Source organism: Dama dama, chromosome 13 (assembly GCF_033118175.1).
Source record: "Dama dama isolate Ldn47 chromosome 13, ASM3311817v1, whole genome shotgun sequence".
Taxonomy (NCBI): Eukaryota; Metazoa; Chordata; class Mammalia; order Artiodactyla; family Cervidae; genus Dama; species Dama dama.
Window position 1 is genome coordinate 76,999,444 of NC_083693.1, and position 144,179 is coordinate 77,143,622.

A 144,179-nucleotide genomic window follows, 5' to 3' on the forward strand; every position below is an offset into this window, starting at 1 on the left:
ACTGGGGCCCTCGTCTCTTGGTTTTCATGGACCTCTCATAGCTGATGACACAAGTGCACTTGGAGCTGGTCTTTGCTGCCAGTTTGTATGCTGAGTGTTTGTGTTCCGTGCTGCACTTTAAACACTTCAGCTCTCTCTCATAGGGTGAGCCAATGCAGATTAGAAGGCTCCTGAAAAGTTATTAAATAACCTGAATGGACAGGGTATAAGAATGTGTCCCTCAACACAACGACACCTGGATGTGAGTTAAGCCCACACTGGTTTTTGTCTTAAAATAAACTGATGTGTTGACTCTGACATAAACTGTGGCTGACATCAGGGTCAATGAGTGACTCCTACACTGTGACCCATTTTCCTCATGTTCTAGCAGATATTCTAGTTGTCTGGGAACATTTCCTGAAGCATGTATGGTTTAGACCACAATTGTTGTTCCATTTCAGGACAGTTCGAGAAGACCAAGATACAAGTTCTACATCTACATCTTTTCCTGAGCAGATAATCATTATCCTCTGGGCTACTAATGCCCATCCGCATTTCCCAGTAAGTCTATACATAGCAAAGACCAGGGATCCTGGTCACAGGTGAGTAAGAAAGTCTCATAGGACTTGCCAGGAACCCGAGGAGCCACATCCTGAACCAGACTTGAGCTGCAGGTAAAGGGCATGAGACATCAGAGTCAGACCCCAGGAAACATTGTCTTCCATTTAGGGAAACAGAGAGATAAAGAGAGATGTGAGAGCAGATCCTGGAAATGAAGACACTGGATCAGCAGACAAAGAGGGATCCACGTCAGTTCTGGGTCTGACGAGTGTGATCTCACACGGGAGGAGTGTGAGATGCTTTTCAGATGCTCAGTGGTGTACAGCTCTTAGCCACCCGAGGGACGGCAGCACGCCAGGCTTCCCTGTCCCTCACCATCTCCCAGAGCCTGCTCAAACTCATGTCCATTGAATCAGTGATGCCATCCAACCACCTCATCCTCTGTCATCCCCTTCTCCTCCTGTCTTCAATGTTTCCCAGCATCAGGATATATTCCAATGAGACGGTGCTTCACATCAGTTGGGCAAAGTCTTGGAGCTTCAACTTCATCATCAGTCTTTCCAATGTATATTCAGGGTTGTTTCTTTTAGGAATGTCTGGTTTTATCCCCTTACTGTCCAAGGGACTCTAAGAGTCTTCTTCAGCACCACAGTTCAAAAGCATCAATTTTTTGACACCCAGCCTTCTTTATGGTCCAGGTCTTACGTCTGTACATGACTACTGGAAAAACCATAGCTTTGACTATACAGAACTTTGTAGGCAATGTGATGTCTCTGCCTTTTAGTATACTGTCTAGATTTGTCATAGCTTTTCTTCCAAGCAACAATGGTCTTTTAACTGAGATATAAAATCTATTACGTTTGATATGTCACTGATCCTGGCCCCATGTCCATATTTGTTTTGAAATGAATCACAGTGAGTGTCTTAATAATGGAATCCTACTGATTCTCTGAAGTGAATCTACTTGGAGAAGATTCACCAGGATTCTCTGAGTTTCCTCAGGATTCTGACTGTCATGACCACTGGCAGAATAATTTTTCCTTCTTAAGAGATGCTCTGCCTTGGTGCGTAAAAGAATGTTCACACTCTCCTTTTACACACACACATTTTTCTTCTAATTCAGTGATTTTGTAAGTGGTAAGTAAAGAATCATAAATCTAGAGAGTTTCCAGGGGAAACAGATGGAGAGGAAGTCCCAAATTCTGTTTGGGCAACCCACCTCAGCCTCCACCTACACCTGCTGCTGGAGTTGAAACCCAGGACTGGTGAGCCCTGAGCCTTCCCTGGCGTGTTCTGTGCTCGCCCTGCAGACCCGTCTGTCTCTCTCCTCGCAGGGTGGCTTGTGTCTGGGCTCAGGCTCACTTCCCCTCTCTGTGGTCCTTGCGCAGTGACACACGGCTGTGTCATGCATCATGCATGATCGTGATCTTGTGATATGTGATGTGCCTTCCCATCTGTTTGCGACATCTTCCGTTGGTTTATCAGCTTCTACAGGTTTCAGAGTACAGGTCTTTTGCCTCCTTAGGTAGGTTTATTCCTGGCATTTTATTGTTTTTGTTGCTATGGTAAATAGGATTGTTTCCTTGATTGCTATTTCTGATCTTTCATTGTCAGAGTATAAGAATGCAAAGATCTGTGTATTAATTTTATTTCCTGCAACTTTACCAAATTAATTGATGAGATCTGATAGTTTTCTGGTAGCATTTTTAGGATTTTGTATGCATAGAATCATGTCATCTGCAAACAGTGACCATTTTACTTCTTCTCCAATTTGGATTATTTAAAATTTCTTTTTCTTCTTTGATTGCCATGCCTAGGACTTCCAAGCTATGTTGAATAATAGTGGTGAGAGTGGACATCCTTGTCTTGTTCTTGATCTTACAGAAAACACTTTCAGTTTTTCCCCATTTGGGCTGATGCTTGTTATGGGTCTGCTGTTTATGGCCTTTATTATATTTAGGTATGTTCACACCATGTTAACCTTCTGAAGAGTTTTATTTTTATCATAAATGGGTGTGGAGAAGTGAAGTTGCTCAGTCGTGTGAGACTCTTTGTGATCCCATGGACTGTAACTTACAAGGCTCCCCCATCCATGGAATTTTCCAGGCAAGAGTACTGGAGTGGGTTTTGCCATTTCCTTCTCTAGGGGATCTTCCCTACCCAGGGATCGAGCCCGGGTCTCCCACATTGCAGGCAGATGCTTTACCCTCTGAGCCACCAGGAAAGCCCATGGATATTGAATGGGTGTTGAATGTTGTCAAAAGCCTTTTGTGCATCTCTTCATATGATCATAAGATTTTTATTCTTCAATTTGTTGTGGTGTGTTACCCTGCCTGATTGATTTACAGACACTGAGAAATCCTTGACTCTCTAGGATAAGTCCCAATGATCATGATGTATGATACTTCTAATGTGTTGTTGGATTCCCTTTGCTAGTATTTTGTTAAAGATTTTCTGTGTCTATGTTCATCAGCGATGCTGGCCTGTAGTTTTCTGTTTTTTGATACCATTATCTGATTTTGTTTTCAAGATGGCATCTTGACAAGTTTAAAGTGATATCCTCTTGAGGTTTTGATTTTCATTTTCCTGAGAGTTACTGACATCCATCATTTTCCAAATGCTTACCAACCATTTGTTTTTCTTCTTTAAAGACATGTCTATTTAAATTCTCAACCCAACTTATTTTAAATCAGTAATTATTCTAGCTACCACTACTATTTCTTAGAAGTTCCTTATATTTTAAAGATATTAGCCCCTTATTAGACAAAAGGTTTACAAATTGTTTCTGCTATTTCATAGTTTGTATTTCATATTTACTCTATATTTTGTGTTCATGGCTGTGCAGCACTTTTTAGTCTCAGGTCTGTATTTCTCCTGTTTTTGCCTACACGTTTCTCCTCATCTCTATAATATCACTGAAAACCCAGCATCTTGAAACTTCCCATATATTTTTCTAAGAGTTTTATAGATCCAGGTGTTACATTTGTATCTTTAATCCTTTTTGAGTTGATCTTTCTATACCATGTTAAGGGTCAGATTTAACTACTTTGGATGTGGCTATCCAATTTTCTCTGCACCATTTGTTGACGATACTTTGCTTGTTTGTTCAGTCACTCAGCCAAGTCTAACTCTTCAAAGACGGCTAGAAGTCCTTGCCGGTGTAACTTAGGTGTGAAATAGACATAAAAGGCGGGCCTCCCTGGGGTCTCAGTGGTGAAGAGAATCTGCTCGCAAATGCAGGGGATGCTGGTTCAATCAGTAGGTTGGGAAGATCCCTAGAGAAGGAAATGACAACCCACTCCAGTATTCTTGCCTGGGAAATTTCATGGAGAGAAGAGCCTGGTGGGCTACAGTCCATGGGGTGGCAAAGAGTTGGACACGACTTAGTGATAAAACAACAACAGCAGCAAGACAATAAAAGGCATCCAAACCATAAAAGAAGAAATAAAATTTTCTTTGTTTGCAAACAAAATCATCTTCATGAAAGAAACAAAGGATTCCTAATAAAAACTTCTAGGACTAGCAAATGCAATAAGTTATAGGATATGCACACTACTTATACGTGTCCCTATACACTCACTACAGTGCATCTTGAATTTGTGACCAGGAAACAACCTCATTTTCTGTAGACGACAGACAGCATTTATGAGGCTGTCTTAGGGAAACTAGGAGACAGCAGAGAGTGGGCAGAGTCAGGACTCGGTCACCTGGTTCCCATCATCCACGTGGACTCTTGTGTTGAGGAAGAGAGACACGTCATAGCTCACAGCCCAGGACTGCTTTCAGAGACCACCCAGATGTGACCAGCGGGGCTGGGACAGGTTCCATTTCTGGACATGTGCTCCTGCCTGCCTCTTGGGGAAACAGGAGTCATCTTCAGGTGAACTCCCTCCTCATCCATGAGAACGAGGGATGAACACAGAAGGGCAATCGCTGGAACTAGTGTCCACCCGAGTGGATGAGGACCAAGAGGAGATTGTGCTGCAAGGAGGACAGAGATCCTGGGGGCTAATCATAACCGCATGGGATCATTCCCCTGTGCTGATCTGGGGAAGGGCCCATGAGGGGACAGTGTGCACATCTCAGGTCAGAGGGGGTATTCTATTTGTGACAAGGAGTACATTGAATGAAGGGGCTGGATGTAGGAGAGGTCCAATCTGCAAACAGAATGTTCTCACATTAGTGCCTGCAGAAAGTGTCTGCAGAAAGTGTACACCAGAGCAGAAAAGTCACAGCAGGAAATGTCCCTGAGAACAGCTGGGAGATGGGAGAGGAAGGTAATCCTTGTCTCCAAGGGAAGCCCCTTCCCAGTCCCTCTGCACCTGTCGCTGGTATAAGCTTCTATACAGGCAGGTCCTGAGTGCCCCCTGCAGCTCCCCCTGTCTCCCTACAGGAGGTTTTGTCTGGGCTCACACTAACTCACTTCCCCTCACTGTGTCTCTTGCACAGTAATACGTGGTTATGTCCTCAGCTCTCAGGCTGTTCATTTGCAGAGTCACTGTACTCTTGGAGTTGTCTCTGGAGATGGTGAATCGGCCCTTCACAGAGTCTGCAGAGTATGTACTACCACCGCCAGTATTAATATATAAGACCCAGTCCAGGCCCTTCCCTGGAGCCTGGCGAACCCAGTGCATGCCATAGCTACTGAAGGTGAATCCAGAGGCTACACAGGAGAGTCTCAGAGACCCCCCCGCCCAGGGCTGCACCAAGCCTCCCCCAGACTTCAGCAGCTGCACCTCACACAGGACACCTGCAGGTGTCTACAGCATTTGTTGATAGCATTTGGGAAACTTAGTTTTTATTATGTGAAGTTTTCCAGGTGAACACGTGGCAACCATTTATTTCTATATAAGCAGTGTGCATGGGAATTATATTCAGAAGTCTCTAACATTTTTCTTTCTATCAATGAAAGCATTCAGGTAAATATCTTTATTATCATGTGATTTGGCATGATAAATGTATATTATCTATTGTGCTTTTTTATTTTTACATAAATGACATAATTTATGAAATGAGGTATCAATTTACCTGTACGATGCACACTTAAACCACTAAGACATGTAGGGAGACCATATGATGAAAGAAACTGGACCAGCATCAGGCTACCTGTGCTAGATATGTCGAGATGGTGTGAGAATTGGGAGGAGGGTTAAACTAGAACTATTAAATTCATGGAAAACCCAGGGTGCTGACCCTGAGAGGTGAATGAGCAGGGGCCCTGAATGGAAGATGGCCCCACCCTTGCTGGGTCATCGCTTCACACTGCTTCTTCATTACCCTCGTGCTTGTCCCTGAAATACTCCTATTTTCCTGGAGAGAAAAGGTAAGGGCCAAGGGTGGAGGTGTGACCAGGACCTTGGAGCAATAAATGCAGAGCAGTAAAAACTCTGTGCCGTTCTTAACCCTCACATGAGACTAACCTCCACTCACCTGCCAGTAAATGCTTTAGTGTAATTAATTTGTGCAGTGCATTCATTAATATTAATGTGGATGAAGCTGCCACCACCATTTCCCCTTCAATGTTGAGGATAATAATGTATCTGGACAGTAAAGTTTCAGTGCTTTACTGAGAGATCTTATTTCTGGATAACCCTGAAGGCTGATCTGAATAAAAATACAATGTTCTAGAAGTTCTATTTTGTTGCAATATGTGGAAATTTTCTTCTGTTCTTTATGTCTCAAGCTTTCTTGTTGGAAGAAGCATCCACCTGGTAATATTTAAGCCTTAAAGGGACAAGAGGTCACTAAAAACGAAAAAAACTTGCAGTTTGCCAAATACATATGTGACATTTAGTGCATCTGATATCAGAAAAGGGCTGTGTTTATATCAGATAGGCATCATCTTGCCCAAAGTTTCCTAAATGCCAAAACTAAATGTATAAATGCAAATTAGCAAGTGGGTGAATTTGCAAATATGAAATCCATGAATAACAAGGATCTTTTCCTATGGGACAATCTGGCATTAGAGTCTATAACACAATATGCAGAATTCAGTGTTTCTGGAGATTGACTGAAAGCAGGAGGGTGTGTTTTTTCACTGAACATGTACAGAAACAACAAAAAGTAATATTTAAAGATCTCCTGGGCCTTCTTGGGTCATTCACCAGTTTCAAGAATTTTGGACTCATATGAAAAATGATGGTGAGCCTCAGAGTTGTACTGAGCCTCTTTGAGAAGAAAAAAATAAAGCAGAGAAAACACACAGCTCCTGAGTATTAGATTACATGTGTGAGTTGGTACATATTCCACACAGACGTATATGTACACACACACAACTATACTTAAAGGGAAAATACAAACTATGCATAGTTTTATGAAAGAAATATAAAACACAGTAATGAAAAATTAAGGACACAAAAGAGGTTTTCCAGGGAAGCAATGGGGCAGGAAAAGAAAAATCACAGATTCGAAGTTTTCTCTCCCAGAACCCCGGGGCACCTGCTCCAGGGCGCAGTCCTGAACGTGGTGGCCCTGAGCGCCCCCTGGTGGTCCTGGGCGCCCATGCAGGGAGGTTTCTGTCTGGGCTCTCTCTGACTTCCCCTCACTGTGTCCTTTGCACAGTAATACACGGCCGTGTCCTCAGGTGTCATGCTGCTCAGTGAGAGAGAGACTTGGCTCCTGGAGGTGTCCCTGGTGATGCTGAGCCGGGATTTCAGGGCTGGGTTATAGTATGTACTTCCACCACTACTTATTCCACCAACCCACTCCAGCGCCTTCCCTGGAGCCTGGCGGACCCAGCTTACACCATAGCTGCTTAGTGAGAATCCAGAGACAGCGCAGGTGAGGGAGAGGGTCTGTGAGGGCTTCACCAGGCTGGGTCCCGACTCCTGCAGCCGCACCTGGGACAGGACCCCTGTGGACAGAGAGAAGCACGGTGACTCACGGGCTCAGAGGCCGCTTCCCCACGTGCCCATGTCTGATCCAGAGACACTCACCGCTGGGAGCTGACAGCACGAAGAGGAAGGTCCACAGTGGGCTCATCTTCGAGCAGATGAGAGTCACCGCTCCTGAAACCTCTTCAAGCCTGAGGAGGAGCCTGAATTTAAGTGACCTGGTGCTTTGTTTCCAGCCTGTGAATTGAGTGGATATTTGCCTGTGGGAGGGGCCTCTGCATAAAAAGCAGAAAGCAGTGAAAGGAGGTTCAGTCTATGGACCTCGCCCCGTGAGGAGGACGCCGACTGTTCAATCAGAGAACTCAGCCCCTCCTGCGGTCCCCCTCCCCCTGCCAGGAAGACTGTTTATGGAGGAATGGAATGATGAGGGAGGGTTGTTCGGGAAAAATGATGCTGTCAGGGAACAAAGGCAGATTTTGGGAAGAGACTTTAACTTCATGGAGGTGTTTACCTTCACTCAACAAAAGCCCACCACACATTCGGGGACCACCCAGGTGTGAGACACAAACTCTTGTTTTTTTTTCTTTTCTGATTAGCTTATGTTTTCTTACTCCATATTCAAACATTAGAGACAAAATATACAAGTAATAATCACATTGAATTCAAACGGAGTTGAGTCCAACTTAATGTTTACCAGAATTCCCAAAGCATTTATATTTACCTTATCTTTATGACTATTTTTTCATCTGGAACAGTTTAAATACCCTCAAGAATCACTCTAGAGATGGTTTATTCACAGTAATTACACACAGCATTAACTTTGTGAACAAAGTAGATGTTTCTGCTGAGAAGCCCGTCTTCCCAGCATGGCTGACTTGCCCAGTGCGCTGTCCCACACTGTCCTGCGCACAACTCAGTGTCTGCAGGAGCTTGTTAACCTCAGGACCCCCACCCTGCGTGTGGACACTGCGGACCCCAAGGCTACTGCAGACTGAGGACAGACAGCTCCCGGGAGCTCCTCAGTGCTCCAACATGCTGGGCAGGTGCCCTGCTCACTCTGCACAGACTCCCTGCTCCTCCAAGTGCTTATTTCTTCCTCTCTGTGTCCCTGCCGTGAGTTGGGAGCTCAGGGAACATAGTCCCCACCACAGTGGTGAGAGGACATGCATGGTTCTTGGAGGTAAACCTTCACAGTGAACAGCATGCAGAGTGTGAGGGCAGCATGGTCAGAGGAAAGCCCCTCCTCAGGAAGCAGGTTCCCTTGAAAACCGCACTGAGAGCAGCTTTCCCGAGCCCAGGGTCTCCGTGTCCTGGACTGAGCCTGAGGTCCTCTGAGTCAGCAGTGCTGGAGAGCAAAGCTCAGCTCCCCCGTCTCCCTGTGGCCCTGAGGCTGTGGCCTCGCACCTGCATCCCGGCTGTGAGCATGTAGACTGGGGATGACGGCCGTCACCACGTGTCTGGACTTTAGGTGGGTTTTCCGGGGGTGGTGAGTGCTGCCATCAGTGGTGTTATCTCTCCTGGAGCCAGAAAAGACCGGTGTGAGTCCCCATCTCTGACTGACACCCTGCCCATGTGACCCTGGTCCACTCCTTCCTGATATGTCAACACTGCAGCTTTGGGGCAGGTCAGCTCTCCCTCAGCCCAGGGATCTCAGCTGTGTATCGGCTGAAGTGGAAACTGCTGTCTATGAAAAGCCCTATCCTCCATCCCGTTTCATGAGGAGAGACCTAAATGGACCATATTGCTTCTGTCTTTTCCATAATATTGGTTGTTGTTGCTGTTCAGTCGCTCAGTCATGTCTGACTCTTTGTGACCCCATGGACTGTAGTTCCCTGCCCTTCACCATCTCCCAGAGCTTGTTCAAACTGATGCCATCCAACCATCTGATTCTGTCATCTCCTTCTCCTCCTGCCTTCTATCTGTCCCAGCATCAGCGTCTTATCCCATGAATTGGCTCTTCCCGTCTAGTGGTCACAGTATTGGAACTTCAGCTTCAGCATCAGTCCTTCCAATGAATATTCAGACTGATCTCCTTTAGGATGGACTGGTTTGATCTCCTTGCAGTCTCAGGGACTCTCAAGAGTCCCACAGTTCAAAAGCATCAGTTCTTCAGCTTCCAGCCTTCTTTATGGTCCAACTCTCACATCCTTACATGACTAACAGACACACCAAGGCTTTGACTATATGGACTGTTGCTGACAAAGTCATGTCTCTGCTTTTTAATACACTGTCTAGTATTGTTAGAGCTTTTCTCCCAGCAGTAAGTGTCTTTTAGTCTCATGGCTTCAGTCATCATCCACAGTGATTCTTGACCCCAAGAAAATAAAGACTTTCACTGATTCCGTTGTTTCCCTATATATGTCATGAAGTCATGGGTCCTCATGCCATGATCTTAGTAATTTGAATGTTGAACTTTAAGCCAGCCTTTTCACTCTCCTCTTTCACCTTTATCAAGAGGCTCTTTAGTTCCTCTTCGACTTCTGCCATAAGAGTGGTGTCATCTGCATATCTGAGGTTATTGATATTTCTACTGGAAGACTTGATTTCACCGTGTGATTCCTACAGCTCAGCATTTGTGTTATGTACACTTCATGTAAGTTAAATAAACACGGTGACAATAGAGAGCCTTGATTCATTCCTTTCCTATTCTTGATCCAGGCTCTTCTTCCATGATCTGTTCTAGCTATTGCTTCTTGACCTGCATAAACATTTTTCAGGAGGCAGGTAATGTGGTTTGGTATTGCCATCTCTTTAATAATTTTCCATGCTTTGTTGTGATCCACACAGTCAAAGGCTTTAGCATAGTCATGGAGCATTAGTAGATTTTTTTAAAAATTGTTTGCTATTTTATGATCCAAATGTTGTTGGCAATCTGATCTCTGGTTCCATTACCTTTTCTAATCCAGCTTGTACATCTGGAAGTTCTCAGTTCATGTGTTGTTGAAGCCTAGCTTGGAGGATTTTGAGCACGGCCTTGCTAGCATGTGATGTGAGTGCAGTTGTCCAGTGGTTTGACCATTCTTTGGTGTTGCCCTTCTTCGGGGTTGGAATGAAAGCTGACCTTTTCCAGTCCTGTGGCCACTGCTGAGTTTTCCAAATTTGCTGGCATATTGAGTGCATCACTTTCACAGCATCATCTTTTAAGATTTGAAATAGCTCAATTGGAATTCCATCACTCCCACTAGCTTTGTTCGTAGTGATGCTTCCTAAGGCCCACTTGACTTCACATTCCAGGATATCTGGCTCTAGCTGAATGATCACACCATTGTGATTCTCTGGGTCATGAAGATCATTTTTGTACACCTCTTCTGTGTATTCTTGCCACCTCTTCTTAATATCTTCTGCTTCTGTTAGGTCCCTAACATTTCTGTGCTTTATTGTGCCCATCTTTGCATGAAGTGTTCCCTTGGTATCTCTAATTTCCTTGAAGAGATCTCTAGTCTTTCCCATTCTGTTGTTTTTCTCTATTCCTTTCATTGTTCACTTAAGCAGTCTTTCTTATCTCTCCTTCCTCTTCTTTGAAACTCTACTATCAGATGGTATATCATTCCTTTTCTCCTTGGCCTTTCACTTGTCTTCTTTTCTCACCTATTTCTAAGGCCTCCTCAGACATCTTCTATCTTTTCAATCATATGAGTGAGTAAATTAAATCAGAAAGAATCTGCGCTGCCCGTGTGTAGGTAATAAGACCTTCAACCAAAGCAGGAAGAGCAAGAATCACAGGACACCTCTAGACTCTCTGGTCTGGACCTGAGAAGTGAGCTGATGCTGTGGGGCAGGGGAGGGAAGGTGTGGCATCCGACACCTGGAGCAGGTGAGACTGTTGCTACTCACCAAGGGGCATCAGGGCCTGCATTTGCAGAGATGCCCCGCATCTGACCTGGACACCATGAGCTGGTGGAGTTAGGAGACACATATAATTTCATGTTCCCACAGAGGGAAATATAACAGGTCCCAGGTTCATGGACCTCTTCTGTGCACAGATGTGTTGTGTCCGAACTAGGATCCGTGAGTTCAGTGTGTGAGTTCAGTCTGTGAGTTCAATGTGTGAAGATGTGGCCTCACACCACAGTATTTTTAACTTGAAATGTCATTTCATTTAATTACAAGGAAGTCTGTGGAAAATATTTATAATTAAAATTAAGTATGTCAAAATGTTGCACACTTTTGCACAAGAGCTCATACAAGAAATGATAAGACATTGATAAATGTGCTCAGTCATGTCTGACTCTTTGAAACCCCTGGGCTGCATCACGCCAAGCTCCTCCGTGCACCAGTATCTCCAGTGATGCTATCTAACCACAACATCCTCTATCTTCCCCTTCTCCTTTTGCCTGAAATCTTTCCCAGCATTAGAGTCTTTTTCAATGGCTCAGCTCTTTGCATCAGGTGGCCAATGTATGGGAGCTTCAGCATCAGCATCAGTCCTTCCAAAAATATTTAGGGTTGATTTTCTTTTGAATTGAGTGGTCTGTTCTCCTTGCAGTCCAAGGGAAACTGAAGACTCTTCTCCAGCAGTACATTTCATTTACATCAATTTTTCAGCTCTGTACTTCAATAGAGCCTTTTAAAATGAAGATTCTCCTAGATATGGTGGACTCTCTTCATTGTAGGAACACACTGCAGACCCAAGACCTTCAAAACAAGCCATGACCTTACACAGTGGACAGCTTGCACCCAAGTTTCTGGGCTAAACCTTCCTCTAAACCCATCATGAATTTAATATTATCATTGCTTGCTTACAGGTCAGCAGTCCTCTTGTTTTCTAAGGACTTGGGTTATCCCACCTTTAGTGATCATTTACCGCTTTCTTTCATCCTTTCTTATAGTGGCTAAGAAGAAGAAAATGTCAGACTCTGTGTTTTGATGACTACTGACCCCTTAAGGCTTAATCCTGCTTTTCTCCTCTGCCCACACACTGGAGATTCAATAAGAAACTTGTTTTCTCTCTTTTGATGCAGGTGTGAGACTGAACTCATAGGAGCCTCTCCTGTGAGCAGGACCCTCATTGCGTTAACACCTCTGAACCCCAGTAGAAGTAGATGTCCTGGTCAGGGCTCCACTCCAGACTCAGGCTTCATTTCTGATTGCTGAGAGGATTTTCCTCCTCTCAAATGACACCTGGATAATGGACGTGATGAAGGGTTTATTAGTAAATCCCCTTGGTGTATCTGTGTGTGTGTCTATGTGTGCACGTGCACATACTGCAAGTTTGAACCAAGGTTTGGTGTGGATCCTTACCTTTTCATAGTGCCCACTGAGCTTGATGCTGTGAGCAAGTGTGCAGACAACACCACCAGCAGCAGGGGTCTGTCTCTCTGCCTGATGTCCACCATGTGCATCGTGCTGCTACCTCCTGGCAGGCTTGCTCACTGCCCTGTGCTGAGCTGCCCCGTTGAGCCCCGTAGAGTGCCTTGCATGTATGTAGCTGACTTACCTCCATAGATTTGGAAATTACTTGGCACTTGGCGACAGAAGAAAGTGTCAGTAAGTGACTCTGCTTTTCTGCAGGAGAAAATGACTTTCTCTTATTCCAACAAATCTTTATAGGTCAAAGAACTAAGAGATAAAAAAGAATATTGAGGCCAGAGATGTTCCCCAAGGGGAAGTATTGACTGTAGAGGAAATCACAGATCCTGACAGGAAACCGGCCCTTAACCTCCATCTGCACCTGCTCCTGGGGAGGGAACAAGAGTGAGTCCCGAGCACCACCCCTGCATCCCCCAGCCTGTCTCCTGCAGGCTGGCTTGGTTCTGGGCTCACACTGACCTCCCCCCGCGATGTCTCTTGCACAGTAATACACGGCTGGGTCCTCGCTGGTTACAGACATCAGCTGCAGGGAGAGCTGGTTCTTGGATGTGTCTCTGCAGATGGAGGTGCGGCTCTTGAGGGGTGGGTTGCAGTAAGGGTTGCCACCAGAAATGACGGCTCACATCCACTCTACCCCTGCCCTGGGACTGGTGGATCCAACTCCCCAGTGACCACTGGTATGGAGGAACCAGAGACGCACAGGTGAGGGATAGTGTGTGGGACGGCTTCACCAGTCCTGGGCCGGAACCTGCAGCTGCACCTGGGACAGGACACGTGCGGACAAGGGGAGTCAGTCGCTGTCAGTCACCTGCAGCCACAGCCGTCAGGCACAGGAGAAGCCTTAACTTTTAGACCACAGCTCTGCCTTCCCTAGACCTCAGTCCTGTGTGAGGGGAGTTCTGTGAGCTCCCACAGCCCAGGGGTAGATTGTACTCTAGGGAATGGAGGAAAATTGCACGTGGGGGAAACTTGTTCTTATAAGTTGGGTAAGGCAGCTTTAGGCTCCACTCATCCAACTGGGACATTTGAGTTCTCTCACCCTGGCCTTTGGATCTGGAACACTTGGCCTGTGTGGGACGCTGGGAACAGGTCATGGCATTGTACCAGTTTTCTGATCACTAGAATAAAACTACACAGGATGTGTGAAAGTGAAGCTGCTCAGTCGTGTCCGACTCTTTGTGATCCCATGGACTGTAGCCTACCACGGTCCCCCCTCCATGGGATTTTCCAGGTGAGAGTACTGGAGTGGGTTGCCATTTCCTACTCCAACACAGGATGAGTAGGTTTCTACACAGGATGAGTAGGTTTCTATAATTTTAATTTCTTGGATCTTCCAAGTAGCTGTTTTCATCTATTAGAGTTCTCTCCAAACAATTTCTGAAATTCAGATAGAACGAAAAAAATGTTTTCTTCATCAATTATGATGATCATATAGGTTTTCTTTCTTAATCTCTTAATATGGTGTGTCATGTTGATTAATTTGCACATATTGAAGAATCCTGCATCCCTGGATAATCCATCTCCATCATGGTGTTGTTTTCTGTTAATGTGTTGCTGGATTCTGTTTACTAGTATATTGTTGAGAGATTTTTGCATCCTTGCGTGTCAGTAATTTTGGCCATAATTTTCTCCTTTGTGATGTCCTTGTCTTCCTGTAGTATCAGGGTGATGATGGCCTTGTAGAAAGAGCTTGGGAGTGTTTCTCTCTGAATTATAAAAGAAAAAACCGTTTGAGGATAGGTGTTAGCTCTTCTCTAAATGTCTGATAGATTCTTACCCTGAAGCCATCTGGTTGTGGACTTTTGGTTGTTGGAGCATTGTTAATCACATCTTCAATTCCATTACTTGTAATTGGTCTGTTCATATTTTCTATTTCTTCCTCGTTGATTCTTTTTTTTTTTTTTTCCATTTTTTTTATTAGTTGGAGGCTAATTACTTTACAATGTTGTAGTGGTTTTTGCCGTACATTGACATGAATCAGCCATGGATTTACATGTATTCCCCATCCCAATCCCCCCTCCCACCTCCCTCCCCACCCCATCCCTCTGGGTCTTCCCAGTGTACCAGCCCCGAGCACTTGTCTCATGCATCCAGGCTGGCTGGTGATCTGTTTCACCCTTGATAATATACATGTTTCGATGCTGTTCTCTCCAAACATCCCACCCTCACCTTCTCCCACAGGGTCGAAAAGTCTGTTCTGTACATCTGTGTCTCTTTTTCTGTTTTGCATATAGTGTTATCATTACCACATTTCTAAATTCCATATATATGTGTTAGTATACCATATACATGCACCTCAATGTTCATCACAGCACTGTTTATAATAGCCAGGACATGGAAGCAACCTAGATGTCCATCAGCAGACGAATGGATAAGGAAACTGTGGTACATATGCACCATGGATTATTACCCAGTCATTAAAAAGAATTCATTTGAATCAGTTCTAATGAGATGGATGAAACTGGAGCCCATTATACAGAGTGAAGTAAGCCAGAAAGATAAAGACCTCATTGATTCTTTGAAGGTCATGTCTTTCTAAGAATTTGTCCATGATTCCCAGGTTATTCACTTTTAGCTGAGCATGCAGGGATGTGCGGCTAAGGAAAAGGAGGGAAATCTCTCCGTGCGCTGTGTGAACTGAGCAGGGACACTTCCAGGGATGGCTTGCTAAATTCAGCACCTGTGAAAACCCCAAAAGACAACAAGGGCTCTTGAGCTTGGATGGTTCTAGTTTTAGCAGCCGTGCACTCTGTGGATCTGTACACAAGGGGGCTGGGTCAGAGGAGTGTCCATGTTGCCTCCATAGCTCCCATAGCAGGTCCAGGTGCAGTCCAGGTGGCTGAGCTCCGAGGATGTGTGCTGGTGATCTGGTGAAAACCATGCATAAGAGCCACCAGGGCCAACTGCTTGCATGTTGGTTTTGTTCACTCATTAAGTTGTGTCTGATTCTTTTTTGACACCATGGACTGTTGCACATCAGGCTCCTCTGTCAATGGGATTTCCCAGGCAAGAATACTGCAGTAGGTTTCTGGTTCCTTCTTTTGGGCCCAGGAATTGAACCCGGGTCTCCTTCTGGGCAGGCAGATTCTCCACCACTGAGCCACCTGACAAGCCATAATTGCCAGTGTACTCAGGGATACCTTGGAATTGAGAGCAGTGCCCACAGCAGCTCAATGGTCCTTTCTTAACTCACTTCAGTTCATAGCAATCAATATGCCATGGAGGCCCGTTTGGGAGTGACTTTCCCTGGGCCCTGACACTCAGTGCCTGTTTTATTACTATTTTTTTTCTACACCAGCACAACTAGAATGTGATGTAGGAATTGGTTTACCTGCGTCTTACAGACGTGAAGCTAACCTGCAGCCTGGACTTGCGGTGATGTGCTGGAGGGCACACATCAGGGCACAGTGAGCCCTCCTGTCTGCCTGGGCTTCTCACACTGGACCTGGCTGCCCCTACAGGGGATGCTGGACAGAGCCGGACGTGCCTACTCACGCCCTGGTCTGTTCCTGGAAGGAGAACAGGCCTGATTTTCCTCCATTCTAGAGCTCCATTAAGATGTTGTGGTAAAGAAAGGATTACAGATTTGTTTTCAGCACTTGTCTGAAAGTGCATGCTAGTATCTGTCTGACTATAACCTTTCCCACCAGCTATCTATGTGTCTAGTGGTAATTGCTTTGATGGTAAATATTTTACATAAAGCAAACGTCACAGTAGAACAGGATGTAGGTATTGTCTAAGCCTGTAGGGATTTATTGGACCTGGAAGCAAGGAGCACATGTAGAGCACACACACCCACATCCCCTGTAACTTGCATTATTCCCAGTGACCCACAGAGGATCCCGTGGTTCTGCCTGGGCATTTATGCAAGAGACCAGGCAGCAATGCCAGAGCCTCCATCCTGGCAGGGACAGCTGGTCTACCAGTAGTGCAGGGCTGAGATTTCACAATGAGGAAGGAAAATCTGTTCCCTTTGCTGAAGCCTGGAGGACAGTTCAAAAGCATCAATTTTTTGGCACTCAGCTTTCTTCCCAGTTCAGCTCTTACATCCATACATGACCACTGGAAAAACCATAGCCTTGACCAGACAGACCTTTGTTGGCAAAGTAATGTCTCTGCTTTTTAATTTGCTCTCTAGGTTGGTCATAACTTTCCTTCCAAGGAGTAAGCGTCTTCTAATTTCATGGCTGCAGTCACCATCTGCAGTGATTTTGGAGCCCAAAAAAATAAAGTCTGACACTTTCCACTGTCTCCCCATCTATTTCCCATGAGGTGATGGGACCAGATGCCATGATCTTAGTTTTCTGAATGTTAAGCTTTAAGCCAACTTTTTCACTCTCCTCTTTCACTTTCATCCAGAGGCTTTTTAGTTCCTCTTCACTTTCTCCCATAAGGGTGGTGTCATCTGCATACAACTTACACATGATCAAAATCTCATCAAATGTTATTGTTTAGTCACTGAGTGGTGTCTGACTCTCTGAGACCCCATGGATGGAAGCACCCCATGTTTTGCTGTCCTTCACCATCTCCCCGAGGTTTCTCAAAATCATGTCACTGAGTCAGTGAAGCCAGCCAACCATCTCATCCTCTCTCGCCCCCCTGTCCTCCTGATTTCAATGGTTCCCAGCATCAGGCTCTTTTCCAATGAGTTGGCTCTTCCCTTCCGGTGGCCAAAATCCTGGAGTTTCAGCTTCAGCATCAGTACTCCCAATGAATATTAGGATTGATTTCCTTTAGGAGTGACTGATTTGATCTTCTTGCAGTCCAAGGGACCCTCAAGACTCTTATCCAACACCGCAGTTCAAAACCATTAATTCTTCAGTGCTCAGCTTTCTTTATGGTCCAACTCTCACACCCGAACATGACCTATGGAAAGACCATAGCTTTGCATAAAGGGACCTCTGTTGGCAAAGTATTGTACCTGCTATTTATATTCTGTCTAGGTTGGTCATAGGTTTCCTTCCAAACTTTTCTTCTTTTAATTTCATGGCTGCAGTCACCATCTGCAGAAACTGTGGAGCTCAAGCATATAAAGCCTGTCAAGGCCTCCACTGTTTCCCCGTCTATTATCTATGAAGTGATTATGATCATAGTTCACAGATGCCATGACCTCAGTTTCTTGAATGTTGACTTTTCAGCCAGCTTTTTCACTCTCCACTTTCACTTTTATCAACAGGCTCTTTAGGTTCCTCTTCACTTTCTGTCATAAGGGTGGTGTCACCTGCATATCAGAGGTTATTATTATTTCTCCTGGCAACCTTGATTCAAGTTTGTGCTTCATCCAGCCCAGCATTTCACATGATGTCCTGTAAATGTAAGTTAAATAAGCAGAGTGTCAATACACAGTCTTGACGTACTCCTTTCCCAATTTTGAATCAGTCCATTGTTCCATGTCCATTTCAAACTATGGCTTCTTGGCCTCCATACAGATTTCTCAGGAGGTGGGTAAGGTGGCCTGGTATTCCTGTTTATTTGAGAAATTTCCATAGTTTGTTGTGACCCACAGTCAAAGGCTTTAGTGCAGTCAATGAAGCAGAAGTAGATGTTTTTCTCATCAATTTATCAGATAGTAACAGTAATAAGACAAGCATTGGATTTAAATCCTGGAGAGACGGAAATGCCCAGAGAGTAAAAGAGAAGAATATTAACTTAACTAGGGCAGAGGCCACTGAATAGAATAAAACCACCAGCAAATTAACCTGAAATGCATTCCCTGAGGTCGAGTGAGGAAAAAGTGTGGTGGTGGTCACTGTCTCCTAAGTACTGACCTCACCAGTGGCAGTGTGGTCCTGCTAAAGTGTAACCAGTTGGTGTTGTTCTCCATGCACACAGGTGTGTCTTCCTACCTGGGAGCCCGGGATTCCTGCCCGGGAACTTAGGTCCTCCCTGTATCTTGCTAGGAGGACTTTGGCTCTGGATTCTGACCTGGGACTGTCTCATAGCACCTCAAATAGCAGAGTGACCTTTGTCCAGTCACCCCGTCCAACTGTGCCGTATACTTACTATTTATGAAATGGGGAAATGGGTCCCATGTGGAAATGTGTAAAATTTTCAGGTGTTTTCTGATGCGAAGGAAGCAATCACAACATTAGGCAGTTTAAAGTGGCAGTCACCCTTTATTTTGTTCACACTCTGTGCTTTGGGAGGGTCCACCCTGTCTGACGCAGGGCTCCTGTGAGGGTCTCAAGTTCATCTCCAGGGTCCCCTCTTACAATACACTCACATGTAAGGAAGGTTGACCTGACTGTAGCCTGGGGCTCAGTCAGAGTACAGTGCTGGGCCTCATGTCCTCTTTGTGTGGACATTTCTTGGGCCCTGACTTTCTTTGCAAGATGACTGTGTCAGCAGAGTGAAGTTTTTGGTGCCCTGAGCATCAGAATGAATTTTTAGATATCAACCCACACACATGATTCATAGATCATTTCTAACTTTTTGTATTTATTAAAAACTCTGTCCTGACAACAACAGTGGTAACAATAACACTGACACAGGAATCAAAGCATAGACTTAGAGAATAAACTTACAAACATCAGAGTTGATAAATAGACCTGTATCATGAATAGAGAGTGTGAAGAGTACATCATGAGAAGTGCTGGGCTGGATGAAGCCCAAACTGGAATCAAGATTGCCAAAAGAAATATCAGTAACCTCAGGTATTCATATGACTCCACCCTCAAGGCAGAAAGTGAAGAAAAACTAAAGAGCCTCTTGATGAAATGAAAGAGGAGAGTGAAACAGTTGGCTTAAAACTCAACATTCAGAAAACCAAGATCATGGCATCTGGTCCCATCACTTCACGGCAAATAGATGGGGAGACAGTGGAAACAGTGACTGACCTTACTTTTCTGGGCTCCAATCTCAGTGCAGATTGTGACTGCAGCCATGAAATTAAAAGATGCTTGCTTCTTCGAAGAAAAGTTATGACTAACCTAGAGAGCATATTAAAAATCAGAGACATTAGTTTTCCAACAAAGATCTGTCTAGTCAAATCTATGGTTTTTCCAGTAGTCATGTATGGATATCAGTGTTGGACTATAAAGAAAGCTGAGCACCGAAGAATTGATGCTTTTGAACTGTGGTGTTGGAGAAGACTCTTGAGAATGCCTTGGAGTGCAAGGAGATCAAACCAGTCAATCCTAAAGGAAATCAGTCCCGAAGGTTCATTGGAAGGACTGACAAGAAGCTGAAACTCCAATAGTTTGGCCACCTGATGCAAGAATGGACTCATTGGAAAAGACCCTGATGCTGGAAAGATTGAAGGAAGGAGACGAAGGGCACAACAGAGGATGAGACGGATGGAACCCCTCACCAAATTGATGGACATGATTTTGAGCAAGCTCCGGGAGTTGGTGATGGACAGGGAAGCCTGGCGTGCTGCAATCCATGGGTTCGCAGAGAGTCGGAAAGGACTGAGTGACTGAACTGAAAGTTTCAGTTCTTTATTGACAGACCTGTTTATTTCTGGATATTCCAGAATGCTGATCTGGATGAAATACAGTGTTCTAGGAGATCTCTTTTGTTGCAACATGTGGAAATTTTCTTCTTTTCTCTACTTCTCAAACTTTCTTGTTGGAAACAGCATCCATGTGTTAAGATTTTAGCCTTAAAGGAGCAAGAGGTCACTAAAGAAAAATTGCAGTGTGCCAAACTCATATGTGACATTTAGTGTATCTGATATCACAAAAGAGGTTGTGCTTATATCAGATAGGCTTCATAGTGTCCAAAGTTTCCTAAATCCCAAAAGTAAATGCCTGATGTGAGGCTCTTCATGGGCGAGTTGACTACTGCTGAGATTGGATTTTATAATTCTTTATTATCTAGCTGTGATTCTCTCAACAGTTACAATCCCAACCCAATTTCATGGGGGAAACCAGATGACAGAGCTTTCAAGTCTTTAAAGGAGAGTTTTAGAGGCCACCTGCCTCTGGCCATCTCCATGTTTCCTGTCGTGTGAAAAATGAAGGGGTTCCCTTGGAGTTCTCACTAAAATGAAGGGACCACCACAGACACATCGGGTGGCAACAGATGCTGTGGTGTGTGGATAGTCCTCGAGCCTTAGAGTTATTATGGCCACCGAGCTTCTGGTTATGACGCTTTACCACATTTAACAATTCTCAGTCAGCCACCTCACCCCAAGAGGTCTTTTTATTTGCTGCTTCTTGCACGACTCCTCATCTACCCTACTCCCCCATCACCAGTGACGTCCATCGTGATCGTTTCGCACTCATGGACACCTCCTGACACCTGATCCTCTGGAGCTATCTACTTGCAGCGACTCTCAGGAGACAGACCTAAGCCTCATATGTTGCCACCTGGTACCTTCTCCTACTGGACCAATGCCCCAGAAGAACTCTTCAGCCTCACTGGAAAGGACCCTACCAAGCACTGCTAACCAACCCTCCAGAGGATAGGAACTAGGATTCCCATGACACACAGTAAGAACAGCTGAGTCCTCAATGGACTTGCACCTCAAAGGTGACCTGAATTTATTGATATTTCAGAGTTTAAGGTAATATGTTATGAGAACTTTCTACAATATCTGGACCAGAACTATTGGGCATTTTTCTGCCAAACCCTGGATGATAATGTAAAATGTCACGTGCTTCCCAATGACTATGATCTTGACAACACAGGGGTTTTAGTTAAAAAATGCCTGAGAGCTCTCCCTATCAGTCCTCTTCTTACCTAAATGTGACCGAAACAGACTTACAGTCTGCGCACTTTCCCTCTGAATGACACTGCACCCAGAAAAGTTCCTCCTGTCACTGAGAGACAAAAGTTTAAAAAACCCAAGTATTGATCATTTTCTGAGAAGGATCTTGACAAAAGTGAGGGTGTTTTAAGTTGTTTAAGTCGTGTCTGACTCTGTGCAACCCTATGGGCTGTAGTCCACCATGCTCCTCTGTCCATAGGATTCTCCAGGCAAGAATCCTGGAGTGGATTACCATGGCCTTCTCCAGGGGACCTTCCCAACCCAGGGATCGAACCCTTCTCTCCTAACTGTCTTACACTGGCAGGAGACTCTATTACTAGCAGGTTTTTTTTTTTATTTTTTTCTACCAGGAATGTCACCTTGGAAGCCCTTGACCAAACGTGGAAAGTGTAAAAGCATTAGAATAAGAATGAGGAGGAGGAGAGGAAAGAGAAAGTACAACTAAATAAAACTCAGTGGACAGGAGGAGGAGTTTTCATGCCCTTGGACAATCCCTGATTCCAACATGAACAAAGTTACCTCTTCTTTTCTGCCAAAAACTCAGGTAAAGAAAAACCACAGAGTTTTAGTTACAAGAGCCCTCCCACCTCACTTTTTACTTTGATACAAAAGACAGTCTCTCCACTTCTACTGGGGAATTGCACATGACTCTTTATAATTGCAGACTCCAATTTGTAATTCTCCGTTGGTCCTAAATAAATTCATTTTTGCTACTGAAATGCCTGGCAATCTGTTTTATGTCCAAAAGCTTACTTTCCATGATACTTTTCATTTTTTATTGGTTCCATACTATACTAAGCCGGTCACCTGGATGGACTTGTGGACATTCCTGCAACATCCTTGCTTAGACGAGAGAAAGTGGCCACAACCAGCCTGTGAGAGACTAGAGGAAATGAAGATTATTTCACTCCTGCTGAGAGGGGATATGGATATAGGTGAAGGTCATCATCCACTTTGGGGTCAAATTTGGGGTCCAGATGTAAATTAGCAAGTAGGTGAATTTGCAAAAACGGAATCCATGAATAATGAGGATAACTCCCTATGGGACATTGGATTACAGTCTGTAACACTACAACTTGCAGACTTCAAAGTGTTTGTGAAGGTAGACTGAAAGCAGGAGGGTGTGTCTTCTCACTGAACATGTACAGAAACAGCAAAAGTAACATTTAAAGGTTTCCTGGGACTTCTTGGGCCATTCACTAGATCTGATGACTTTGGACTCATATGGAAAATAACGGTGAGCCTCAGAGTTGTAGTCAGCGTCTATGGCAAGACAAAAACAAAACAGAGAAAACACACAATTCTGACTATTGAATTACACGGGAGTTTTGGTACATATTCCACACACACACACACACACATATATATATATACAAACACACAACTATACTTAAACGAAAAAAAAAACTATGTATGGTTTTATGAAAGCAGTATAAGCCACAATAACGGAACAGTGAGGACACAAAAGAGGTTTCCAGGGAATCGCTGGGCGGGACGAGAAAACCAGATTCAAACAGGAGTTCCCTCCCAGCGCCCCGGGGCACCTGCTCCTGCGCGCAGTCCTGAACGAGGTGGCCCTGAGCGCCCCCTGGTGGTCCTGGGCGCCCATGCAGGGAGGTTTCTGTCTGGGCTCTCTCTGACTTCCCCTCACTGTGTATCTTGCACAGTAATACACGGCCGTGTCCTCAGGTGTCACGGTGCTCAGTGAGAGAGAGACTTGGCTCTTGGAGGTGTCCCTGGTGATGCTGAGCCGGGATTTCAGGGCTGGGTTATAGTATGTGCTTCCACCACTATATATGATACCAACCCACTCCAGCGCCTTCCCTGGAGCCTGGCGGACCCAGTGTACAGCATAGCTGGTTAGTGAGAATCCAGAGACAGCGCAGGTGAGGGAGAGGGTCTGTGAGGGCTTCACCAGGCTGGGTCCCGACTCCTGCAGCTGCACCTGGGACAGGACCCCTGTGGACAGAGAGAAGCACGGTGACTCACGGGCTCAGAGGCCGCTTCCCCACGTGCCCATGTCTGATCCAGAGACACTCACCGCTGGGAGCTGACAGCACGAAGAGGAAGGTCCACAGTGGGCTCATCTTCGAGCAGATGAGAGTCACCGCTCCTGAAATCTCTTCAAGCCTGAGGAGGAGCCTGAATTTAAGTGACCTGGTGCTTTGTTTCCAGCCTGTGACCTGAGTGGATCTTTGCATGTGGGAGCGGCCTCTGCATAAAAACAGAAAACAATGAAAGGAGGTCCTATCTTTGAGGCTCCCCCTGTGAGGAGGTGCTGACTGTGCCCTCAGAGAACTCAGTCCCTGCCTGAAGACCCCCTCCCCATGCCCCCGGGCCTCGTGTTCAAGAATGAAAGGATGTGGACGGGCTTGTCAGGAAAAAAGATGTGGTCAAATATCAAGCACAGATTTTGGGAAGAGAGTAATCCCATGGAGGTTCATCTCTTCATTTGTCAAATAAACACCTCAGATTTAAAGTCTGCATACTTGTCAGAAACTCTTATTCATTGTTCTTTTCTACATTAGCTTATATTCATGAACCGGATATTAAAACAGGAGGGAGAGATTATGTGATAATTGCATTCAATTAAAAAAAAAAACTCGGTACAATTTAAATTTATCATAACTCCAAAGGATTTTTTATTTCCCTTACAGACAAGGTCATTTCTTCATCTGAAGCAGTTTGAAATCAAGAGTTTCCCTGGAGGTGGGGCGTTCATAAGTATTAACCATGCAGTTAACATTTGGGACAAAGTAGTCATTTCTGCTGAGAAGCCCGTCTTCCCAGCATGGCTGACTTGCCCAGTGGGCTGTCCTGCATGATCCTCTGCACAACTGAGTGTCTGCAGGAGCTTGTGAACCTCAGGACCTGCTTCTTGAGGGTGGATATTGAGAACTTTAAGGCTACCAATTACTAAGGTCAGACAGCGCATGGGAGCTCCTCAGTGATCCAACATGTTGGGCAGGTGCCCTGGTCATTCTGCACAGACTCCCTGCTCCTCCAAGTGCTTATTTCTTCCTCTCTGTGTCCCTGCCATGAGTTGGGAGCTCAGGGAACATAGTCCCCACCACAGTGGTGAGAGGACATGCATGGTTCTTGGAGGTAAACCTTCACAGTGAATGGCGTGGAAAATGTGAGGGCGGCATGGTCAGAGGAAAGCCCCTCCTCTGGAAGCAGGTTCTCTTGAAAACCCCACTGAGAGCAGCTTTCCCGAGCCCAGGGTCTCCGTGTCCTGGACTGAGCCTGAGGTCCTCTGAGTCAGCAGTGCTGGAGAGCAGAGCTCAGCTCCCCCATCTCCCTGTGGCCCTGAGGCTGTGGCCTCGCACCTGCATCCCGGCTGTGAGCATGTAGACTGGGGATGACGGCCGTCATCTGGACTTTAGGTGGGTTTTTTGGGGGTGGTGAGTGCTGCCATCAGTGGTGTTATTGCTCCCAGAGCCAGAAAAGACCAGTGGGGGTCCCCATCTCTGACTGACACCCTGTCCGTCTGACCCTGGCCCTCTCCTGCCCTGAGACGTCACCCCTTCGCGTCTGGGTGACAGCGTCATTTCTTCTGGGAAGAGCGTCTCCCTTAGCTCTTCCTCGGCACAGGGATCTCACCTGAACACTGACTGAGGTAGAACATACTGTCTATGAAAAGCCCTTTCTGGTCTGGCTTTGGCAATAGCAGTTCTGCACCAGCATGTCTTCTGTATCAGATCCTGTTTCCCGACACCTGAATGTGCTCTGGGGAGAGGTCCCTCCTCACTCTGCCTCAGAGTGTGTGGCGTCACTTGTCCCAGATGGCATGCACTGTGATGAGGACTCCTGTCCTGGATCAGGACCTGATCCAGGTGACCCTGGAATTGTGGGCCTCTGGCTTCCAGGTCACTGAGCTTCTGAGGGATGAGAATGTGTCCTCATCCCTCGGCTCAACACCTTCGTCCCTCATCAAAGCCAGTGGGAACTTGTGTGCATCAACTAGCAGGCTTTCCTCTCCTCCACTTTCTCTGATCTTGTGATCCCATTGGACCACCTGTAAAATCCAAATATGCTTCTCACCTCATGGGACTGGAAGACTGCAGACCACATTAGTTTATGGCATTAGAATGGTAATCCCCAGAGAATCCCCAACAACTCCTAAGCCTTGAGCAATCAAATGCTGGTACCCACTCTGACCTGTTGAGTTCAGGGCTTTCTGGATAACGTTGTCTAGTAGCTTTGTGTGGAGTCTTTAGTGTTTTCCATCTATACCGTTATGTATTCTGCATATAAAGACAATTTCACCTCTAAAATCTATGGTAGCACAACAGTTCTAAGAGGAAAGTTGATAACAATACAGGCCTTCCTCAAGAAACTGGAAGTAAACAACCTAACTTACTCCCTAAAGGAATTAGAGAAAAGAAGATCAAGCAAAGCCCAGAGACAGTAGAAGGAAGGAAAGAACAAAAACCAGAGAAGAAATCAGTAATATTGAGATGAATATAGACATACACACACAACAAACAATGAAAAGGATAAGTGAAATAAAAAACTGGTTTGTTGGGATTTTTTGCAAAGACAAACAGTATCATAAATCTTTACCAAGGTTCACCAAGGAGAAGAAAGTACTGGAATAAAATGAGACATAGAAGAGGAGACACAGTATTAGACAACTAATACCACAGAGATCAAAAAAAGTCACATGGGATTGTTACAAACAGTTGTGTGCCAGCAAATTGGACAACCTAGAAGAAATGGACAAATTTGTAAACTGCAAAACCTTCAAAACTGAGTCAAGATGGAACAGACAACTTGAAAGACTGATCATTTGTGTCTAAATTGAATTGTATAATCATCATTTCAAAAAGTTCCAGGAACAGTACAGGAACAGACAATTTCCCTTGGGAATTCTACAAAACATAACTTTGAGGAATTTAAATACAAAAATTCTCAACAAAGTATTAGTAAATTAAATTCAACAATGTATAGAAAGGATCCTACATCATCATATATTGTCTTTTACTTGAGGGTCATGGTTCAACATCTGTCAGGAAGCATTTAACAGGAGGTTTTCTGTGTGCTGTTTTGGATCTCTCAAGTCCTCTGTTCCTTATTAATTACTGAATATTCAGGAATTAAGAGTGGGGCAAGCCTTTCCTGGGGCTGAGGAATCCAGGCATTTCCTTCTGTAGTTTTTCAATATGGTGATAAGTACCCTCTTCCTTCTTATGAACCTTAAGGTAAAAGTGATTGTTTACAACTCTCTCTCTTTAATATGGATTGCCTTATGTTTTGTAAGTCTGGAATTTTAATCTTTATCTTTGCTGAGAATAACTACCTTGTAAGACAATATATATCCCCACACCATGTTGATTAAAACACCTTTGCTCCATCAGAGCTGGGGTTCCCGTGTCTGTTTGTCTGCCTTTCTTTCTTTATTTCTCTCTCTATTTCTGGCTGATTCCCTGGAAGTCAAAAGCCGGCTGCATAACCTAGGGAATATTAGCCTTTTTCTTTTGTTCATTCTCTCATCGTTGACTCCAGACCACCAGGTTCTGGTCCAATACAGGACCAACAAACATCCAAAATGACCTATATGATAAACCACTTACATATTGATAATTACTTTAAATGTAAACTGATTAATGCTCCAACCAAAAGATACGGACTTTGCTGATGCAACAAAAATAAGACCCATACACGCTGTCTAAAAGAGACCCCCTCAGACCTACGGACAGAAACAGATGGAAACTGAGAGGATAGACAGGATATTCCACGTAAATGGAAAGGAAACTGTGGTAGCAAATCTCATACCAGATAAAATAGACTCTAGAGTACTGTTACAGGAGCCAAGGAAGGACACAATAATCTAAGAATCAGTCCAAATAAAAGACACAGCGCTTGCAAATACACATGTGCCCAACATAGGTTTTAGAGCCTCAAAATCCACTAGCAGGAAACAGGCTGGTGAAAGTGCTCGGCTTCAAACATGGACCACCCTCCACGAAAGGGAAAGGAAAGTAAGGGTGCAGATCAACAGGCCCAGAGGCTGGAACAGGAGCCAAAGATTATTCCCAGATCTTGAAGCTTAGTAGAGTTTGCCTCAATGGACTTAAACAGTTTCTGGGCCCAGTGGGGCTTCCCATGTGGCTCAGCGGTGAAGAATCTTTCTGCAATGCAGGATACACAGGAGACTCAGCTTTGATCCTGGGTTGGGAAGATCTCCTGGAGGAGGGTACGGCAACCACTCCAGTGTTCTTGCCTGGAGAACCCCATGAGCAGAGAGGCCTGGTGGGCTAGAGTCAGTAGGGTCACAAAGAGTCCGACATGACTGAGGTGACCACGCACACACACGCACTGGGGCCAGGGATCGTTTCTGACTTTCATTTATCCTTTTTACAGAAGGAAAATGTTTGTAGCTGAGATATGCCTGTCTTAGAGTTGTATTTTAGGATGCAGATTGTCACCCATAGCGGAGATAGAGGATTAGATCTGGGACTTGTGGTTGATGGTATTTAGACCAAATTTGCTCTTTATTCTTTAAGGGTTGACATTTTAGAGGCCTGCTGGGATTTGCTAAGTGTAATGAGCTTGCAGGATAGACACGAGGATTTGCAGGGCTGAAGGTGGACTGCGTGTGTTTGAATCATTTATGGAGTCTATGAATGTCATCCCACATGACATAAGGGACTTTGGAAAACATGAGTAATTTAGAAGTCTAGGAATTGGGAATATTCCTAGATTAGCATGTGGTTACAGTTGAAACAACAACCATGTTCGTCAGAGGGAGGCCAAGGACATCAGACCCTGGGAGGAGTGACCACTGATGGAAGGTGCTTTGCTGGGCTGTGCAGATGAAGGGAGTGCCTGAGAGCCAGGGATGCAGGCAGTGAAGTTCTAGACTGGACACGGCATAGAAGCTGATTGTCCCTGACTTTATCTTTTCAGAGTGCATACAGGAGCTCAGATGGGTGGTCTGTAAACAAATCTTTATTTCCCGCATCCTAGAGGCTTGACGCCCCAGGTCAGGGCATCAGTGAGGCTGCCTTCTGGTGAGGGCCCCCTTCCTGGTTCACACCAGGCACCTTCCTTCTGGGTCCCCACCTGGCAGAGGGGGGAAAGCATGTTCTCTGGGGATTCTTAGAGCAAATTGAACCCCATTTATGGAGAATTCCCTCTCATGACCTAAGCACCGGACAAAGACCCCCAATTCTAACATCATTATCCTAGGTGCACAGGAATTCCAAACATGAATTCTGGGGGCACAGAAGCATTCAGACCACAGCACTCCATGAGAGACTGAGGTGTGTGTGATCCTGCCACACCTGATTCCAATCCAGTGAAACTGATTTCAGACTCTGACCTGTGGAGTGAAAGGGAATGCGTGTGTGTTGATTGGAGCCCTGCATGTGCAGGAACTGGAACCATGGTCAGCAGAGTAACATGGACTAGAACGTGAGTCACGTTACCCAGTGTCTCCCCCATGGCTCCCTCTTACGTGGGGACCACAAGCACTGCAGGTCATCGTCCCCAGGATGCGGTTCCTCAGGACCTCAGCCCTGCAAGAGGGGCCAGACGGAACAGTGTGCTGCCACAGACTGAGCCGGACCTGCGCGCCTGTCGACCCGGACTGGTAGCCCTGCTCATGGCTGTCCCACCAGGCGCCATATGTGGGCTCCTGGGCAGAGAGTGGGAGATCAAAATTCATCCCTGGGTTTCACCCAAGCACAATGCCACTTTTAAAAATAAGGAGCGAGTCAGAGAACTGGCCAGGAGACTCTACAGAAAAAGAATCCTAAACTTGACACTAACCAAAATTCTCAGATAATGCCTCACCTAACATTCCCAAGAACAATGAAGCTCTCAATACCCCGGCTGAAAAAGTAATAAAAAGACCCATAAGCCTTTGGAGGGAAATCTTTATCTTACATCTTGTTTTCATGTATTTGTTATCTTGAGAACTTTCTTCAAAACACATGTCCCACAAGAACATTACCTCTTCCCTCAGATTATAGACTCTTGGTGACAAGAAGTCAGGAGAACCATTTCTCTCCTCTCCTCTCCCAGCACAGCTGCCCTGCTCCTCAGGGCTTCTGACACCCTCAGGCTTGAGTTTTCACAGTTCGTGTCTTGCACAGTAATAAACAGCCGTGTCCTCAGACCTCAGACTGCTCAGCTCCATGTAGGCGATGTTTGTGAAGGTGTCTGCAGCCAGTGTGACTCTGCCCTGGAACTTCTGTGCATACTTGTCCACCATCTTTGCTGTCAATCCGTCTATCCACTCAAGCCCTTGTTGAGGGGCCAGTCACCCCCAGTGCATGTCGTAGTCGCTGAAGGTGTATCCAGAAGCCATGCAGGAGACCTTCACTGATGCCCCAGGCTTCCTCAGCTCAGCCCCGACCGCACCAGCTGCACCTGGGAGTGCACACCCGTGGACCGGAGACAGACGTGGATGGGATTCCCTGGACTGTCCCTACTTCCCTCCTCAACCCAGGCACTGGGGACCCTCTAACCTATCACCGCTGTCCGCAGGAAGGGGATTCCCCAGCTCCAGTCCGTGCTGAGGGCTGCGCCCCCAGGGCATCTGTAGAGGAGGGGATGTGGTTGTAGGTGGTGTTCTCAGAGCACAGACCTCTGCGTATTTATCCCAGTCCAGCTCATCTCATTTGCACGTTCGTGAAGTAGGGTATTTATTTCAGAAGACGACTCATCTGGAAAGACCATGGATGACACAAAAGCGGTACAAGTCTGGGAGGCGGAGGTCCGTGTCCTCGTCCTTGTTGGAGGATGTGATCTCCTGCCACGTCCCTGACGTCTGTGCTCGCAGAGCTCGTGCACGAGCACCAGCCCCACAGGACACGGTCCTCATCATGAATCAGCCTGTGAAAGACACAGAGACCCCAGCATTGTATTCTGAGCTTTGAGTCCTGGGATGACCGTGTTCCCAAAATGTTCTCATGAATGCACGAAAGCAGGCTGTTCTTCTCAAAATAAAGAAGCGCTAAGGAACCTCCTCTGAACTGTGATTTCCGTTGCCCTGAGTTAAGTAAAGTCTCCAAATAGATCAGGATGGTTAAGGGCACCATCGTAGGACTGGCCAGCTTCTATTAAATTCATTTAAAAAAGAATGACCCTGAACCTGAGAGGAAACTCCGCCTCCGCTCCCTCTGCCCCTGCTCCTGAGCTGGAGCCCTGAGCTGGGTGGGTCGTGAGCGCCCCCTCCAGGCAGGTCCCAGTCCTACAGTGGACGGTCCGGCCTGGACTAAAAGACACTGACCTCTCAGAGCTGCTCGCTGGGAATTAGTAGCTTTTCTCTGACTTCAACGTTTCTAGTACTCCATGTGATTCTGATATCATGTCTAGAAAGAGCAAACTGTCCCTTCTAAACCCACATGTGCTGCTCGGAGACGGCAAGCAAGAATTTTATGAAACAACCAGCGAGCTGCTTCCCTGAAGCTGCCACACACACTTGAGAGAGTCTGCTACACCCATGGTGAGGCCAGAGACTGAGGGCGCTTCAGAGGAGCTTGCTCTCTCTTTCAGGGTCTTCTGGTTCAACCTCCCATCGCGGAGTAGCCACACAGTATCATGGGGATCCAAAGCCCACTGAACGTGCACTGTTAACAAACACACACACACAGTGACTGATAGTTGCAAAAATAGCCCCAAGTTTATCTTCTTCCCCATCTGGCACATAAGTAGCATTGCCTCTATGAACGCAAGGCCTGAATGTGTGACTTGGGTTGATTAAAAAAAAAAAAAAACAAAAGGCAACATAATTAAAGCAGAGATGAGAAAGCATGCAGGTTGGGTTTGCATGTTCTCCCAGCAGGAACCCTCCAGATGCCACAGTGAGAAGGTCTAAGTTTTTTTGTTTTGTTTTGTTTTGTTTTGTTTGTTTGTTTTTAATGAAGGATAATTGCTTTACAGAACTTTGTTGTTTTTTGTCAAAACCTTGACATGACTCAGACATAGATATACGTATAACCATTCCCTTTTGAAACTCCCTCCCATCTCCCACCGCATCCCACCCCTCAGGATTGATACAGAGCCCCTGTTGGAGTTTCCTGAGCTATAGAGCAAATTCCCGTTGGCTGTCTATTTAACATACGGTGATGTAAGCTTCCATGTTAATCGTTCCATACATCACCCTCTCCTCCCCCTCCCCATGTCCATAAATCTATTCTCTACATCTGTTTCTCCACTGCTGTCCTGTAAATAAATTCTTCAGTACCACTTTTCTAGATTTAAGTTTTTAATGAAGATGGTTACATTCAGGGCTGATGCTCACATAATTCCAGCACCAAACTGACTCTGGATTTGCAGGAAGGGTTACATTAGCCATGTAGTCCCAGGACCTCTCCAGTCTCAGAGGACACAGCCAAGAGATCCCAAGGCAGGATCACAGAGGTCATTGGATGGGTACTTTCTTCAGCAACAGAAGCAGCTGATGATGCAGAAACAGGGGATTTGGAAAAGCAAGTTTGGTGGGTCAGAGCCATTGTGGACCAAGGTCTGTGATGTCTTGTACTCCTCCCCTTCTTGAGTGGACAAGTGGTCCCAGGGTTGATATACTCCCAGAGTTGGATCGGTCACCTTGAATAGTTTGTCTGATAGAGTGAGATGGATGTATCTTAAGAAAATGCTATTGATCTGAGAATTAAAGTTCATTTCAAAATACATGTTACAACACAATATTATCAAATGTTAAAAATTCTACTGCTGCTGCTGCTCCTAAGTCACTTCAGTTGTGTCTGACTCTGTGGAACCCCATAGATGGCAGCCCACCAGGCTCCTCCATCCCTGGTATTCTCCAGGCAAGAACACTGGAGTGGGGTGCCATTTCCTTCTCTAATGCGTGAAAGTGAAATCAGTCAGTCATGTCGGACTCTTTGCAACCCCATGGACTTAGGCCTACCAGGCTCCTCTGTCCACGGGATTTTCCAGGTGAGAGTACTAGAGTGGGTTGCTATTGCCTTCTCCAAAATTCTCCTGAATACTTATCAAATATTTTATTTGCTTTATGATTTATAAATCAGAGTGTGTTCATCTAGGAGACAGAGAGAATCACAAGGAGATGTCCAGAATGAAACCAAATGAGGAGGTGGTCATATAAGCAAATGAGGAGGTGGTCAAGGAAGTTACTACCAAAGGTGCATTGCTCAGGCAATGTCCCTTCCTGTCAGGGACAGCAGGGGTGTATCAGACTTATTACAGACGAGTGCTGTCCACTCCTGGTAGAGGTTGAAACTGTAACTAAGTTAGGTGTCAAGTCCTGGTAGAGAAACTCCATTTTGTGCCTGTAATGTCTGGAAATACTAATCAGATAATGTTCATGTGACTGGATTTTAAAAAGTCTAAAGTCAATTCACTTAAATATGAGAAAAGTCAGATAAAATTTAAAGACAAGATTTAATTAATCAAGACTATTAAGAATGTCATCTTTAAATGTGAATGACTAAAGCATTTCCTTGAAAGCTATGGATAAGATAAACAAAGCTCCATATGAAGCTCTGTGTGAAGAAAGCAAACAAAACCTTTATTCTGATATGACATGAAGAGTTCTAGTTTCTGGTGGATCATGTTAAGAAGCTCAGAACTCATCTGATCCATCCATGAAACAAGTGAAAAGCTGAGAAAATGGAAAGTCAATGACCACCAAAAACCACCAAAGGTCTGTTATAGGGTCTGCTTATGGTGTAAAACAAACACCACTACCTGAGTAACAATGGGAACAATGGGAATTTAATTCTTCCAGTTCTAAAGTCTGGCAAGTCCTAGGTTGACAGAAGGGATGCAGCTGAGGACTACAGGTTCAGGGTCTTTCTTCTCAGGTGACGCTGGCCAACTGGGCCCCCACTGTGACATCATTTTGCCTTGCAGGCTCTCACACCCTGACTTGTGAGGACAGGAACAGTCCCCTGAGTCTCCCAAAGGCCCTCAGGGTCAGTTTTCTATCATGGTGGAAATTAGGTCCTGGCTTCGGCTCATATTCTCTAGGTAAAGAGATCCTTGGTTTTGTCAAGTTGGACAAAGTGAAAGTGAAAGTGAAGTCGCTCAGTCGTGTCCGACTCTTTGCGACCCCATGGACTGTAGCCTACCAGGCTTCTCCGTCCATGGGATTTTCCAGGCAAGAATACTGGAGTGGGTTGCCACTGATGCTCAACTGCTTGTCCAATTTGGACAAACCTGTTATGATTTCTCCCAAGCAAACCACCTTCTTCAGTGGAACGTGGATAGGCTGAGACTTTTTCAGATTCTGTTTCCGTTTTCATTTTCCACTATGTCTTTAAGTCATTTCTCTCTGTCCCATGTTTTATTATGAGGAACCAGGAGAGGTGGGAGGAGATCACGATGGTGGTGTAGAGGGTGTGAGCTCACCTCATCCCACACATACAACAAAAAGTACATGTACATGTGGAACAATTCTCAGAGCATGGACAGAAAGATGATAGAAGAGATCATACAACAAAAACTGCAGGACAGACCATGATACAACCAGGTAGGATGAAGGAAAAAGGGAGATGGAGAGGGAGCTGAATGGGAAGGAGCTGTGAAGGAGGAAATGTTCCCTCACCTGGGTACCCCCTTCACTGGCTCATGGGGGTCATTCTGGACAGACAGAGAGCTCCAGAGTCTTGAGGGGAGAGTCTGGGAGCTGGGCTGTGGTTCCAACAGGGTAAAGAGAGACCAGCACAAAGGAGCACTGAGAGGTCATTGCACAGCCCACCTTGGGACACCCCTGCTGGTGTGCGCTGGGCTTTGGTGTTGAAACTTTCAGTTCTGCAGACAGACCCATAGCGAGGACGGGGATTGGCTGTACAGTCAGACCAGTGAGTGACCTACCTTCACAGGTAGGAAGGCCAGAGGTCCCCAAGCAGCCGGAGGAAGTAAACTCCAAGTGGCAGATTTTTTTCCCCTTCTCTACAAAAAATTAAAGCAGCTTCTTTTAGTTTTGTCTTGACAATACCTGTTTCTGCCTGAACTTAACATTCCTCAAACCTTGAGCTATCCAATGCTTTTTTCTTATAGAAATGTTTTTCTTAAGCTATGTTAATGAAACTGTGTATTTGCATTGGAATCTGCCTTTTGTCAAATTGGTTTTACCTAAGGCTAACTTTTTTTTTTTTCTTTTCTCAAACTTTGGACTAATAATGGATGGACAAACCAGTTCAGTTCAATTCACTCACTCAGTCATGTCTGACGCTTTATGACCCTGTGGACTGCAGCACACCAGGCTTCCCTGTCCATCACCAACTCCCAGAGCTTGCTTAAACTAATGTCCATCGAGTCAGTGATGCTATCCTACCACCTCATCCTCTGTTGTCCCCTTCTCCTCCTGCATTTAATCTTTCCCAGCATCAGGGTCTTTTCCAGTGAGTGAGTTCTTCACATCACGTGGCCAAAGTGTATGAGCTTCAGCTTTAGCATCAGTCCTTCCAATGATATTCAGGACTGATGTCATTTATGATTGCCTGGTTTCATCTTCTTGCAGTCCAAGGAACTCTCAAAAAAAAATAAGAAAGAAAGAAAGAAAGAAAAGCAGAAAGCAGAATTCATGTCAGTTGTTTATGGCCGAGGATGACACGCCTTGTGCCATCCTATCTCAGAAATGCGTGTTGTGGGGGAGGGGCCTGGAGACACTCGCTCAGCCTCAAGGTGTTTCTCTTATCTGATTGGAAGTTTACTAATAAGGGATAGAAACAGTATGGACCTAACAGAAGCAGAAGGTATTAAGAAGAGATGGCAAGAATACACAGAAGAACTATACAGAAATCTCAGTGACCCAGATAACCACGATGGTGTGATCACTCACCTAGAGCCAGACATCCTGGAGTCAGAAGTCAAGTGTGCCTTAAGAAGCATCACTAGGAAAAGAGCTAGTAGAGGTGATAGAATTCCAGCTGAGCTCTTTCAAATCCTAAAAGATGATGCTGTGAAAGTGCTGCATTCTATATGCCAGCAAATTTGAAAACTTGGCAGTGTCCATGGGACTGGAAAAGGTTAGTTTTCATTCCAATACCAAAGAAAGGCAATGCCAAAGAATGCTCAAACTACTGCACAACTGCACTCATCTCACACGCTAGCAAAGCAATGCTCAAAATTCTCCAAACAAAGCTATGTCAGTGGGTGAACCAAGAACTTCCAGATGTTCAAGCTGGGTTTAGAAAGGGTAAAGGAACCAGAAATCAAATTGTCAACATCCATTGGATTGTAAAAAGCAAGAAAGTTCCAGAAAAATATGCACTCCTGCTTTATTGAAGAAGCCAAACCTTTTGTCTGTCTGGATCACAAGAAACTGGAAAATTCTTCAAGAGATGGGAATACCAGACCACCTTACTTGCTTCCTGAGGAATCTATATCCAGGTCAAGAAGCATCAGTTAGAACCACACATGGAAAAACAGACTGGTTCCAAGTTGGGAAAGGAGTACGTCAATGCTGTATGTTGTCACCCTCCTTATTTAGCTTATACGCAGAGTACATCATGTGAAATGCCAGGCTGAATGGAGCACAGGCTGAAATCAAGACAGCCAGGGAACTATCAATAGCCTTAGATATGCAGATGAAAGACCCTTGTGGCAGAAAGCGAAGAAGAACTAAAAAGCCTATTGATTAAAGTGAAAGAGGACAGTGAAAAAGCTGGCTTAAAACTCAACATTCAGAAAACAAAGATCAAGGCATCAAGTCCCATGACCTCATGGCAAATAGATGGGGAAACGATGGAAACTGTAACAAAGTTTTTTTTCTTGTCCTCCAAAATCACTGCAGATGGTGACTACAGCTATGAAATCAAAGGACACTTACTCCTTGGAAGAAAAGCTCTGACCAACCGAGACAGCATTTTAAAAAGCAGAGACATTTCTTTCCCGACAAAAGTCCATCTAGTCAAAGCTATGGTTTTCAAGTAGTCTGGTATGGATGTCAGAGTTGGACTATAAAGAAAACTGAGTGTCAAAGAGTTGATGATTTTGAACTATCGTGATGGAGAAGCCTCTTGTGAGCCCCTTGGACTGCAAGGAGATCCAACCAGACAATCCAAGGGGAAATCATTCCTGAATATTCAGTGGAAGTACTGATCCTGAAGCTGAAGCGCCCATACTTTGGCCACCTGATGTGAATAACTGACTCTTTGGGAGAGACCCTGATGCTGGGAAAAGCTGAAGGCAGCAGGAGAAGGGGACGACAGAGGATGTGATGGTTGGATGGCATGACCAGCTCGATGGATGTGAGTTTGAGCAAGCTCCAGAAGTTGGTGATGGGACAAGGAAGCCTGGCATGCTGCCGTCCGTGGGGTCACAAAGGGTCAGACATGACTGAGCACCAAACTGAACTGAAACAGACATAAAACGCCTTGCCAAAAAAGAGTGAGAGGGCATTCTTTCTGCCCCCTTTTGATGTCTATGTCAGAAGCTGTCCCTATGTTTTTTATACTTTAATAAATCCCTGTTACACAAAACCTGCAAGGGATCAAGCCTTGTCTCTGGCCCCATATTGAAATGTTCTCCTTTGAAGGTCATGAATCCTGGTGTAGCCCTTGGCTCATGGCAGCAAACTCTCACAAACAATGAGTGGGGCTCGGGTTGAAACTGAGGTATATGCAGGACAGAGTGTGGGCACGAAATAGGAGCCCTGTTGTTGGTCTGCTCATAGAGAGTTATGGCTCTGGCTGCCAGAGTTTGGCAAATTTGTGGGCCTGTTCAGAGAAGCAGGGCTGACATTTGGGCTGATTACAGCTACTCCCAAAAGAGGTGCAGGAAGATGGCTTTAGCACATTACCCAGCCAGCAGGTCAAGAGACTGGGACTATGCATGCCTGCCTGAGGTACCTCTGAGTCAATTACAGGGATTCCTACAATGCATTCAGCCCCTCGGGGAAGTGCCAGCAACAGTGAACTCAGAGGATGCACACACTAGGAGACAGGCAGGATTGCAGAATAACACATCATGGCAGACAGCTCATGGGAAACAGCATGCACTGGTTCCTTTCCCAGAGGGAACACACCACAACGTAGGTCTGGATCTGGGGGATTCTACTCCAAAACTGGAGAGGATACCCTGCCCCCAACAGGGCTATGGCAACCAAAGAGCCAAAAGGATCCCTGTTGAACATCCAGCAAGGCTCTTGTTGCCACAACTTCCTGTCAAAGGGACACACTTTGACAGGAACACACTCCTATCAAAGGAACAAGGGGCAGCGCATCACGAGGAAAGATGTGGAAAGCATCCATAGAAAAACAGCCCTCACACCATAAATATTGGTCTCTCACAATCTATACATGCTCACCTCTTCATAAACGTAACCCTTAGAGATCACAGCAGATAACCATTTGAACTAAATTCACAAGTAAAGTGAAAAAGCAGAGAAACATTTTCCATTTACTATAACTGAGAGAAATCTCTTGAAAGAACGAATGAAGCAGACTCATCCAGTCTACTAGACCCCAAGTTCAAAAAAGTGGTGATAAAAACTCTAAGGGAATTAAGAAAGACTATTGATAAATAATGTGGGTCACTCGTTAGAAACTAGAAAGACAGCCAATCAAAAGTAGACAGCTTAATCACCAAGATAAAAACCGAATCTCAAGGTAGTAAATAGCAAACTAAATCATTCAGAAGATCACATTTGTGATCTGGAAGGTGGAATAATGGAAACCAGCCAATCAAAACAGCAAAAAGATTCCCCCACCCCCAAAGATGAAACAACACGTGAGATATTTGGGATAATGAAAGGCATGCCAACTTATGCATAATGCAATCCCAGATTATGAAGAAAGAGAATAGGAAATTGAAAATGTATTCAAAGAAACTATGACTGAATACTTGGAAAACCTAAAGAAGAAAACATATATCTAGGCACAGGAAGCACAAAGAGTCTTAAATAAATGGAATTCAAACAGACCCACTCCAAGACACATCATAATGAGAAGGACTAAAGTTAAAGATAAAGAGAGGATCCTGACAGCACAGGAGAGAACAGTCAGTTGCCAGGCAACTGACAAGGCTATCAGCTGATTTTTCTATAGAAATTGTGCAGGTCAGAAGGGAGTGAAAGTCAGTGGCCTCTGTCCACAAGATTATTACATAGAAGAGAAAGAGAGATAAAAAACTTTTCAGACAGGCAAAAAATGAAAGAAAAAAATACAGCAGTACTAAAATGTTCATAAATGTTAATTTTTCTGTAAATAAAAAGGAAGCAACAACTTACAGGAAAAAGAAAATCAGAATAGGAAAGGCAAATCCATAAAAGGTTTGAAAAATCTCTTAAATATGACAGTATATATAATTAAAAAATTAGAATATGTGAAAGTGATTATTGAAAGGTCACGCTAACCGCAGGCGGGAAAGCGCCAGCCGGGAAATGCTGACGGAGAAGCCCCCGCCAGAAAGTCCTGGATAAGACATCCACCAATCAACAGCCCGTTGCCAGGCAGAATGATGGACGCGAAGACGCCAAGACTCCGGCCAATCAAAAACTGACACGAGACCGAAAAGTCCAATCAGCACCCTAGAGCCCCCTGCTCGACCCTGGGAGCGATTGCCCAATAAAACCTCTTAACACTCCGGCGCTCTCTTCATCTTGCCCCGGCTTTCTTACATTTGGTGCCTAACGTGGGGCTCGAGGTGAGGGCCCCGGCTCATGCTGTGCAGGCCCCCTCGAGCTCCACCGCTGCGGCCATACGCACCCCAGCCACGGACCAACCTCCCGGACAGCAGACGATGGGGTAAGTCCCTCCGGCTTTGGGTCCCGCCACCCTGGGCGACCACTTCCTAGGGCCAGATAACCGTGCGCACTTATCAGGCCCTCATCCCGCAGCTGTGCCTCCTCCCGGTTCTCAGCTCGTGCCGGAGACGTCCTAATCGGCTGAGTAACCCCCAGTCTCTCTCGAGACCTCCGGCTGCCTCTGTTTGCCCGAGGGCACCCGGACAATAGAGGCTAGCCCCACGTGGTCGCCATGGGGTCGACGGCCTCCAAACCCGAGTCCAATTGGTCTACTCCAATTGGACTGCTAGCCAACCTAAAAAATCTGAGGTTAGCGGGCTATGTCCGGCCAAAACGGCTCACTTTTTTGTGCTCCGAGGCTTGGCCTCAATACCCCCTAGACAATGATTCCCATTGGCTCCCCACAGGGACGCTAGACTTTGATGTCCTCTAGATAATTACTGTCGGAGAACAGGAAAATGGTCCGAGGTCCCCTACGTACAGGCTTTCTGGGCACTGTGCTCCCGCCCTACCCTTTGCACAACCTGCTCCCCAACCCAAATTATGATCACCATGGCTCCTAAATGGCCCGCCTGCCCAAATCCAGACCCCCCTCCCAAAGAATCGCCAGGCCCTGAGTCCTCTGCCTTCTCTATTCCCCCAGAAGACCTGGTCGGCCCCCCGCCCTATGCTCCTCTGACTCCAGCAGCTCCCTCCCCCACTCCCACTCCCCTAGCTGCCCCAACAACACCTCCCCACACTTCCTCAATCGATACATAACGGAGTGAAACTATACACCCCCCTCCTACTCCCATTCTCTATCCTCCATTACCTCCCCTAACACCCTCCCCATCACCAGTCAGCTCACACAAATGGTCCCACGGACAGCCGTCCTGAGAATCTTTTCCCCATGCCCTGGCCCCCCTACTCCCTCTGAGACAAGTAGCTGGAGCCGAGGGCTTGGCACAGGTCCACGTCCCCTTCTCCCTCCAAGACCTGTCTCAAATCGAGGCCAAGCTTGGGTCATTCTCATCCAACCCTACCCATTACATTAAGCAGTTCACCCAACTGACCTGCTCATACGCCTTAACCTGGAAAGATATCTATGTGGTCTTAGGTTCCACCACCACCCCAGAAGAGCGACAAGCCATCTGGATGGCCGCTAAGACCCAGGCCGACCAGAGACACTTCGCTAACCCCTCTCCCGAGCGCCCCCCAGGGTCCCAGGCAGTCCCCAACACAGACCCTAACTGGGACTATCAGGAGACTGGGAGAGGCGAACTCAGGGTCAGATATATGGTAGAGTGCCTCCTGGGTGGCGTGGAAGCCACTTCTAATAAAGTGGTCAACTTCCTCAAGCTGGATGAGATCACCCAGGGCCCTGAAGAAAACCCTGCTATGTTCTTAAATAGGCTGACAGAGGCCCTTATCCAATATACCCTACTGGATCCAGACTCCCCAGATGGAGCAGTCACTCTGGCCAATTGTTTTTATCTCTCAATCCGCCCCCGACATCCTAAAAAAACTGGCCAAGGCTGAGGGCGGCCCTCAGACTCCCATACGAGACCTGGTAAAAAAGGCCTTTAAAGTTTACAATGCCCGGGAAGAGACTGCAGAGGCTAGCCGTAAAGCCAGACTGAGACAAAAGGCCGAACTCCAGGCCAGCCTCCTCAACCAACAAACCCAGGCTCTGGTAGCAGCCCTGTGGCCGGCAACAGGCTCGGGCCCACAAAAACCCCCACCAGGGGCCTGCTTCAAATGCGGCAAAGAGGGACACTGGGCCAAAATGTGTCCTAACCCAAGACCGCCCACAAGGCCCTGCCCAAAGTGCAGGCAACGCGGACACTGGGCAAGTGACTGTCCCTCGGCCTCTCGGGCCCTGACCCCAAGGGGTAAGGGACCAGAGCGACCCAGGATGACTCCGACCCCAGACCCCGCCCTACAACTGCTGACCTTCGATGAAGACTGAAGCCGCCCAGACTCAGGAACACCGATAACCCAAGCCGAGCCCAGGGTAATGCTCCAGGTAGCGGGTAAGTCGATCGACTTCTTGGTTGACACGGGGGCTACCTATTCGGTCCTTCCCTCTTTTGGAGGCACCTTGCGTCCTTCCCGGGTCTTGGTAATGGGAATTGACAGCCAGCCGCCACAGCCTTTAGAGACCAAGCCCTTAAACTGCCAATTAGACAATTGCCTATTCACCCACTCCTTTCTAGTTATTCCCTCCTGTCCGACCCCTCTGCTAGGGAGAGATATTCTAACAAAACTCAAGGCCACACTTCACCTAGCCCCAGGGCCTTTCCTTTCCACAGGCAGATTCCTACTGCTACTCACCAGGTCCTCTAACTCCCAAATAGATCCCCAGGTTTGGGACACCAAGATCCCAACAATTGCCCAACACCAACCCCCAGTCCTCATCCACCTAAAAGACCCCACCTGTTTTCTGGCTCGGGCCCAGTTCCCCCTGTCCCAGCCCAACCTTCAAGGGCTTAAGCCAATCATTGACTGCCTCCTGGGACAGGGCCTACTGGTCCCCACCTCGTCCCCATGTAATAACCCCATCCTTCCGGTCCGTAAGGCCTCAGGAGCCTACCGACTAGTCCAAGACCTCCGGCTTATCAACGAGGCCATTGTCCCTGCACACCCGCTGGTCCCCAACCCCTATACTTTATTGTCCCAAATACCCACGGGCACCACCCACTTCACAGTAATCAATCTCAAAGATGCATTCTTTTCCATCCCAATCCACCCTGACTGTCAATTTCTGTTCGCCTTCACCTGGACTGATCTTGACACCAGACAGGCCACTCAACCCACGTGGACGGTCCTGCCTCAAGGGTTTCGAGATAGCCCTCAATACTTCGGCCAGGCCCTGGCCCGGGACCTGGCCCTCTGCCCTCTTAGCCCTAGTACCCTGCTCCAATATGTAGATGACCTCTTACTATGTAGCCCTTCCAAAGATCTCTCGAAACAGCACACCACAGCTCTCCTTAACTTCCTGGCCTCCAGAGGATACTGGGCCTCACAGTCAAAGGCCCAACTCACCCAGTCCTCAGTTACTTACCTGGGATTACAAATTACCCCCACCTCCAAGGCCCTCACAACCGACCGTTGCCAACTCCTCCGGTCTATCCAGCCTCCAACTAACGGAGACCAAATCCTGTCTTTCCTGGGCCTGGCGGGGTTCTTCCGCCATTGGGTTCCCAACTATACAGCAGCACAGGAAACCCCACAGGGGCCACTCTCCTCACAAGACGAGGTCAGCCGAGCCTTTCTCACGTTACAGTCTGCTCTGACCTCTGCCGCTCCCCCTTCCCTGCCCAAATCCTGTCTTTCCTGGGCCTGGCGGGGTTCTTCCGCCATTGGGTTCCCAACTATGCCTCCCTGGCGAGACCCCTCTCTACAGCGGCACAGGAAACCCCACAGGGGCCACTCTCCTCACAAGACGAGGTCAGCCGAGCCTTCCTCACGTTACAGGCCGCCCTGACATCTGCCGCTCCCCTCTCCCTGCCTAATCCAAACTACCCATATCATCTCTATACTGACGAAAAGGGGGGAATAGCCTTTGGGGCCCCAGTACAGCCGGTGGGCTCTGAGTTGCTGCCTGTCGCCTTCATCTCCAAACAACTAGACCCCACTGCCAGGGGATGGTTCCCCTGCCTACGGGCACTGGCAGCGGCAGCAGCGGTTTACATGGACGCAAAAAATTACTTCAATATCAACCTCTAACCATTTTCTCCCCTCACCGCCTCAGTGACCTCTTGGCTTCCAGATTCCTCTCTGACCTCAGTGACTCCAGACCATACATCGCTCCTGCCTGACCTGCACAACGATCTCTCCTCAAGGAGGGCTCCGGCCCCCCCAGGAAACCCACCAGCTGAGAGGACATCTGCCCGGTCAAGATTGGCAGGTGGACTTCACTCACATGCCCAGACACCGGGCTTATCGTTATCTGCTGGTACTCGTGGACACATTCTCAGGATAGGTCAAGGCCTTCCCCACCTCCTGCGAAACGGCCGCAATAGTATCCGAAACGCTGGTCAAACACATCGTCCCCCGGTTTGGACTCCCTAGCTCCCTCCAATCTGATAACGGACCTGCTTTTGTTTCGCAGATAACCCAGCAGGTAGCTGCAGCCCTCAACATCACCTGGCATCTTCACATCCCGTACTGACCCCAGTCATCGGGTAAGGTAGAACGGGCCAACGGGGTCCTCAAAGCCCACCTCGCCAAGCTCACCTCAGAAGTGCAGCTCTCCTGGGTCCACCTCCTCCCCTTGGTTCTCACCCACATCCGCACAACACCGCACTCAAAGACAGGTTTGACCCCCTTCGAACTGCTGTACAGCAGGCCCTACCTGCTGACCCATCTGCCCCCAAAGAAACCACCTCCCCTGGCCAATTATCTGCCCCTCTTCACCTGCCTGCGTGCCTTACTCAGGGAACACGCAGTTCGGGTCCTGCCACAACCTGGAGAAGGTGACGGCTCCATCAGACCGCTGTCGCCCGGGGACCAGGTGCTACTCAGGACCCTGTCTCCTGGGCCCCTCCAACCTCGTTGGACGGCTCCTTACACAGTAGTCCTGACCACCCCCACTGCAGCCAAGCTCTCAGGCCTCGAACCCTGGTACCACGTGACCAGGCTCAAACGAGCACCCCCCCCCCCCCCGCCCCCCAGCCTTCCAGAAAGAGATCCAGGCTTAGACTCAGGTCAAAAGGCTTCACCAGGACACACATACCAGTCCTCTCTAACGGGGCCCACAAAACTAAAAATCTCCTGGACCCCCTTCCCACCTGCGGCCAAAGAATGACAGGTACCCTCCTATTGCTTGTTCTCCTCAGTCAGACCTACGGGGGATTTGATGACCCGGCTAAGGCGAGGCAAATCCTGGCCAGGCAAATGGGAAAGCCTTGCAACTGCGCCGGGGGGACTCTCTCCCAATATCCCGAGGGAAGGGTCAGGCACGTCCAATCAGTCAACTGCGGGGACAAAATGGCTTACAACTTTATAGGGTCGGGATACGAGTCTTCCTCAAATGGATACTCACACATTGGAAAAGCCAATTCATGGCAATGCGTTAACGCCATCCAGACCCCAGAACCCCTGCCCCCAGGTCAGCTCAAGAACTGCTCTTGCTTAGAATACCAGGAAACTCTCCACTCTCTATGCTACCTTAAAGAACAGGCACGCCAAAGCAGGGGCCCAAAAAATAAGACTTATTGGACTGCAACACAAACAGGACACTTCCCGGGTACATTGGGCCCAGGCCCTTCCTCACCTGCGTGCCCAAATAAGGCAGGTAAAGAGGTCTGCTGGAACCTAAAGGCACCCATACACGTCTCAGACGGAGGAGGGGTCCAGGATATGGCACGAAGGGAACAAGCCCAACAAAGACTCCAAGAAGTAATGGACCATTACTTTCCAAAAGTCCATTGCCATCCCCTGGCCCTGCCTGATCGGCGGAGCCCTCTACAACTAGACCCAGCAACTACAAACTTAATACAGCTAACATGGAACACCCTAAATCAGTCCAGCCCCGAGTGGGCCCAAGATTGCTGGATATGCCTAGCCATAGGAACTCCTCGCCCGCTAGCCGTGCCGGCCAACCTCTCCCAACCAGTCAACACCTCTGTAGACCCAGCAGCATGTAAAGTGACACCACCCTTGCGGGTACAACCGATAGAAGCCTCAATAGGATACTGCCTAAGAGGCCAAATAACAGACAATGAGACAGCTCTAGACGTGGGGGTGGGAGACTTTGCCAGCTGCACCACAATACAGAACATCACCACCTCAATATGCGCCCCTCATCCCCTGGTCTTTGTCTGTGGAGGAAACCTGGCCTATACTTTCCTCCCTACAAACTGGACTGGAACCTGCATACTCACAGTCCTGCTCCCAGACATTGACCTGATATCAGGAAAAGAACCAGTCCCCATACCCACTCTAGACCATGTGGCCGGGAGAAAAAAGCGAGCTGTCCAAATGGTACCCCTGCTAGTGGGACTGGGCTTATCCATCAGCTTAGCGGCAGGGGCACCAGGGATCGGCCTCTCACAGCACACATACGCCAAGCTCTCCCAACAGATCATATCAGATGTCCAACATGTGGCTGACACCATGTTAGAACTTCAGGGGCAAATAGATTCTCTAGCAGAAATTGTCCTCCAAAATAGACGTGGGCTAGACCTCCTCACCGCCCGAGAGGGCGGCATATGCCTTTTCTTACAGGAAAGATGCTGTTTCTATGCCAACCGCTCCGGAATAGTCTGGACTAAGATTAAAGAACTACAGGATGACCTGGAACAAAGGCGCAGACAGCTCCAGGAAAGCCCCCTCTGGACCGGACTCAATGGGTCCGAGAAATAGCGCAGGCTGCCACCGGACGGGCCATGATACTAATAGCTTACACTCAACTCCATCAAGAAGACATAGACCCACCTCACAATCCTGCATAAGCTGACCTTTCGTCCCAACCGGCCCTGACCCCCACGTTGCCCCCATTCAGCAGGAAGTAGCCAGAAGACGAACGTCGCCCCTTGTCCTATACCAAAAAGGCCGGGATGAAAGGTCACGCTGACCGCAGGCGGGAAAGCGCCAGCCGGAAAATGCTGACGGAGAAGCCCCCGCCGGAAAGTCCTGGCTAAGACATCCACCAATCAACAGCCCGTTGCCAGGCAGAATGATGGACACGAAGGCGCCAAGACTCCGGCCAATCAAAAACTGACACGAGACCAAAAAGTCCAATCTGCACCCTAGAGCCCGATTCTAACCATATATGGAAAGGTCCTGACACTTCCGCATCTGCCAGGGTATATAAGTGTCGCCCCCCTTCCAGCAGGTTGCAGACTCCCGCTTTCCCCCCTGCTCGCCCCTGGGAGCTCTGCCCCGGAGCGATTGCCCAACAAAGCCTCTTAACACTCCAGCGCTCTCTTCATCTTGCTGCGGCGTTCTTACAATTATAACTACTACAAAGAGCAAAAAGATATACATGAAGATGTAAGGTAGGACATCAAAATAAAAATTAAATGTGAGGAAAGAGAGTAAGAAAACACACATCTTTTAGGATACGCTTGAGTTTATATAACTACCAGTCTAAATATAATAGATATGTTTATGGGATAGCGTACTAGAAAACCATGAAAGCTGCAAATCAAAAACATCATGGATTGACATATCAAAAAGAAAGAACAAAATGATAATGCAAAACAAAATTAACAAACCACAAAAGAAAAAAAGAGATGAAAGTACCATAGAAAAATAGAAAATCAACCCAAAAAGCAAGATTTAAAATGACAATGAAAGTGAAAATGTAAGTCGCTCAGTCATGTCCAACTCTTTGAGACCCCATGGACTGTATAGTCCATGGAATTCTCTAGGCCAGAATACTGGGGTGGGTAGCCTTTCCCTTCTCCAGAGGATCTCCCCAACCCAGGGATTGAACCCAGGTCTCCCATAATGCAGGCAGATTCTTTACCACCTGAGCCACAAGGGAAGGCATAAAATGACAGTACTTATCACCAATTACTTTTGTTATCAATGAACTAAGTTCTCTCATCAAAAAACGTAGAAGCGGATCAAATGATAAAATGAGATCCCACAATAAACTGCATACAATAGACCCATGTTAAGTTGAGAGACACATAGTTTGAAAAGCAGAGAATTAAGAAAGCATTTTCTTGCAAATCTTAATGGGAAGAAAGCAGGTGTAGCAACACTTCTATCAGACAAATAGGCTATAACCAAAGTGCCTTAGGAAAGATAAAGACGAACATTATGCAATGATAAAAGAATCAATAAATGAGAATATGAAACATTTTAACATATATGCATACAATATAGGAGCATCTACATATATAAAGCAAATACTACCAGACACAAAGGGAGAAATTAGTTGCAATGCAATAATAATAGGAGATTTTTACACCCCACCAACATCAACCCACAGATCATTCAGAGAGAAAATCAATAATGCAACAGAGATCCTGAATAATATGATAGACCAGTTGGACTTACTTGACTTTTCTTTCTTTTGTTTTTGTTTTTTTTGTTTGTTTGTTTTTTTAGGCATTAAACACACACACACAGACTAAGCAGAGCAGAGTACACATTCTCACAAAGTGTTTGTGGACGTTAGAGGTTGTGGAGAGCATGTGCCCATCAGACCGAGAAACAACACAGCCAGAAATGTCCCTGAGGACAGCTGGGAACTGGGAGCTGAAGGAAATTGTTGATTCAAGGGGAAGCGCCTGCCCAGTCACCCTGGATCTGTCACTGGTCTTGGGCTCTGAGCACCGCCTGCATCCTTGCAGGGAGGTGTGTGTCTGGACTCACACTGAATCCCCCTCTCTGTGTCTTTCACACGGTAATACACGGCTATGTCCTCGGTGGTCACAGAACTCAGAAGAAGGGAAAACTGGTTCTTATATCCCATCTACTCCACCCTCTTCCATGGAGCTTGGAAAATCTAGTCTCATTACAAACACTGGTGATGGCATGCCCACCAGTTCAGCGTTTCTTTGCCAGCCACCTCCCTTCTCTCGTGATTGTCACTTCACAGTCATTCCTGGAAAATGCTTGTTTATAAGAGAGAGTGTGGCCAACAGCTAGTCTGCAAGAGATGAAAAGAAATGAATTTCAGCTCTGTGCTCCTGATGGGCAGGGGATATACCAACTGGTGAAGATGTAGCAGTTTCTGGCACAAATGTCTTTCTCAGTGACCTGCTGAGTAATTGCAGGAGAAAAAACACAAAGCAGCAGGGAGGCTAAGATCAGTGTTGCCCTAAACCAAGGAGACTGCCAGTTAGTTATTTTAGAAAATTAAGCTTCTTGGGAATCAACAAAGAATTGCAATTTGGGGTCTGCAACAACGAGAAACACATGAAAACTTCCAGCAGTGATGCAGAAGCAAATATTTATTGAGAGAAAAGGAAGTTTTGAGGGCTATAGCATACCCAGAGTCCGTGCTTTTTCACTAGGTTATTTTGACAAGCTCTTATTGAGTGAGTTTTTGTAAGGAAAATAGAGGCATTGTCCTTTCTGTCGGTTTCTGCTATCATTGTCAGGCATAAGAGCTCCCCCTTCTGGTCTTCTAGTTGGACAAAATTGAAGTTCCTGTTTGTTTTATCTTAATTATTTTATTTTCTTTTTTCCATTTCCCCCTTTTGCTTCAGATTTTCTCTGGAAGTTTACCTGATCAATAGATTTTCCAGTTTCAGTGGCTGTTTCTGAAAGCCAGTAAGGACCTTTCCTGGCTGTAGTGCTTTATTGATGGGAAAAAGTTCACAATTTGGACTCTCTCTGGTGAAGTTGAAGTCATTTTTATGACAATATATTTTGCATATATTAATATTGTTTGAAAAATTACAGGTAAAAGAATTCTAGACCTAAAGTAAATGAAATTTTTGATATATGCATCATGTGTTTTAAATCTATTTGTTACCTGTGAGCTAAATTATCATTCCAAATCAAAATTCTGAAGCAGTTATTTTCTATACACCGACAGGGGTGAAGTTGTAAATATTAAGACAATAACGTCTGCTTTGGCCCAGCCTTGTTCCTCATGATTCTGTTTGGACAAAACCAGAGCTGGCCTAAGGCTGCACATTCCATGCAGACAATGTAGAGCTCCCTCCCTAGTCCCAGGTCTCTGCCAACACCTCCCCAACCCCATTCTCCTGTTGGCTCCATGCTCAGCTCCCTCACTGCTCATATGCCAAAAATACACATAGAGGAGTGTGTACTGGTGTCTCTGAGTGTACAGAACTTCAGAGGGTTTTTGTATTTCACTTTACCACTTAGAGTAATTTAAGCCCAGCAATATGCCTTCTGCAGTTCAGCATTTTAGTGATATTTGACCAGATACCAGGTCTTTCTAATGTTTTATTCTTTCTTTCTCTCCTTTCTTTCTGTGGCAGCATTGTGTCCTAGTTGTCACGTGGCTCTCCAATTCGACGTGCTGGTTCTCCACTTGCAGGGTGGGCTCTGCTTTCCAGCTGCGGTGTGCAGGCTTCGTCGCCCCTTGGCATGTGGGACGTTACCTTTGTGACCGGGGATGCACCTATATCCCCTGCGTTGGAAGACAGACTCTTAGCCACTGGACTCCCAAGAAGTCCTCAGATATAAGGTTTTAATTCAGAGTTCCTCATCATTATCAACATTTGAGGCTAGATATTCCTGTGCTGTGGGTGCTGTCCTGTGCATTGCAGGATGTCTGGAAGCACCCATGGACTTTCCCAACTAGACTACTAGGTACTTATAGCACCTCTCCCAGGTGTTAGAAACAATCTTGTCTTCAAACTTTGACAAATGTACCCTGCGGGACAATATCACTCTGGTGATACCTTGACATCATTTCCATATGTACCACATTAGTCTGACTATTCAAGTGAAAAATGTTGCCTTAAACAGGACAGGACTGGACTCCAGAAAAACAGGACTTGCAGATCTTTGTGATAGTGGAGGCAAGATTTGAAGTTCACCAGTAGAACCATTCATGCCATGAAATGTTTATAAACTGTATGGTTTATTTACCAATTTATAAACTTATTTTATTAGATACTAGATAACTAATAACTTGGGTGGTCACCTAAATTTAAAAACAAGTTTTCATGAAGAAGTAATTCTATGCAGCTGGTTCTATGATTGATGGGGCAACACAGGCATGACTGAATCCATGAAAAACGATTCAAGTTCAGAAACACTTGGGGAAGGAGAAACTATGAGACATCCACTTCACAAACATCACCCCATAATTCCACATGCCTCAGACCTGAGAGATGCTCACAGATGGGAGATGCCAGCAAGAAGAGAAACAAACAGAATAACTTTATGTTCTTTTTGATTAAACATTTGACTTTCAGAGAATTATGGCAGTGAAGACAGACAAAAACACTGATTTTGAATGTGACAAGGACCACTTGACTATATTAGTCAGGCTTTTTGAAATACTTTACTTGTCCATCTTTGCCTGGTTTTGAGGCAAAGTTGGGTTAGTGAGAATTCTTACCCTTGACTTCTGATCACCCTCAATCTTTAATGCAATTCTTTACACCTACCTTCTTCCAGGTGAAATAGTATCATATGATCGCCTTTACCAAGAATTCTCTGAAGACAGTCTAGCCAGATCCCCCTGAACTAGAAGTCTCCTCATAGTCATTTCCCATCTAGTCCACTTACCAATGTTTTTAGCCATAAATCTCTGTCTTACCATCTTTATTTGGCATTGAGCGAAGTTTCAAGGCTGCCTCAAATAACAAAAGTGAGATTTTCAATCCTTGTTTCAAAGTCATATTCATATTTGACATTAGTTTCAAGATCACATCCCCAGAAGTATAATTTGTACATAAATGAAGCTTATCTGTCATTGATGTTTTCTATTTAAGTCAACACACAGCATCATGTGCTTAGGGACTCTAGTCTGTACTTCAAGATATGATGGATCTGCTATAAAGAGGCAAACTGTCAAGGAATAGCATAGCAATTTAAAAAATATAGTGTTAATTGACCATGAATGACACTAATTTACATAATAGGAGTTGAAACAAGAAGGCATAAATTTGACTGACCTCAGGAGAAAATGTATGTGTGATTTGGTGTGGTTTTAGTACTGGCCGCGTTGTAAATGTCCATGAAAAACAGTCAATAAAATAAGCATTTTCCTTTCGGAAGGCAAATACCGAGTACCTGAATTTAAAAATATGGAATCAGTGAGCAATGAGGTCATTGCATGTGCGGTATTGGGCCCTCTGTCATCAGAGTCTATCCCACTGCAAGCTGAAGGATTCAGACACTTTGTGCCCTTGACAGAAAGCTGCAGGCAGTGGCTCTTCCTTTCACATCTGCAAAAACAAAGAATAGCAATAGCTTGTACATGTTTTGCAATCCCCTGGGCCTTCTCCGGACAGTCACCAGGTTCAAGAATTTCTTGATAACTTTGATAACTATGATACCTTTGAACTATGATAACTATGAACTTTGATAACTATGGTGTTGTTGGAACTCCTTCAAGAAATAGAAGAAAATTCATAAATAACAATATCATTTTCTGGAAGAAAAACAAACCACAGTAACGAAAGACTAGAATAGAGCAGAGGGCCTCTGGTAGAGATGAGGGCAGGAGAGTTAATGCAGGGGTTCTAACCACAAACTCCCCCAGCCCCTGTGCAGCTGCTCCTGGGCTCAGCATTGTACTTGATGGGTCCTGAGTGCCCCCTGGTGGTCACGGAGCCCCATGCAGGGAGGCTGGTGTCTGGGCTCACGCTGACTCCCTGGCACTGTGTGTCTTGCGCGGTGATACATGGTCGTGTCCTCTGCTCTCAGGTTGTTCCTTTGCAGAGAGCTGTGTTCTTGGAACTGTCTCTGGAATTGGTGAATCGGCCCTTCACAGAGTCTGCATGGTAGGTGCTGCCACTACCAGGATAGACAGATCCAACTTACTCCAGGCCCTCCCTTGGATGCTGGCGGGCCCAGGGCATGCAGTAATGACTGAAGGTGTGTTCAAAGGCTGCGCAGGAGAGTCTCAGTCACCCCTCCCCTCTCCGCGCTGCACCAAGCAGACTCCACCAGCTCTTCCTCTCACAGGACACCTGCAAACTCGGAGACATCCTGGTCACGAGGCTGTCACACACCCACTGATTCCCTCACTCACATCCACTGTCATCCTCGGGATCTCTTGTTCTCCATCAATTACTTTATAAAATACCAACAAGGACAACCCCGCCCAGTCCAAAGTCCATGCTGAGTGGTCTGTGTTCAGTCCTGATCCCTGAATGGGAGCACCTGGATCCCGGGGCTGGGGCTCCACTCCCAGAGCTGCAGGGTCAGGTCTGGGCAGGTTTTCATCAGCAGACGGAGAATGCTATTTGCATGTCTCCTGACTATGTAGCTGGATGTGGGTTTGGACACTGACAGAGGAGGAAGCGCCCCATTGCACCTGTGAGTATACTGGGTAGTGCGTTGGCAGCGACAAGATTTGGCAAGACATTGTTCTATTACGTGGCCGTATCTTGGGAGGACTTCAAAGCTCATCATATTTTTTCATTTTTGCACACATAAATAAATAAAGCACTTAGGTTTGCATGTTAATGCATTTGCATGGGTCACATGTAAAATCACAAGCAGAATCATCAAGGACTGTGCAATGTGTCCAAGAGGCTGTATCTGGTAGGTGTGAGCCCTAGTGCCTGGGCTTGTGATACTCACCCTGGACCAAACTTCTCCCCTGAACCTGCCCCATGACAGAGTGGGATATGCCTAGTGAGGTCTGCAGGACCCTTTCTTGTAGTGAGAACATGTCAGAGCCTGTTGCATTCTAGTATTTCCTGGAGAATGTCTAGTGACCCAGGGTTCACACAGGTGCATTTTCAGGACATTTGCATTTGAATATATGACATACCTGCTCATCCAGACAATCACAACAGTGAGCAAACCCTTCTCACCAAATGTCCCCCTCTGGACCCTCTGTGAGTCCTCTTCCCTTGGCCCCCACTCCCTCCTCCTACCCCATATCAGGTGAATCATCATGCTCATGACCTCACTTCACATTTACTTTTATTTCTGGAATTTAATGAGTGGGATGTGAAGCATGCACTTTAGTGGAGGGAAGACACCGAGTGTGGGAACAAGAGTTATCTTGACACCTTCAATCATTCCTGATGAGAAATGAGTCTGGATGGGGATATGACAGAGAACTCCGTTGGAAATTAAAATTGTTTGTAGACCACTGGTTTTCTTCTCTATGTCCCTAAAGAATCCAGTAAAATCAAGTTTTCTTGTATAAAATGCGTGCAGTGTGCTGGCCCGTCTGGGATTCCTGTTGAGGTCTGTCTTTTGAGTCTGACTGGAAGAGACTCCCTGTGTTCCCTGGCCCTCCTCATATCTCATCTGGTGACACTGACAGTCGTTTCTCCCTCCATAGGTGACCCTGTGGCCTTGGTGAGGTGAGAATGTGTCCTCATAACCCTGTGGCCTTTGGTGAGGTGAGAATGTGTCCTCATGACCCTGTGGCCTTTGGTGAGGTGATAACGTGTCCTCATGACCCCATGCATTTGGTGAGGTGAGAACATGTCCTCATGACCCTGTGGCTCTGGTGAGGTGAGAACGTGTCCTCCTATTACAGCAAAGGTTCTCAATTTGAGTTGTTGGCAATTAGTTATAACTATAGGGGGCTCCATGGAAAATAGAGATGGAGAGGAAACCACAGACTGTGGCAGGAGAGCAGACTCATCCTCCACATGTAGCTGGTGCTGAGGCTGGACCCGGTGCACGCTGAGGGTGCCCTGGGGGTCCTGAGGGCTCTGAGAGCCCTGAAACCAGCCCCTCCTGCCTCCCTGCAGGAAGGTGTGTGTCTGGGCTCACACGCCTGTGTGTCTCACCCAGTACTACATGGCTGTTCCCTTGGTGGTCACAGAGCTCAGTGGCAGAGATCACTGCTTCTTGGATGTGTTCCGGGATATGGAGGTGCGGCTCTCGAGAGACGGTTTGTAGTGAGTGTCCCTGTGTTGTATATTTCCCCATCCACAGCAGCCCTACCCTGGCACCAGACAGAAAAAGCTGCAGTCATGTCCACTGGTGATGGAGTAACCACAGCTATGAATAGCACAGGTGAGGAAACGTGTCCGCTAGAGCTTCAGTAGTCCTAGAGAGGATCTGCAGCTTCCCCTGAGAGAAGACACCTGGGGACAAGGAGAATCAGGCTTTGTCAGTTACCCCAGTCACAGCCATCCCCACAAACCCATGTCTGACCTGAGACCCTCACCTTGAGGAGCTGTCACCAGGAAGAGGAGAAGACCCCATCTGCTCTGGAAGAAGCCTCATCTTCTTCAAGACCATGTTCTGCCTTCCCTGAGACCTCAGCCCTGCGTGAGGGAGAGCAGTGAGCTCCCACTGCCCAGGGTTGGATTTTACCCTGGGGCTTGAAGAGGAATTTCATTTAAGAGCTCTATCCCTGAAAATCCAGGGAGGCCAAGGTCACACTAGCCCTGGTCATCCCAGGATCCCCACGGGAGCCTTCTGAATTTACATGGCTGGAAAGCATAGGGTGGGAAAGCACTGGGCCTCCCAGATGGGTTGGAGACAGATCCCAGGGCAGGTCCACTTTTCTGAGCCCAGAGTCTCTGTCCTCCATAGCCCCCCTGCTGCCCACCCCCCATCTCAGCTCAGCTCCCCTTCTTCTCAGGTGGAAATGGAAAAGTCCTCCTGAAGACCTCTGTATTTCCCCGTATGAATGATCCAGATAAGCTCAGAATGGAGTGTGGACTTCAAGAAAGTTGAGGTCAGATGGAATCACCCTGACTGATCTCACTAGGCTTGTATGTGTGTTTGTTGAGTAACTCAAAGAACTGGCCATCATATAAGTGTGACTTATATAAGTGTGACCTCATATAAGTGACTCAGTTGTATCTGACTCTTTGGGAGCACATGGACTGCAGAAAGTCAGGCTCCCTGTCCTTCAACAACTCCTGGAGCTTGCTCAAAGTAATACCCATCAAGTTGGTCATGCCATCCAACCATCTCATCCTCTTGTCATCCCCTTCTCCTCCTGCCTTCAATCTTTCCCAGCTTCAGGGTCTTCTCCAATGGATCAGTTCTTTGCATCAGTTTGCCAAAATGTTGGAGTTTTAGCTTCAGCAACAGCCCTTCCAATGTAGGTTCAGGACTGATTTCCTTTAGTATTGACTGGCTTGATCTCCTTGCAGTCCAAGGAACTCTTAACAGTCCTTAAGACTCTTAAGAGTCTTCTCCAACACCACAGTTCAAAAGCATCAATTCTTCTGCACCTAGCTTTCCTTGTGGTCCAAATCTCCCATCCATACATGGCTACTGGGAAAACCATAGCTTTGACTAGATGAACCTTTGTTGGCAAAGTAATGTCTCTGCTTTTTAGGATGCAGCCTAGGTTGGTCACAGATTTTCTTCCAAAGAGCAAGTGTGTTTTAATTCCATATACGCAGTCACCATCTGCACTGATTTTGGAGTCCAAAAAAATAAAGCCTGTCATGGGTTCCATTTTTTCCTCACTTGGTTGCCATGAAGTGATGGGACTAGGTGCCATGGTCTTCATTTTTGGAACGTTGAGTTTTAAACCATCATTTGCACTTCCTCTTTCACCTTCATCAAAAGGCTCTTTAGTTCTTCACTTTCTGCCATAAGGGTGGTGTATCTGGATATCTGAAGTTATTGATATTTCTCCCCGCAATCTTGATTACAGCTTGTGCTTCATCCAGCCTGATATTTCATATGATCTACTCTACATATACATTAATTAAGCAGGGTGACAACATACAGCCTGGATGTACTCCTTTCCTGATTTGGAACCAGTCTCTTGTTTCATGTCCAGTTCTATCTGTTGCTTCTTGACATGCATACAGATTTCTCAGGAGACACGTAAGGTGGTCTGGTATTCCCATTACTTTAAGAATGTTCCACAGTTTGTTGTGATCCACACGGTTAAAGTCTTTGGCATAGTCAGTGAAGCAGAAGTAGATGGCTTTCTGGAACTCTCTTTTCCTTTTGTGCAGTGTATGTTGGCAATTTAATGTCCGGCTCATCTGCCTTTTCTAAATCCAGCCTGAACATCTGGAAATTCTCCATTCATGTATTGTTGAAGCCTAGCTTGGAGAAGTATGAGCATTACTTTACTAGCACGTTAGATGAGTGCAACTGTGTGGTAATGGGAACTTTCTTTGGCATTGCCTTTCTTTGGGATTGGAATGAAAATTGGTCTTTTCCAGTCCTGTGGCCACTGCTGAGTTTTAGAAATATGCTGGTATATTTTGTGCAGCACTTTCACAGCATCATCTTTTAGGACTTGAAATAGTTCAAGTGGAATTCTATCACCTCCACTAGCTATGTTTGTAATGATGCTTCCTAACTCCCACTTGACTTCTGACTCCAGGACGTCTGGCTCTAGGTGAGTGGTCACACCATTGTGGTTATCTGGGTCATTAATATAGTTTTTGTATACTTCTTGTGTGTATTCTTGCCACCTCTTCTTAATATCTTCTGCTTCTGTTACATCCATACCTTTTCTGTCCTTTATTCTGCCCATCTTTGCATGAAATATTCCCTTGTTATCTCTAATTTTCCTGAAGAAATCTCTAGTCTTTCCCATTCTATTATTTTCCTCTTGTTTCTTTGTGTTGATGACTGAGGAAGGCGTTCTTATTTCTCCTTACTATTCTTTGGAACTCTGCATTCAGATGAAGAGTGCATATATAAAAATGCATATTGAAATGTCTATATAAGTACACAAAGTGATGATATTTATATTAAGGTGCCAATAAACCTAGCATATAGGTGAATTTGCAATACAGAATCTGTCAATTATGATAAACATTGAATATGCAGCCCTGGGGATCTCTGATACTAGAGTCTTTAACACTGCATGCTGCAGATTCTAACTGCAGTTTGACTGTAAGAAGGAGGGTAAGTGGCTTCTTCATGTACAAAAACAAAAAAATTAAAAATGTTTAAATATCTCATCTTTTCTTTCAGGATAATTAACAGTTTTGAAATTATGGTGAGACTCAACTGTTTTACTGAATTCCTTAGAAAAAAGAAAAATGATGCAGAAAAAAATTTTAGCTGTTGAGTAATATGTGTGTCAGTTGGTTCAGTTCAGTCACTCAGGTGTGTTTGACTATTTGTGACCCCATGAACTGCAGCACACCAGGCTGCCCTGTCCATCAACAACTCCTGAGCCTGCTCAACCTCATGTCCATCGAGTCGGTGATGCCATTCAACCATCTCATCCTTTGTTGTCCCCTTCTTCTCTTGCTTTTAATCTTTCCCAGGATCAGGGTATTTAAAAATGAGTCAGTTCTTTGCATCAGGTGACCAAATTATTGGAGTTTCAGATTCAACATCAGTCCTTCCAATGAATATTCAGGACTGATTTCCTTTAGGGTGCACTGGTTGGATCTCCCTGCTGTCCAAGGAACTCTCAAGAGTCTTCTCCAATACCGCAGCTCAACATCGATTTTTTGGTTCCCAGTTTACTTTATGGTCCAAATCTCCCATCCTCACATGGCTACGGAAAAACCATAGCTTTGACTTAGACGGACCTTTGTTGGCAAAGTAATGTCTCTGCTTTTTCATATGTTGTCTAGCTTGGTCATAAATTTTCTTCCAAGGAGTAAGTGTCTTTTAATTTCATGGCTGCAGTCATCATCTGCAGTGATTTTGGAGCCCCCCAAAATAAAGTCTGTCACTGTTCCCATTTTTTCCCCTTCTATTTGTCATGAAGTGATGGGACCAAATGCCATGATCTTAATTTTCCAGAACGTTGAGTTTTGCGTCAACTTTTTCACTCTTCTCTATACCTTTCATCAAGAGGCTCTTTAGTTCTTCTTTTCTTTCTGCCATAGAGTTGGTGTCATTAGTATATTTTGTGTGTGTGTGTGTATAAAAGTATCCCTACTTCAGTGAAAATTAGAATCAGTAGGGAGAGAACAAGATGGCAGAGGAGTAGGTGGAGGTGGAGCATGTCTCTATCCACCCATACATCAGGAATACACCTTCTGAAAAAGAAGTGCATGCAGAACATCTGCTAAGATGGACAGGAGTACCTGACCAACAGAACAGATATATAGACCCACGCAAAATTGAGTAGGATGAAGGAACTAGGGGGAAAAACAGGAGTGTTCATAGGACTGGGTCTGCCCTCAGCAGGTGGGGGAACTGAAGCAGGGGTCTGTTCTCCACATTAGGGCAATTGTCTGAGTCAAAGGAGGAACATTTAAGGCTGGGAGTGAAACAACTGATCTGTGACAGCCTAACTGAAAGAGAATCAGGCAGTCCTTGCCACAGCCATACATACACTGGGCAAGGATGCAGGTCCCCTGGAAGGTGCAGTGGCTGGGAGCTGGACTATAGGGATTGTGGATCAATCCCAGGGTAAGGGCTGCTGTTGACGGCAGAGAGTCGGATTGAGGGGCTGTAAGGGAAGAGATTACGGTGGGAAGTGCCTGTGGAGGAAAGCTGGGCAGCCAGAGAAGCAAAGTGATACTGCTGAGTCACGTGTAAGGTGTGGAGCCATAATCAAAGCCTCTCTTTCCCCAGACACCAGTATTGGCTGCTGAATAATAGAGAGGGTGGTCCATCAAGCGCCTGACGCACCGATCTACAGAGTAGGACCCTAGGCAGGGGGATCCCTCTATCTGACTGAAAAGCTGAACAACAGAGAAGAGCCCTAGGCAAGGGAGCCCTCTGAGTGCCTGAACGGGTGGAGCTACGGAGAAAGACTGGCCAAAGAGGGCTTCTGATCAGAAGCTACAAGACACTCAAAATAAGACTCTGGTAGGGCCATAACTCCTGCGGTGGACGCAGTCTGTGTCCCTGCACACTCGGAGCTGCCAGGGTCCCCACAAGCCAAGCAGCTCTGCCACCTTCATGCCCAGCTCTTACTGGGGCAGAGCTGCCACAGACAAAAGAACTCTGGGATCTGTACGTGCAGGGTTGCTTCAGTAGTGTCCGACTCTTTGTGACCCTGTAGACTGTGGCCTGCCAGGCTTGTCTGTCAGGGAGGGGGTTTCTCCAGGCAAGAATCCTGGAATGTTTTGGCCAATACTGGCTGCCATACCCTTCTAGAGCACTATATTTCCTGCTACCCTAGCTGCCAACTCCCCTGAGTACCTGGTGCGGCCAGAACCCCTGCAACCCAAGTGGCTGCACCACACCTGACCCTCACAGGGGCAAGCCCAAGTCCTCCAGGGCAGCCTCAGGAGCAAACCGCAGTGGACGACCCACATGCAGAGGTGGAAATAAAACCACAGTTGAAACCCAGGGGTAGTGTGAGTAAGGAAGAAGACCCAGAAACTTCTCAGCAGCTGTACAACCTGCAGATTAAATCCACATGATCAACTAGGCAGACTCTGTGTCTATGGAATATATAAAAGGTCACTGAGAGCTCCCGCAAAAGAAAATGCACTAGTTCTGATAGCTGTCAACACTGGAGGCAAGAACCCAGAGGAGTAGTACCAGATCAGGATCCGAGCTGCCCCGACAGCAGGGCCGGAGGTCAGCAGTGTCGGAGCGCATCCTAGGTATTGAGGACACCCAGCAAGGGAAAGGACTCTGATAGAAGTGACTCAAGAAAAGCGTCTGTTATTCTTATGCTTACACTCGATCTGTAGATTCTTTTAGATTTTTTTTTTTCTTTTTCTTTTGTTTTCCTCTCTGCTGTAGTTGTTAATTTTATCAGCGCTATGAAATCTAAGTAACCTTTTAAGCTCCCCACTCCCCTTGTTTTTGCAGTCACATTTTTTATTGTTGTTATAAATTTCTGCTTCTATGTTCAGCTCTAGCTGTTCTAGGGAATTTTCCTTTTATTCTCTCTCTTTTTAATTTTAATTTTTTAAACCTATTGTTACTTTTTCTACATTTATCTGTTTGTTTGCTTTTCCTACTGTTCTTTTCCCCTTGCAGTTAATCTTTAGTGTATATAAAACTTCTTTATCTACCTCTATTTAACTTTGCTTATCTATTCATTCTTTCTTTTATTTCCCCTCAAAATACTTGTTAGTTCTATTTTCATTGCTCTATTCCACATTTGGCACCTTGCTTTAGTTTTGTTTTCCAGTTTGTGCTTTAGTTAGTTTTGTTCTTAATTGGTAAACAGTTTTTGAATTCCTTTGTTCTCCAGGTCAACCTATGGTACTCTATTTTTGTTGCTCATGGATATATATGTATATGTGTCTATTCCATCATTTTAATTAATATTTGCCTGATTTTGTAACTGCCATTTTTCTGGGGTTCATATTTGGTTTCTCATTTTTGGATATTTGTTTTAATCTCACTTAATGCCATAATGAACCACTTGTGGAATCTTTGTTCCTAATGAGAGATCAAGCCTCGAGCCTTTGGAGTGGAAGCACTGACTCCAAGACCCTAGAATACCAGAGAACTAAGCCTAGGGAGTATCAAATAGTGAGAACTCACACAAAGGAGACCACTTGAATACAAGACCTGGCATCACCCAACCACCAGTAGCAGGACCCCTCATCTAAACAACAAGCAAAACAAAAATACAAGCCAAGTCATCAGCAGACAGGATTACCACCTCACTCAGCTTTGCCCATCAGAGGTAAAACAAACAAACAAAAACTCAGCACAAATAGTACCCTATATGAATCTCACACAAACCACTGGACTGACCTTAGGAGGGCAGAAACCAAAAGGAAGAAAAATTCAACCTTGAAACCTGGTAAAAGGAGACGTCAAATATGATAAATTTAAAAAAAATAATGAAAAGATAGAGAAATACTACACAGATGAAAGAACAAGCTAGAAACACAGAATTCCAAATAAATGAAGAGGAAATAGGCAAACTAGCTGAAAAGGAATTCAGAATAATGATAGTAAAGATGATCAAAACCTTGAAAACAAAATGGAAAAAATGCAAGAAGCAATTAACGACTTAGAAAGTAAACATGCAAATGACCCAATTATTGAAATTAAAAATAATCTAGAAGAAATCAATAGCAGAGTATCTGAAGCAGACGAACGAATCAATGAGTTGAAAGATAAAATGGTGGAAATAACTTTTGAAGAGCAGAATAAGGAAAAAAGAATAAAGAGAAATGAGGATAGTCTCAGAGTCCTCTGGGACAATCTCAAATGCACCAATATTCGAATTATAGGAGTCCCCTAAGCAGAAGAGAAAACAAAGGGTATAAGAAAATTTTTGAAGAGATTATTGTTGAAAAGTTCCCCAATATGGAAAAGGAAATATTCAATCAAACCCAATAGGCACCAAGAGTCCCATATAGGATAAACCCAAGGAGAAACACCCCAAGACACATATTAATCAAACCAGCAAAGACTAAACACAAAGTAAGGCTACTAAAAGCAGCAAGGGAGAAGCAACAAGTAAGATACAAGGGAAACCCAGTATGCGTAACAGCTGATCTTTCAGCAGAAACTCTGCAGATCAGGCGGGAATGGCAGGATATGTTTAAAGTAATGAAAGGAAAAATCTATAACCAAGATTACTGGACCCAGCAAGGATCTCATTCAAAGTTGATGGGAAAATAAAAAGCTTTTCAGACAAGCAAAAGTTAAGAAGATGCATCACCACCAAACCAGCTGTACAGCAAATTTTATGGGGACTTGTACAGTCAAGGAATACAGGGGAGATAGAAGGTCTACACAGTGAGCCACAAGCAGCTAAGGAAACGGCAACAGGAACATACATGCCAATAATCACTTTAAGCGTAAATAGACTAAATGCTCCAGCCAGAAGACACCGTCAGAGAACAGATATGAAAATAAGACCCATATACAGTCTGTCTATAAGAAACTCACTCCAGACCCAAAGACACACATAAACTGAAAGTGAGAGGATGGAAAAATATATTCCATACAAATGGGAGGCAAAAGAAAGCTGGAGTAGCAATCTTCATATCAGACAATGTAGGCCTTAAAATAAAGAAGATTACAAGAGATAAGGAAGGACACTGCATAATGATCAAGACATCAGTCCAAGAGGAAGACATAACAATTGTAAATATCTATGCGCCCAACATAGGAGCACCTCAATACATAAGACAAACACTAACAGACATAAAAGGAGAAATTGATAGGAACACAATAATAGTAGGAGACTTTAACACTCCTCTTACACCAATGGACAGATCATCAAAATAGGAAATCAATAAGGAAACACAAGTCTTATATGATACATTAGAAGAGATGCTGAGATTAGCTAGATTATCTTCAGGGCATTCCATCTAAATGCAGAAGAATACACTTTCTTTTCAAGTGCACATGGAACATTCTCCAGGATAGACCATATCTTGGGTCGCAAATCAAACCTCAGTAAATTTAAGAAAATTGAAGTCATATTAAGCATTCTCTGACCACAACGCTATGAAACTAAATATCAATTACAAGAAAAAAACTGTAAGAAACACAAACACATGGAGATTAAACAACACATTTCTAAATAACCAACAGGTTACTGAAGAAATCAAAAGGGAAATCAAAATATTTCTAGAAACAAATGACAATGAAAACAACTCAAAAGCTATGGGATGCAGCAAAAGCAGTTTTAAGAGGGAAGTTTATAGCAATACAATCCTACCTCAAGGAACAAGAAAAACATCCAACAGACAACCAAACTTTATACCTAAAACAACTGGAAAAAGAAGAGTAATTATCAGAAGGAAAGAAATCATAAACATCAGAGCAGAAATAATTTAAAAAGAAATGAAAGAAACAATAGTAAAGATTAATAAAACTAAAAGGTGGCTCTTCGAGAAGATAAACAAAATTGACAAGCCTTTAGCCAGACTCATCAAGAAAAAAGAAAGAAGAATCAAATCAATAAAATAAGAAATGAAAAGGAGAGTCTGTAACAGAGAATGCAGAAATACAAAGGATTATAAGAAACTATTATGACCAAATACATGGCAGTAAAATGGATAACCTGGACGAAATGGACAGATTCTTAGAAACGTTCAATCTTCCAAGACTGAACCAGAAAGAAAAAGAAATGATTAATAACCCAATTACAAGCACTGAAATTGAAGTTATAATCAATATCTCCCCCAAAACAAAAGCCCAGGATCAGATGGCTTCACAGGAGAATTTTATGAAACATTTCAGTCAGTTCAGTCGCTCAGTCATGTCCGACTCTTTGCGACCCCATGAATCGCAGCACGCCAGGCCTCCCTGTCCATCACCAACTCCCGGAGTTTACTCAAACTCATGCCCATCAAGTCGGTGATGCCATCCAGCCATCTCATCCTCAATTGCCCCCTTCTCCTCCGGCCCCCAATCCCTCCCAGCATGAGGGTCTTTTCCAATGAGTCAACTCTTCACATGAGGTGGCCAAAGTACTGGACTTTGAGCTTCAGCATCAGTCCTTCCAATGAACACCAGGACTGATCTCCTTTAGAATGGACTGGTTGGATCTCCTTGCAGTCCAAGGGACTCTCAGGAGTCTTCTCCAACACCACAGTTCAAAAGCATCAATTTTTCAGTGCTCAGCTTTCTTCACAGTCCAACTCTCACATCCATACATGACCACTGGAAAAACCATAGCCTTGACCAGACAGACCTTTGTTGGCAAAGTGATGTCTCTGCTTTTTAATATGCTCTCTAGGTTGGTCATAACTTTCCTTCCAAGGAGTAAGCGTCTTCTAATTTCATGGCTGCAGTCACCATCTGCAGTGATTTTGGAGCACCCCCCCCCCCAAAAAAAAAAATGTCTGATACTGTTTCCACTGTCTCCCCATTTATTTCCCATGAGCTGATGGGACCAGATGCGATGATCTCAGTTTTCTGAATGTTAACCTTTAAGCCAACTTTTTCACTCTCCTCTTTCACTTTCATCAAGAGGCTTTTTAGTTCCTCTTCACTCTCTACCATAATGGTGGTGTCATCTGCATATCTGAGGTTATTGGTATTTCTCCTGGCAATCTTAATTCCAGCTTGTGCTTCTTCCAGCCCAGCGTTTCTCATGATGTACTCCGCATAGAAGTTAAATAAGCAGGGTGACAATATACAGCCTTGACATACTCCTTTTCCTATTTGGAACCAGCTGTTGTTCCATGTCCAGTTCTAACTGTTGCTTCCTGACCTGCATACAGGTTTCTCAAGAGGCAGGTCAGGTGGTCTGGTATGCCCAGAGAAGAGCTAGTGCCTATCCTTCTAAAACTCTTTCAAAAAATAGCAGAGGTATCAGCACTTCCAAACTCATTCTACAGGACCACCATCACCCTGATAACAAAACCAGGAAAGACAACACACACACACAAAACTAGAGGCCAATATCACTGATGAACATAGATGTAAAAATCCTCAAGAAAATTTTAGCAAACAGAGTTCAGCAACACATCAAAAAGCTCATACACCATGATCCAGTTGGGTTTATTCCAGGAATGCAAGAATTCTTCAATATGTGCAGATGAATCAATGTGATGCATGATATTAACAAACTGAAAGATAAAAACCATATGATTATTTCAATAGATGCAGAAAAAGCCTTTGACAAAATTCAGCATCCATTTATAATTAAAACTCTTCAAAAATGGACATAGAAGGAACCACTTCAATATACTAAAGGCCATATATGATAAGCCCACAGCAAACATTATTCTCAGGGGTGAAACCCTGAAAGCATTCCCCCTAAGATCAGGCCACTTGATGAATGTGAAAAAAAGAGAGTGAAAAAGTTGGCTTAAAACTTAACATTCAGAAAACTAAGATCATGGCATCTGGTCCCATCTCTTCATGGCAAATAGATGGGGAAGCAGTTGGAAACAGTGACACACTTTATTTTTGGGGCTACAAATTCACTGCAGATGGTGACTGCAGCCATGAAATTAAAAGGCGCTTGCTCCTTGGAAAAAAAAGTATGGCCAAACTAAACAGCATAGTAAAAAGCAAAGATATTACTTTGCCAACAATGGTCTGTCTAGTCAAAGCTGTGGTTTTTCCAGTAGTCATGTATAGATGGGAAAGTTGCAGTATAAAGAACCCTGATCCCAAAGAACTGATGCTTTGAACTGTGGTGTTGGAGGACACTCTTGAGAGTTCCATAGACTGAAAGGAGATCCAACCAGTGCATTCTAAAGGAAATCAGGCCTGGATATTCATTGGAAAGACTGATGTTGAAGCTCAAACTCTAATACTTTGGCCACCTGATGCAAAGAGCTGACTCATTTGAAAAGAGGCTGATGCTGGGAAACATTGAAGGCAGGAGGAGAAGGGAAAGACTGGGGATGAGATGGTTCTGAGGGAGTCAGTTCCTAGGCAGTTTGATGAGACGTCTGGGGTCCCCAAGGATAGAGTGCTCTGGCGTCCTCGAGGAGGAGACAAGGGGCTGGTCTTCTCATGCAGGAGGAAAGGACAACCCCCCCCCCACACACACACACACACACACACATTCCTTAGTCTTAGTCACCTAAAACGTTTTTATCTTTAAGCCTGGAACTGATGATTACACAACAAACAACTCAGTTTAAACTGTGTGAAAAGGATTCTATCACAACAATGTATCCTGCTTGAGGACAGTTCTTCCTTCCTGAAAACCCTCTGGCTAATCATGTTATCTTAAAATGTAAATTACTGGAGTGGGTTTGGTAAGATCTTTACAACCTCCAGATATTCTTTTGATTCCTGTAATAACTGATTAAAAGGTATATAACTCCATTGCTAACACTAGCGAGGGGGCACTCTTTCTGTCCCTTTCTGATGTCTATGTCAGAAGCTTTCTCTATCTCTTTTATAATTTAATAAAAGTTTATTACACCAAAGCTCTGAGCCATCAAGCCTTGTCTCTGGCCACGGATTGGTTTCTTCTCCTCCAGAGGCCAAGAATCCCAGCTTCTTTCATGGTTCAGCAGCCTTTCAGTTGGGTGGCATCACTGATTCATTGGACATGAGTTTGAGTAAACTCCAGGAGTTGGTGGTGGACAGGGAGGCCTGGCATGCTGCAAACCAGGGGGTCACAAAGAGTCTGACATGACTGAGTGCCTCAAATGAACTGGAGATCTGGAACAAGACAAGCATGCCCTCTTTCACCACTGTTATTCAACATCGTTCTGGAAGTCCTAGCTACAGCAATCAGAGAAGAAAAAGAATAAAAGGAATCCAGATGGTAAAAGAAGTAAAGTTCTCTCTGTTTTCAGATGGCATGATGGTGTCCATAGGAAACCCTAAATATAGTATCAGAAAATTATGACAGCAAATTAGTGAATTTAGCAAAGTTGCAGGATACAAAATGAATATACAGAAATCACTTGCATTTCTATATACTAACAATGAAAACTCAGAGAAATTAAGGAATCAATTCCATTCACCATTGCAACAAAAAGAATTAAATATCTAGGAATAAACTTACCTATGGAGACAAAAGAACTCTCCAAAGAAAATAATAAGACACTGAAGAAAGAAATAAAAGACGACATAAACAGATATAGAGATATTCCATGTTCCTGGGTGGGAAGAATCAATATTGTAAAAATGACTATACTATCAAATGCAATCTACAGATCCAATGTGGTCCCTATCAAACTCCCAAGGGCATTTTTCACTGAACTAAAACAAAATATTTCCCAATTCATGTGGAAACACAAAAGACCCTGAATAGCCAAAGCAGTCTTGAAAAAGAAGAATAGAGTCGAAGGAATCAACCTTCCTGACTTCAGATTATACTACAAAGCTACAGTCATCAAGACAGCATGGTACTGGCACAGAAACAGAAATTTAGAACAATGGAAGAAGATAGAAAGCCCAAAGTAAACCCATGCACCTAGGAGTACCATATTTTTTGACAAGTGAGGCAAGAATATCCAATGGAGTAATAAGAGCTTCTTCAATAAATGGTGTTGGGAAAACTGGACAGCTACATGTAAAAGAGTAAAATTAGAAACACTTCCTAATACCATACACAAGATAAACTCAAAATGGGTTAAAAACCTAAATGTAAGACCAGAAACTATAAAACTCTTAGAGGAAAACATAGGCAGAACACTCGATGGCAAAAATCAAAGCATGATACTCTGTGACCCATTTCCTGGAGTTATGGAAATAAAAGTAAACATGTTGGACTTGATTAAACTTAAAAGCCTTTGCACAGCAAACGGAACTATAAGCATGGTGAAAAGGCCACCCTCAGAATGGGAGAAAATAATAGCAAATGCAACAACTGACAAAGCATTAATTTCCAAAATATACAAGCAGCACACACAACTCAACACCAGAAAAAAACAACCCAATCAAAAAGTTGGGAAAAGACCTAAACAGACATTTCTCTAGAGAAGACATACAGATGACTAACAAACACATGAAAAGATGCTCAATGTCACTCAATATTAGAGGAATGCAAATCAAAACCACAATGAGATATCACCTCACACCATCAGAATGGCCATCATCAAAAAGTCTACAAACAATAAATTCTGGAGAGGGCATGGAGAAAAAAGAATGCTCTTGCACTGTTGGTGGGACTGTAAAGTGATACAGCAACTATGCAAGACAGTATGCTACTGCTGCTGCTGTTACTTCAGCCGTGTCTGACTCTGTGCGACCCCATAGATAGCAGCCCACTAGGCTCCTCTATCCCTGGGATTCTCCAGGCAAGAATACTGGAGTGGGTTGCCATCTCCTTCTCCAATGCATGCATGCATGCTAAATCATTTCAGTTGTGTCTGACTCTGTGTGACACTATGGATAGCAACCCATCAGGCTCCTCATCCACACGATTCTCTAGGCAAAAATACTGGAGGGGGTTGCCATTTCCTTCTCCAGCAAGACAGTATAGGTAGTCCATAAAAAAATTGGAATAAAACCACCATATGACCAAACTTCACTCCTAGGATTATACCCTGAGGAAACCAAACTTGAAAAAGACATATGTAACCCAGTGTTCATTGCAGCACTATTTACAATAGTTAGATAATGGAAGTAACCTAGATGTCCCTCGACAGATGAATGGATAAAGAAATTTTGGTACATATGCACAATGGAATATTAGCCATAAAAGGAATGCATCTGAATCACTTCTGATGAGGTGGATGAACCTAGAACCTATTACACAGAGTGAAGTAAGCTAGAAAGCAAAGATAAATATCATATTCTAACGTATATATAATGGAAAATATGGAATCTAGGAAAATGGTACTAAAGAAGTTATTTACAGGGCAGCACAATTGCGCTCATCTCACACGTTCGCAAAGTAATGCTCAAAATTCTCCAAGCCAGGTTTCAAGAGCTCATGAACTAAGAAATTCCAGATGTTCAAGCTGGTTTTACAAAAGGCAGAGGAACCAGAGATCAAATTGCCAACATCCGCCCCATCATTGAAAAAGCAAGAGAGTTCCGGGAAAACATCTGTTTCTGCTTTATTGACCATGCCAAAGCCTTTGACTGTGTGGATCAAAATAAACTCTGGAAAATTCTGAAAGAGATGGGAATACCAGATCATCTGACCTGCCTCTTGAGAAACCTGTATGCAGGTCAGGAAGCAGCAGTTACAGCTGGACATGGAACAACAGACATTCCAAATAGGAAAAGGAATACATCAAGGCTGTATATTGTCATCCTGCTTATTTAACTTATATGCAGAGTACATCATGAGAAATGCTGGTTGCCCTTCTTTGGGACTGGAATGAAAACTTTTCCAGTCCTGTCACCATATTGAGTGCAGCACTTTCACAGCATCATCTTTTAAGGTTTGAAATAGCTCAACTGGAATTCCATCACTTCCACTAGCTTTGTTCCTAGTGATGCTTTCTAAGGCCCACTTGACTTTACATTCCAGGATATCTAGCTCTAGCTGAATGATCAAACCATCATGATTATCTGGGTCATGAAGATCATTTTTGTACAGCTCTTCTGTGTATTCTTGCCACCTCTTCTTTTGGTGCTAAATATTTTACATAAAGCAAACTGTACAGTAGAATAGGATGTAGGTATTGTCTAAGCCTGTAGGGATTTATTGGACCTGGAAGCAAGGAGCACATGTAGAGCACGCACACCCACATCCCCTGTAACTGGCATAATTCCTAGTGACCCACTTAGGACCCTGAGTACAAATGCTGCCTGGGCATTTATGCAAAAGAACAGGCAGCAATCCAAGAGCCTCCATCCTGGCAGGGACAGCTGGTCTACCAGTAGAGCAGGGCTGAGATTTCACAATGAGGAAGGAAAATCTGTTCAATTTTTCATAAATCCAGTAGGATCCTTTTGAAACAGCTCAATTTAGAAAATATTTAGACCAGGGCAACCCTGCATATCTAACTGTAAGTAACTCTCTGCCTTTCCTTTTGAGAGCCTTTATCTCCTTATTTTTAAAAGCCTTTCTAATTCAGGGACTGAATCTGTAAGTTTAAAATCATGTGTCCAGAGAGGTTCCCCAGGGAAAACTGCTATATGGAAAGGAAGCCCCAGACCATGATGGGAAACCAGCCCTTAACCTCTGCTTGCACAAGCTTCTGGGATTGAAAGGCAACATTCTGCATCCTGTTTGCCTCCCAAGAGTCTTTATGGCCCCCTGCATACACAGCCCCTTCCCTTCTCCCTGCAGCAAAGTTTGTGTCTGGTTCACACTGACTTCCCATCACTGTGTCTCTGGTACAGTAATACTCTGTTCATTTGCAGAGTTACTGTGTTCTTGAAACTGTCTCTAAAGATGGTGAATTGACCCCTCACAGTGTCCTTGTAGTATATGTAGTCACTACCACCACTAATGGATCAGACCCACTCCAGCCCCTTCTCTGTAGCCTGGAGGACCCAGCTCATGCCACAGGTACTAAAGTTGAATCCAGAGGCTGCACAGGAGCATCTCAGAGAACCTCCAGGCTGCACGAAGCCTTCTCCAGACTCCACCAGGTGGACCTCACACTGGACACCTGCAAACACAGAGGCATCCTGATCAGGAGACTGTCACACATCCCCTGATTCCCTCATTCACATCTACTCTCATCCTCAGGATGTCTTGTTCTCTATTAGTTTTCTTGTAAAATAGCAACCAGGACAACTCAGCTCAGCCAAAACTCCATAGTGAGTGGTCTGTGTTCCGTCCTGATCCCCAAGTGGGAGCACCTGGGATCCCGGGGCCGGGACTCCTCTCCTAGAACTTCAGAGTCAGGGTTGGGCTGGTTTTCATCAGCAGATGGAGGGCCCTATTTGCATGACATGCTAGTATATAAGAAGTTATGTCATCAAATGACATCAGAAAGGACAGAGTTCTGGAGAACATGCCAGTGTTGTAGATTTTGTGATACTGATAGTATTTATTTGGTAAATGCATTTTTTTTTCCAGAGCAATAACACTCACAGGTAATTTTTCTTTTGCACACAATCCTGTGATGTAGGTGTCCTTATAATCCTTGTATTAGAGATATAAACTACACACACAAGTGCAGAGGGTTTCTGGAACCTCCAAGGATAAGCACTGGGTGGCCATTAGATCCAGTGTCCACATCAGTGCCCTGGGCCTGGCTGTCCCCTGAACTACTTCAGGACAGAGATGCCTGGGGAGGTTTGAGAGCCCCCTTCTGTCATCTGAGCATGAAATCTTTGTTCTCTTCCTGTATTTACATAAAATACACAGAGACAGTAGAGCCCATTAGAAATAATTTCAAGACTCTAACATTTCATATTTTTCTTTCATCCCTTAAATTCCAAGTCATCCACTTTTGCATTTATAACAGCTTTAATGTGGTACTTGATATAGTAAACCACATACACTCTGATACATACCGAAGAAGGCATCATCATTATCAAGAGAGAAGAAATCAATTCCTTTCAATATTTTCAGGTGCTTCTGGTTTTCATCATTCCTGTCCCTTCTCTTCTTCATCCAATCCTGATGTAAACTTCATCTTCCCAAGTTACTTCATATTGCTTTTCATTTTCTAGAATTTACAAAAATAGAATCTTATTATATGTATTTTCATTTGAGAGCTTATTTCATTCAATATGACTGCTTGTAAATGCCACCTTCCTGTGTGTATACCAGGAATCATGGTCACTAATGACAGGTAGGGTTTCAAAGAATGATTACAGCCCAACTGGTGTATTCATTAAGATGATGTTTGAGATGGGAATTTTTTTCCAGTTTCTGGGCATTACAAGAAAGATGCTATTTCTGTTGGAGACAGAGAGCAAGAAGCTGAAAAATGTTTCTCTTTCTAATGTTCTTTACAAAAAAAAAAAAAAAAACAAACCCTCAAAATGGAGAACTTACACATGATCAAAATCTCATCAAATATTATTCTTTACTCACTGAGTGGTGTCTGACTCTTTGAGACCCCACGGATAGAAGCACCCCATGTTTTGCTGTCCTTCACCATCTCCCAGAGGTTTCTCAAACTCATGTCATTGAGTCGGTGAAGTCAGCCAACCATCTCGTCCTCTCTCGCCACCCCGTGCTCCTGCCTAAATGGTTCCCAGCATCAGGGTCTTTTCTAATGAGTTGGCTCTTCCCATCCAGTGGCCAAAATACTGGAGTTTCAGCTTCAGCATCAATACTCCCAATGAGTATTAGGATTGATTTCCTTAGGATTGACTGGTTTGTTTTCCTTGCAGGCCAAGGGACTCTCAAGACTCTTTTCCAACACTGCAGTTCAAAACCATTAATTCTTCGGTGCTCAGATTTCTTTATAGTCCAACTCTCACATCCGAACATGACCTATGGAAAGGTCATAGCTTTGCATAAAGGGACCTCTGTTGGCAAAGTAGTGTACTTGCTCTTTAATATGCTATCTAGGTTGGTCATAGGTTTTCTTCCAAGCTTTTCTTCTTTTAATTTCATGGCTGCAGTCACCATCTGCAGAAACTTTGGAGCTCAAGCAAATAAAGCCTGTCACTGTTTCCACTGTTTCCCCATCTATTATCTATGAAGTGATTATAATCATAGTTCACAGATGCCATGACCTCAGTTTCTTGAATGTTGAGTTCTCAGCCAGCTTTTTCACTCTCCACTTTCACATTTATCAACAGGCTCTTTAGGTCCCTCTTCACTTTCTGTCATAAGTGTGGTGTCACCTGCATATTGGAGCTTATTAATATTTCTCCTGGCAACCTTGATTCAAGTTTGTGCTTCATCCAGCCCAGCATTTCACATGATGTCCTGTAAATGTAGTTAGATAAGCAGAGTGCCAATACACAGTCTTGACGTACTCCTTTCCCAATTTTGAATCAGTCCATTGTTCCAAGTCCAGTTCTAACTATGGCTTCTTGACCTCCATACAGATCTCTCAGGAGGTGGGTAAGGTGGCCTGGTATTCCTGTTTATTTGAGAATTTTCCATAGTTTGTTGTGACCCACAGTCAAAGGCTTTAGTGCAGTCAATGAAGCAGAAGTAGATGTTTTTCTCATCAATTTATCAGATAGTTACAGTAATAAGACAAGCAATGGATTTAAATCCTGGAGAGACGGAAATGCCCAGAAACTAAAAGAGAAGAATATTAACTAGGGCAGAGGCCACTGAATAGAATGAAACCACCAGCAAATTAAACTGAAATGCATTCCCTGAGGTCGAGTGAGGAAAAGGTGCAGTGGGGGTCACAGTCTCCTAAGTACTGACCCCACCAGTGCCAGTGTGGTCCTGCTAAAGTGTAACCAGTTGGTGTTGTTCTCCATGCACACAGGTGTGTCTTTCTACCTGGGAGCCCGGGATTCCTGCCCAGGAACTTAGGTCCTCCCTGCATCTTGCTAGGAGGACTTTGGCTCTGGATTCTGACCTGGGACTGTCTCATAGCACCTCAAATGGCAGTGTGACCTTTGTCCAGTCACCCAGTCCAACTGTGCCGTATACTTACCATTTATGACATGGGGAAATGGGTCCCGTGTGGAAATGTGTAAAATTTTCAGGTGTTTTCTGATGCGAAGGAAGCAATCACAACATTAGGCAGTTTAAAGTGGCAGTCAACCTTTATTTTGTTCACACTCTGTGCTTTGGGAGGGTCCACCCTGTCCGATGCAGGGCTCCTGTGAGGGTCTCAAGTTAATCTCCAGGGTCCCCTCTTACAATACACTCACATGTAAGGAAGGTTGACCTGACTGTAGCCTGGGGCTCAGTCAGAGTACAGTGCTGGGCCTCATGTCCTCTTTGTGTGGACATTTCTTGGGCCCTGACTTCCTTTGCAAGATGACTGTGTCAGCAGAGTGAAGTTTTTGGTGCCCTGAGCTTCAGAATGTATTTTTAGATATCAACCCACACACATGATTCATAGATCATTTCTAACTTTTTGTATTTATTAAAAATTCTGTCCTGACAACAACAGTGGTAACAATAACACTGACACAGGAATCAAAGCATAGACTTAGAGAATAAACTTACAAACATCAGAGTTGATAAATAGACCTGTATCATGAATAGAGAGTGTGAAGAATACATCATGAGAAGTGCTGGGCTGGATGAAGCCCAAACTGGAATCAAGACTGCCAAAAGAAATATCAATAACCTCAGATGTTCATATGACACCACCCTCAAGGCAGAAAGTGAAGAAGAATTAAAGAGCCTCTTGATGAAAGGAAAGAGGAGAGTGAAAGAGTTGGCTTAAAACTCAACATTCAGAAAACTAAGGTCAAGGCATCTGGTCCCATCACTTCATGGCAAATAGATGGGGAGACAATGGAAAAAGTGACTGACTTTACTTTTCTGGGCTCCAATCTCAGTGTAGATTGTGACTGCAGCCATGAAATTAAAAGATGCTTGCTTCTAGACAGCATATTAAAAATCAGAGACATTACTTTTCCAACAAAGATCTGTCTAGTCAAAGCTATGGTTTTTCCAGTAGTCATGTATGGATGTCAGTGTTGGACTATAAAGAAAGCTGAGCACCGAAGAATTGATGCTTTTGAACTGTGGTGTTGAAGAAGACCCTTGAGAATGCCTTGGACTGCAAGGAGATCAAACCAGTCAATCCTAAAGGAAATCAGTCCCGAAGGTTTTTTGGAAGGACTGACAAGAAGCTGAAACTCCAATAGTTTGGCCACCTGATGCAAGAACGGACTCATTGGAAAAGACCCTGATGCTGGAAAGATTGAAGGAAGGAGAAGAAGGGCACAACAGAGGATGAGACGGATGGAACCCTTCACCAAATTGATGGACATGATTTTGAGCAAGCTCCGGGAGTTGGTGATGGACAGGGAAGCCTGGCGTGCTGCAATCCATGGGTTCGCAGAGAGTCGGAAAGGACTGAGTGACTGAACTGAAAGTTTCAGTTCTTTATTGAGAGATCTGTTTATTTCTGGATATTCCAGAATGCTGATCTGGATGAAATACAATGTTCTAAGAGATCTATTTTGTTGCAACATGTGGAAATTTTCTTCTTTTGTCTATTTCTCAAACTTTCTTGTTGGAAACAGCATCTGTGTATTAACATATTAGCCTTAAAGGAGCAAGAGGTTACTTAAGAAAAATCGCAGTGTGCCAAACTCATATGTGACATTTAGTGTATCTGATATCACAAAAGGGGCTGTGCTTATATCAGATAGGCTTCATGGTGTCCAAAGTTTCCTAAATCCCAAAAGTAAATGCCTAATGTGAGGCTCTTCATGGGGGAGTTGACTACTGTTGAGATTGAATTTTATAATTCTTTATTATCTAGGTGTGATTCTCTCAACAGTTACAATCCCAACCCAATTTCATGGGGGAAACCAGATGAGAGAGCTTTCAAGTCTTTAAAGGAGAGTTTTAGAGGCCACCTGCCTCTGGCCCTCTCCATGTTTCCTGTCGTGTGAAAAATGAAGGGGTTCCCTTGGAGTTCTCACTAAAATGAAGGGACCACCACAGACACATCGGGCGGCAACAGATGCTGTGGTGTGTGGATAGTCCCTGAGCCTTACAGTCATTATGGCCACTGAGCTTTTGGTTACAACTCTTTACCACATTCAACAATTCTCAGTCAGCCACCTCACCCCAAGAGGTCTTTTTATTTGCTGCTTCTTGCACGACTCCTCATCTACCCTCCACCCCCATCACCAGTGATGCCCATCGTGATTGTTTCACACTCAAGGACACCTCCTGACACCTGATCCTCTGGAGTTATCTACTCAAAGTGATTCTCAGAAGACAGACCTAAGCCTCATATATTGCCACCAGGTACCTTCACCTACTGGACCAATGCCCCAGAAGAACTCTTCAACCTCCCTGGAAAGGACCCTACCAAGCACTGCTAACCAACCCTCCAGAGGATAGGAACTAGGATTCCCATGACACACAGTAAGAACAGCTGAGTCCTCAATGGACTTGCACCTCAAAGGTGACCTGAATTTATTGATATTTCAGAGTTTAAGGTAATATGTTATGAGAACTTTCTACAATATCTGGACCAGAACTATTGGGCATTTTTCTGCCAAACCCTGGATGATAATGTAAAATGTCACGTGCTTCCCAATGACTATGATCTTGACAACACAGGGGTTTTAGTTAAAAAATGCCTGAGAGCTCTCTCTATCAGTCCTCTTCTTACCTAAATGTGACAGCAACAGACTTACAGTCTGCGCACTTTCCCTCTGAATGACACTGCACCCAGAAAAGTTCCTCCTGTCACTGAGAGACAAAAGTTTAAAAAACCCAAGTATTGATCATTTTCTGAGAAGGATCTTGACAAAAGTGAGGGTGTTTTAAGTTGTTTAAGTCGTGTCTGACTCTGTGCAACCCTATGGGCTGTAGTCCACCAGGCTCCTCTGTCCATAGGATTCTCCAGGCAAGAATACTGGAGTGGATTACCATGGCCTTCTCCAGAGGATCTTCCCAACCCAGGGATCAAACCCTTCTCTCCTAACTGTCTTGCATTGGCAGGAGACTTTATTACTAGCAGGTTTTTTTTTTTTTTTTCTTCTTATCAGTAATGTCACCTTGGAAACCCTTGACCAAACGTGGAAAGTGTAAAAGCATTAGAATAAGAATGAGGAGGAGGAGAGGAAAGAGAAAGTACAACTAAATAAAACCCAATGGACAGGAGGAGGAGTTTTCATGCCCTTGGACAATCCCTGATTCCAACATGAACAAAGTTACCTCTTCTTTTCTGCCAAAAACTCAGGTAAAGAAAAACCACAGAGTTTTAGTTACAAGAGCCCTCCCACCTCACTTTTTACTTTGATACAAAAGACAGTCTCTCCACTTCTACTGGGGAATTGCACATGACTCTTTATAATTGCAGACTCCAATTTGTAATTCTCCGTTGGTCCTAAATAAATTCATTTTTGCTACTGAAATGCCTGGCAATCTGTTTTATGTCCAAAAGCTTACTTTCCATGATACTTTTCATTTTTTATTGGTTCCATACTATACTAAGCCAGTCACCTGGATGGACTTGTGGACATTCCTGCAACATCCTTGCTTAGACGAGAGAAAGTGGCCACAACCAGCCTGTGAGAGACTAGAGGAAATGAAGATTATTTCACTCCTGCTGAGAGGGGATATGGATATAGGTGAAGGTCATCATCCACTTTGGGGTCAAATTTGGGGTCCAGATGTAAATTAGCAAGTAGGTGAATTTGCAAAAACGGAATCCATGAATAATGAGGATAACTCCCTATGGGACATCGGATTACAGTCTGTAACACTACAACTTGCAGACTTCAAAGTGTTTGTGAAGGTAGACTGAAAGCAGGAGGGTGTGTCTTCTCACTGAACATGTAGAGAAACAGCAAAAGTAACAGTTAAAGGTTTCCTGGGACTTCTTGGGCCATTCACTAGATTTGATGACTTTGGACTCATATGGAAAATGATGGTGAGCCTCAGAGTTGAAGTCAGCGTCTTTGACAAGACGAAAACAAAACAGAGAAAACACACAATTCTGACTATTGGATTACACGGGAGTGTTGGTACATATTCCTCACAGACATATACATACAAACACACAACTATACTTAAACGAAAAATAAAAACTATGTATGGTTTTATGAAAGCAGTATAAGCCACAATAACGGAACAGTGAGGACACAAAAGAGGTTTCCAGGGAATCGCTGGGCGGGATGAGAAAACCAGATTCAAACAGGAGTTCCCTCCCAGCGCCCCCGGGGCACCTGCTCCTGCCAGCAGTCCTGAACGTGGTGGCCCTGAGCGCCCCCTGGTGGTCCTGGGCGCCCATGCAGGGAGGTTTCTGTCTGGGCTCACTCTGACTTCCCCTCACTGTGTCCTTTGCACAGTAATACACGGCCGTGTCCTCAGGTGTCATGCTGCTCAGTGAGAGAGAGACTTGGCTCTTGGAGGTGTCGCTGGTGATGCTGAGCCGGGATTTCAGGGCTGGGTTATAGCATGTGCTTCCACCACTACTTATTGCACCAACCCACTCCAGCGCCTTCCCTGGAGCCTGGCGGACCCAGCCTACAGCATAGCTGCTTAGTGAGAATCCAGAGACAGCGCAGGTGAGGGAGAGGGTCTGTGAGGGCTTCACCAGGCTGGGTCCCGACTCCTGCAGCTGCACCTGGGACAGGACCCCTGTGGACAGAGAGAAGCACGGTGACTCACGGGCTCAGAGGCCGCTTCCCCACGTGCCCAGGTCTGATCCAGAGACACTCACCGCTGGGAGCTGACAGCACGAAGAGGAAGGTCCACAGTGGGCTCATCTTCGAGCAGATGAGAGTCACCGCTCCTGAAATCTCTTCAAGCCTGAGGAGGAGCCTGAATTTAAATAACCTGGTGCTTTGTTTCCGTCCTGTGACCTGAGTGGATCTTTGCATGTGGGAGGGGCCTCTGCATAAAAACAGAAAACAAAGAAAGGAGGTCCTGTCTATGAGGCTCCCCCTGTGAGGAGGTGCTGACTGTGCCCTCAGAGAACTCAGTCCCTGCCTGAAGACCCCCTCCCCATGTCCCCGTACCTCAGTGTCCAGGAATGAAAGGATGTGGATGGGCTCGTCAGGAAAAAAGATGTGGTCAAATATCTGTCACAGATTTTGGGAAGAGAGTAATCCCATGGAGGTTCATCTCTTCATTTGTCAAATAAACACCTCAGATTCAAAGTCTGCATACTTGTCAGAAACTCTTATTCATTGTTCTTTTCTGCTTTAGCTTATATTCATGAACAGGATATTAAAACAGGAAGGAAAGTGTATATGGTAATTGCATTCAATTAAAAAAAAAAACTCGGTGCAATTTAAATTTATCATAACTCCAAAGGATTTTTTATTTCCCTTAACAGACAAGGTCATTTCTTCATCTGAAGCAGTTTGAAATCAAGAGTTTCCCTGGAGGTGGTGTGTTCATAAGTACTAACCATCCAGTTAACTTTTTGGACAAAGTAGTCATTTCTGCTGAGAAGCCCGTCTTCCCAGCATGGCTGACTTGCCCAGTGGGCTGTCCTGCATGATCCTCTGCACAACTGAGTGTCTGCAGGAGCTTGTGAACCTCAGGACCTGTTTCTTGAGGGTGGACATTGAGAACTTTAAGGCTACCAATTACTAAAGTCAGACAGCTCCCGGGAGCTCCTCAGTGATCCAACATGCTGGGCAGGTGACCTGGTCACTCTGCACAGACTCCCTGCTCCTCCAAGTGCTTATTTCTTCCTCTCTGTGTGCCTGCCATGAGATGGGAGCTCAGGGAACATAGTCCCCACCACAGTGATGAGAGGACATGCATGGTTCTCGGAGGTAAACCTTCACAGTGAATGGCGTGCAGAGTGTGAGGGCGGCATGGTCAGAGGAAAACCCCTCCTCTGGAAGCAGGTTCCCTTGAAAACCCCACTGAGAGCAGCTTTCCCGAGCCCAGGGTCTCTGTGTCCTGGACTGAGCCTGAGGTCCTCTGAGTCAGCAGTGCTGGAGAGCAGAGCTCAGCTCCCCCATCTCCCTGTGGCCCTGAGGCTGTGGCCTAACACCTGCATCCCGGCTGTGAGCATGTAGACCGGGGATGACCGTCGTCACCGCATGTCTGGACTTTAGATGGGTTTTCTGGGGGTGGTGAGTGCTGCCATCAGAGGTGTTATCGCTCCTGGAGCCAGAAAAGACCGGTGTGGGTCCCCATCTCTGACTGACACCCTGTCCATGTGACCCTGGTCCACTCCTTCCTGAGATATCAACACTGCAGCTTTGGGCAGGTCACCTCTCCCCCAGCCCAGGGATCTCAGCTGAACACTGACTGAGGTAGAACCTACTGTTTATGAAAAGCCCTTTCTGGTCTGGCTTTGGCCATGACATTCCACACCAGCATGTCTTCCACGCCAGATACCTTTTCTCGATACCTGAATGTGCCTGGGGAGAAGGCCCCACCTCACTCTGCCTCAGAATTTGTGGGGTCACTTGGCCGAGATGATATGCAACATGATCAAAACTCCTGAGGGTGACCCTGGATCTGTGGGCCTCTGGCATCCAGGTCACTGAGCTTTTAGATGTGTCCTCATCCCTTGGCTCAACAGCTTTGTCCATCATCAAAGCCAGTGGAGGCTTGTGTGCATCACCTAACAGGCTTTCCTCTCCTGCACTCTCTCTGAGTTGTGATTCCATTGGGTCACTTGTAAAATCCAAATATGCTTCTCATCTCACGGGACTAGAAGATTGCAGACCATATCCCCAGTCCACTGCCAGTTGGTCTATTATGGGGTTTAGTTTATGGCATTAGAATGGGAATCCCCAGAGAATCCCCAATAACTCCTCAGCCATGAGCAATAAGATGCTGGTACACACTCTGACCTGTTGAGTTCAGGGCTCTCTGGATAAGTGTTGTCTAATAGCTTTGTGTGGAGTCTTTAGGGTTTTCTATCTACAGTGTTATATCTTCTGCATATAAAGCCAATTTTATCACTAAAACCTATGGTAGCACAGCAGTTCTAAGAGTAAAGTTTTTAACAATACAGGCCTTCCTCAAGAAACTAGAAGTAAACAACCTAACTTACTCCCTAAAGGAATTAGAAAAAAGATCAAACAATACCCAGAGAGAGTAGAAGGAAGAAGGAAAGAACAGAAACCGGAGAAGAAATCAATGATATAGAGATGAACATAGTCATAGACATACACAAAGCAAGGAAAAAGATGTGAAACCAGAAGGTGTTTTTCTTTTTTCTTTTTGCAAGACAAACAATATCGTAAATCTTTATCCATGCTCACCAAGAATAAGAAAAAAAAGTACTGGAATAAAATAAGAAATAGAAGAGGAGACATAGTAGTAAACAACTAATAGCACAGAGATACATAAAAATCACATGGGATTATTACAAACAGTTATGTGCCAGCAAATTGGACAATCTAGAAGAAATGGGCAAATTCCTAAACTGCAAAACCTTCAAAACTGAATCAAAATGGCACAGAGAACTTGAAAAGAGTGATTATTTTGTGTCTAAATTGAATTTTATAGTAATCATTTTACAAAGTTCCAGGAACAGACAATTTCTCTTGGGAATTCTACAAAACATACCTTTCAGAAATTTAAATGCAAAAATTCTCAACAAAGTATTAGTAAATTATATTCAACAATGTATACAAAGTATCCTACACCATCATATATTGTCTTTTACTTGAGGGTCTTGGTTCAACATTCACAATAACCTATATGATAAACCACATACATATGGATATTTACCTTAAATGTAAAATGATTAATGCTCCAACCAAAAGATGTGGACTTTGCTGATTGAATGAAAACAAGACCCATACATGCTGTCTGGAAGAGATCTACCTCAGACCTATAGACACAAACAGATGGAAAGTGAGAGAATAGACAAGAATATTCCATGTAAATGGAAATGAAAAGAAACTGGAGTAGCAATTCTCATACCAGATAATATAGACTAAAATAGAGACTGTTACAAGAGTCAGGGAAGGACATAGTAATCTAAGAATCAGTCCAATAAAAAGACATAGAACTTGCAAATATACATGTGCCCAACATAGGTTTTACACTCTCAAATCCACCAGCAGGAAACGGGCTGGTGAAAGTGCTCAGCTTCAAACATGGACCACCTTCCACAAAAAGGAACGGAAAGTAAGGGGGCAGATCAACAGGCCCAGAGGCTGGAACAGGAGCCAAAGATTATTCCCTGACCTTGAAGCTTAGTAGAGTTTGCCTCAATGGATTTAAACACTGTCCAGGCCCAGTGGGGGCATCCCTGGTGTCTCAGTGGTGAAGAATCTTCCTGCAATGCGTGATACACAGGAGACTCAGGTTTAATCCCTGGATTGGGAAGATTTCCTGGAGGAGGGCATGGAAATCCACTCCAGTGTTCTTGCCTGGAGAACCCCATGAGAAGAGAGACCTGGTGGGTTAGAGTCAGTAGGGTCACAAAGAGTCAGACGTGACTGAGGTGACCATGCACACACAGGCACTGGGGCCAGGGATCCTTTCTGACTTTCATTTATCCTTTTTACAGAAGGAAAATGTTTGTAGCTGAGATATGCCTCTCTTAGAGTTGCATTTTAGAAAGCAATTCATCACCCAAAACTTAGGTAGAGGATTAGATCTGGGATATGGGGTTGATGGTATTTAGACAAAATTTGATCTTTATTCTTTAAGGGTTGACATTTTAGAGGCCTGCTGGGATTTGCTAAGTGTAATGGGCCTGCAGGATGGACACGAGGATGTGCAGGGCTGAAAGTGGACCGTGTGTGTTTGAATAATTCACTGAGTGAATGAATGTCATCCCACATGGCATAAGGGACTTTGGAAAATATGAGTAATTTAGAGGTCTAGAAATTTTGGATTTTCCTGGATTATCATGTGGCTCCAGTTGAAACCACAAAAGTGTTCATCAGAGGGAGGCCAAGAGCATCAGACCCTGGGAGAAGTGACCAGTGATGGAAGGTGTTTGCTGGGCTGTTCAGATGAAGGAAAGGACTGAGAGCTAGGGATGCGGGCAGTGCAGCTCTAGACTGGATACGGCAAAAAAGCAGATTGTCCTTGACTTTATCCATTCAGAGGGCATAACATGAGCTCAGGTGGGCTGGTCTGTAAACAAGCCTTTATTTCCCACATTCCAAGAGGCTTGAAGGCCCAGGTTAACACCAGTGAGGCTGCCTTCTGGTGAAGGCCCCTTTCTGGTTCACACCCAGCACCTTCCTTCTGGGTGCCCACAAGGCAGAGGGGACAAGCATGTTCTCTGGGGATTTTTAGAGTGAATCAAACCCCATTTATGGAGACTTATGACCAAAGCACCTGACAAAGACCCCAATTTAACATCATTATTTTAGGTGTGCTGGAATTCCAAACATGAATTCTGGGGGCACAGAAGCAATCAGGCCACAGCACTCCCTGAGAGACTGAGGTGTGTGTGGTCCTGCCACACCTTGATTCAAATCCAGTGAAAATGATTTCAGACTCTGACCTGTGGGCTGAAAGGGAATAAGTGTGTGTTGATTTGAGCCCCGCATGTGTAGGAACTTGACACAATGGTCAGCAGAGTAATATGGGCTAGAACGTGAGTCTCACAACTGATGCTGAAGCTGAAACTGATACTTTGGCCACCTTATGTGAAGAGCTGACTCATTTGAAAAGATGCTGATGCTGGGAAAGTTTGAAGGTGGGAGAAGACGGGGACCACTGGGGATGAGATGGTTCTGAGGAAGTCAGTTCCTAGGCAGTTTGATGAGAAGTCCAGGGTCCCCAAGGAGAGAGGGCTCTGGGGTTCTTGAGGAGATAAGGGGCTGGGATTCTCATGGAGGAGGAAAGGACAAACATTTTTTTTTTCTCTTCTTCTACATTCCTTAGTCTTAGTCACATAAAACATTTTTATCTTTAAGCCTGAAACTGATGATTAGACAACAAACAACTCAGCTTAAACTCTGTAATAAAGGTTATATAACAACTATATGCCTTGCTTGAGGACAGCTCCTCCTTCCTGGAAACCCTCTGGCTAATTGTGTTATCTTAAAATGTAAATTACAGGAGTGGGTCTAGTAAGATCTTTACAACCTCCAGACATTCTTTTAATTCATTGTAATAACTAATTAAAAGGTATATAACTCCATTGCTAACACTAGCGAGGGGGCACTCTTTCTGTCCCTTTCTGATGTCTATGTCAGAAGCTTTCTCCATCTTTTTTATAATTTCATAAAAGTTTATTACACCAAAACTCTGAGTGATCAAGCCTCGTCTCTGGCCCCAGATTGATTTCTTCTCCTCCAAGGGGCCAAGAATTCCAGCCTCTTTCATGGTTCAGCAGCAGCCTTTCAGGTGGAGGAAACCACTGACTCAATGGACATGAGTTTGAGTAAACTCCAGGAGTTGGTGGTGGACAGGGAGGCCTGGCGTGCTGCAATCCATGGGGTCGCAAAGAGTCTGACATGACTGAGTGCCTAAAATGAACTGGAGCTCCAGAACAAGACAAGCATGCCCTCTTTCATCACTGTTATTCAACATAGTTGTGGAGGTCCTAGCTACAGCAATCAGAGAAGAAAAAGAATAAAAAGAATCTAGATGGGAAAAGAAGAAGTAAAGTTCTCACTGTTTTCAGATGACATGATGGTGTCCATAGGAAACCCTAAAGATAGTATCAGGAAATTGCAACAGCAAATTAGTGAATTTAGCAAATTTGCAGGATACAAAGTGAATATACAGAAATCACTTGCATTTCTATATACTAACAATGAAAACTCAGGAAGAGAAATTAAGGAATCAATCCCATTCACCATTGCAACAAAAAGAATTAAATATCTAGGAATAAACTTACCTATGGAGACAAAAGAACTGTCCACAGAAAATTATAAGACACTGAAGAAAGAAATAAAAGATGACATAAATAGATGTAGAGATATTCCATGTTCCTGGGTAGGAAGAATCAGTATTATGAAAGTGACTATACTACCAAATGCAAACTACAGATTCAATGTGATCCCTATCAAATTACCAGGGATATTTTCCACTGAATTAAAACTAAAATTTTCCCAATTCATATGGAAACACAAAAGACCCCAAATAGCCAAAGCAGTCTTGATAAAGAAGAATGGAGCTGGAGGAATCAACCTTCCTGATTTCAGATTATACTACAAAGCTACAGTCATCAAGACAGCATGGTCTGGCACAGAAACAGAAATATAGGCAAATGAAACAAGATAGAAAGCCCAGAAGTAAACCAATGCACCTAGGAGTACCTTATTTAAAAAAAAATATGCAAGAATATACAATGGAGCAATGACAGTGTCTTCAATAAATGGTGCTTGGAAAACTGGACAGTTCAGTTCAGTTCAGTCACTCAGTCATATCTGACTCTTTGCAACCCCATGGACCACAGCACACCAGGCCTCCCTGTCCACCACCAACTCCCAGAGCTTACACAAACTCATGTCCATCAAGTTGGTCATGCCATCCAGCCATCTCATCCTCTGTAGTCCCCTGCTCCTCCTGCCCCCAATCCCTCCCAGCATCATGGTCTTTTCCAATGAGTCAGCTCTTCGCATGAGGTGGCCAAAGTATTGGCGTTTCAACTTCAACATCAGTCCTTCCAATGAACATTCAGGACTGATTTCCTTCAGGATGTTCTTGGTGGATCTCCTTGCAGTCCCAGAGACTCTCATGAGTCTTCTCCAACACCACAATTCAAAAGCATCAATTCTTTGGTGTTCCTCTTTCTTTATAGTCCAACTCTCACATCCACGCATGACTACTGGAAAAACCATAGCCTTGACTAGACGGACCTTTGTTGACTAAGTAATGCCTCTGCTTTTTAATATGCTATCTAAGTTGGTCATAACTTTTCTTCCAAAGAGTAAGTATCTTTTTATTTCATGGCTGCAGTCACCATCTGCAGTGATTTTGGAGCTCCCCAAAATAAAGTCTGCCACTGTTTCCACTGTTTCTCCATCTATGTCCCATGAAGTGATGGGACCAGATTCCATGATCTTTTTTTTTTTCTAAATATTGAGCTTTAAGCCATCTTTTTCACTCTCCTCTTTCATTTTCATCAAGAGGCTCTTTACTTCTTCACTTTCTGCCATAAGGGTGGTGTCATCTGCATATCTGAGGTTATTGATATTTCTCCCAGCAATCTTGATTCAAGCTTTTGCTTCATCCAGCCCAGCATTCCTCATGATGTACTCTGCATATAAGTTAAATAAGCAGGATGACAATATACAGCCTTGACGTACTCCTTTTATTTGGAACCAGTCTGTTGTTCCAAGTCCAGTTTTAACTGCTGTTTCCTGACTTGCAAACAGGTTTCTCAAGAGGAAGGGCGACGGACTGTGCAGAAGCACACCGGCTGCCACAGACTGCACAGAAAAGACCCTGATGCTGGGAAAGATTGAAGGCAGGAGGAGAAGGGAATGACAGAGGATGAGATGGTTGATGGCATCACTGACTCAATGGACATGAGTTTGAGTAAACACCAGAAGTTGATGATGAACAGGGAGGCCTGGCGTGCTGTGGTCCATGGGGTCACAAAGAGTCAGACACAACTGAGAGATTGAACTGAACTGTACTGAATGGAGAAACAGACAAAGAGAATAGACTTATGGACATGGGGATGGGGAGGAGAGGGTGAGATATATGGAAAGAGTAATATAGAAACTTACATTGTCATATGCAAAATACATAACCAATGGGTATTTGCTGTATGGCTCAAGAAACTCATATATGGGCTCTGTATCAACCTAGGGGCTAGGTTGGGGAGGGAGATGGGAGGGATGTTCAAAAGGGAGGGGGTATATGTATACCTATGGCGGATTCATGTTGAGGTTTGACGGAAAACAACGAAAGTCTGTAAAGCACAAATCCTTCAATAAAAAAATTAACTAAAAAAATGATGGTGAAACTCCGAGTTGTATTGAGCGTCTTTGACAAGAAGAAAAATAAAACAGAAAATACACAATTCTTGAATATTGGATTACATGTGTGTGTTGGTACATATTCCACACAGACATATATATACAAACATACAAGTATACTTAAAAGAAAAATTAAAACTATGTATGGTTTTATGAAAGCAGTATAAGCCACAATAATGGAACAGTGAGGACACAAAAAAGAGGTTTCCAGGGAATCTCTGGGCGGTAGGAAAAAACCAGATTCAAACAGGAGTTCCCTCCAGGCGCCCCCGGGGCACCTGCTCCTGCGCGAGTCCTGAACGTGGTGGCCCTGAGCGCCCCCTGGTGGTCCTGGGCGCCCATGCAGGGAGGTTTCTGTCTGGGCTCTCTCTGACTTCCCCTCACTGTGTCCTTTGCACAGTAATACACGGCCGGGTCCTCAGGTGTCACGCTGCTCAGTGAGAGAGAGACCTGGCTCTTGGAGGTGTCCCTGGTGATGCTGAGTCGGGATTTCAGGGCTGGGTTATAGCATGTGCTTCCACAATAACCTATTGCACCCACCCACTCCAGCGCCTTCCCTGGAGCCTGGCGGACCCAGCCTACAGCATAGCTGCTTAGTGAGCATCCAGAGACAGCGCAGGTGAGGGAGAGGGTCTGTGAGGGCTTCACCAGGCTGGGTCCCGACTCCTGCAGCCGCACCTGGGACAGGACCCCTGTGGACAGAGAGAAGCACGGTGACTCACGGGCTCAGAGGCAGCTTCCCCACGTGCCCAGGTCTGATCCAGAGACACTCACCGCTGGGAGCTGACAGCACGAAGAGGAAGGTCCACAGTGGGCTCATCTTCGAGCAGATGAGAGTCACCGCTCCTGAAATCTCTTCAAGCCTGAGGAGGAGCCTGAATTTAAGTGACCTGGTGCTTTGTTTCCAGCCTGTGACCTGAGTGGATCTTTGCATGTGGGAGGGCCCTCTGTATAAAAAGCAGAAAGTAGTGAATGGAGGTCCCTGTCTCTGGGGCTCCCCCTGTGAGGGGGTTGCTGACTGTGCCCTCAGAGAATCCAGACCCCTCCTGGGGATCCCTCCCAATATTTGGGGTCTTCTGTGTTCAGAAATGAAAGGATGTGGAAGGATTGGTCAGGAAAAACGATGTCAAATATCAGTCACAGATTTTGGGAAGAGAGTAATCACATGGACGCTAATCTCTTTAAATGTCACGTACTCACTGCAGATTCAAGGTCTGGATAGTAGTCAAAAACTCTTTTTTATTGTTCTTTCTGCATTAACTTATGTTAATGAAGAGGATATTAAAACATTGGAGGCAAAATGCTTGTAATAAATGCATTTACTTCAATAAAACTTGGTACAATTTAAATTTTATCATAATTCCCAAGGACTTATTATTTCCCTTCAGTGGTGAGGCCATTTCTTCATCTGAAACAGATTAAATTTAAGACGTGCTCTGGAGGTGGGGTTGCTTATAACAACTAACCATGCAGCTAATTTAGTGGACAAAGTAGTCATTTCTTCAGAGATGCTCGTCTTCCCAGCATGGCTGACTTGCCAGTGGCCTGTCCTTCATTTTCCTGTGCAAAACTGAGTATCTGCAGGAATTCATGAACCTCAGGACCCCCTTCCTGAGGGTGGACATTGAGAACTTTAAGGCTACCAATTACTAAGGACAGACAGTGCCTTGGAGCTCCTCAGTGCTCCAACATGCTGGGCAGGTGTCCTGGTCACTCTGCACAGACTTCCTCCTCCTCCAAGTGCTAATTTATTCCTCTCTGTGTCCCTGCCAGTGAGATGGGAGCTCAGGGAACATAGTTCCCACCACAGTGGGTGAGAAGACGTGCATGGTTCTTGGAGGTAAACCTACAGTGAATGCAATGCAGAGTGTGAGGGCTCATGGTCAGAGGAAAGCCCCTCGTCAGGAAGCAAGTTCCCTTGAAAACCCCACTGAGAGCAGCTTTCACGAGTCCTGGGTCTCTGTGTCCTCTAATGCCATAAACTAAACCCCCTAATAGACCAACTGGCAGTGGATTTGGGGATGTGGCCTGCAGTCTCCCAGTCCCATGAGGTGAGAAGCATATTTGGATTTTACAATGGTTCAATGGGATCACAAGGTCAGAGAAAGTGCAGGAGAGAGCAAACCGTGTTAGGTGATGCACACAAGACTCCACTGGCTTTGATGATGGACGAAGGTGTTGAGCCAAGGGATGAGGACACATCTAGAAGCTCAGTGACCTGGATGCCAGAGGTCCACAGATCCAGGGTCACCCTCAGGAGTCCTGATCATAGTGCATACCATTTGGGACAAGTGATGCCACACACTCTGAGGCAGAGTGAGGTGGGACCTCTCCCCAGAGCACATTCAGGTGTCAGGAAATGGGATCTGGCACAGAAACCATGCTGGTGTGGAATGTCATGGCCAAAGCCAGACCAGAAAGGGCTTTTCATAGACAGTAAGTTCTACCTCAGTCAGTGTTCAGGTGAGATCCCTGTGCCGAGGAAGAGCTGACCTGCCCCAGATACGAAGGGGGTGATGTCTCAGGGCAGGAGAGGGCAAGGGTCACGTGCACAGGGTGTCAGTCAGAGATGGTAACTCACACTGATCTTTTCTGGCTCCAGGAGAGATAACACCACTGATGACAGCACTCACATACTCACACACTCAGACACTCATACTTACATACACACACTCACATGCACACACACACTCACTTATGTATACACAAAAACAACATGCACACCCATATACAACCACACACTCATATGCACACTTACACACACTCAAACACTCATACACACACTCACAGGCATATACACATGTACTTCTCATAGAATCGCTGAGCTGTGTATTCTCAACAGGACCCTTCCGTGAAAAGAGAAGACTCCGTCTCTGAGTCTCCCCAGCCCCCTCCCCACATGCTCCTGGGCAGCAGCCCTGCACTGGGGTCCTGGGCACCCCCTGTCGGGACTCACAGGCAGTCCTAGCAGTGTTTCTAGTCTGGTATGAAATGACTGTGTTCTACCGTCAGAGTATTCTTCTAGAGACAGCATGGTCTTTTAATCATCTCTAGAAATAGCCTCAATCAATGCACACACCCTGGAGAGAGACCCAAGGAAGAAATTTATGAGAACACCTGGACGTCGCCTCCCTGGGGCTGCAGCTGCACTGATGCAGTTGACACTCACAGTGAGTCTAGAGGCTCTCAAGGACTTGGGGTCCCTTTGCCTCCTGGAGCCCCCCGGGGGCTAACATCATGTCACAGGATAGCTGCATACAGAAGCATGGGGCGTGATGCCCACTCCACCTACTGTTCCACACCTGGGTTCCCCTGTTCTTGCAGCACCTGGACCCTGCAGGGGCCCCACAAGAAGGTGCCAGACTAGCCCCCTTGTCAGAAACAAGTGCAGTCGCCCCCTGACAACTCACAGCACAAATGCCTGAGGGTCTCTAGTGCCCACCCCTGCGTGAGAGGAGACACCTGAAGTCGGAGGAGGATGAGGCAGCACCCTTGTCAGCTGACTCAGCAGATGCTGCCCTGAGGGAATACTCACCCGGGGGACGGGGGGCGTTGAGCATGCTCAGGCACCTCAGTCGTGTCTGACCCTTTGAGGCCCCACGGACTGTAGCCCACCAGACTCCTCTGTCCATGGGATTCTGCAGGCAGGAACACTGGAGTGGGTTGCCACAACAGCACCCTGCAGAGAAGCTAGGTCAGCCATGTGCGTGTCCCCTGGCAGGACATCTCTTCACCAGGACGGCCTCGGGGTGCATCCATCCTCAGACTCCATCCTGCTTCTCCCCGTCCCTCCTGACCACCTGCCTGAGGACCTCAGGACCTGGCGTCAGTGGGGAGACAGACCCGCTGCTGAGTCAGGTACAGCTCCTCCAGCAGGACCCTGTGACCAACCCGCTTCTGCCCGCTGTTCTGAGTCTCTGATGGAACCTTCATAAACATTCCTGAGCACCTCAGATACCCAAGAGCAGGAGAGGGATTCTGGCCAAGTTGATCAGGCAGGAGAGAGAGCGGGTCTGAGGCCAGCAGTGAGGTACTCTGAGCCTGGTCTCCAGCCGCGGGTACCAGAGCCTCAGCACGCTGCCTCGTGGATGTTGTTTGGCTGTGGTCTCTGCATACTAGCTCCCCTCCTCAAAGAGGCTGCACATCATAGCTCTGCCAGGTCCCTGGTGTCAAGTGTGGGTAGGGGCTTCCTGCATCGTTTAGATTGAACATCCATGACTCAGGAGAGCTGGGTCTGGGCTGTGAGCTTCGCCAGGGTCTCCAGTATTGCCCCATCCCCGTTCTACTACCTCCTGGGCTGCAGTGTGCTGGGGCAGTCCCTTTTAACCGTGAGATCTGCCCCCGCCATAGGTCTACAGTAGACAAGAACTTCTGTTCACCTTCTGGGAGTTGCTGGGGGAATAGCTCTTCCATGGAGGGTCTATCTGATGAACCTTCTGGGTAGTTGTTAACATTTCTCACTCTTGGCCTTCCCTTCGTCTGTCAGGTGTCCTGAGAGATAAATATGAATACTCATTTGAAGACCTGGATGTTTCTGGAGTTATATCCCACAAACCATGGAGTGTGGCCCCCCCTGGATCTCTCATCCTCACAGTGGTTATTGCTGGTCTTGCAGGAATTTGTAGTAATTACCCTGAAGGTGCTCATCCTGGAGCTTCACATCCATCAGCAGATCTCACCTGGACTGTGGATTGCCCACCTCTCTGGTTTTGTGCTGGGGGATTCCCCTGCAATGTTAGGACTCTGTTAGGTCCAGGAAAAGTTTTGGTGTGGGGAATTTCCTTGCTTTAAAGATGGAAATGGCAGTTTTCATACACACTACCTCTTGATGCAGAAACCAGCAGGTACCAGCTGAGGGTGACCTTGAATTGTGAGTAGAAGGAGAAATTGAATGTCACTAAGAGTCAAAGGAGCCTGGATAGACTTGACTAACATGAAAGACAGGGGTGAAGGACACAGCAGGGCACTTACACTTAGGCTCAGATTCCAAAGCTCTGCCAAGAGGCTGGAATTCAGAAAGCACCACAGTGAGGAGATTGTCATGTCCCTGGTGACCCAGTGCTAGTCAGAAGGCAAGACAAAACATCTTATGGGGATTCCTGGTTCCTGAGGTAATTTCAGAGGAGCCATTCCCCTCCTCCCCGCCCCTTTCCACATCTGCATGTGACCAGGGAATGCAGTCATCACCTCTGTGCATGTGGGTCACCTGGGGGAGGGGCTGACAGGTGGGTATGCTTGTGGACAGTGGTCACTCTCTCTGGGTGCATGAACTGCTGACTTCACCAAGCCTGGAACACCCACATCTGGGCTCCTTGTTTCATTAGCTTGTGATCTTTCTCTTTATTTGGGCTTCCCCAATAGATCAGTTTGATCTTCCCTGATAGCATGCTCCTTGGAGGAAAAGCTATAATCAACCTAGACAGCATATTAAAAAGCAGAGACTTGACTTTACCAACCAAATTCCGTCTAGTCAAGCTATGCTTTTTCCAGTAGTCATGTATGAATATGAGAATTGGACCATAAAGAAAGCTGAGCACCGAAGTATTGATGCTTTTGAACTGTGGTGGTGGAGAAAACTATTGAGAGTCCCTTGGGATGCAAGGAGATCAAACTAATCTATCCTAAAGGAAATCAGTCCCGAATATTCATTGGAAGGACTGATGCTGAAGCTGAAGCTCCAATACTTTGGCCACTTGATTTGAAGAAATGACTCATTGGAAAAGACCCTGATGCTGGAAAAGATTGAAGATAGGAGGAAAAGGGGATGATAGAGGATGAGATGGTTGGATGGCATCACCGACTGGATGGACATAAGTTTGAGCAAGTTCTGGGAGCTGGAGATGGACAGGGAAGTCTGGCATGCTGCAGTCCATGGGGTTGTGAAGGGTCAGCCGTGACTGAGCGACTGAACTGATAGCTCAGTTGTGAAGAATCATCCTGCATTGCAGGAGACCCCGGTTCGATTCCTGGGTCTGGAAGATCTGCTGGAGAAGGGATAGGCTACCCACTCCAGTATACCTGGGATTCCCTTGTCGCTCGGCTGGTAAAGAATCTGCCTGCAGTTCGGGAAAGCTGGGTTTGATCCCTAGGTTGGGAAGATCCCCTGCAGAAGGGAAATGCTACTCACTCCAGTATTCTTCCTTGGAGAATTCTGTGGACTGTACATAGTCCACAGGGTCTGAAAGAGTTGAATACAACTGAGCGACTTTCGCTTTCTCATTGTTTACTCTGTTCAATTTGTCTCTGTGTGATTTCTGCTGAAGGAGACTCACATAAGTACCTGAAGGTGGCGCTATTGACAAAGAACCCGCCTACCAATACCGCAGATGTTATGTTTGTGGGATATAACTCCAGACACGGGATTGATCCCTGGGTAGGGATGATCACCTGGAGGAGGGCATGGAAATCCACTCTTGTCTGGAAATTCTCATGGTCAGAGGATCCTAATGGGCTACAGTCCATTGGGTGGGAAAGAGTCGGACATGACTGAAGTGACTGAAATGCACGTGGGCATTAGGACACAAGTGATTTCATTAAAATCAGTAAGTTCCATGAGCTAAAAGATAGCGTTTGTTCCATGAGACAGTCAGGAGACATGGCTGAACACCAAGAGGGCGCTCATAATGGCTTCTTTATTCATGAGGGAATATTCTGTATATTCCTTAGATGTATTGTGCTCTCTCATTGAAAGACTAATCCGCGTATAAACTTCTGGTGGATCATACCTTAAAAAAAATTCAGGATATGAAGTAGGAATTGTTTTCACTAGTAAAAGCTTCCTTTAGTATGTGGCCTCTATGTAACATAAAACCATCCAAATGACAGAATCTACTGTACCTACTAGAGCCTATCAATTAGTGAAGGGAAGAATGCCCCGTTGGTGCTCAAAGAGATGACACCTCACTAATAGCACTATTCATAGTTTCTCCATGGAAATTCAGTGGGACCCCACCCCCCAGGTTGATATAGAAGGTGAGCTTGATGACATCATAGACATAGATGCAGGAACACAGGTGACACAAACTTTTCACCTTCCTGCATCTCTGCACGGTGTCAGCAGACTCACCTTCTATCCCAGGCTGGCGTGGAGGTCCCACTGCATCTCCATGGAGAGAACTATGGTTGATGCTGTGAGTGAAGTGTCAGTTCAGTTCGCACCACCTAGGGGGGTTCTTCCCTGGCTCTGGGTTTACACACCTTGTTGTCTGAGTCCAGCATGCACTTACACTGCTGACCACTGGCTAGCTCGTTCACTGGCCCTGTGCTGAGCCGCATTGCTGAGTCACGCAGAGCCTCTCCTGTGGACTCAGCCGGCTTACATCAAGTGTCCAGAGAACGGACATAAGTGACAAGAGGAAGCGACCCTAAGAGACTGCGCCTTTCGTGCAGTGGGGATATGGTCCCCTTCCCAACACACCATTCTGCCTCAGAGGCTGAGTAGGCACCTACAGAGTCATGAATGCAGAGAAGTTCCCCAGGGAAACTGCTACAAGGAGAGGAAGCCCCAGGTCCTGACAGGAGACCAGCTGTCAGTCACCATCTGCACCTGCACCTGCACAACACCACTGTGTGTCTCCAGCACCCGCTCGTGGTCATGGAGCCCCCGGAGGGTGACTTGGGTCTGGGCTGACACTGACTTCCCCTCACTGTGTCTCTTGCAGAGTGAGACACGGCCGTGTCCTCAGTGGTCACAGGGCTCAGTTGCAGGGAGAACTGGTTCTTGGACGTGTCCCTGCAGATGGAGGTGTGGTTCTTGATGGAGGGGCTGTAGTGAGTGTCACCATTATAATATATGCACCCTGTCCACTCTAACCCTTCCCTGGGGGCTGGCAGATCCAGTTCCCACCATAACCACTGGTGATGGAGTAACAAGAGGCGGAGCAGGTGAGGGAGAGGGTCAGTGAGGGCTTCAGCAGTTCTGGGCCCGACTCCTGCAGCTGCACTGGGACAGGTCACCTGGGGACAAGGAGAGTCAGTCCCTGTCAGTGGCCTGCAGTCACAACCATCCCCACAGACCCGTGCCTGAACCTGAGACCCTCACCTTGGGGAGCTGTCACCAGGCAGAGGAGACCCCACAGCCTCATCTTCTGCACCACAGCTGTGCCTTCCATGAGACCTCAGCCCAGTCTGAGCAGAGAGGGTTGAGCTCCCACCACCCAGGGATGGATTTTACCCTGGAGCTTGAAGAGGAATTTGCATTGAGGAACTCTAGTCCTGTGAGTCCAGAGAGGCTGTAGTCACACTCACCCTGGTCATCCCAGGATCCCCATGGGCACCCTCTGAATTTACATGGTTGGAAAGCAAGGGTGGGAAAGCACTGGGTCTAACAGATGGCTTGGAACCAGATCCAAGGGCAGGTCCCCCTTTCTGAGCCCAGGGTCTCCGTCCTGACGGCCCCCTGCCCCTCCCCCGTCTCAGCTCAGCTCCTCGTCCTCAGTCCGTGGGTCTTCCTCAGGGCTGAGCCCAGCACAGCTCCTGCTTCCTTACTCTGCACCAGTGACGGCCACTGTGATGGGAGTGAGCAAAGAGGGAGGTGGGCTCCATGCTGACCCCACGGACAAATCCTCCTGAGGACCTCTGTATTTCCCCTTTTGAATGAACCAGACAGAAGCTCAGAATGGAGTGTGGACTTTAGAGATGTTGAGGTGAGATGGTATCACCTTGATTGACCTCAACTGGAATGTGTGTGTGTGTTGAGCAACTCAATGAACTGGTCATACTGTAAATATCTATATAAGGACACAAGGTAACATACCTATGTTGATGCTAATAAAAGCTAGCATGTAGGTGAGTTTGCAATACAGAATCTGTGAATAAGGAGAATCATTGCATATGCAGCACTGGGGACCTCTGACACTAGAGCCTTTAACACTGCTTGCTCCAGATTCTCACTGTGCAGTTTGACAGAAAGTAGGACATTGAGTCTCTTCCTTCCTCATATAGAAAAACAAAAGAAAGATTAAAAATGTTTAGATATCTCATGTTTCCTTTCAGGATAGTTAACAGTTTTGAAATTAATGTGAAAGTCAAGTGTTTTACTGAGTTCCTTAGAAAGAAGAAAAATGAAGAAGAAAAAAATTTAGCTGTTGAGTGTTATGTTTGTGTGTTTGTGTGTGTGGGTGTTTGCATAAAGCTATCTTTGCTTCACAGAAAAATTAAAACATATATACACACACAGTTGTCTGAACGTGACATAAACTACAACAAAGAAATCTCAGGACACATAAGAGGGTCTGTGGTGCAGCTCCTGGGCAGGAGGAGGAAAGAACAGGTCCTGAAGGGAATCCCCTCCAGGTCCCCCACCAACCAACGCCTCTTCTGCACCTGCTCCTGGGCTCAGCTTTCTACTCAGTCCTGAGTGCCCCCTGGTGGTCATGGCCCCCATGCAGGGAGGTTTTTGTCTGGGCTCACTCTGACTTCCCTTCACTGTGTCTCTTCCACAGTAATACACGGCTGTGTCCTCAGGTGTCACGCTGCTCAGTGACAGAGAGACTTGGCTCTTGGAGGTGTCCCTGGTGATGCTGAGCCGGGATTTCAGGGCTGGGTTATAGTATGTACTTCCACCACTACATATTCCACCAACCCACTCCAGCGCCTTCCCTGGAGCCTGGCGGACCCAGTGTATACCGTAGCCGGTTAATGAAAATCCAGAGACAGTGCAGGTGAGGGAGAGGGTCTGTGAGGGCTTCACCAGGCTGGGTCCCGACTCCTGCAGCTGCACCTGGGACAGGACCCCTGTGGACAGAGAGAAGCACGGTGACTCACAAGCTCAGATGCTGCTTCCCCACGTGCCCATGTCTGATCCAGAGACACTCACCACTGGGAGCTGACAGCACGAAGAGGAAGGTCCACAGTGGGCTCATCTTCGAGCAGATGAGAGTCACCGCTCCTGAAATCTCTTCAAGCCTGAGGAGGAACCTGAATTTAAGTGACCTGGTGCTTTGTTTCCAGCCTGTGACCTGAGTGGATATTTGCATGTGGGAGGGGCCTCTGAATAAAAATCAGAAAGCAGTGAAGGGAGGCCCTGTCTATGGACCTCACTCCGTGAGGAGGGTTCTGACGGTGCCCTCAGAGAACTCAGCCCACTCCTGGGGTCCTCCTCCCCATGCCAAGAAGACTGTCGAGGAATGAAATCATTTGAAGGGCTGGTCAGGAAAAAAGATGCTGTCAGGGAGCAATGCCAAATTTTGGGAAGAGACTTTAATCCCATGAAGGTGTTTACCTTTCCTCAACAAATGCCCACCACACATTCAGGTACCAGCCATTTGTTAGACACAAACTCTTTTTTTTTTGTTGTTCTTTTTATTAGCTTATGTTTACTTACTCCATATGCAAACATCAGAGAAAAATATACTTGCAATAATCACACTGAATTCAAATGGAGATGGGTCCAACTTAATGTTTATCAGAATTCCCGAAGAATTTATATTTCCATTAGCTTTCATGACTGTTTTTTTCATCTTGAACAGCTTAAATAACCTCAAGAATCACTCTAGAGGTGGTTTGTTCACAGTAATTAAACACAGCATTAATTTTTTGGACAAAGTAGACGTTTCTGCTGAGAAGCCCGTCTTCCCAGCATGGCTGACTTGCCCAGTGGGCTGTCCCACACTGTCCTGTGCACAACTCAGTGTCTGCAGGAGCTTGTGAACCTCAGGACCCCCACCCTGAGGGTGGACACTGCGGACCCCAAGGCTACTGCAGACTGAGGACAGACAGTGCCCGGGAGCTCCTCAATGCTCAGCTCCCCCGTCTCCCTGTGGCCCTGAGGCTGTGGCCTCGCACCTGCATCCCGGCTGTGAGCATGTAGACTGGGGATGATGGCTGTCACCACGTGTCTGGACTTTAGGTGGGTTTTCCGGGGGTGGTGAGTGCTGCCATCAGTGGTGTTATCGCTCCTGGAGCCAGAAAAGACCGGTGTGGGTCCCCATCTCTGACTGACACCCTGTCCGTGTGACCCTGGCCCTCTCCTGCCCTGAGACGTCACCCCTTCACGTCTGGGGCAGGTCAGCTCTTCCTCGGCACAGGGATCTCACCTGAACACTGACTGAGTGTAGAACCTACTGTCTATGAAAAGCCCTTTCTGGTCTGGCTTGGCGATAGCAGTTCTGCACCAGCATGTCTTCTGTACCAGATCCTGTTTCCCGACACCTGAAAGTGCTCTGGGGAGAGGTCCCACCTCACTCTGCCTCAGTTTGTGGGATCAAATGTCCCAGATGGCATGCACCATGATCAGGACCCCTGAGGGTGACCCTGGATCTGTGGGCCTCTGGCTTCCAGGTCACTGAGCTTCTAGATGTGTCCTCATCCCTCGGCTCAACACCTTCGTCCATCATCAAAGCCAGTGGGGTCTTGTGTGCATCACCTAACAGGCCGTCCTCTCCTGCACTTTCTCTGACCTTGTGATCCCATTGGACCACCTGTAAAATCCAAATATGGTTCTCATCTCACGGGACTGGAAGACTGCAGACCACATCCCCAAATCCACTGCCAGTTGGTCTATTATGGGGTTTAGTTTATGGCATCAGAAGTGGGATCCAGAGAATCCCCAACAACTTCCAAGCCATGAGCAGCCAGATGCTGGTACCCACTCTGACCTGTTGAGTTCAGTGCTCTCTGGATGAGGGTGGTCTAGTAGTTTTGTGTGGAGTCTTTAGGGTTTTCTATCTACAGTATTATGTCTTCTGCATACAATGACAGTTTTAGCTCTAGTGGTAAAGAATCTGCTTGCAATGCTGGAGACCTGGGTTCAGTCCCTGAGTGGGGAAGATTCCCTGGAGTAGGAAATGGCAACCCACTCCAGTATTCTTGCTTAGAAAGGACAGAGGAGCCTGGCAGGCTACAGTCCATGGATGGGGTCACAAAGAGTAGGACATGACTGCCAGACTAACTGTCTCTAAAATCCATGGCAGCTCAGTAGTTCTAAGTGGAAAGTTGACAGTGATACCGACCTTCTTCAAAAAAAAAAAAAAAAAAAAACAAACAAAACAAAAAACAAAAAACTGGAAGTAAACACCTAACTTACTACCTAAAGTAATTAGAAAACAAAGATCAAAGAAGCCCAGAGGCAGTAGGAAGAAGTAAATTTTAAAAAGTGGAGAGATTAATGATATTGAGATGAACACACACACACAAAACAGCGAAAAAGTTCAGTGAAATCAAGAGCTGGTTTGTTGTTGTAGTGGTTGTCATTTTTCAAAGGCAAAGAAAATCATAAATCTTTAACCAGGCTCCCATGAAGGAAAAAGAAGTTACTGGAATAAAATAAGAAATAGAAGAAGATACGTAAAGCTAATACCACAGAGGTATAAAAAGTCATATGAGACTATTACAAACAGCTGTATGCCAACAAATTGGATAACCTAGAAGAAATGGACAAATTCCTATACTATAAGACCTGCAAGACTGAGTCAAGATGGAAGAGACAGCTTGAACAGACTAATCGTTTGTGTCTAAACTGAATTTTATAATAATAATTTAAAAATTTTTCTTGAGCAACAGTCTAGGAACAGAAAGTTTCTCTAGGGACTTCTACAAGACATACTTTGATGGATTTAAATGCAGTACTCCTCATAAACTATTAATCAATCAAATTCAACAATGAACAGAAAGGATCATGCACTATCCTCAATTGTTTTTTTACTCAAGGGTCATGGCAATGGTTCAAAATCCCAGCAGCAGGAAACAGGCTGGTGAAAGTGCTCAGCTTCAAACATGCACCACCTTCCAAAAAAAGGAATGGAAAGTAAGGGGCCAGATCAATAGGCCCAGAGGCTGGAACAGGAGCCAAAGAAGATTATTCCCAGACCTTGAACTTGGTAGGGTTTGCATGGATGGACTTAAACACTGTTGGGGTCAGTGGGGCCTCCCTGGTGGCTCAGCAGTGAAGAATCTGCTTGACGTGAAGGAAATGCAGGAGACTTGGGTTCAGTCCCTGGGTCGGGAAGATCCCCTGGAGGAGGAAATACCAACCCACTCCAGTATTCTTGGCCTGGAGAATCCCATGGACAGAGCAGCTTGGCAGCCTACAGTCCATAGGGCCACAAAGAGTCAGACACAACAGTAGGGACTGAGCTCACGTGCACACTGGGACCAGGGGTCCCTTCTGACTTACATTCATCCTTTTTATGGAGTGAAACTCCTTGTAGCTGAGATATGCCTGTCTTAGTGTTGTATTTTAGAACACAAATCCTCATGCATAGCTGAGTTAGAGGACTAGATTCGGGACTTGTGGTTGATGGTATTAGACCATTGTTCTATATTATTTATTATAATTGACATTATATTTTAATATCAATACTCAGGTTGACATTTTGGAGGCCTTCTGGGATTTGCTAAGTGTAATGGGCCTGTGGGATGGATGTGAGTCTTTGCAGGACTGAAGAGGGACTGTGTTTGTCTGAATCATTCATTGAGTCTATGAATGTCATCTCACATGGCATAAGGAACTTAGGAAAATGTGACTAAGTTAGAGGCCTTGAGACCCTGGATTTTCCTGGATTGTCATGTGGCGCCAGTTGAATCCACAACCATGTTCATCAGAGGAAGGCAAGGGCATCAGACCCTGGGAGAAGTGACCACTGATGGAAAGTGCTTTGCTGGACTATGCAGATGAAGGAAGTGGCTGAGAGCCAGGGATGCAGGCAGCGAAGCTCTAGACAGGATACGGCAACGAAGCAGATTGTCCCTGACTTTATCCATTCAGGGGACATAACAGGAGCTCAGGTGGGATGGTCTGTAAACAAGCCTTTATTTCCCACACTCCTGGAGGCTGGAAGCCCCAGGTCAGCACACCAGTGAGGCTGCCTTCTGGGGAGGGCCCCCTTCCTGGTTCACGCCAGGCAGCTTCCTACTGGGTCCCCACCTGGTGGACAGGGACAGGCATGTTCTCTGGGGCTTCTTAGAAAGACTCCAACCCCATTCATGAGGGACTCCACTCTCATGACCTAAGCACCTGCCTAGGACCCCGATTCTAACATCATTATCCTAGGTGCACAGGAATTCCAAACATGAATTCTGGGAGCACAGAAGCATTCAGACCCTGAGAGCCTTGGGACTGTGGTCCTGCCACACCTGGATTCCAATCCAGTGAAACTGTTATCGTACTCTGGACTGTGGACTGGAATGGAATACGTGTGTGTTTATTTGAGCCCCATGTGTGTGGGAACCTGATACAATGGTCAGCAGAGTAATACAGGCCAGGACGTGAGTCTCACATTACCCAGTGTCTCCCACATGGCGCCCTCTTACGAGGGGACCACAAGCACGGCCCCTGGGGACAGGGCGCTGCAGGCCGTGGTCCGGGAGGAGCAATGTGCTGCCACAGACTGAGCGGGACCTGTGTACATGTCGGCCCTGAGTCTGCAGCCCTGCTCGTGGCGTCTGACTGGATGCCACGTGTGGGCTGCTTGGCAGAGACTGGGAAATAGAAATTCATCCTTGGGGTGATGAAGTTTTAAAAGTATGATGACAGTTTTAAAAATAAGGAGTGAATCACAGAACTAGCCAGGGGACTCTATAGAACAAGAATCCCATACTTGACATTAACTAAATATTCCCAGATAATGTCTCACCTAACATTCCCAAGAAAAATGAGGCTCTCAATACCCCAGCTGAAAATGTAACAAAAATCCATAACCCCCTGGAGGGAAATTTATATCTCATATCTTTCTTTCATATATTTGTTATCTTGAGAACTTTCTCCAAAACACATGTCCCACAAGAGCATTATCTGTTCTCTCAGATTCCGGACTCTTGGTGACTAGAAGTCAGGAGAGCCAACATTTCTCTCCTCTCCTCTCCCAGCACAGCCGCCCTGCCCCTCAGGGTTTCTGACACCCTCAGGATGTGGGTGTTCACACTGTGTGTCTCAGAGAGTAATAAACAGCCGTGTCCTCAGACTTCAGACCTCAGACTGCTCAGCTCCATGTAGGCGGTGCTGGTGGACGTGTCTGCGGCCAACGTGACTCTGCCCTGGAACTTCTGTGAATACTTTGTCCACCATCTTTGCTGTCAATCCGTCCATCCACTCAAGCCCGTGTTGAGGGGCCTGTCACACCCAGTGCATGTCGTAGTCGCTGAAGGTGTATCCAGAAGCCGTGCGGGACACCTTCACTGATGCCCCAGGCTTCCTCAGCTCAGCCCCAGGACTGCTGTGCAGAGTCAGTGCTGTTGTGGGTGATGTTCTCAGGGCTCAGAATATCTATATTTAATCTAGGACACCTCAGGTCATCTGCATGTTCTAGAGGCTGAAAACTTTACACTCACTACACGGGCAATATTAGGAATGAGTAGTCTTATGACCCATGACCACGCTCAGTGGGAATTTGTGTGTCTGTGTCCTCATCCTTGTTTGAGGACGTGTGTCCCTGCCATGTCCCTGACCCCTGTGCACTCAGAGCTCTTGCAGTGAGGGACCAGCCCCACAGGACACAGTCCTCACTGTGAACCAGCCTTTAATGTCACAGAGACATCTTCACGTCTTAATCAGTGTGTTCCCCAAACTCTGCCACCACTGGGTATTCACACATACACACAGACACACACACCTGTCACACAGAGACATGCACACTTTCACACACAAACACAAGGGCACACATGCACACATTCACACTCACAAAGATGCACACATACACACACTCATACATATACACACTCATGCACACACATACACACATTCACACACACAAACATGCACACACATACACACACATGCACTCAAACACATTCACACACTCATATACACACTCATACACACACAAATGTGCACACACATACACACTCACTTGCTCACATACACACACACATAAGCACACACATTCACACACTCATACACACACTCACACACATATACACACATACTTCTTGTGGCCTCATTGAGCTGTGTATTCTCATCAGGACCCAATATTAAACTTCACCAGTCCTTGTCCTGCTAGGTATTGTTTTCCGTGAAAAGAGAAGACTCCGTCTCTGAGTCTTCCCAGCCCCCTCCCCACATGCTCCTGGGCAGCAGCCCTGCACTGGGGTCCTGGGCACCCCCTGTCGGGACTCACAGGCAGTCCTAGCAGTGTTTCTAGTCTGGTATGAAATGACTGTGTTCTACCGTCAGAGTATTCTTCTAGAGACAGCATGGTCTTTTAATCATCTCTAGAAATAGCCTCAATCAATGCACACACCCTGGAGAGAGACCCAAGGAAGAAATTTATGAGAACACCTGGACGTCGCCTCCCTGGGGCTGCAGCTGCACTGATGCAGTTGACACTCACAGTGAGTCTAGAGGCTCTCAAGGACTTGGGGTCCCTTTGCCTCCTGGAGCCCCCCGGGGGCTAACATCATGTCACAGGATAGCTGCATACAGAAGCATGGGGCGTGATGCCCACTCCACCTACTGTTCCACACCTGGGTTCCCCTGTTCTTGCAGCACCTGGACCCTGCAGGGGCCCCACAAGAAGGTGCCAGACTAGCCCCCTTGTCAGAAACCAGTGCAGTCGCCCTCTGACAACTCACAGCACAAACGCCTGAGGGTCTCTAGTGCCCACCCCTGCGTGAGAGGAGACACCTGAAGTCGGAGGAGGATGAGGCAGCGCCCTTGTCAGCTGACTCAGCAGATGCTTCCCTGAGGAAATACTCACCCGGGGGACGGGGGGCGTTGAGCATGCTCAGGCACCTCAGTCGTGTCTGACCCTTTGAGGCCCCACGGACTGTAGCCCACCAGACTCCTCTGTCCATGGGATTCTGCAGGCAGGAACACTGGAGTGGGTTGCCACAACAGCACCCTGCAGAGAAGCTAGGTCAGCCATGTGCGTGTCTCCTGGCAGGACATCTCTTCACCAGGACGGCCTCGGGGTGCATCCATCCTCAGACTCCATCCTGCTTCTCCCCATCCCTCCTGACCACCTGCCTGAGGACCTCAGGACCTGGCGTCAGTGGGGAGACAGACCCGCTGCTGAGTCAGGTACAGCTCCTCCGGCAGGACCCTGTGACCAACCCGCTTCTGCCCGCTGTTCTGAGTCTCTGATGGAACCTTCATAAACATTCCTGAGCACCTCAGATACCCAAGAGCAGGAGAGGGATTCTGGCCAAGTTGATCAGGCAGGAGAGAGAGCGGGTCTGAGGCCAGCAGTGAGGTACTCTGAGCCTGGTCTCCAGCCGCGGGTACCAGAGCCTCAGCACGCTGCCTCGTGGATGTTGTTTGGCTGTGGTCTCTGCACACTAGCTCCCCCCCTCAAAGAGGCTGCACATCATAGCTCTGCCAGGTCCCTGGTGGTCACGTGTGGGTAGGGGCTTCCTGCATTGTTGAGGTTGAACATCCATGGCTCAGGGGAGCTGGGTATGGGCTGTGAGCGTCGCCAGAGTCTCCAGTATTGGCCCATACCTTCTCTACTCCCTCCCGGGCTGCAGTGAGCTGGTCCAGTCCCTTCTCTTAATGGTGATATCTGCCCCCTCCGTAGGTCTGCAGTAGACAAGAATTTCTGTTCACCTCCTAGGAGAAGCTGGGGGAATAGCTCTTCCATGGAGGGTCTATCTGATGAAACTTCTGGGTAGGTGTTAACATTTCTCAGCTTTGGCCTTCCCTTCATCTGTCAGGTGTCTTGAAGGAATAAATTGAACACTCACCTGAAGACCTGGATGCTTCTGGAGTTACATCCCACAAACCATGGAGTGTGGCCCCCAGGATCTCTCACTCTCCCAGTGGTTATTGCTGGTCCTGCAGGAATTTGTAGGAATTACCCTGAAGGTGCGCTTCCTGTAGCTTCACATCCATGGGCAGGTCTCTCATGGATTGTGGATTGGTTACCTCTCTGGTTTTGTGCTGGGGGATTCCCCTGAAATATTAGCACTCTGTTAGCTCCAGGGAAAGTTTTGGCATTGAGAACTTCCTTGCTTTAAGGATGGAAATAATAGTTTTCATGCACACTACCACTTGATGCACAAACCAGCAGGTGCTGGCAGAATTCTTCCTTGACCTGTTACTAGAAGGAGGAATCTAACATCACTAAGAGTTAGAGGAGCCTGGACAGACTTAACTAATATAGAGAGACAGGGATGAAGGACAGAGCAGGGCACTTACATTTAGGCTCAGATTCCAAGAGGCTGGAACTCAGATAGAGGCTGAAACTCAGAAAGCACCCCAAATGAGGAGCTGATTATGTCCCTGGTGACCCAGTTCTAAGCAGAAGGCATGACAAAGTGTCTCACGGGGATTCCTTGTTCCTGAGGTAATTTCAGAGGAGCTGTTGTCCCCCTTCTCCCAGCCCCTTTCCATGTCTGCATCTCTCAATGACCCTTTCCATGTCCTGGGATTGCAGTCATCACCTCTGTACATGATGTGGGTCACCTGGGGGTGGGGCTGACATGTGGGTGTGCCACGTGGAAGGTTGTTCAAACACTCTCTCTGGCTACATCAACTGCTGAATTCACCAAGCTTGGAACACCCACATCTGAGCTCCTTGTTTCATTAGGTTGTGATTTTTGTCATTGTTTGGGGTTCCCTGATATCTCAGTAGCTAAAGAATCTGCCTGCAATGCAGGAAACCCTGATTCGATTCCTGGGAAGATCCACTGGAGAAGGGGTAGGCTACCCACTCCAGGATTCTTGGGCTTCCCTGTGGCTCAGCTGGCAAAGAATCCGCCTGCAATGTGGGAGACCTGGGTTTGATCCCTGGGTTGGGAAGATCCCCTGGAGAAGGGAAAGGCTGCCCACTGCAGTATTATGGCTTGGAGAATTCCATGGGCTGTGTAGTCCATGGGGTTGCCGAGTCGGAAACAACTGAGTGACTTTCACTTTCTCATTGTTTACTCTGTTCAATTTGTCTTTGTTTGATTTTTGCTTAAAGAGCTTCGTATAATTATCTAAAAGTGGCTGTAGTGGTAAAGCACCCGCCTATCAGTACTGCAGATGTAACAGACACAGGTTTGATCCCTGGGTCAGGAAGATGCCCTGCAGGAGGGCATGGAAAAGCACTCCAGTATTCTTGCCTGGACAATTTCATGGACAGAGGGGCCTAACAGGCCAGAGCCCATTGGGTGGTAGAGTCAGGTATGAATGAAGTGACTTGTATGCAGGCATTAGGACAAAAGTGATTTAAAATCACTAAGTTCCATGAACTAAAAGGTAGTGTTTCTTAAATGAGACAGGCAGGAGACATGGCTGAATACCAAGAGGATGCACACAATGGCTTCATTATTCATCAGGGAGTATTCTGTATATTCCTTAGATATATTGTACTCTCTCATTGAGAGAGTTTTTCCTTGTATAAACTTCTGGTGGGTCATACCTTAATAAAGCTGAAGATATCAAGAAGGAACTGTTTTTTTCAAGCAAAAACTTTCCTTTAGTATGTGTCCTCTATCTGACCACCCAAATGACAGAATCTACTGTACCTACTAGAGCTTATCATTTAGTGAAGGGAAGAATGCCCCATGTTTCTGCTCAAAGAGATGACAGCTCACTCATAGCACTATTCATAGTTTTCTCCATGGAAATTCAGTGGGATCCCGCACCCCAGGTTGATATAGAAGGTGAGCTTGATGACATCATAGACATAGACGCAGGAACACAGGTGACACAAACTTTTCACCTTCCTGCATCTCTGCACGGTGTCAGCAGACTCAACTTCTATCCCAGGCTGGCGTGGAGGTCCCGCTGTGTCTCCATGGAGAGAACTATGGCTGATGCTGTGAGTGAAGTGTCAGTTCAGTTCGCACCACCTAGGGGGGTTCTTCCCTGGCTCTGGGTTTACACACCTTGTTGTCTGAGTCCAGCATGCACTTACACTGCTGACCACTGGCTAGCTCGTTCACTGGCCCTGTGCTGAGCCGCATTGCTGAGTCACGCAGAGCCTCTCCTGTGGACTCAGCCGGCTTACATCAAGTGTCCAGAGAACGGACATAAGTGACAAGAGGAAGCGACCCTAAGAGACTGCGCCTTTCGTGCAGTGGGGATATGGTCCCCTTCCCAACACACCATTCTGCCTCAGAGGCTGAGTAGGCACCTACAGAGTCATGAATGCAGAGAAGTTCCCCAGGGAAACTGCTACAAGGAGAGGAAGCCCCAGGTCCTGACAGGAGACCAGCTGTCAGTCACCATCTGCACCTGCACCTGCACAACACCACTGTGTGTCTCCAGCACCCGCTCGTGGTCATGGAGCCCCCGGAGGGTGACTTGGGTCTGGGCTGACACTGACTTCTCCTCACTGTGTCTCCTGCAGAGTGAGACATGGCCGTGTCCTCAGTGGTCACAGGGCTCAGTTGCAGGGAGAACTGGTTCTTGGACGTGTCCCTGCAGATGGAGGTGTGGTTCTTGATGGAGGGGCTGTAGTGAGTGTCACCATTATAATATATGCACCCTGTCCACTCTAACCCTTCCCTGGGGGCTGGCAGATCCAGTTCCCACCATAACCACTGGTGATGGAGTAACAAGAGGCGGAGCAGATGAGGGAGAGGGTCAGTGAGGGCTTCAGCAGTTCTGGGCCCGACTCCTGCAGCTGCACTGGGACAGGTCACCTGGGGACAAGGAGAGTCAGTCCCTGTCAGTGGCCTGCAGTCACAACCATCCCTACAGACCTGTGTCTGAACCTGAGACCCTCACCCTGGGGAGCTGTCACCAGGTAGAGGAGAAGTCCCCACACCTCCATCTTCTTTTAGACCATGGTCTGTGTTCCCTGACACCTCAGCCCTGTGGGAGTGGTGGATCCATCAACCCAGGGGCGGATTGTACCCTGGAGCATGGGGAGGAATTTCCAGGTGGGTTAGCCCTGTCCTTGTAAGTGGGGATAGAGTGGGATCACCATCCCTGTGGTCTTTCTGGGTCCCTGTGAAGTCTCTTCCCTTCAGCTCACTCAGTATTTGAATTGGGTAAGAGGAACACTTGCTTTATGAGCTACACTGAAATCACTTCATCTAGGAAGAGAATTGAAGACACATTATAGGATGGCCCTGTCTTTTCATATAGGTATTATTTTATCATGTGAATGTTTCAGTTGGCTTGGAGAATTTTGAGCATTACTTTACTAGCGTGTGAGATGAGTGCAATTGTGCAGTAGTTCAAGCATTCTTGGGCATTGCCTTTCTTTGGGATTGGAATGAAAACTGACCTTTTCCAGTCCTGTGGCCACTGCTGAGTTTTCCAAATTTGCTGGCATATTGAGTGCAGCACTTTCACAGCATCATCTTTTAGGATTTGAAATAGCTCAACTGGAATTCCATCACCTCCTCTAGCTTTGTTCATAGTGATGCTTCCTAAGGCCCACTTGACTTCACACTCCAGGATGTCTGGCTCTAGGTGAGTGATCACACCATAGTGATTATCTGAGTCATGAAGATCTTTTTTGTAGAGTTCTTCTGTGTATTCTTGCCACCTCTTCTTAATATCTTCTGACTCTGTTAAGTCCATACCATTTCTTTTATTGAACCCATCTTTGCATGAAATATTTTCTTGGTATCTCTTATTTTCTTGAAGAGACATCTAGCCTTTCCCATACTAGGTCTCCATCACTCCCTTAAATTTCTGTCACCTGAGAAAATGAAAACTGGCCGGAAAGTGTCTTGCCCCTTTTCTTCAGAGCAGAGCTCTTATATATTCTCTGTCCTTTTAACCTGACAGACTCTATAAAGGCAGTCAAATTGAGGAAAAGTGTCAAATCAGCCTCTTAACTATTTAAAGACCATTCAGTCCCCTACAATAGAGCGACCTTGGCATCTTTCAGTCGAGCCCCGGGTATTCCTTGATTTTCTCCCAGTAGAGCCCTTCACACCCAGTTCCCTTCCACTGGTTGGGTAGTTCCCCTGCCATCTTTCAGCGAGCCTCCCACCCAGTATCTTTTGACTGGGTTGGAAATTCTCGGTATCTTTCAGCCGAGCCTCACTCAGTGTCTAAACCATGAGTGGGTATGCCCGAGATGAGCTGAGAGAAAATCACAGAAGCTAACAGGAAGTCCTCCTCTCTCCCATATCTGCATCTGATCTAGGGGCAGGTTTCTGAGCTCTGTGGGTCCTGAGTGCTCCACGCAAAACAGCTTCTCCTTCCCCTACAGGGAGGTATGTGTCTGGGCTCACACTGACTTCCTCTCACTGTGTATCTTTTGCACAGTAATACACGGCTGTGTCCTCTGTTCTCAGGCTGTTCATTTGCAGACTCACTGTGCTCTTGGAGTTGTCTCTGGGGATGGTGAATCGGCCCTTCACAGAGTCTGAATAGTATTTGCTACCACCAAGCCAACTAATAGCTGACACCCACTCCAGTCCTTTCCCTGGAGCCTGACGGACCAGTATATGGCATGATCATCAAATGTAAATCCAGAGGCTGCACAGAAGAGTCTCAGAGAACCCCCCCAGGCTGCACCAAGCCTCCCCGAGACTCCACCAGCTGCACCTCACACAGGACACCTGCAAACACAGACACTCTGGTCAGGCGGCTATCACACACCCACTGATTCCCTCGCTCACATCCACTCTCATCCTCGGGATCTCTTGTTCTCCATCAATCACCTTGTAAAATCACGACAAGGACAACCCCGCCCAGTCCAAAGTCCATGCTGAGTGGTCTGTGTTCAGTCCTGATCCCTGAATGGGAGCACCTGGATCTTGGGATTGGGGCTCCACTCCCAGAGCTACAGGGTCAGGGCTGGGCAGGTTTTCATCAGCAGAGGGAGGATGCTATTTGCATATCTCCTGACTATGTAGATGGTTGTGAGCTTGGACATCAGTAGAGAAGGAAGTGCCTCAGAGCAGATGTGAGTCTCCTGGGTGGTGTGTTGCAATGACAAGATTTGGGAAAATATAGTTTTGTTATGTGGCTGTATATTGACAGAACTTTAGATTTCACTGTTTTTTTGTTTTTGTTTTTTTTTTTGCCATTTTTACACACACAAAGGAATATTGTATTTAATGTTGAATGTTAATTCCTTTATATGGATGTAAAATCACAAGCAGAATCATAAATGACTGTGCAGTGTGTCCAAGAGGCTGTATTTGGTAGGTGTGAGCCCCAGTGTGTGGACTTGTGATCCTCACCCTGGACCCAAATTCTCCCTGAACCAGCTCCAGGACAGAGCGGAACATGCCCAGTGGGGTCTGCAGGACCCCTTCCTAGAATGGGGACATGTGAGAGTTTGCCGCACTGGCAACCCACTCCAGTACTCTTGCCTGGAAAATCCCACAGACAGAGGAGCGTGGTAGGCTACAGTCCATGGGGTCACAAAGACTCGGACATAACTGAGCGACTTCACTTTCACTTTCAAAGCTTCCCGGAGGAGTGTTTAGAGAACCAGGGTTCACACGGGTGCCTTTTCATGACACTTGAATTTGAATATATGACATACTTGCTCATCCAGACAATCACAATACTGAACAAGCCCTTCTCACCAAATGTTCCCCTGGACCATCTGTGAGTCCTCCACCTTCTTTATTCTGATGGATTCTTCTTAATCTAATGACATCTAACAATTCTAAAATGGATTGGTGTAAGACTTTGTACCTTAACTATAAATATTATGTGACTTTTAAGTTTGATTATTGATAATGCTACTTACTTTAATAAACACATGAACAAGATGACTCAGGCTATGGATACTCCTGAAGCCTCAGTCACCTTACTTTGGGAAACGTTACCTAGCTTTCCATGGAGGGAAACTATCACAACTGTAATAACTCTGATTGTTCTGTGTTTGCTGTTTGTTCCCTGCATCTGTAACTGTGTAGCTGGATTTGTTTCTAGCTGCAGGAAGGCTTTTAAGTTACAAATGGTCATTCAAACTCCTACGACTGCCACAGCTTCCTCCAACTCCATGGGGCCCCTGGATCAGAAACCCTCAATGTGAGGGTTAGGAGAATATGTTGCCTCAACAATTTAGGGACGAAGCCCCTTTCCAGCTCATGGAAAGAGAATGCCACCCCTTTCCCTTGACAACACAGTTCTCCTAAAAGAAAAGAGGGGAACGAGAGTGTTAATAGCCTCAATAGGGAGGCCAGAGGTCCCCAAGGGACAGGAGGAAAGAAATTGCAAGTGACAGACATTTTTTTCTTTTCTCTTCTAATCCTATGTTGTCATGGTGACATCTGATCCCACTTGAACTTAACTTTATCTCAGACCTTGAGCTAACCAATGCATTTTTCTCATGGAAATCTCTTTTTTATGCTATGTTAATGAACTCTGTGTTTGCTTGGAAATCTGCCTTTCTTCAAGATTCATGTCAATTGTTTTATGCCCAGGGATGACTCACCTTGTGCCAATGCTATCTCAAAATACATGTTGTGGGTGAGCAGCCTGGTGCAACTCTCTTAGTTTTGAAGTTTCCTTTATCTGATTAGCAGCTTGCTAAAAACTAGCAAGGGAGCAATCCTGCCCGCTTCTGATGTCTATGTCAGAAGCTGTCCCAATCTCTTTTATGCTTTAATAAATCTTTATCACACAAAAGCTCTGAGCAATCAAACTTCATCACTGGCCCTGAATCAAATTCCTTTCCTCTGGAGGCCATGAACCCAGTGTCGCCCATGGCTCAGCAACAACCTTTCAGGAGGTGTGAGTCTGGGCCCACACTGATTTCATGTCACTTTGTTTCTTGCACAGTAATAGACAGCTGAGTCCTTGATGATCAGAGCTCAGCTTCAGGGAGAACTGGTTCTTGGATGTGTCTCTGGAGATGGAGGCGTGGCTCTTGATTGATGTCCTACACAGCGAGGTCCCATCATTTTATATGTCACCATCCACAGCAGCCCATCCCTGGTCCTGGAAGAGCCAAGGCGAATCATATCCACTGGTGATGGAGTAACGGGACGGCACAGGTGAGGGAAAGCTTCTGCCAGGGCTTCCCCAGAAGACAAGATTTTTATTAGGAAACATGAAATCACAGGAGGATGAGATACTGTTACACACCCTTAGAGAAGCTAAAGTACAAAATACTAAAGCGATCCAATGCTGGGGATGATGTAAAATAAAGGTCGCTCATCCACTAGCTGGAAGGAATGGAAATGGCAGCCAACTGGGAATGTATTTGATGATTTCATAGAGAGAAAACAGAGAATCACCACGTGACTGAGGGGTGGACTAGAAAAGTATTTACCAATTATTTGAATATTTGTATTTTTATAAATATCTTCATATACATGCCTTAATCACCTTTGCACTTTTGACATTTTACTACTCGCGAATTTATAGACTCAATTTTTATGGTTATTTACCATATCATTAGGATACCATTGCTTGCACTGTTTTCTTTTATCTACATTTCTATTTCATCTATCATTTATCTGTCTACCAAATGTATAACTAGCCACATACAACACACCCCTTATAATACAGCCTAACTGGTGTCCAGACATTTTCACGTGTCCTCTAGGGGAAAAAGTAACTCCAGTGCTCTAGGACATCAATTAGCAACTTCAAATACTACTCACTATTCAAATGAAAGATGCAACATCTAATAGAGCTGGGGAGAATTTCAGGCTGAGAGGATTTGGAAATCCATCTGAGGGTGGAAAGAAGATTTGAAGTTAAGCAGAATAATTAATGATTAAAAAGTTGACAACAGGTAACAGAAGGTAGTGGCCTAATATGGCCTCTGAAGAAATATTTCTGTGCAGCCTGTCCTAAGACAGATGGGGAAAGACAGACCAGCCTGACTCCATGAAATCAAGTCCCAGGTTCAGAAACAGGAAAGCTCTCTGTGGTGACAATGGATGGAGCTTGCAGGGGAGGGAATGTTCCAGTGGAGAAACCCCAGCTTCTGAGAGAAAACCCATCTTGACATTTTCTCTCCCGCCTTGAAAAGTGTCCTCTTGTTTCCTGATGAACGCAGGCGCCCCCTGGTGCTTGGAGCAGCCCCTGAAGGCAGGGTTATATGGGTTGGGTCTGACTTCTCCCTGTGCGTCCTGGGACAGCAACGCAGGATTGTGTCCTAGGTCCTCATGGAGCTAAACTAACGTGTCTCTGTAGATGGAGAGTTGTTTCTGGAGAGACATGTTCTATGCTGCGCTGTTCCCGGGACCAAAGCACCCCATCACTCCAGTTCTTACTCTTAAGACTGAGGGATCCAGTCCCAGTAGCGAGCACTCTGTGTGATGCAGAATCCACAGACAGATCAGGCGAGGAGAGAGCCTCCAATAGTCCTGGTCTGACTCCCGCACCAGCACCTGGGACAGGACCCCTGGAAGGAGAAACCATGAGACACCCTCTTCACAGAGGCCACTACATGACTCCACCTCCCTCAGACCTGGGAGATGCTCACAGCTCAGAGATGCCCGCAGGAGGGGGAAGGACCAGACGGAGTTCATCTTCTTTTGGATCGAAGCTCTGACTTTCAGAGAACTAGGTTATTGGAGATAAGAATCCTGACAAGGACACCTTGATCATATTTTACTCTGGCTTCCTGAAATTTGTTTCTCAACTAGGTCTTGACCTGTGGGTTTCTGTGTCCATCGTTTCCTAGTTTTATCAGGACTCCTGTTAAGTCAGATTAGTGAGCACTCTTACCCTTGACCCCTGAGCACTGTCAATACTGGAGTCATTTCATTAAACTTGCTCTCTCCCAGGTGATTCTGATCACCCTGATGTCTATTTAGCAAGAATCCTTGGGAGACAGCCTAGCCAGGTCCCCCTGAACTTGAAGTTTCCTCGTGGTCACTTTCCATCCAATCTCCTCGTTGTCCATAAATCTCCACTTTACCCTCTGTATTTGGAACTGAACCAAGTTTTCAAGGCCACCTCAAATAACAAAAATTGAGACCTGAATCCCATTTTAAAAATAATATTTATATTTGAGACATCAATGTAAAGCTCACATGCCCAGAAGTACAATTCTTGCCTGAATGAAACTTTCTGAGAAAGATGCTTTGTATTTAAAGTTAGCTGCAGCAGTGTGTGCTTACAGACACTAGCCTGTTCTGGAGGATGCACAGGGTCACTTTAAAGAGGGAAACTGTCAGCTAAAGGCACTAAGATGTGAAGGCAGGTCTCTAAACTGAACATGAAGGAGACTGACTTACATGATTGGATGAAACATGAGGGCACAGACTCGACTGCCCTCAAGTAGAAATATGTGTGTGTTGGATGATTTAAAACAGTCCACATTGTAAATGTCCATTAATGACTGTGAAATGATGGTATATGATTTATGATGCTAATAAAAGCTAAAAAGTAGGTGAATTTGCAAATACAGAATCTGTGAATAATGAGGATGTTTGTATATGCAGTATTGGGGCTCTCTGGAGTAACACCTATAACACTGGACACTGCAGAATTCTACCTGTTTTTGCAGTTTCACTGAAAGAGGGAGAATGAGTCTCTTCCTTCAACACGTACAAAACCAACAAAAATTGTAGCGATTAAAAATTCCCTGTGTCTTCTCAGAACATTCATAACTTTCAAGATTCAGACTCATCAGGAAAATGGTGATGGACCTCAGGGGTGTACTGAAGTTCTTTGAGGAGAAGAAAAGTACCAAAAATTTATCCTTAATTCCTGAGTATTAAATGTGTATGTATAAAATGCATCCTACTTCAACAAAAATTAAAACTGCAAAAATATATGCATATTCCCACAATATGTGGGAATTCTGAGTGTGACATGAACCACAGCAGTGAGACATTAGGCCACAGAAGAGGGTCTCAGGTGGAGCTCCCGGGCAGGAAGAGGAAACTACAGGCTCTCCCAAGAATCCCGAGGTGCGGTTCTTGATGGAGGGGCTGTAGTGAGTGTTACCATTATAATAGATGCATCCCATCCACTCTAGGCCCTTCCCTGGTGGATCCAGTTTCCACCATAACCACTGGTGACGGAGTAACCAGGGATGGCACAGGTGAGGGAGAGGATCAGTGAGGGCTTCAGCAGTTCTGGGTCCGACTCCTGCAGCTGCTCTGGGACAGGACACCTGGGGACAAGGAGAATCAGTCCCTATAAATCACCTGCAGTGACAACCATCACCACAGACCCGTGCCTGAACCTGAGACCCTCACCTTGGGGAGCTGTCACCAGGCAGAGGAGACCCCACAGCCTCATCTTCTGCACCACAGCTCTGCCTTCCCTGAGACCTCAGCCCTGTGTGAGCAGAGAGGGGTGAGCTCCCACCACCCAGGGGTGGGTTTTACCCTGGAGCTTGAAGAGGAATTGCATTGAGGAACTCTATTCCTGTGAGTCCAGACAGGCTGTGGTCATGCTCACACTGTTCATCCCAGGATCCCCATGGGCACCCTCTGAATTTACATGATTGGAAAACAAGGGGTGTGGAGTGGGAAAGCACTGGGTCTACCAGATGGCTTGGAACCAGATCCAAGGGCAGGTCCCCCTTTCTGAGCCCAGGGTCTCTGTCCTGACAGCCCCCTGCCCCTCCCCCGTCTCAGCTCAGCTCCTCGTCCTCTCAGTCCGTGGGTCTTCCTCAGGGCTGAGCCCAGCACAGCTCCTGCTTCCTTACTCTGCACCAGTGACGGCCACTGTGATGGGAGTGAGCACAGAGGGAGGTGGGCTCCATGCTGACCCCACGGACAAATCCTCCTGAGGACCTCTGTATTTCCCCTTATGAATGATCCAGACAGAAGCTCAGAATGGGGTGTGGACTTCAGAGACGTTGAGGTGAGATGGTATCAACTTGACTGATCTCTCCTAGAATGTGTGTGTGTTGAGTGACTCAATGAACTGGCCATACTGTAAAGGTCTATATAAGGACACAAAAGGACACTGTTTTAAGGTGCTAATAAAAGCTATCATGTAGGTGAATTTGCAGCACAGAATCTGTGAATAATGAGAATCATTGCATATGCAGCACTGGGGACCTCTGACACAAGAGTCTTTAACACTTCATGCTGCAGAATCTGACTGTGCAGTTTGACAGAAAGAAGGTGGGTGGATCTCTTTCTTCCTCATGTACAAAAACAAAACAAAGATTTAAAGTGTTTAAATATCTCATGTTTCCTTTCAGGATGGTTAACAGTTTGAAGTTAATGTGAGGGTCAAGTGTTTTACTGAGTTCCTTAGAAAGAAGAAAAATGAAGCAGAAAAAATCTTAGCTGTTGAGTATTATGTGTGTGTATTTGCATAGATCTATCCTTACTTCAAGGAAACATAAATCATATATACACACACAGTTGTCTGAACGTGACATAAACCACAGCAGAGAGATCTCAGGACACATAAGAGGGTCTGAGGGGCACCTCCTGGGCGGGAGGAGGAAAGAACAGGGGATTCTCTGACAAGAATACCCTCCAGGCTACCCACCACCCAATGCCTCTTCTGCACCTGCTCCTGGGCTCAGCTTTCTACTCAGTCCTGAGCGCCCCTGGTGGTCCTGGGCGCCCATGCAGGGAGGTTTCTGTCTGGGCTCACTCTGACTTCCCCTCACTGTGTCCTTTGCACAGCAATACACAACCGTGTCCTCAGGTGTCACGCTGCTCAGTGACAGAGAGACTTGGCTCTTGGAGGTGTCCCTGGTGATGCTGAGTCGGGATTTCAGGGCTGGTTTATACCATGTGTTTCCACTACGACTTATTCCACCAACCCACTCCAGCGTCTTCCCTGGAGACTGGCGGACCCAGCCTACAGCATAACTGGTTAGTGAGAATCCAGAGACAGCGCAGGTGAGGGAGAGAGAGGGTCTGTGAGGGCTTCACCAGGCTGGGTCCCGACTCCTGCAGCTGCACCTGGGACAGGACCCCTGTGGACAGAGAGAAGCACGGTGACTCACGGGCTCAGAGGCAGCTTCCCCACGTGCCCATGTCTGATCCAGAGACACTCACCACTGGGAGCTGACAGCACGAAGAGGAAGGTCCACAGTGGGCTCATCTTCGAGCAGATGAGAGTCACCGCTCCCGGAAATCTCTTCAAGCCTGAGGAGGAGCCTGAATTTAAGTGACCTGGTGCTTTGTTTCCAGCCTGTGACCTGAGTGGATCTTTGCATGTGGGAGGGGCCTCTGCATAAAAAGCAGAAAGTAGTGACTGGAGGGCCCTGTCCCTGGGGCTCACACTGTGAGGGGGTTGCTGACTGTGCCCTCAGAGAACTCAGACCCCTCCTGGCATCCCCCTCCCCTTATCCAGGGCCTCTGTGCCCAGGAATGAAAGGATGTGGAAGGGCTGGTCAGGAAAAAAATGTGGTCAAATATCAAACACAGATTTTTGGAAGAGCGTAATCACATGGAGGTTCATCTCTTGTCAAATAGACACCTAGATTCTGTGTCTGCATAGTTGTCGGGACTCTGATGTATTATTCTTTCTGAATTAGCTTATGTTCATGAACGGGATATTAAAACATCATAGCAAAAATGCATGTAATAATACATTTAATTCAAATAAAACTCAGTACATTTTAAATTTCATCATAACTCCAAAGGATTTATTATTTCCCTTAACTGGCAAGACCATTTCTTCATCTGACACAATTTAAAATGAACAGTTGGACTGGAGATGGGTTTGTCCATAAGTACTAACCATGCAGTTAATTTTGTGGACAAACTAGTCATTTCTGCTGAGAAGCCCGTCTTCCCAGCATGGCTGACTTGCCCAGTGGGCTGTCCCACATTTTCCTGTGCAAAACTGAGTGTCTGCAAGAGCTTGTGAACCTCAGGACCCCCACCCTGCGTGTGGACACTGCGGACCCCAAGGCTACCGAGGACTGAGGACAGACAGCTCCCGGAAGCTCCTAGTGCTCCAACATGCTGGGCAGGTGCCCTGGTCACTCTGCACAGACTCCCTCCTCCTCCAAGTGCTTATTTCTTCCTCTCTGTGTGCCTGCCGTGAGATGGGAGCTCAGGGAACATAGTCCCCACCACAGTGGTGAGAGGACACACATGGTTCGTGGAGGTAAACCTTCACAGTGCAGTGTGAGGGCGGCATGGTCAGAGGAAAGCCCCTCATCAGGAAGCAGGTTCCGTTGAAAACCTCACTGAGAGCAGCTTTCCCGAGCCCAGGGTCTCTGTGTCCTGGACTGAGCCTGAGGTCCTCTGAGTCAGCAGTGCTGGAGAGCAGAGCACAGCTCCCCCATCTCCCTGTGGCCCTGAGGCTGTGGCCTCGCACCTGCATCCCAGCTGTGAGCATGTAGACTGGGGATGACGGCCGTCACCACGTGTCTGGACTTTAGGTGGGTTATCCGGGGGTGGTGAGTGCTGCCATCAGAGGTGTTATCTGTCCTGGAGCCAGAAAAGACCGGTGTGGATCCCCATCTCTGACTGACACCCTGCCCATGTGACCCTGGTCCACTCCTTCCTGATATGTCAACACTGCAGCTTTGGGGCAGGTCAGCTCTCCCTCAGCCCAGGGGTCTCAGCTGTGTATCGGCTGAAGCGGAAACTGCTGTCTATGAAAAGCCCTATCCTCCATCCCGTTTCATGAGGAGAGTCCTAAACGGACCATATTGCTTCTGTCTTTTCCATAATATTGGTTGTTGTTGCTGTTCAGTCGCTCAGTCATGTCTGACTCTTTGTGACCCCACGGACTGCAGTTCCCTGCCCTTCACCATCTCCCAGAGCTTGTTCAAACTGATGCCATCCAACCATCTGATTCTGTCATCTGATTCTCCTCCTGCCCTCTATCTGTCCCAGCATCACCGTCTTTTCCCATGAATTGGCTCTTCCCATCAAGTGGTCACAGTATTGGAACTTCAGCTTCAGCATCAGTCCTTCCAATGAATATTCAGACTGATCTCCTTTAGGATGGACTGGTTTGATCTCCTTGCAGTCTCTGGGACTCTCAAGAGTCCCACAATTCAAAAGCATCAGTTCTTCAGCTCCCAGCCTTCTTTATGGTCCAACTCTCACATCCTTACATGACTACTGATGAAAGCAAGGCTTTAACTATATGGACCTTTGTTGGAAAAGTAATGCCTCTGCTTTTTAATACACTCTTTTGGATTGTCAGAATTTTTCTCCCAGGAGCAAACGTCTTTTAATTTTATAGTTTCAGTCATTGTCCACAGTGATTTTGGAGCCCAAGAAAATAAAGTCTTTCACTGATTCTATTGTTTCCCTACCTATATGCCTTGAAGTGATGGGAACAGATGCCATGATTTTAGTATTTTGAATATTGAGTCTTTAGCCAGCCTTTTCACTCTCTTGTTTCACATTCACCAAGAGGCTCTTTAGTTCCTCTTGAGTTTCTGCCATAAGAGTGATGTCATCTGTATATCTGAGGTTATTGATATTTCTACTAGGAAACTTGATTTCAGTTTGTGATTCATACAGCTTGGCATTTTGCATGATGTACTTTAAATATAAGTTAAATAAATAGGGTGACAATATAAAGCCTTGATTCTCTCATTTCCCACTTTTGATCCAGTCTGTTCTTTCATGATCTGTTCTAACTATTGCTTCTTGACCTGCATACAGTTTTCTCAGGAGACAGGTAATGTGGTCCTGAATTGCTGTCTCTTGAAGAATTTTCCACAGTCTGTTGTGATCCACATAGTCAAAAGCTTTAGAGTAGTTGTGAAGCATAAGTAGATTTTTTTTTGAAATGCTTTTGCTTTTTCTATGATTCAATGGATGTTGACAATTTGATCTCTGGTTCCACTATCTTTTCTAAATCCAGCTTGTACATCTGAAACTTCTCAGTTCATGTACTATTAAAGCCTACCTTGGAGGATTTTGAGCATGACCTTGCTATCATGTGAAATGGATGCAATTTTGCTGTAGTTTGAACATTCTTTGGCATTGCCTTTCTTTGGAATTGGAATGAAAACTGACCTTTTCCAGTCCTGTGGCCAGTGCTGAGTTTTCCAAATTTTCTGGCATATTAAGTACAGCACTTTCACAGTATCATCTTTTAGGAATTGGATTGGCTCAACTGGGATATCATAACCTCCACTTGCTTTGTTCATAGTGATGCTTCCTAAGGCCCCCTTGACTTCACAATCCAGGATGTCTGACTCTAGGTGAGTGATCACACCATCATTGTTTTACAGGTCATTAAGATCTTCATTGTATTCTGTGTATTCTTCTGTGTATTCTTGCTACCTCTTCTTAATATCTTCTGTTTCTGTTAGGTACCTACCATTTATGTCCTTTTTTGTGTCTTTTTTGCATGAAGTGTTCCCTTGGTATCTCTAATTTTATTGAAGAGATCTCTAGTCTTTCCCATTCTACTGTTTTTCTCTATTTCCTTGCATTGTTCACTTAAGAAGGCTTTCTTATCTCTCCTGCTATTCTTTGGAACTCTACATTCAGATGGGTATATCTTTCCTTTTCTCCTTGGTCTTTCACTTGTCTTCTTTTCTCAGCTATTTGAGAGTCCTCCTGAGAGATCTTTTATCTTTTTAGTAATGCTGCTGCTGCTAAGCCGCTTCAGTCGTGTCTGACTCTGTGTGACCCCATAGATGGCAGCTCACCAGGCTCCACCGTCCCTGGACTTCTCCAGGCAGGAATACTGGAGTGGGCTGCCATTTCCTTCTCCAATGCATGAAAGTGAAAAGTGAAAGTGAAGTCACTCAGTTGTGTCTGATTCTTAGTGACCCCATGGACTGCAGCCTACCAGGCTCCTCCATCCACGGGATTTTCCAGGCTAGAGTACTGGAGTGGGTTGCTGTCTACAAGAGACCCACTTCAAAACAAGGGACACATACAGATTGAAAGTGATGGGCTGGAAAAATATATTTCATGCAAATGGAGACTAAAAGAAAGCAGGAGTAGCAGTACTCATATCAGATCAAATAGACTTTGAAATAAAGGCTGTGAAAAGCAACAGAGAAGGACACTACATAATGATCATAGGATCAATCCAAGAAGATGATGTAACAACTATAAATATACATGCACCCAACATAGGAGCACTGCAATATGTAAAGCAAATGCTAACAAGTAGGAAAGGGGAAATTAACAGTAACGCAATAATAGTGGGAGAATTTAATACCCCATTCACACGTATGGATAGATCAACCAAACAGAAAATTAGCATGGAAACACAAACTTTAAATGATGCAAGGGACCAGTTACTCTTAATTGATATCTATAGGACATTTTATCTCAAAACAATGATTTTCACCTTTTTCTCAAGGGCACACGGAACCTTCTCCAGGATAGATCACATCCTGGGCCATAAACCTAGCCTTGGTAAATTCAAAAAGATTGAAATCGTTTCAAGCATCTTTTCTGATCACTATGTGGTAAGATTAAATATCAACTACAGAAAAAAAAATATTAAAAATACAAACAAATTGAGGCTAAACAACAAGCTTCTTAATAACCAACAAATCACAGAAGAAATAAAAAATAAGAAATCAGAATATGCATAGAAACGAATTAGAATGAAACCACCACAACCAAAACCTATGGGATTCAGTAAAATCAGTGCTAAGGGGAAGGTTCATAGCAATAAAAGCTTACTTCAAGAAACAAGGGAAAAATCAAGTAAATAACCTAACTTTACACCTAAAGCAACTAGAAAAAGAAGAAATGAAGAACCTCAGAGTTAGTAGAAGGAAAGAAATAATAAATATTAGGGCAGAAATAAGTAGAAAGAGGAACAGAAACAAAAATAAATACAAAAAGAAACAAAGGAGAGTATAGCAAAAATCAACAAAGCTAAAAGCTGATTTTTTGAGAAGATAAATGAAATAAACTATCCAAAAGTCTGCAAGCAATAAATGCTGGAGAGGGTGTGGAGAAAAGGGAACACTCTTACACTGTTGGTGGGAATGCAAACTAGTATAGCCACTATGGAGAACAATGTGGAGATTCCTTGAAAAACTGGAAATAGAACTGCCGTATGACCCAGCAATCCTCCTGCTGGGCATACACACCGAGGAAACCAGAATTGAAAGAGACACATGTACCCCAATGTTCATCATGGCACTGTTTATAATAGCCAGGACATGGAAGGAATCTAGATGTCCATCGGCAGATGAATGGATGAGAAAGCTGTGGTACATATACACAGTGGAATATTACTTAGCTATTAAAAAGAATGCATTTGAATCAGTTCTACTGAGGTGGATGAAACTGGAGCCTGTTATACAGAGTGAAGTAAGTCAGAAAGAAAAGCACCAATACATTATAGTAAAACATATATATGGAATTTAGGAAGATGGTAACGATGACCCTATATGCGAGACAGCAAATGAGACACAGATGTAAAGAACAGACTTTTGGACTCTGTGGGAGAAGGCGATGGTGGGAGATTTGAGAGAATAGCATTGAAATAGGTATATTACCATATGTAAAATAGATTGCCAGTCTATATTCGATGCATGAGACATGGTGCTCAGGACTGGTGTAGTCCCATCCTTGAGGGATGGGATAGGGTGGGAGGTGGGAGGGGGGTTCAGGATGGGGGATACACCCATGGCTGATCCATGTCAATATATGACAAAAACCACCACAATGTTGTAAAGTAATTAGCCTCTAATTAAAATAAATAAATTAATTTATATGTTAAAAAAGAGTCCAAGAACCCAGGTCTGTAATCACAATACAAAATACAGGACTTGGGAATTCCTGCCACTTTATACTACTCATAACCTCCAGGTTTTGGGTTGCAGACTACGTGAGTGGTCTAAATATTTAAAAATCAGAATATTTTGTCTTGAAAACTTGGAATTGAGTAGAAGAGAATGCTCTAATGTTTGCCAGAGTATATATCTCTCTTTTAACATCTTCCTGACACTGAGACTGACATTGATCATTACACCAGTGTTGTTATCTTTGTATCCTTTTTTTGCTTCAAAAATAGAAAAGTAAAAAGTAGACCAAAAAATAATTCCCTTTGGGAGACAAATACTGAGTACCTGAATGTAAAAATATGGAATCCATGAATAATGAGGTCATTTCATGTGCAGTGTTAGGCCCTCTGTCATCAAAGTGTCTATTCCACTGCAAGCTGAAGGATTAAGACACTTTGTGCCTTTACAGAAAGCTGGAGGGTGTAGCTATTCCTTTCACATCTGCAAAAAACAAAGAATAATAATAGTTTATACATGTTTTGTAATCACCTGGGCCTTCCGAGGGCAGTCACCAGGTTCAAGAATTTCAAACTCACTTTGATAATTATGGTGTTGTTGGAACGCCTTCAAGAAATAGAAAAAGAAAATCGTAAATAACAATATCATTTTCTGAAAGAAAAACAAACCACAGTAACGAAAGACTAGAATAGAGCAGAGGGCCTCTGGTAGAGATGAGGGCAGGAGAGTTAATGCAGGGGTTCTAACCACAAACTCCCCCAGCCCCTGTGCAGCTGCTCCTGGGCTCAGCATTGTACTTGGTGGGTCCTGAGTGCCCCCTGGTGGTCACGGAGCCCCACGCAGGGAGGCTGGTGTCTGGGCTCACGCTGACTCCCTGGCACTGTGTCTCTTGCGTGGTGATACAAGGTCGTGTCCTCTGCTCTCAGGTTGTTCCTTTGCAGAGAGCTGTGTTCTTGGAACTGTCTCTGGAATTGGTGAATCGGCCCTTCACAGAGTCTGCATGGTAGGTGCTGCCACTACCAAGATAGACAGATCCAACTTACTCCAGGCCCTCCCTTGGATGCTGGCGGGCCCAGGGCATGCAGTAATGACTGAAGGTGTGTTCTAAGGCTGCGCAGGAGAGTCTCAGTCACCCCTCCCCTCTCCGCGCTGCACCAAGCAGACTCCACCAGCTCTTCCTCTCACAGGACACCTGCAAACTCGGAGACATCCTGGTCACGAGGCTGTCACACACCCACTGATTCCCTCACTCACATCCACTGCCATCCTCAGGATTTCTTGTTTTTCGACAATTACCTTATAAAATACCAACAAGGACAACACAGCCCAGCCCAAGGTCCTTGCTGAGTGATCTGTATTCAGTCCTGATCCCTGAATGGGAGCACCTGGATCCCGGGACTGGGGCTCCACTTCCAGAGCTGCAGGGTCAAGGATGGGCAGGTTTTCATCAGCAGAGGGAGGATGCTATTTGCTTGTCTCCTGATTATGTAGCTGGATGTGGGTTTGAACACTGACAGAGGAGGAAGTGCCCCATTGCACATGTGAGTGTCCCGGATGGTGTGTTGGCAATGACAAGATTTGGGAAGATATTGTTCTATTATGTGGCCATATCTTGGTAGAACTTTATTTTTTCTTTTTTCCATTTATTTTTGTTAGTTGGAGGCTAATTACTTTACAATATTGTAGTGGTTTTTGCCATACATTGACATGAATCAGCCATGGATTTACATGTGTTCCCCATCCCGATCCCCACTCCCGCCTCCCTCCCCACCCCATCCCTCTGGATCATCCCAGTGCACCAGCCCTGAGCGCTTGTCTCATGCATCCAACCTGGACTGGCGATCTGTTTCACACTTGATAATATACATGTTTCGATGCTGTTCTCTCAGATCATCCCACCCTTGCCTTCTCCCATAGAGTCCAAAAGTCTGTTCTGTACATCTATGTCTCTTCTTCTGTCTTGCATATAGGGTTATCATTACCATCTTTCTAAATTCCATATATATTGGTGTTTATCTTTCTGGCTTACTTCACTCTGTATAATGGGCTCCAGTTTTATCCATCTCATTAGAACTGATTCAAATGTATTCTTTTTAATGACTGAGTAATATTCCATTGTGTATATGTACCACAGCTTTCCTATCTATTTGTCTGCTGATGTGCATCTAGGTTGCTTCCATGTCCTGGCTATTATAAACAGTGCTGCGATTTGGTAGAACTTTAAAGTTCATCGTGTTTTTTCATTTTTGCACACATAAATAAAGCACTTAGGTTTGCATGTTAATGCATTTGCATGGATCACATGTAAAATCACAAGCAGAATCATCAAGGACTGTGCAATGTGTTAAGAGGCTGTACCTGGTAGGTGTAAGCCCTGTCTGGGCTTGTGATACTCACCCTGGACCACAATTCTTCCCTGAACCAGCACCATGACAGAGTGAGACATGCCCAGTAAGGTCTGCAAGAGTAAGAACACATGAGAGCTTGTTGCATTCTAGTGTTTCCTGGAGAGTGTCTAGAGACCCAGGGTTCACACAGGTGCATTTTCAGGACACTTGCATTTGAATATATGACATAACTTCTCATCCAGACAATCACAAGGGTGAACAAACACTTCTCATCAAATGTCCCCCTCTGGACCCTCTGTGAGTCCTCCTCCCCTCCTCCATTCCTCCTCCCATCCCATATCAGGTGAATAATCATGCTCATGACCTCACTTCACATTTGTTTTTATTTCTGGAATTTAATGAGTGGGATGTGAAGCATGCACTTTAGTGCAGGGAAGACACCGAGTGTGGGATCAAGAGTTATCCTGACACCTTCAACCATTCCTGATGAGAAAGATGAGTCTGGATGGGGATGTGACAGAGAACTCAGTTGGAAATTAAAATTGTTTGTAGACCACTGGTTTTCTTCTCTATGTCCCTCAAGAATCCAGTAAAATCAAGTTTTCTTATATAAAATGCATGCAGTGTGCTGGCCCGTCTGGGATTCCTGTTGAGGTCTGTCTTCTGAGTCTGACTGGAAGAGACTCCCCGTGTTCCCTGGCCCTCCTCATGTCTCACCTGGTGACACTGACAGTCGTTTCTCCCTCCACAGGTGACCCTGTGGCCTTGGTGAGGTGAGAACGTGTCCTTATGACCCCGTGCTTTTGGTGAGGTGAGAACGTGTCCTCATGACCCTGTGCCTTTGGTGAGGTGAGAATGTGTCCTCAAGACCCCGTGCCTTTGGTGAGGTGAGAACGTGTCCTCATGACCTGTGACCCTGGTGAGGTGAGAACGTGTCCTCCTATTACAGCAAAGGTTCTCAATTTGAGTTGTTGGCAATTAGTTATAAATATAGGGGGCTCCATGGAAAATAGAGATGGAAAGGAAACCACAGACTGTGGCAGGAGAGCAGACTCATCCTCCACATGTAGGTGGTGCTGAGGCTGGACCCGGTGCACGCTGAGGGTGCCCTGGGGGTCCTGAGGGCCCTGAGGGCCCTGAAACCAGCCTCTCCTGCCTCCCTGCAGGAAGGTGTGTGTCTGGGCTCACACGCCTGTGTGTCTCACCCAGTACTACATGGCTGTTCCCTTGGTGGTCACAGAGCTCAGTGGCAGAGATCACTGCTTCTTGGATGTGTTCCGGGATATGGAGATGCGGCTCTTGAGGGGCCGTTTGAAGTGAAGGTCCTTATGACGTATATTTCCCCATCTAGAGCAACCCTACTCTGGGGCCAGACAGAAAAAGCTGCAGTCATGTCCACTGGTGATGGAGTAAACAGAGCTATGAATAGCACAGGTGAAGAAACGTGTCCACTAGAGCTTCACTAGTGCTAGACAGGATCTGCAGCTCCCCCTGAGAGAAGACACCTGAGGACAAGGAGAATCAGGCTTTGTCAGTTACCCCAGTCACAGCCATCCCCACAAACCCATATCTGTCCCGAGACCCTCACCTTGAGGAGCTGTCACCAGGAAGAGGAGAAGACCTCATCTGCACTGGAAGAAGCCTCATCTTCTTCTAGACCACACTCTGCCTTCCCTGAGATCTCAACCCTGTGTGAGGGAGAGCGGTGAGCTCCCACAGCCCAGGGTTGGATTTTACCCTGGAGCTTGAAGAGGAATTTGAATTTAAAAGCTTAATCACTGTAAGTCCAGAGATGCTGTGGTCACACTAACACAAGCCTCATGGAGCCTTCTGAATTTATATGGTTGGAAAGTATAGGGTGGGAAAGCACTGGGCCTCCCAGATGTGTTTGGAACAGATCCCAGGGCAGGTCCACTTTTCTGAGCCCAGATTCTCCATCCTCCATAACCCCCAACTTCGGCCCCTCCCCCATCTCAGCTCAGCTCCCCTTCCTCTCAGTCTTTGGGTCTTGTTCCTCATGGCTGAGCCCAGAATAGCTCCTGCTTCCTTACCCTGTGCCAGTGATGGTCACTTTGATGGGAGGGAGAGGGACAGATGGTGGTGTGCTCCATGTTGGCCTCATGGACAAGTTCACCCAATGACCTCTGTGTTTCCCCTTATGAATGATCCAGATAAGCTCAGCATGGAGTGTGTACTTCAGGAAAGTTGAGGTCAGATCATACCACCTTGATTGACCTCACTAGGCATGTGTGTGTGTGTGTGTGTGTGTGTGTGTGTGTGTGTGTGTGTGTGTGTTTTAAGTGATTCAAAGAACTGGCCACACTATTAATGTCTATCAGTTCAGTTCTGTTCAGTGACTCAGTCATGTCTGACTCTTTGGGACCCCATGGACTACAGCAAGTCAGGCTTCCCTGCCCATCAACAACTCCTGGAGCTTGATCAAACTTGCATCCATCAAGTTGTCATGCTATCCAACCATCTCATCCTCTGTCGTCCCCTTCTCCTCCTGACTTCAATCTTTCCTAGCATCAGGGTCTTCTCCAATGAGTCAGTTCTTCACATCAGGTGGTCATAGTATTGGAGTTTAAACCTCAGTATCAGTCCTTTCAATGAATATTCAGGATGAATTTCCTTTAGGATTGACTGGTTCAATCCTCTTGCGGTCCAAGGTACTCTTAACAGTCCTTAAGACTCTTAAGTGTCTTCTCCAACACCACAGTTCAAAAGAATCAATTCTTCTGCACTCAGCTTCCTCTATTGTCCAAATGTCCCTTCCATACATGGCTACTGGAAACACCATAGCTTTGACTAGATGAGCATTTGTTGACAAAATAATGTCTCTCCTTTTTAATATGCTGCCTATGTTGGCCATAGCTTTCATTCCAAGGAGCAGGTGTATTTTAATTTCATGGCTGCAGTCAGTATCTGCAGTGATTTTGGGGTCCAAATCAATAAAGTCTGTCACGGTTTCCATTTTTTCCCCATCTAGTTGCCATGAATTAATGGGATCAATTGCTGTGGCCTTCATTTTTTGAATGTTGAGTTTTAAACCAGTTTTTTCACTCTCCTCTTTCACCTTCATCAAGAGGCTCTTTAGCTCTTCACTTTCTGCCATAAGGGTAATGTCATCTGCATATCTGAGGCTATTGATATCTCTCCCAGAAATCTTGATTGCAGCTTGTGCTTCATCCAGCCCAGCATTTCTCACAATCTACTCTACATATACATTAATTAATCAGGGTGACAAGGTACAGCTTTGACATACTCCTTTCTTGATTTTGAACCAGTTTGTTGTTCCATGTCAGTTTCTGTTACTTCTTGACGTGCATACAGATTTCTGAGGAGACAGGTAAGGTGGTCTGGTATTCCCATCACTTTATGAATGTTCCACAGTCGAAGGTCTTGACATAGTCAATAAAGCAGAAGTAGATGTTTTTCTGGAATTCTCTTGTTTTTCCTACTATCTGTCATATGTTGGCAATTTAATCTCTGGCTCATCTGCCTTTTCTAAACCCAGCTTGAACATCCGAAAGTTCTTCATTCAGTTATTGTTGAGCCTAGCTTGGAAAAGTTTGAGCATTACTTTACTAGTATGTTAGATGAGTGCATTTGAGTGGTAGTTTGAAATTTCTTTGGCATAGGAATGAAAATTGGCCTTTTCCAGTCTGGTGGCCACTTCTGAGTTTTCCAAGTTTGCTGGCATATTTTGTGCAGCACTTTCAAACCATGTCTTTTAAAACTTGAAATAGCTCAACCAGAATTCCATCACAACCTCTAGCTTTGTTTGTAATGATGCTTCCTAAGTCCCACTTGAATTCTGACTCTAGGATGTCTGGTTCTTGGTGAGCGATCACACTATCATGGTTATGTAGGTCATTAATGTCTTTTTTTGTATAGTTCTTTTGTGTATTCTTGACACTTCTTCTTAATATCTTCTGCTTTTGTTAGGTCCATACCATTTCTGTCCTTTATTGTGCCAATATTTGCATGAAATGTTTCCTTGGTATCCCTAATTTTCTTGAAGAGATATCTAGTCTTTCCCATTCTATTGTTTCTCTGTGTTGATCTCTGAAGAAGGCTTTCTTGTTTCTCCTTGGTATTCTTAGGAACTCTGCATTCAGTTGGAGAATGCATATATAAGAATGCATATTTAAATATCTATATAAGTACAAAAAGTGACAGTATTTATGCCAAGGTGCTGATAAAATCTAGCATATAAGTGAATTTGCATTATGGAATCATTGAATAATGATAAACTTTGCATATGCAGCACTGGGGATCTCTGACACTAGAGTCTGCAACACTGCATGCTACAGAACCTAACTGCAGTTTGACTGTAAGAAGGAGGGTGAGTGTCTTCCTTCCTCATGTACAAAAACAAAACAAAAATTAAAAATAATTTAATATGTCATGTTTCCTTTCAGGATAGTTAAAAGTTTTGAAATTATGGTGAGAGTCAAGTGTCTTATAGAGTTCCTTAGAAAAATGATGAGAAAAAAAAATCTTAACTGTTGAGTATTATGTGTGTCAGTAAGTTCAGTTCAGTCTCTCAGTTGTGTCCGAATCTTTGTGACCATGTGGACTGCAGCACTCTAGGCTTCCCTGTCCATCAACAACTCCTGGAGCCTGCTCAAACTCCTGTCCATCGAGTCGGTGATGCCATCCAACCATCTCATCCTCTGTCATCTCCTTCTCCTCCTGCCTTAAATATTTCAGAGCATCAGGGTCTCTTCCAATGTGTCAGTTCTTCCCATCAGTTGGCCAAAGTATTGGAGTTTTAACTTCAGCATCAGTTCTTCCAATGAATAGTTATGACTGATTTCCTTTAGGATGCACTGGTTGGATCTCCAAGAGTCTTCTCCAACACTGCAGTTCAAAAGCATTGATTCTTTGGCACTCAGGTTTCTTTATGGTCCAACTCTCACATCCATACATGACTACTGGGAAAAAACCATTGCTTTAACAAGATGGGCAACTGTTGGGAAAGTAACGTCTCTGCTTTTTAATATGCTCTCTAGGTCAGTCATAGCTTTCATTCCAAGGAGCAGGTGTATTTTAATTTCATGGCTGCAGTCACCATCTGCAGTGACTTTGGAGCCAAAAACAAATAAAGTCTGTCACTGCTTTCATTGTTTCCCCATCTATTTGCCATGAAGTCATGGGACCAGATGCCATGATAATAGTTTTTGGAATGTTGAGTTTTAAGCCAAAATTTTAACTCTCCTCTTTCAGTTTCATCAAGAGGCTCTTTAGTTCTTTGCTTTCTGCTGTAGGAGTGGTGTCTTTACTGTATTGTGTGTGTGTGTGTGTGTGTATAAAAGTATCCCTACTTCAACAAAGATTAAAATTTATAGGGAGAGAGCAAGATGTCAAGGAGTAGGTGTATATGGAGTGCATTTCTTTCCTTGCATACCTCAGGAATACACCTTCTGACAAAGAAGTACATGCAGAACACCTGCTGAAAGCAGACAGGAGTACCTGACCAGCAGAGAAGAATATATAGACCCACATAAAATTCAGTAGGATGAAGGAAGTAGGCGGGAAAACAGGAGTGTTCATAGGACTGAGCCTGCCTTAAGCGGGTGGGGGAACTTAAGCAGGAGTCTGGTCTCCACATTGGAGCACTTGTCTGAGTCAGAGGAGAAACATTTAAGGCTGAAAGTTAAACAGCTGATCTGTGGCAGCCTGAATGGAATGAGAATCAGACAGTCCTTGCCACAACCACACATACTCCAGACAGGAACACAGATCCCCTGAAGGACACAGTGGATGGGAACTGGAGTTTGTGGAGCAATCCCAGAGCATGGGCTGCTGTTGACGGTGGAGATACAGATAGAGGGGATGTGAGGGAGGAGATCGTGGTGAGAAATGCCTGTGGAGGAAAGCCAGGTAACCATGGAAGCAAAGTGATACTGCTGAGTCATGTGTAGGGGGTGGAGCCATCACCATAGCCTCTCTCCCCCCGTATGCCAGCATTGGCAGCTGAACAACAGAGCAGGGTGGCCCATCAAATGCCTCATGCCCTGAACTACAGAGTAGGGCCTCACCCAGGGTGCCCCTTTAAGTGCCTGGCACACAGATCTACAGAGTAAGACCCCAGATGGGGGGCCCCCTCTATGTACTTGACAAGCCAAAAAACAGAGGACCCCATGCAAGGGAGCCCTCTGAGTGCCTGAACGGATGGAACTCCAGAGAAAGGCTGGCCAAAGAGGCCTTCTTGTTACTAGTACAAGAGATTCAAAATAAGACTCTGATAGGGCCATAACTCCTGTGGTGGAGACAGTCCATGTCCCTGCACACTTGGCACTGCCAGGGTCCCCACAAGCCAAGTAGCTGTGCCACCTTCATGCTCAACACTCACTGGGGCAGAGCTGCCACAAGCAAAAAAAGTCTTACGTCTATGCGTGCAGGGTTGCTTCAGTAGTGTCCAACTCTTTGCGACCCCGTAGACTGTGGCCTGCCAGGCTGCTCTGTCAGGGAGAGGATTTTTCCAGGCAAGAATACTGGAATGTTTTGGCCAATATTGTTTGGCACACCCTTCTAGAGCACTATATTTCATTCTGCCCTAGCCCTAGCCACCAACTCCCCTGAGTACCTGGTGCTTCCAGAACTCCTGCAATCCAAGCAGACTCTCTTGTACCACCTCCATACCTGGCCTTCACAGGGGCAAACCCAAGTCCTCCAGGGCAGCCTCGGGAGCAAACCCCAGTTGGTAACCCACATGCAGAGGTGGAAATAAAGCAACAATTGAAACCCAGGGGCAGTGTGACTAAGGAAGAGGACCCAAAAACTTCCCACCAGCTGTACAAGCTGCAGATTAAATCCACACAGTCAACTAGGCAGACTCCGTGTTTATAGGATATATAAAGGTCACTGAGCACTCCCACAAAAGAAAATGCACTAGTTCTGATAGCTGTGGACATTGGCGGCAAGAACAAAGAGGAGTAGGACCAGATTAGGATCTGAGCTGCCTCCACAGCAGATCCAGAGATCATCACAGTGTTGGAGGGCATCCTAGGGAGGTGAGGCGGACTGTGACACCCATCGAGTGAAAGGACTCTGACAGCAGTGACTTAAGAAAAACATTTATTATTCTTATGTTTTGATTTGTTCTGTAGATTCCTTTGGGTTTTTTATTTTTCTTTTTTCTTTTCCTTTTATTTCCCCCTCTGTTGTAGTTGTTAATTATATTGGTGCTGTGAAATTTAAGTAAGCTTTTGAGCTTTTTTTTTTCTCAGTCACACTTTTTATTGTTGTTATAAACCTCAGCCTCTATGTTGGGCTCATGCAGTTCTGGGGAGTTTCTCTCTCTCTTTTATAAATTTAATTTTGAAACCTATTATTATTTTTCTACACTTATTCCTTTGTTTGCTTTACCTACTATTCTTTTCCCCTTGCAGTTCATCTTTAATGTATATAAATCTTCTTTATTTACCTCTATTTAACTTTGCTGCACTCATTATGCCAGCAAATTTGGAAAACTCAGCAGTGGCCATGGGACTGGAAAAGGTCAGTTTTCCTTCCAATCCCAAAGAAAGGCAATGTCAAAGAATGCTCAAACTACACCACTTTTGCACTCATCTCACACACTAGTAAAGTAATGCTCAAAATTCTACAAGCCAGACTTCAACAACACATAAACAGTGAACTTCCAGATGTTCAAGCTTGTTTCAGAAAAGGCAGAGGAACCAGAGATCAAATTGCCAGCATTCACTGGATCATCGAAAAAGCAAGAGAGTTCCAGAAAAAAACATCTATTTCTGCTTTATTGACTATGCCAAAGCCTTTGACTGTGTGGATCACAATAAACTGTGGAAAATTCTTAAAGAGATGGGAATACCAGACCATCTGACCTGCCTCCTGAGAAAACTGTATACAGGTCAAGAAGCAACAGTTAGACCTGGACATGGAACAGACTGGTTCCAAATAGGAAAAGGAGAACGTCAAGGCTGTATATTGTCACCCTGCTTATTTAACTTATATGAAGACTGCGTCATGAGAAACACTGGGCTGGATGAAGCACAAGCAAGAATCAAGATTGCTGGGAGAAATATCAATAACCTCAGATATGCAGATGACACCATCCTTATGGCAGAAAGTGAAGAAGTAAAGAGTCTCTTGATGAAAGTGAAAGAGGAGACTGAAAAAGTTGGCTTAAAACTCAACATTCAGAAAACAAAGATCATGGCATCCAGTCCTATTATTTCATAGCAAATAGATGGAGAAACAGTGGAAACAGTGGCAAACTTTATTTTTTGGGGCTCTGAAATCACTGCAGATGCTGACTGCAGCCATGAAATTAAAAGACACTTACTTCTTAGAAGAAAAGTCATGACCAACCTAGACAGCATATTAAAAAACAGAGACATTACTTTGTTGCCAAAGTAATGTCAAGGCTGTGGTTTTCCCAGGAGTCATGTATGGATGTGAGAGTTGGGCTATAAAGAATGCTGAGCACCAAAGAACTGATGCTTTCGAACTGTGGTGTTGGAGAAGACTCTTGAGGGTCACTTGGACTGAAAGGAGATCCAACCAGTCCATCCTAAAGCAAATCAATCCTGAATATTTATTGGAAGGACTGATGTTGAATCTGAAACTCCAATACTTTGGCCATCTGATGCAAAGAGCTGACTCATTTGAAAAGACCCTGATGCTGGGAAAGATTGAAGGAGGGAGGAGAAGGGGTCAACAGAGGATGAGATTGTTTGATGGCATCACTGACTCAATGGGCATGAGTTTAAGTAAACTCCAGGAGTTGGTGATGGACTGGGAGGCCTGGCGTGCTGCAGTCCATGGGGTCACATAGAGTTGGACACGACTGATCGACTGAACTGAACTGAACTGATTTAACTTTACATATCTTTTCTTTCCTCTCAAAATATTTGTTGGTTTTACTTGCATTGCTTTACTCCCCACTTGGCACTTTGCTTAATTTTGTTTTCCTGTTTGTACTTTAGATAGTTTTGTTCTGGTAGAAATAATTCTTTGTTTCCTTTGTTCACTGGGTCAATATATTGCACTTTATTTTTGTTGCACTGTTTTGATTTTGCTTATGGGTGTATATGTATCTGTGTATGTTCAGCCCCACTTTTTATTGCTGTTATAAATCTCTGCCTCTAAGTTGGGCTTTTGCATTTCTGTGGAGTTTTTCTTTTTTTTTGTTCCTTTTCTCTTTCTTCTTCCATTCTTTTCATTTCTTCTTCCACCTCACTCAGCTTTGCCCATCAGAGGAAAAGCAAACAAACAAACAAAAACTCAGCACATATATCACCCTATATGAAGCTCACACAAACCACTGGACCATCCTTAGGAGGACAGAAATCAAAGGGAAGGAAGAATTCAACCTTGAAGCCTGGGAAAAGGAGACCTCAAAAACAATAAGTTAAAAAAATTAATGCAAAGTCAGAGAAATACTACACAGATGAAGGAACAAATTAGAAACACAGAAGTCCGAATAAATGAAGAGGAAATAGGCAAACTACCTGAAAAGGAATTCAGAATAATGATAGTAAAGATGATCAAAAACATTGAAAACAAAACGGAGAAAATGCAAGAATCAGTTAACAATGACCTAGAGGAATTAAAGAATAAACACACAAGCAACATAATTACTGAAATTAAAAGTACTCTAAAAGGAATCAATAGCAGAATACCTGAAGCAGAAGAATGAATCACTAAGCTGGAAGGTAAAATGGTGGAATTAACTTCTGAAGAGCAGAATAAAGTAAAAAGAATGAAAAGAACTGAGGATGGTATCAGAGACTTCTGGAACAATATCAAATGCGCCAACATTTGAATTATAGGGGTTCCCGAAGAAGAAGAGGAAAAAAAAAGTATGAGAAAATTTTTGACGAGATTAGAGCTGAAAATTTCCCCAACATGGAAAAGGAAATAGTCAATCAAATCCAAGAGGCACAAAGAGTCCCATAGAAGATGAACCCAAGGAGAAACATGCCAAGACACATATTAATCAAAGTAGCAAAGACTAAACACAGAGAAAGAATATTAAAAGCAGCAAGGGAGAAGCAACAATTAAGATACAAGGGAAACCAAATATGCTTAACAGCTGATCTTTCAACAGAAACTCTGCAGGCCAGAAGGGAATAGCAGGATATATTTAAAGTACTGAAAGGGAAAAATCTACAACCAAGATTACTGTTCTCAGCAAGGATCTCATTCAAAAATGATGGAGAAATAAAAAGCTTTCCTGATCAGCAAAAGTTAAGAAAATTCAGTACCACCAAACCAGCTTTACAACAAATGTTAAAGGGACTGATATAGTCAAGAAATACAAGGAAGAAAAAGGATCTACAAAATCAACCCCAAACAATTAAGAAAATGGCCATAGAAGCATATATATCAATAATGACTTTAAATGTAAATGGATTAAATGCCCCAACCAAAAGATACAGTCTGGTTGAATGGATACAAAAATAAGACCCACATATATGCTGTCTACAAGAATCCCACTTCAGATCTAAAGGCACATATAGACTGAAAGTGAGAGGATGGAAAAATATATTCCATGCAAATGGAAAGCAAAGGAAGCTGGAGTAGCAATCCTCATATCAGACAAAATAGACCTTAAAATATAGAAGATTACAAGTGATAAAGAAGGACACTATGTAATGATCAACACATCTATCCAAGAGGAAGACATAACAACTATAAATATCTATGCACCCACCATAGGAGCACTTCACTATGTAAGACAAATACTAACATACATAAAAGGAGAAATTGACAGGCACACAATAATAGTAGGAGATTTTAACACCCCACTCACATCAATGGACAGATCATCAAAACAGAAAATTAATAAGGAAACACAAGTCTTAAATGATACATTAGATGAGATGGATCTCACTGACATCTTCAGGGTGTTCCATTCAAATGCACAAGAATACACTTTCCTTTCAAGTGCACATGGAACATTCTCCAGGATAGACCACATCTTGGGTCACAAATCAAACCTCAGTAAGTTTAAGAAAATGTGTACACCCATGTCTGTGTATGACAAAAAAACCACTACAATATTATAAAGTAATTAGTCTCCAACTAAAACAAATAAATTAATTTAAGAAAGAAAATTGAAATTGCAACAAATATCTTTTCTAACCACAGTGCTCTGAGACTAGATATCAATTACAAGAAAAAAACTAAGAAACACAAAAACATGGAAATTAAACAACACGTTTCTAAATAACCAACATGTTACTGATGAAGTCAAAACGGAAATCCTAGAAACAAATGACAGTGAAAACATGACAACTCAAAACCTATGGGATGCAGGAAAAGCACTTCTAAGAGGGAAGTTTAGAGTAATACTACCTCAAGAAACAAGAAAGACATCGAATAGACACCCAAACTTTGCACCCAAAACAAATGGAAGAAGAAGAACAGAAAAACTCCAAAATGAGCAGAAGGAAAGAAATAATAAACATCAGAGCAGAAACAAATGACAAAGAAATGAAAGAAACAAAATAGTAAAGATTCAGTTCAGTTCCATTTAGTTGCTCAGTCATGTCCAACTCTTTGTGAGCCCATGAATCGCAGCACGCCAGACCTCTCTGTCCATCACCAATTCCCAGAGTCTACCCAAACCCATGTCCATCGAGTCGTTAATGCCATCCAGCCATCTCATCCTCTGTCATCCCCTTCCCCTCCTGCCCCCAATCCTTCCCAGCATCAGGGTCTTTTCCAACGAGTCAACTCTTCACATGAGGTGGCCAAAGTATTGGAGTTTCAGCTTCAACATCAGTCCTTCCAATTAACACCCAGGACTGATCTCCTTTAGGATGGACTGGTTGGATCTTCTTGCAGTCCAAAGGACTCTCAAGAGTCTTCTCCAACACCACAGTTCAAAAGCATCAATCCTTCAATGCTCAGCTTTCTTCATCATTCAACTCTCACATCCATACATGACTACTGGAAAAACCATAGCCTTGACTAGACAGACCTTTGTTGGCACAGTAATGCCTCTGCTTTTAAATATGCTGTCTAGGTTGGTCATAACTTTCCTTCCAAGGAGTAAGCATCTTTTTATTTCATGTCTGCAATCACCATCTGCAGTGATTTTGGAGCCCCCCAAAATAAAGTCTGACACTGTTTCCACTGTTTCCCCATCTATTTCCCATGAAGTGATGGGACCAGATGCGATGATCTTAGTTTTCTGAAAGTTGAGCTTTTACCAGCTTTTTCACTCTCCTCCTTCACTTTCGTCAAGAGGCTTTTTAGTTCCTCTTCACTTTCTACCATAAGGGTGGTGTCATCCGCATATCTGAGGTTATTGATATTTCTCCCGGCAATCTTGATTCCAGCTGGTGCTTCATCCAGCCCAGGGTTTCTCATGATGTACTCTGCATATAAGTTAAATAAGCAGAGTGACAATATACAGCCTTGACCTACTCCTTTTCCTACTTGGAACCAGTCTGTTGTTCCATGTCCAGTTTTAACGGTTGCTTGTTGATCTGCATACAGGTTTCTCAAGAGGCAGGTCAGGTGGTCTGGTATTCCCATCTCTTTAAGAATTTTCCACAGTTTATTGTGATCCACACAGTCAAAGGCTTTGGCATAGTCAATAAAGCAGAAATAGATGTTTTTCTGGAACTCTTGCTTTTTCGATGATCCAGTGGATGTTGGCAATTTGATCTCTGGTTCCTCTGCTTTTTCTAAAACCAACTTGAAGATCTGGAAGTTCACAGTTCACATATTGCTGAAGCCTGGCTTGGAGAATTTTGAGCATTACTTTACTAGCGTGTGAGATGAGTGCAATTGTGCAGTAGTTCAAGCATTCTTGGGCATTGCCTTTCTTTGGGATTGGAATGAAAACTGACCTTTTCCAGTCCTGTGGCCACTGCTGAGTTTTCCAAATTTGCTGGCATATTGAGTGCAGCACTTTCACACCATCATCATTCAGGATTTGAAATAGCTCAACTGGAATTCCATCACCTCCACTAGCTTGTTCGTAGTGATGCTGTTTAAGGCCCACTTGACTTCACATTCCAGGATGTCTGGCTCTTGGTGAGTGATCACACCATGGTGATTATCTGGGTCATGAGGATCTTTTTTTGTACAGTTCTTCTGTGTATTCTTACCACCTCTTCTTAATATCTTCTGCTTCTGTTAGGTCCATACCATTTCTTCCTTTATCAAGCCCATCTTTGCATGAAATATTCCCTTGATATCTCTAATTTTCTTGAAGTGATCTCTAGTCTTTCCCATTCTGTTGTTTTCCTCTATTTCTTTGCATTGTTCACTGAGGAAGGCTTTTTTATCTCTCCTGGCTGTTCTTTGGAACTCTGCATTCAAATGGGCATATCTTTCCTTTTCTCCGTTGCTTTTCGCTTCTCTTATTTTTACAGCTATTTGTTAGGCCTCCTCAGACAGACATTTTGCTTTTTTGTATTTTTTCCCATGAGGATGGTCTTAATCCCTGTCTCCTGTACAATGTCACAAACCTCTGTCCATAGTTCATCAGGCACAATTTCTATCAGATCTAGTCCCTTAAATCTATTTCTCACTTCCACTGTATAATCATAAGGGATTTGATTTAAGTCATACCTGAGTGGTCTAGTGGTTTTCCCTACTTTCTTCAATTTAAGTGTGAATTTGGCAATAACGAGTTCATGATCTGAGCCACAGTCAGTTTCCAGTCTTGTTTTTGCTGACTGTATACAGCTTCTCCATCTTTGGCTGCAAAGAATCTAATCAATCTGATTTCAGTGTTGACTATCTGGTGATGTCCATGTGTAGAGTCTTCTCTTGTGTTGTTGGAAGAGGGTGTTTGCTATGACCAGTGCGTTCTCTTGGCAAAACTCTATTAGCCTTTGCCCTGCTTCATTCTGTACTCCAAGGCCAAATTTGCCTGTTACTCCAGGTGTTTCCTGACTTCCTACATTTGCATTCCAGTCCCCTATAATGAAAAGGACATCTTTTTTGGGTGTAGTTCTAAAAGGTCTTGTAGGTTTTCATAGAACCATTCAACTTCAGCTTCTTCAGTATTACTGGTTGTGGCATAGGCTTGGATTACTGTGATATTGAATGGTTTGCCTTTGAAATGAACAGAGACCATTCTTTTGTTTTTGAGATTGCATCCAAGTACTGCATTTTGGACTCTTTTGTTGACCATGATGGATACTCCATTTCTTCTAAGGAATTCCTGCCTATGGTAGTAGATAAAATGGTCATCTGAGTTAAATTCACCCATTCCAGTCCATCTTAGTTTGCTGATTCCTAGAATGTTGACATTCACTTTTGCCATCTTCTGTTTGACCACTTCAAATTTGCCTTGATTCATGGACCTAGCATTCCAGGTTCCTATGAAATATTGCTCTTTACAGCATTGGACCTTGCTTCTATCTCCAGTCACATCCACAACTGGGTATTGTTTTTGCCTTGGCTCCATCCCTTCATTATTTCTGGATTTATTTCTCCACTGATCTCCAGTAGAATACTGGGCACCTACCGACCTGGGGAGTTCCTCTTTCAGTGTCCTATCTTTTTGCCTTTTCATACTGTTCATGGGGTTCTCAAGGGAAGAATACTGAAGTGGTTTGCCATTTCCTTCTCCATTGGACCACATTCTGTCAGACCTCTCCACCATGACCTATCTGTCTTGGGTGGCCCCACACAGCATAAAACTAAAAGCTGGTTCTTTGAGATGAAAAACAAAATTGACAAGCCTTTAGACAGACTCATCAAGAGAAAAAGAGAGAAGAATCAAATCAACAAAATTATAAATGAAAAAGGAGAGATTCCAACAAACAATGCAGAAATACAAAGGATTATAAGAGACAATTATGAACAACTGCTGCTGCTGCTATTGGTAAGTCACTTCAGTCGTGTCCAACTCTGTGCGATCCCATAGATGGCAGCCCACCAGGCTCCTCTGTCCCTGGGATTTTCCAGGCAAGAATACTGGAGTGGGTTGCCATTTCCTTCTCCATTTTGAACAACTATATGGTAATAAAATGGATAATCTGGGAGAAATGGACAGATTCTTTGGAATGTTCAATCTTCCAAGACTGAACCAGAAAGAAATATAAATCATGAACAACTCAATTACAAGCACTGAAATTGAATCTGTGATTGAAAATCCCCCCCTCCCTCAAAAAAAGCCCAGGACCAGATGGCTTCATAGGAGACTTTTATTAAACATTTAGAGAAGAGCTAATGCCTATCCTTCTAAAACTCTTTCAAAAAATTGAAGATCAAGGAACATTCTAAACTCATTCTATGAGGCCACCATCACCCTGATACCAAAATCAGGCCAAGACAACACAAAAAGGAAAACTACAGGCCAATATCACTTGTGAACATAGATGAAAAAATCCTCAACAAAATTTTAGCAAACAGAATTCAGCAACACATCAAAAAGCTCATACACCATGATCAAGTTGGGTTTATTAAAAGAATGCAAGGATTCTTCAATATACACAGATCAATCAATATGATACACCATATTAACAAAGTGAATGAAAAAAAATATGATAATCTCAATAGATGCAGAAAAAGCCTTTGACAAAATTCAGCACCCATTTATAATTAAAATTATCCAAAAATGGGAATAGAAGGAACCTACTTCAACATAGGAAAGGCCATATATGATAAGCCTACAGCAAACATTATTCTCAGTGGTGACAAACTGAAAGCGCTCCCCCTAAGATCAGGAACAAGACAAGCATGTCCACTTTCACCACTATCATTCAACATAGTTCTGCAAGTTCTAGCTACAGCAATCAGAGAAGAAAAATAATAAAAAATATCCAGATGGGAAAAGAAGAAGTAAAGCTCTCACTATTTATAAATGATATGATACCTTACATAGGAAACCCTAAAGATATTACCAGAAAATTACTAGAGCTAATTAGTGAATTTAGCATAGTTTCAGGATACAAAATCAATACACAGAAATCACTTGCATTTCTATACACTAACAATTAAAAATTAGAAAGAGAAATTAAAGACTCAATCCCATTCACCATTGCAACAAAAAAGAATTAAATATCTAGGAATAAACTTACCTAAGGAGACAAAAGAACTGTACAGAGAAACTTATAAGACATTGATGAAATAAATCAAAGACGATGTAAACAGATGTAGAGATATTCCATGTTCCTCTGTAGCAATGATCAATATGGTGAAAATGAATATACTACCAAATGCAACCTACAGATTCTATGTGGTTCATATCAAATTACCAAGGGAATTTTCCACTGAATTAAGACAAAATTTTTCACAATTAATATGGAAACACAAAAGAACCTGAATAGCTAAAGCAGAGAAAGAAAAATGGAGCTGGAGGAATCAACCTTCCTGACTTCTGAATATACTACAAAGCTACAGTCACCAAGACAGTATGGTACTGGCACAAAAACAGAAATATAGACAAATGGAACAAGATAGAAAGTCTAGAAATAAAGCCATGCACCTATGGGTATGTTATTTTTTCCAAAGGAGACAAGAATATACAGTGGGGCAAAGACAGCCTCTTCAATAAATGGTGCTGGGGAAACTGGACAGCTACATGCAAAAGAATAAAATTAGAAAACTTCCTAACACCATAAACAAAGATAAACTAAAAATATAGTAAAGAACTAAATTTAAGACCAGAAACTATAAAACTATTAGAGGGAAATATAGGCAGAATACTTGATGGCACAAATCAAAACAAGACCCTCTATGACCCACCTACTAGAGTAACAGAAATAAAAACAAAAATAAACACATATGATCTGATTAAGCTTAAAAGCTTTTGCATAGCAAAGGAAACTATAAGCAAGGTGAAAAGACAACCCTCAAAAGAGGAGAAAATAATAGTGAAAGCAACAACTGACAAAGCATTAATTTTCAAAATATACAAGCAGCACACATAACTCAATGCCAGAGAAATAAAAAACCTAATCAAAAAGTGGGACAAAGAGCTAAATAGACATTTCTCCAAAGAAGACATACAGATGGCTAACAAACACATGAAAAGATGCATAACATCGCTCATTATTCAGTTCAGTTCAGTTCAGTGGCTCAGTTGTGTACGACTCTTTGTGACTCCATGAATTGCAGCACACCAGGCCTCTCTGTCCATCACCAACTCCTGGAGTTCACTCAAACTCATGCCCATCGAGTCAGTGATGCCATTCAGCCATCTCATCCTCTGTCGTCCCCTTCTCCTCCTGCCCCCAAACCCTCCCAGCATCAGGGTATTTTCCAATGAGTACTCTTCACATGAGGTGGCTGAAGTATTGGAGTTTCAGCTTCAGCATCAGTCCTTCCAATGAACACCCAGGACTGATCTCCTTTAGGATGGACTGGTTGGATCTTCTTGCAGTCCAAGGGACTCTCAAGAGTCTTCTCCAACTCCATAGTTCAAAAGCATCAATTTTTCGGTGCTCAGCTTTCCTCACAGTCCAACTCTCACATCCATACATGACCACTGGAAAAACCATAGCCTTGAGCAGACGGGTCTTTGTTGGCAAAGTAATGTCTCTGCTTTTTAATATGCTATCTAGGTTGGTCATAACTTTCCTTCCAAGGAATAAGTGTCTTTTAATTACATGGCTGCAGTCACCATCTGTAGTGATTTTGGAGCCCCCAAAAATAAAGTCTGACACTGTTTCCACTATTTCCACTGTCTCCCCATCTATTTCCCATGAAGTGATTTATTATTAGAGAAATGCAAATCAAATCTACAATGAGATCTCACCTCACACCAGTCAGAATAGCTATCATGAAAAAGTCTACAAACAATAAATTCTGGAGGGTGCATGAAGGAAAGGGATTGCTTTTGCGCTGTTGGTGGGAATGTAAATTGATACAGCCACTATGGAAAATGGTATGGGGATTCCTTAAAAAAAACTAGGAATAAAACCACCATATGACCCAGTAATCCTACTCATAGGCATATACCCTGAGGAAACCAAAATTGAAAAAGACGTGTGTATCCAATTGTTCATTGCAGCCCTATTTGCAATAGCTAGAACATGGAAGCAACCTAGATGTCAATAGACAGATGAGTGGAAAAAGAAGTTGTGGTACATATACACAATGGAATATTACTCAGTCATAAAAAGAAATGCATTTGAGTCAGTTCTGATGAAGTGAATGAACCTAAAACCTATTATGCAGAGTGAAGTAAGTCAGAAAGAGAAAGATAAATATAGTCTAATGCATATATAAAGAATCTAGAAAAATGGTACTGAATAGTTTATTTACAGGGCAGAAATGGAGAAACAGACATTGAGAATACTTATGGACATGGGGAGAGGGAAGGAGAGGGTGAGATGTATGGAAAGAATTATATGGAAACTTACATTACCATATGTAAAATACATAGCCAATAGGAATTTGCTGTATGACTGAGGAAACTCAAATATGGGCTCTGTATCAACTTAGAGGGTTGGTTGGGGGAGGGAGATGGGAAGGAGGTTGAAAAGGGATGGGATATATGTATACCTATGGATGATTCATGTTGAGGTTTGACAGAAAACAACAAAAGTCTGTAAAGCAAATATCCTTAATTTAAAAAATTAATTAAAAAAATAATGGTGAGACTCAGAGTTGTATTGAGCCTCCTTGACAAGAAGAAAAATAAAACAGAGAAAACACACAATTCCTGAGTATAGGATTAAATGTGTGTGTTGCTATGTGATCCACACAGACATATATATATATATATATATATATATATATATATATATACAGACACACACAACTATGCTTAAAAGCAAAATAAAAACCATGCATAGTTTTATGAAAGCAATATAAACCACAATAATGACATATTGAGGACACAAAAGAGGTTTTCCAGGGAATCTCTGGCCGGGAAGAGAAAACCAGATTTTAAGAAAGACTCCCTCCCAGCACCCCCAGGGCACCTGCTCCTGGGCTCAGTCCTGAACGTGGTGGCCCTGAGCGCCCCCTGATGGTCCTGGGCGCCCATGCAGGGAGGTTTCTGTCTGGGCTCTCTCTGACTTCCCCTCACTGTGTCCTTTGCACAGTAATACACGGCCGTGTCCTCAGGTGTCACGGTGCTCAGTGAGAGAGAGACTTGGCTCTTGGAGGTGTCCCTGGTGATGCTGAGTCGGGATTTCAGGGCTGGTTTATACCATGTGTTTCCACTACGACTTATTCCACCAACCCACTCCAGCGCCTTCCCTGAAGCCTGGCGGACCCAGTGTACAGCATAGCTGGTTAGTGAGAATCCAGAGACAGCGCAGGTGAGGGAGAGGGTCTGTGAGGGCTTCACCAGGCTGGGTCCCGACTCCTGCAGCTGCACCTGGGACAGGACCCCTGTGGACAGAGAGAAGCACGGTGACTCACGGGCTCAGAGGCAGCTTCCCCACGTGCCCATGTCTGAGCCAGAGACACTCACCGCTGGGAGCTGACAGCACGAAGAGGAAGGTCCACAGTGGGCTCATCTTCGAGCAGATGAGAGTCACCGCTCCCGGAAATCTCTTCAAGCCTGAGGAGGAGCCTGAATTTAAGTGACCTGGTGCTTTGTTTCCAGCCTGTGACCTGAGTGGATCTTTGCATGTGGGAGGGGCCTCTGCATAAAAAGCAGAAAGTAGTGAATGGAGGTCCCTGTCTCTAGGGCTCCCCCTGTGAAAGGGGGTGCTGACTGTGCCCTCAGAGAACTCAGCCCCTTGCTGTAGTGCCCCTCCCAATATTCGGGGTCCTCTGTGTCCAGGAATGAAAGGATATGGAAGGGCTGGTCAGGAAAACAGATGTATTCAAATATCAAGTGCAGATTATGGGAACAGAGAAATCACATGGAGGTTCATCTCTTAACTTGTCAATTATGCACTACAGATTCAAGGTCTGCATAGTTGTCAGAAACTCTTTTTTATTGTTTTTTCTGCATTAGCTTATGTTCATGAACAGGATATTAAAACACTGGAGGTAAAATGCATGTAATAATTGCATTTAGTTCAAATAAAACTTAGTACAAGTTAAGTTTTATCATACTTCCCAAAGGATTTATTATTTCCCTTAAGTGGTGAGGCCATTTCTTCATCTGAAACTGTTTAAAATCAAGACTTGCTCTAGAGGTGGAGTTGTTCATAAGTACTAACCATGCAGCTATTTTTGTGGACAAAGTAGAAGTTTCTGCTGAGAAGCCTGTCTTCCCAGCATGGCTGACTTGCCCAGTGGGCTGTCCCACATTGTCCTGTGCACAACTCAGTGTCTGCAGGAGCTTGTGAACCTCAGGACCCCCACCCTGAGTGTGGACACTGCAGACGCCAAGGCTACTGCAGACTGAGGACAGACAGCGCCTGTGAGCTCCTCAGTGCTCCAACATGCTGGGCAGGTGCCCTGGTCACTCTGCACAGAGTCCCTGCTCCTCCAAGTGCTTATTTCTTCCTCTCTGTATCCCTGCCAGTGAGATGGGAGCTCAGGGACCATAAACCTCACCACAGTGGTGAGAGGACACACATGGTTCTTGGGAGTAAACCTTCACAGAGAATGGTATGCAGTGTGAGGGTGGCACGGTCAGAGGAAAGCCCCTCGTCAGGAAGCAGGTTCCCTTAAAAACCCCACTGAGAGCAGCTTTCCTGAGCCCAGGGTCTCCGTGTCCTGGACTGAGCCTGAGGTCCTCTGAGTCAGCAGTGCTGGAGAGCAGAGCTCAGCTCCCCCGTCTCCCTGTGGCCCTGAGGCTGTGGCCTCGCACCTGCATCCCGGCTGTGAGCATGTAGACTGGGGATGACGGCCGTCACCACGTGTCTGGACTTTAGGTGGGTTATCCGGGGGTGGTGAGTGCTGCCATCAGAGGTGTTATCTGTCCTGGAGCCAGAAAAGACCGGTGTGAGTCCCCATCTCTGACTGACACCCTGCCCATGTGACCCTGGTCCACTCCTTCCTGATATGTCAACACTGCAGCTTTGGGGCAGGTCAGCTCTCCCTCAGCCCAGGGATCTCAGCTGTGTATCGGCTGAAGTGGAAACTGCTGTCTATGAAAAGCCCTATCCTCCATCCCGTTTCATGAGGAGAGTCCTAAACGGACCATATTGCTTCTGTCTTTTCCATAATATTGGTTGTTGTTGCTGTTCAGTCGCTCAGTCATGTCTGACTCTTTGTGACCCCACGGACTGCAGTTCCCTGCCCTTCACCATCTCCCAGAGCTTGTTCAAACTGATGCCATCCAACCATCTGATTCTGTCATCTCCTTCTCCTCCTGCCTTCTATCTGTCCCAGCATCAGCGTCTTTTCCCATGAATTGGCTCTTCCCATCAAGTGGTCACAGTATTGGAA

The 144,179-nt window shown here is 45.2% G+C and overlaps 2 pseudogenes and 6 gene segments (V, D, J or C); all 8 read right to left on the reverse strand.

Moving 5' to 3' along the window:
• Positions 1–6,923: 6,923 nt before the first annotated feature.
• On the reverse strand, positions 6,924–7,586 carry LOC133068322 (immunoglobulin heavy variable 4-59-like). The segment is given in 2 exon segments: positions 6,924–7,393; positions 7,476–7,586. Coding segments are annotated over 2 exon segments (501 nt in total).
• Positions 7,587–13,027: 5,441 nt separating this feature from the next.
• Positions 13,028–23,585, reverse strand: LOC133068080 (immunoglobulin heavy variable 4-38-2-like). The segment is given in 4 exon segments: positions 13,028–13,050; positions 13,143–13,237; positions 22,941–23,355; positions 23,438–23,585. Coding segments are annotated over 4 exon segments (579 nt in total).
• A 6,080-nt stretch (positions 23,586–29,665) lies between these two features.
• On the reverse strand, positions 29,666–77,151 carry LOC133068081 (immunoglobulin heavy variable 4-38-2-like). The segment is given in 5 exon segments: positions 29,666–29,775; positions 39,154–39,263; positions 45,526–45,605; positions 76,663–76,970; positions 77,053–77,151. Coding segments are annotated over 5 exon segments (654 nt in total).
• A 2,980-nt stretch (positions 77,152–80,131) lies between these two features.
• LOC133068083 (immunoglobulin heavy variable 4-59-like) lies at positions 80,132–86,097 on the reverse strand. The segment is given in 3 exon segments: positions 80,132–80,142; positions 85,492–85,905; positions 85,988–86,097. Coding segments are annotated over 3 exon segments (471 nt in total).
• Positions 86,098–93,122: 7,025 nt separating this feature from the next.
• LOC133068084 (immunoglobulin heavy variable 4-38-2-like) lies at positions 93,123–95,119 on the reverse strand. The segment is given in 3 exon segments: positions 93,123–93,169; positions 94,625–94,948; positions 95,031–95,119. Coding segments are annotated over 3 exon segments (417 nt in total).
• A 131-nt stretch (positions 95,120–95,250) lies between these two features.
• Positions 95,251–113,207, reverse strand: LOC133068085 (immunoglobulin heavy variable 4-38-2-like; annotated as a pseudogene).
• Positions 113,208–113,240: 33 nt separating this feature from the next.
• Positions 113,241–115,028, reverse strand: LOC133068086 (immunoglobulin heavy variable 4-38-2-like; annotated as a pseudogene).
• Positions 115,029–124,349: 9,321 nt separating this feature from the next.
• On the reverse strand, positions 124,350–142,393 carry LOC133068087 (immunoglobulin heavy variable 4-59-like). The segment is given in 3 exon segments: positions 124,350–124,421; positions 141,913–142,220; positions 142,303–142,393. Coding segments are annotated over 3 exon segments (426 nt in total).
• Between the last annotated feature and the right edge of the window lie 1,786 nt (positions 142,394–144,179).